The sequence below is a fragment of the Mixophyes fleayi genome, chromosome 3 (genome assembly GCF_038048845.1).
Source record: "Mixophyes fleayi isolate aMixFle1 chromosome 3, aMixFle1.hap1, whole genome shotgun sequence".
Classification (NCBI taxonomy): Eukaryota; Metazoa; Chordata; class Amphibia; order Anura; family Limnodynastidae; genus Mixophyes; species Mixophyes fleayi.
The window spans coordinates 8,815,763-8,959,941 of NC_134404.1; the positions used below are offsets into that span (position 1 = coordinate 8,815,763).

The 144,179-nt window shown below is 45.5% G+C and overlaps 4 protein-coding genes and 1 long non-coding RNA gene across 8 annotated transcripts in view; 4 read left to right on the forward strand and 1 right to left on the reverse strand.

Moving 5' to 3' along the window:
- The first annotated feature begins 33,682 nt into the window (after positions 1-33,682).
- On the forward strand, positions 33,683-39,571 carry LOC142142586 (uncharacterized). The gene is made up of 3 exons (XR_012689228.1): positions 33,683-33,715; positions 35,994-36,032; positions 39,531-39,571. It is a non-coding gene; the product is annotated as an uncharacterized LOC142142586 (long non-coding RNA).
- Positions 39,572-42,400: 2,829 nt separating this feature from the next.
- LOC142142553 (adhesion G-protein coupled receptor F1-like) lies at positions 42,401-81,002 on the forward strand. Its single transcript, XM_075200432.1, has 6 exons — positions 42,401-42,415; positions 43,595-43,768; positions 44,631-46,001; positions 53,632-53,673; positions 73,670-73,723; positions 80,925-81,002. The coding sequence occupies exons 1-6, from the start codon at positions 42,401-42,403 to the stop codon at positions 81,000-81,002; spliced, it is 1,734 nt and encodes a 577-aa protein (XP_075056533.1).
- Positions 81,003-100,262: 19,260 nt separating this feature from the next.
- Positions 100,263-110,890, forward strand: LOC142142554 (adhesion G-protein coupled receptor F3-like). The gene is made up of 9 exons (XM_075200434.1): positions 100,263-100,293; positions 102,123-102,338; positions 104,326-104,466; positions 106,466-106,659; positions 106,818-107,003; positions 107,552-108,925; positions 109,448-109,489; positions 109,653-109,739; positions 110,467-110,890. Exons 1-9 carry the CDS (start codon positions 100,263-100,265, stop codon positions 110,521-110,523), a joined length of 2,328 nt encoding a protein of 775 aa, XP_075056535.1. The 3' UTR covers positions 110,524-110,890.
- Positions 110,891-112,695: 1,805 nt separating this feature from the next.
- HADHB (hydroxyacyl-CoA dehydrogenase trifunctional multienzyme complex subunit beta) lies at positions 112,696-130,233 on the reverse strand. 4 transcript variants are annotated; one of them, XM_075201069.1, is made up of 16 exons: positions 130,144-130,233; positions 124,400-124,462; positions 124,030-124,071; positions 123,489-123,588; positions 123,124-123,168; positions 122,536-122,635; positions 122,345-122,432; positions 121,765-121,952; positions 120,003-120,183; positions 118,981-119,102; positions 118,770-118,849; positions 118,640-118,687; positions 118,364-118,451; positions 114,887-114,961; positions 114,615-114,779; positions 112,696-113,178 (listed from the first exon to the last, which is right to left on the reverse strand). In XM_075201069.1, exons 2-16 carry the CDS (start codon positions 124,452-124,454, stop codon positions 113,143-113,145), a joined length of 1,413 nt encoding a protein of 470 aa, XP_075057170.1. In that variant the 5' UTR covers positions 124,455-124,462; positions 130,144-130,233; the 3' UTR covers positions 112,696-113,142. The 4 variants fall into 4 exon arrangements, with proteins under 4 accessions (XP_075057170.1, XP_075057171.1, XP_075057173.1 ...); XM_075201070.1 differs by having other exon boundaries at positions 124,400-124,465; positions 130,144-130,202; XM_075201072.1 differs by having other exon boundaries at positions 130,133-130,154.
- A 171-nt stretch (positions 130,234-130,404) lies between these two features.
- The window catches only part of HADHA (hydroxyacyl-CoA dehydrogenase trifunctional multienzyme complex subunit alpha), a 22,803-nt gene continuing 9,028 nt past the window's right edge, over positions 130,405-144,179 (forward strand). The window contains exons 1-14 of the mRNA XM_075201068.1: positions 130,405-130,511; positions 135,669-135,710; positions 135,809-135,879; positions 136,175-136,308; positions 136,578-136,716; positions 136,832-136,951; positions 137,149-137,251; positions 137,486-137,608; positions 137,957-138,075; positions 139,621-139,677; positions 139,967-140,076; positions 140,180-140,314; positions 140,905-141,076; positions 141,159-141,245. Coding sequence (XP_075057169.1) covers positions 130,460-130,511; positions 135,669-135,710; positions 135,809-135,879; positions 136,175-136,308; positions 136,578-136,716; positions 136,832-136,951; positions 137,149-137,251; positions 137,486-137,608; positions 137,957-138,075; positions 139,621-139,677; positions 139,967-140,076; positions 140,180-140,314; positions 140,905-141,076; positions 141,159-141,245 — 1,464 coding nt within the window. The 5' untranslated portion in view covers positions 130,405-130,459. The remainder of the gene's footprint in view (positions 130,512-135,668; positions 135,711-135,808; positions 135,880-136,174; positions 136,309-136,577; positions 136,717-136,831; positions 136,952-137,148; positions 137,252-137,485; positions 137,609-137,956; positions 138,076-139,620; positions 139,678-139,966; positions 140,077-140,179; positions 140,315-140,904; positions 141,077-141,158; positions 141,246-144,179) is intronic.

Below are 144,179 nucleotides of genomic sequence, written 5' to 3' on the forward strand. Positions count from 1 at the left end.
ATATCAGAAAAAACATAACTATTGAACGATCATTTGAACCCACACGGCCGCATTAAAAGTATTTCCAACTACAGCAAAATGTCAGAGAAAAATATTTTTTTTACTACAGTAACTGGATATGTGTCTTTTCTAGTCGTTTTAAATAACACAGTATATAAATTAAGTGGGGTAAAAGAGGTGGGTGAGAGATAATTGGATGTGATCCATCAGTTTGATTAGATAGGAAATATTTAGATTATTTACCTGGAGACATCTACCCCCTTCACTCACAGGCAGGGCCGACAAGACGAATTTTGGGCCCTGGTACAGCAACTTCTTTGGGCTCCCGTCATATTCAACAATGAGAGACTTGCCTTTGGCAGAAGTTCATATGATGCCACAACGTAGTGCCTCCAGCTCATAATATGCCACATCGTAGTGCCCTCTGGTCATATTATGTCACATAATATTACCCTCAATTCATATTTGGCCATGTAGTAGTGCCCACAAATCATATTATGGCATAGTAGTGCCCCCAAATCATATTATGCCATAATTGTGCCCACAAATCATATTATGCCACAATTGTGCCCACAAATCATATTATGCCACAATAGTGCCCCCAAATTACATTATGCCATACAGTAGTGCCCCCAAATAACAGTATGCCATACAGTAGTGCCCCAAATCTATAGTAGTGACCAGACAAAAACTCATTCACAAATAAAAATTGGTACAGCACATCAGATACTGAGTGTGAGTCCCAGGAGCAGCTTAATACACCATTTACAATGCAAAGAAAAATAGATATGTTGACAATCACAGATAAAATGTATGACAAGCAACATTTTTTCCTCTTAATTCAAAATCTCTGTACAGATAAATATGCAAGAAACATTACAGCGCAATAATGAGCAATACATAGTGTTAAACATCATTGGATACGCTGTAGTGTCCCCAGTACAAGAAAGGATGGTGAAAAACACATTGCACACGAGAAAATATATGAACGTATCTGATTATGGCATCCTGTGTTCTGTTCTCCTACTGGGCGCGCTGGGCGAGGAGGGATCAGCAGCTGTCAGCTCACACAGCCAGTCGGGAGCAGGAACAGAGGGCAGTGGTCGAAGTGGAAATTTAGAAGTGGGGGTATAGAAAATATACCTGAATGGAGTATGAAGGCTTGATTTTTTTTTAATTTATTTTTTTAACACTTGTCCCCTCTGTGCATTCCCATTCTTAAGATGTCTCTCCCTTTACACTTTCTTTTAGCTATGCCCCTGCACCATCTTATCCTTTGTCCCTCTCACCCCCTTCCCCCTGGCTCTCACCCCTCTTTCTGCACCACCTTTTCCCCCTGGCTCTGTCACCCCTCTTCCTGTACCCCTTTCCCCCTGGCTGTCACCCCTTATCCAGCACCCCCTTTTCCCCCTGGCTCTGTCACCCCTCATCCAGCACCCCCTTTTCCCCCTGGCTCTGTCACTCATCTTCCTGCACCCCTTTTCCCCCTGGCTCTGTCACCCCTCTTCAAGCACCCCTTTTTCCCCCTTGCTCTTTCACCCCTCTTCCAGCACCCCCTTTCCCCCTGGCTCTTTCACCCCACTTCCAGCACCCATTTTCCCCCTGGCTCTGTCATCCCACTTCCAGCACCCCTTTTCCCCCTGGCTCTCACCCTACTTCCAGCACCCCCTTTTCCCCCTGGCTCTCACCCCTCTTCCAGCACCCATTTTCCCCCTGGCTCTCATCCCACTTCCAGCACCCATTTTCCCCCTGGCTCTCGCACCCCTCTTCCAGCACCCATTTTCCCCCTGGCTCTCTCACCCCACTTACAGCACCCATTTTCCTCCTGGCTCTCTCACCCCACTTCCAGCACCCCTTTCTCCCCCTGGCTCTCACCCCTCTTCCAGCACCCTTTTTCCCCCTGGCTCTCATCCCACTTCCAGCACCCCTTTTCCCCCTGGCTCTGTCACCCCACCTCCAGCATCCCTTTTCCCCCTGGCTCTCTGTCCTCTTCCTGCACTCATTCCACCCTGGCTCTCTCACACTCCTGACAACTCCCCCCTTGCAAAAATCGCGCCCCCCCCCCCCGCGATCCCGTCCCTCATTCAGAAAAATAAAAATCTGCAAACTGTGTCCACATTACAGGGCACATCCACAGTGCAGAGTGATCCAGGGCAACGGAGGTGGCTGGTTCCTGGGTAGGAGCCAGCCATCAGAAAGCCAGGGGAAGTGTCGGCCGGCCCATCTAGCCACTGGCCCTTCTGGCATTTGCCAGAAGTGCCAGAATATGCGTATAATATGCGTATGAGAAATAAAACAAACACACAAAGTTTTTTTATATATAACAAAATAAATTTAAAAAAATATAACTTTTTAATGAAAAAAAAGTGTTGTTGTTTTTGTAAAAAAAATTCTTCCAGATAATAAAAAATGTTTCTTTATTTTTTTTTAATTTTTCTTATTAAGTTTCGGGCTGAAGATGCTTCGCCACCAGCACAAAAAATAAAAAAAAAGCAAGTTTTACCACTGTAGTACTGTGACATTCTCTGACAGTTGTAGCTCAGCAGAGATCAGAGGTGATACATTAAGAGAAACTCTTAGTGATCTTTCCCCAGCCCTAGAGAAAGTCACATTCAGAAAAGAATGGATTTTTGTTGCAAAACAAAACTATGAATATTGTACTAGAATATTCAGCTTACATTCCTCTGCAAGGACCTGTGATGACGAGGAAGACAAGACCAAAGCCTATCATAAATAGAGCATATTAAAAATTGGCCAGCTGAGATTGCAACCTGCAATAGGATTATGTCTGTGTAGCATTTTATGATTATTGTATGATTTTTAGGCCCAGTACATTTATCTACATGTATAGCTACACAAGTACTGGAAACTTGTTTCTTGCCAGTATACATTGCAACTTTCTGTGATGATCCCCTGTAGACTAACAAAGTTATACCACATTAGCCAACTCTCCCGGAATGTCCGGGAGACTCCCAAAATCCGGGTCGGTCTCTTGGACTCCCGGCAGAGCAGGCAATTCTCCCGATTCCCGGCAGGCTCTGCAAATCAAACGTAGTGGGCAGGGCTTAGTGGCGCCATGTACTTGTCATTGTGGCCCCACCCCCTATTTTTATTGGCTGAAAAAGTGATGATGGCTTTGGGGGCGGGACTAATTATTTAAACCCCACCCCCACACACCCATATGTTCTTCCTGTACAGTTTATCTTTGTTTCCTTATCACCTCCAGTAACCGACTGTTACTGACCACTCCTACTGGTGCCACCAGACACTCGCCAACTGCACGATAGTTATAGGAGAATTTGGCTGCCACCACTGGGCTCCTTTGCATTGTCTAGTACCTCTTACTTCTGGGTAGCTGGTATAGCTGCTGCAGCTCCTCTTTGATGTGGGCTGGTTGGTACCTCCTGACGGCATACTATGGATCAGGGCCGCTGGGTAGTGGGCAGAGCGTTGACACGGAGATGCTGGGTTCAACACAGGAGGAATTAAAGTGTAAGCTCTTATCTGTTGGTCATAGGACACAGCAGGTAATAGGCGTCAGGCAGGATGATTTATTGCATAAGAGTCCTGACCAGGACAGTTACATGCACTAGTTTAAGGTACTAGTGGTTTTCCCAGAAGGTTTTCCACTATATGATCAGTATAGAGGTGAGAGATGACAGGTTACAGTGTGATCAGTAATACAGCAGTACAGTAACACTATATGGTCAGTATAGAGGTGATAGATGACAGGTTACAGTGTGATCAGTAATACAGCACTACGGTAACACTATATGGTCAGTATAGAGGTGAGAGATGACAGGTTACAGTGTGATCAGTAATACAGCAGTACAGTAACACTATATGGTCAGTATAGAGGTGATAGATCACAGGTTACAGTGTGATCAGTAATACAGCAGTACAGTAACACTATATGGTCAGTATAGAGGTGAGAGATGACAGGTTACAGTGTGATCAGTAATACAGCAGTACAGTAACACTATATGGTCAGTATAGAGGTGAGAGATGACAGGTTACAGTGTGATCAGTAATACAGCAGTACAGTAACACTATATGATCAGTATACAGGTGATAGATGACAGGTTACAGTGTGATCAGTAATACAGCAGTACAGTAATACTATATGATCAGTATAGAGGTGATAGATGACAGGTTACACTGTGATCAGTAATACAGCAGTACAGTAACACTATATGATCAGTATAGAGGTGAGAGATGACAGGTTACAGTGTGATCAGTAATACAGCAGTACAGTAACACTATATGGTCACTATAGAGGTGAGAGATGACAGGTTACAGTGTGATCAGTAATACAGCAGTACAGTAACACTATATGGTCAGTATAGAGGTGATAGATGACAGGTTACACTGTGATCAGTAATACAGCAGTACAGTAACACTATATGATCAGTATAGAGGTGAGAGATGACAGGTTACAGTGTGATCAGTAATACAGCAGTACAGTAACACTATATGGTCAGTATAGAGGTGAGAGATGACAGGTTACAGTGTGATCAGTAATACAGCAGTACAGTAACACTATATGATCAGTATAGAGGTGAGAGATGACAGGTTACAGTGTGATCAGTAATACAGCAGTACAGTAACACTATATGGTCAGTATAGAGGTGAGAGATGACAGGTTACAGTGTGATCAGTAATACAGCAGTAAAGTAACACTATATGGTCAGTATAGAGGTGAGAGATGACAGGTTACAGTGTGATCAGTAATACAGCAGTACAGTAACACTATATGATCAGTATAGAGGTGATAGATGACAGGTTACAGTGTGATCAGTAATACAGCAGTACAGTAACACTATATGATCAGTATAGAGGTGATAGATGACAGGTTACAGTGTGATCAGTAATACAGCAGTACAGTAACACTATATGGTCAGTATAGAGGTGATAGATGACAGGTTACAGTGTGATCAGTAATACAGCAGTACAGTAACACTATATGGTCAGTATAGAGGTGATAGATGACAGGTTACAGTGTGATCAGTAATACAACAGTACAGTAACACTATATGATCAATATAGAGATGAGAGATGACAGGTTACAGTGTGATCAGTAATACAGCAGTACAGTAACACTATATGGTCAGTATAGAGGTGAGAGATGACAGGTTACACTGTGATCAGTAATACAGCAGTACAGTAACACTATATGATCAGTATAGAGATGAGAGATGACAATTTACAGTGTGATCAGTAATACAGCAGTACAGTAACACTATATGGTCAGTATAGAGGTGATAGATGACAGGTTACAGTGTGATCAGTAATACAGCAGTACAGTAACACTATATGATCAGTATAGAGATGAGAGATGACAGGTTACAGTGTGATCAGTAATACAGCAGTACAGTAACACTATATGCTCAGTATAGAGGTGATAGATGACAGGTTACAGTGTGATCAGTAATACAGCAGTACAGTAACACTATATGATCAGTATAGAGATGAGAGATGACAGGTTACAGTGTGATCAGTAATACAGAGTACAGTAACACTATATGGTCAGTATAGAGGTGATAGATGACAGGTTACAGTGTGATCAGTAATACAGCAGTACAGTAACACTATATGATCAGTATAGAGATGAGAGATGACAGGTTACAGTGTGATCAGTAATACAGCAGTACAGTAACACTATATGGTCAGTATAGAGGTGATAGATGACAGGTTACAGTGTGATCAGTAATACAGCAGTACAGTAACACTATATGATCAGTATAGAGGTGATAGATGACAGGTTACAGTGTGATCAGTAATACAGCAGTACAGTAACACTATATGATCAGTATAGAGGTGAGAGATGACAGGTTACAGTGTGATCAGTAATACAGCAGTACAGTAACACTATATGGTCAGTATAGAGGTGATAGATGACAGGTTACAGTGTGATCAGTAATACAGCAGTACAGTAACACTATATGGTCAGTATAGAGGTGATAGATGACAGGTTACAGTGTGATCAGTAATACAGCACTACGGTAACACTATATGGTCAGTATAGAGGTGAGAGATGACAGGTTACAGTGTGATCAGTAATACAGCAGTACAGTAACACTATATGGTCAGTATAGAGGTGATAGATCACAGGTTACAGTGTGATCAGTAATACAGCAGTACAGTAACACTATATGGTCAGTATAGAGGTGAGAGATTACAGGTTACAGTGTGATCAGTAATACAGCAGTACAGTAACACTATATGGTCAGTATAGAGGTGAGAGATGACAGGTTACAGTGTGATCAGTAATACAGCAGTACAGTAACACTATATGATCAGTATACAGGTGATAGATGACAGGTTACAGTGTGATCAGTAATACAGCAGTACAGTAATACTATATGATCAGTATAGAGGTGATAGATGACAGGTTACACTGTGATCAGTAATACAGCAGTACAGTAACACTATATGATCAGTATAGAGGTGAGAGATGACAGGTTACAGTGTGATCAGTAATACAGCAGTACAGTAACACTATATGGTCACTATAGAGGTGAGAGATGACAGGTTACAGTGTGATCAGTAATACAGCAGTACAGTAACACTATATGGTCAGTATAGAGGTGATAGATGACAGGTTACACTGTGATCAGTAATACAGCAGTACAGTAACACTATATGATCAGTATAGAGGTGAGAGATGACAGGTTACAGTGTGATCAGTAATACAACAGTACAGTAACACTATATGGTCAGTATAGAGGTGAGAGATGACAGGTTACAGTGTGATCAGTAATACAGCAGTACAGTAACACTATATGATCAGTATAGAGGTGAGAGATGACAGGTTACAGTGTGATCAGTAATACAGCAGTACAGTAACACTATATGGTCAGTATAGAGGTGAGAGATGACAGGTTACAGTGTGATCAGTAATACAGCAGTACAGTAACACTATATGGTCAGTATAGAGGTGAGAGATGACAGGTTACAGTGTGATCAGTAATACAGCAGTACAGTAACACTATATGATCAGTATAGAGGTGATAGATGACAGGTTACAGTGTGATCAGTAATACAGCAGTACAGTAACACTATATGATCAGTATAGAGGTGATAGATGACAGGTTACAGTGTGATCAGTAATACAGCAGTACAGTAACACTATATGGTCAGTATAGAGGTGATAGATGACAGGTTACAGTGTGATCAGTAATACAGCAGTACAGTAACACTATATGGTCAGTATAGAGGTGATAGATGACAGGTTACAGTGTGATCAGTAATACAACAGTACAGTAACACTATATGATCAATATAGAGATGAGAGATGACAGGTTACAGTGTGATCAGTAATACAGCAGTACAGTAACACTATATGGTCAGTATAGAGGTGAGAGATGACAGGTTACACTGTGATCAGTAATACAGCAGTACAGTAACACTATATGATCAGTATAGAGATGAGAGATGACAATTTACAGTGTGATCAGTAATACAGCAGTACAGTAACACTATATGGTCAGTATAGAGGTGATAGATGACAGGTTACAGTGTGATCAGTAATACAGCAGTACAGTAACACTATATGATCAGTATAGAGATGAGAGATGACAGGTTACAGTGTGATCAGTAATACAGCAGTACAGTAACACTATATGCTCAGTATAGAGGTGATAGATGACAGGTTACAGTGTGATCAGTAATACAGCAGTACAGTAACACTATATGATCAGTATAGAGATGAGAGATGACAGGTTACAGTGTGATCAGTAATACAGAGTACAGTAACACTATATGGTCAGTATAGAGGTGATAGATGACAGGTTACAGTGTGATCAGTAATACAGCAGTACAGTAACACTATATGATCAGTATAGAGATGAGAGATGACAGGTTACAGTGTGATCAGTAATACAGCAGTACAGTAACACTATATGGTCAGTATAGAGGTGATAGATGACAGGTTACAGTGTGATCAGTAATACAGCAGTACAGTAACACTATATGGTCAGTATAGAGGTGAGAGATGACAGGTTACAGTGTGATCAGTAATACAGCAGTACAGTAACACTATATGGTCAGTATAGAGGTGATAGATGACAGGTTACAGTGTGATCAGTAATACAGCAGTACAGTAACACTATATGGTCAGTATAGAGGTGAAAGATGACAGGTTACAGTGTGATCAGTAATACAGCAGTACAGTAACACTATATGATCAGTATAGAGGTGAGAGATGACAGGTTACAGCGTGATCAGTAATACAGCAGTACAGTAACACTATATGATCAGTATAGAGGTGATAGATGACAGGTAACAGTGTGATCAGTAATACAGCAGTACAGTAACACTATATGATCAGTATAGAGGTGAGAGATGACAGGTTACAGTGTGATCAGTAATACAGCAGTACAGTAACACTATATGATCAGTATAGAGGTGATAGATGACAGGTTACAGTGTGATCAGTAATACAGCAGTACAGTAACACTATATGATCAGTATAGAGGTGAGAGATGACAGGTTACAGTGTGATCAGTAATACAGCAGTACAGTAACACTATATGGTCAGTATAGAGGTGATAGATGACAGGTTACAGTGTGATCAGTAATACAGCAGTACAGTAACACTATATGATCAGTATAGAGGTGAGAGATGACAGGTTACAGTGTGATCAGTAATACAGCAGTACAGTAACACTATATGGTCAGTATAGAGGTGATAGATGACAGGTTACAGTGTGATCAGTAATACAGCAGTACAGTAACACTATATGGTCAGTATAGAGGTGAGAGATGACAGGTTACAGTGTGATCAGTAATACAGCAGTACAGTAACACTATATGGTCAGTATAGAGGTGAGAGATGACAGGTTACAGTGTGATCAGTAATACAGCAGGACAGTAACACTATATGATCAGTATAGAGGTGATAGATGACAGGTTACAGTGTGATCAGTAATACAGCAGTACAGTAACACTATATGATCAGTATAGAGGTGATAGATGACAGGTTACAGTGTGATCAGTAATACAGCAGTACAGTAACACTATATGGTCAGTATAGAGGTGATAGATGACAGGTTACAGTGTGATCAGTAATACAGCAGTACAGTAACACTATATGGTCAGTATAGAGGTGATAGTTGACAGGTTACAGTGTGATTAGTAATACAGCAGTACAGTAACACTATATGGTCAGTATAGAGATGAGAGATGACAGGTTACACTGTGATCAGTAATACAGCAGTACAGTAACACTATATGATCAGTATAGAGATGAGAGATGACAGGTTACAGTGTGATCAGTAATACAGCAGTACAGTAACACTATATGGTCAGTATAGAGGTGAGAGATGACAGGTTACAGTGTGATCAGTAATACAGCAGTACAGTAACACTATATGATCAGTGTAGAGATGAGAGATGACAGGTTACAGTGTGATCAGTAATACAGAGTACAGTAACACTATATGCTCAGTATAGAGGTGATAGATGACAGGTTACAGTGTGATCAGTAATACAGCAGTACAGTAACACTATATGATCAGTATAGAGATGAGAGATGACAGGTTACAGTGTGATCAGTAATACAGCAGTACAGTAACACTATATGGTCAGTATAGAGGTGAGAGATGACAGGTTACAGTGTGATCAGTAATACAGCAGTACAGTAACACTATATGGTCAGTATAGAGGTGAGAGATGACAGGTTACACTGTGATCAGTAATACAGCAGTACAGTAACACTATATGGTCAGTATAGAGGTGAGAGATGACAGGTTACAGTGTGATCAGTAATACAGCAGTACAGTAACACTATATGATCAGTATAGAGGTGATAGATGACAGGTTACAGTGTGATCAGTAATACAGCAGTACAGTAACACTATATGGTCAGTATAGAGGTGATAGATGACAGGTTACAGTGTGATCAGTAATACAGCAGTACAGTAACACTATATGGTCAGTATAGAGGTGAGAGATGACAGGTTACACTGTGATCAGTAATACAGCAGTACAGTAACACTATATGATCAGTATAGAGATGAGATATGACAGGTTACAGTGTGATCAGTAATACAGCAGTACAGTAACACTATATGGTCAGTATAGAGGTGATAGATGACAGGTTACAGTGTGATCAGTAATACAGCAGTACAGTAACACTATATGGTCAGTATAGAGGTGAGAGATGACAGGTTACAGTGTGATCAGTAATACAGCAGTACAGTAACACTATATGATCAGTATAGAGATGAGAGATGACAGGTTACAGTGTGATCAGTAATACAGCAGTACAGTAACACTATATGGTCAGTATAGAGGTGATAGATGACAGGTTACAGTGTGATCAGTAATACAGAGTACAGTAACACTATATGCTCAGTATAGAGGTGATAGATGACAGGTTACAGTGTGATCAGTAATACAGCAGTACAGTAACACTATATGATCAGTATAGAGATGAGAGATGACAGGTTACAGTGTAATCAGTAATACAGCAGTACAGTAACACTATATGGTCAGTATAGAGGTGAGAGATGACAGGTTACACTGTGATCAGTAATACAGCAGTACAGTAACACTATATGGTCAGTATAGAGGTGAGAGATGACAGGTTACAGTGTGATCAGTAATACAGCAGTACAGTAACACTATATGGTCAGTATAGAGGTGAGAGATGACAGGTTACACTGTGATCAGTAATACAGCAGTACAGTAACACTATATGGTCAGTATAGAGGTGAGAGATGACAGGTTACAGTGTGATCAGTAATACAGCAGTACAGTAACACTATATGATCAGTATAGAGGTGATAGATGACAGGTTACAGTGTGATCAGTAATACAGCAGTACAGTAACACTATATGGTCAGTATAGAGGTGATAGATGACAGGTTACAGTGTGATCAGTAATACAGCAGTACAGTAACACTATATGGTCAGTATAGAGGTGAGAGATGACAGGTTACACTGTGATCAGTAATACAGCAGTACAGTAACACTATATGATCAGTATAGAGATGAGATATGACAGGTTACAGTGTGATCAGTAATACAGCAGTACAGTAACACTATATGGTCAGTATAGAGGTGATAGATGACAGGTTACAGTGTGATCAGTAATACAGCAGTACAGTAACACTATATGATCAGTATAGAGATGAGAGATGACAGGTTATAGTGTGATCAGTAATACAGCAGTACAGTAACACTATATGGTCAGTATAGAGGTGATAGATGACAGGTTACAGTGTGATCAGTAATACAGCAGTACAGTAACACTATATGGTCAGTATAGAGGTGATAGATGACAGGTTACAGTGTGATCAGTAATACAGCAGTACAGTAACACTATATGGTCAGTATAGAGGTGATAGATGACAGGTTACAGTGTGATCAGTAATACAGCAGTACAGTAACACTATATGATCAGTATAGAGATGAGAGATGACAGGTTACAGTGTGATCAGTAATACAGCAGTACAGTAACACTATATGGTCAGTATAGAGGTGATAGATGACAGGTTACAGTGTGATCAGTAATACAGCAGTACAGTAACACTATATGATCAGTATAGAGATGAGAGATGACAGGTTACAGTGTGATCAGTAATACAGCAGTACAGTAACACTAAATGGTCAGTATAGAGGTGATAGATGACAGGTTACAGTGTGATCAGTAATACAGCAGTACAGTAACACTATATGGTCAGTATGAGGTGAGAGATGACAGGTTACAGTGTGATCAGTAATACAGCAGTACAGTAACACTATATGGTCAGTATAGAGGTGATAGATGACAGGTTACAGTGTGATCAGTAATACAGCAGTACAGTAACACTATATGGTCAGTATAGAGGTGAGATGTGACAGGTTACAGTGTGATCAGTAATACAGCAGTACAGTAACACTATATGGTCAGTATAGAGGTGAGAGATGACAGGTTACAGTGTGATCAGTAATACAGCAGTACAGTAACATTATATGATCAGTATAGAGGTGAGAGATGACAGGTTACAGTGTGATCAGTAATACAGCAGTACAGTAACACTATATGGTCAGTATAGAGGTGAGAGATGACAGGTTACAGTGTGATCAGTAATACAGCAGTACAGTAACACTATATGGTCAGTATAGAGATGAGAGATGACAGGTTACAATGTGATCAGTAATACAGCAGTACAGTAACACTATATGATCAGTATAGAGGTGAGAGATGACAGGTTACAGTGTGATCAGTAATACAGCAGTACAGTAACACTATATGGTCAGTATAGAGATGAGAGATGACAGGTTACACTGTGATCAGTAATACAGCAGTACAGTAACACTATATGGTCAGTATAGAGATGAGAGATGACAGGTTACAGTGTGATCAGTAATACAGCAGTACAGTAACACTATATGATCAGTATAGAGGTGATAGATGACAGGTTACAGTGTGATCAGTAATACAGCAGTACAGTAACAGGTTATGATCAGTATAGAGGTGAGAGATGTAGCTGGGAATTTGCATCTCTCTCCTCCTAGTCAGAGATTGATGCTCCCGCAGGTTAGTTCTTTACTTTGATGAATAGTGAGCAGCCTGAGATGGATTGGACTGTGACAATGATCAGTTTTCTTTCTTTGCTCCTGAATAACATTTGTCAACATGTGGAAGTGGCGGAGGAACAAGTGAGTACAGATGGGGAATGTGTTTGTAGGTGGATAAGTTTGGATGCTGCGGTTTTGGGATAAGTAAGAATATTACAGGGAGCTCATGTAGCATGCAGGAATTAGTAACAATGTTTTGTAGGTTTGTCACAATGTTTCAGAATTAGCAGCAATAACAGATATATTAGTTCTTATAACCGAAAGTCATCTTATATAATGGAATATTCATTACGAGCTTGTTTCAAAGGGATCAATCATCAACAGAAGATAAAATGTTGTCTTACAATTATTGATCTAAAAATAGTATTTTCATGTAGGAAGCCTAAATGGGTTTCCACTCTCTGACGCATAGAATATATTGATACACACCCTTGTGCACCTTGTACTAAGACTGTTATTCGTGTCCTACCCTTCTTCTGTGATACTGAGCCATAAGCCAGAATTGTCCCATTAGTTTCCCTCGAATGGAGATCTGCAGTTTTGCTCTGTTGTATGTCATTGTATCCGGACAGCAGCTTTGTGGTATTTCTCGGGGCAATAAGATTAAGCAGCTGACAACACACAAAGTGAAAAGAGAAAGATGAAGCATTATATTTAGTAATAGCTGCTGAAGGCCATGTACATATGGGAGACAATGGTCTCATGATATATGAGCACAGGGGCTTGTCTGTGATATCTTATTATACACTCGCTACCTCTCTACTCTTCCTAGGGCATCATTCTTTAATCAAATCCTTGTGTACTTTCCTATGTGCTATTTAGACCATGTCCACTCCAGTTCTTTACCACTTATATAACATCAAACTTTTCAGAATAACCACACGAATGATGCTGCATCGAGACTGTATCTACTAAAGTACTGTGTAATATGAAGGCGCTATATAACACTGTCAATGAATATAGATAATAGTGTACATTATATAGATATATGTCAGATATAATGGGGCTGATTCATGTCTGAACGCAACTTGCACGTAAGTTACGTCTTAAAAATAAGCAGGGAACTCGTGTAAGGATACGTCCAGACTGAAATCCGAGCAGATTTCACAATACATTTTAATTTTAATCTGGGTGTAAGTAGTACACCCTGCCATAAAAGTGCTTTCGTAGACACACAGAACAGACAGCAGCACATATGTAAGTACAATAATCAGTGTGATCTGTAATCAGTAATGATTTGCATAATAAAATTACAATATAATTATTTATATAAATATGTATTTAAAAAAATTCAAGCTCTGAGCACCTCTAAGTGTGACCCCCTGGGCTTACTTCGACACCCGGTCTGTTGGGGAAGAGGATGACGGGATGTTCTTCCTGCACACTTTATCTGGGTTTTCTTCTCACCATCAGTAACCGACTGTTACTGACCACTCCTGGTGTCACCTGGCACCAGACACTCGCCGTCTGCGAATGCCAACTTGTTGGAGAATCTGGCTGCCACCACTAGGCTCCTTCACGGCACCTAGAACTGCTTACTTCTGGGTAGCTGGTACAGCTGATGCAGCACCTCTTTGTTGTGGATTGGCTGGTACCTCCTGACCACTTACTATGAATCAGGACTGCTGGGTAGAGGGTAGAGCGCTGACACAGACGCTGGGATGAACACAGTACAGCCGGAGAATGGATTAAAGTGTAAGCTCCTATCTGTTGGTCACAGGATACAGCAGGCAATAGGCGTCAGGCAGAGTCTTGAAGCAGTGATGTTTATTGCTTAAAGGGTCCTGACAAGGACAGTTACACACTAGTTGGAGGAACTAGTGATCATCCAGAAGTACAGATAATATACACATTACATGGTCAAACAGAGCTCTTACTCTTACACTATATACTGATTCTGGCACACATGTTGGCAGGGGGTAACCCAGCCACCTGATGCTAGCTGGCACAATAAAGTCTGAGATATTACATCCGATGTTTAGAATCAGGATGTAAAATATTCTCTAAACTTGGATTTAATGCAATTTAAATTTAACAGAATTTACATCCATCTGTGATTTCCCAAATTACTTGATGTTACATTATTTATAGGTTTCCTATCTCTCTAAGACACATGATAAAAATCTAACAACCCCTTCCTGTCAATCAACCTTCTCTATACACTCTTACATGAAAATGACAACCAATATTCCATAAGATAAAAATAAACATCAAAAATTAAAAATTAATCCAAACTCTAATTATTATATATGACCAGTTCATACACCTTTGTGAAATCCAGAATGTTCTTAGTATAAAGTGTTCTCAGAATTTCCACCCGAAGCATATATAAGCAGATTTCAAAAAAATCTAAAATATATCATAAAATAAAAGAATAAATAAATAAAGTAATACATTTCTAATACATTCACCATAATTATTTTGAAGCATTTAATTGGCATCTATTTATTCTTTTATTTTATGTGTTATGCTAAACTCTACTCCACTAAATGAAATAAATTTATATAAATAAGTTATTTATAAGTCATCCGGCCACACGGTACATGTCTTTTAGCTGCATCCTCATTTGCAGTGTTCATTAATATCTTGATATATGTATTTCATGTAAAAAAAATACATGTATTTTTAACGGGCAGCACGGTGGCTCAGTGGTTAGCACTTCTGCCTCACAGCACTGGAGCCATGAGTTTGATTCCTGACCATGGCCTTATCTGTGTGGAGTTTGTATGTTCTTCCCGTGTTTGCGTGGGTTTCCTCCGGGTGCTCCGGTTTCCTCCCACACTCCAAAAACATACTGGTAGGTTAATTGGCTGCTATTAAATTGACCTTAGTGTGTGTGTGTGTGTGTGTGTCTATGTTAGGGAATTTAGACTGTAATCCCCAATGAGGCAGGGACTGATGTGAGTGAGTTTTCTGTACAGCGCTGCAGAATTAGTGGCGCTATATAAATAAATGATGATTACTGATTATAATATTGAGAGATAATGTATTTAATATTTTTTTGGGATAGGACATCATATTGAAAATAGGCGCTGTGCCTATCCTGCAGTCTGTCCTATCTGTCTGCACAGGACTTGAATTAGCCGCATCCTACGTTAGTCGCCCCCCCCCCCCCCCACGCTGCGCCTCTGAAGTCGTCGTCAGTAGAAAGCGTAATTTGCGTTCACACAGAATTGCATGAAATTGATTTTACTGGTGCAATGTCTGTTTCTGGGCCAGCGCAGAACTATTTCACACAACATACACTACACAAACAGACTTATGTCCTAACATGAACAAGGCCCAATATCATTTACTCATACAGTAACATACAGTAACATACAGTAACATACAATAACTAGTACAATAACAATGGAAACTAATTTTACCCACAATGCACATAATATAAATAGTACGGCTTCCTGTGCGTACTGCGCATACGCTGCCCCCCACCCCGCAATATGCATCATCACAGGGGGTATGGTCACAGAAAATCCAAAGTTTGTCCGTCAGTAAGAAATATATATATTTATGGGATATATACAGCATATTGGATCTTATACATATATTATCATTGTGTATTATATAGAGATATGAAAAGATAGGGACTTGCTCAGACCCACTATGGCTGTGGATGTTGTCTTTCACAAATTGTAAGCACTGTGTCCCTTTATGTTACAGTTAAATAACAGTATTCTAATAAAAGAACCATGGAACTTGGCGGGAAGAAGTAAGAGGGTTGCTGCTGGTAAGTATAATACATATTTATGTTGTATAGTATAGTTTTATCTCTGTGATAGAATAAGTCTGTTAACCTAGATTACAAACAGCAACATTCCAAAAAGGGGCAAGAAGTTCAAATAGTAAAGCATAGAGTGTCAGTTATTTCCCTTCAATTTTGAATCACTGATCATTCCCTGTCACCTTTTTAAACATGTCAGATGTCGGCAAATGGGCTGGACAAAGTTGATGCAAAACAGACTTTGTTGCGATTATTTCAAGTGTTTTATTTGGTCCAGTAATAATCAGATTTTGATGACTCTGCAGGAATTTATTTGTTCTTAAACTCACCAAAATTAAGCAGGTATCATGAATGAGCAGTAGATGCCTGAAAATGTCCAACTGGTTCGAAAATTGGAACGAACTTCTCGGTTTGATGGCCACAAACATGTATAATCGCTAAATGACCCCGATTCTGATTTGTGGCACAAAATGTGCGTCTGGTGTTTGGCAGTTTGCAGCGCTCCGTTCACGTTCCTCAATCACATTTCAGGTTTACTGTTTATATTCATTCACCGTTTCCCAGTTTTCTTTGCGTTCACGCTTGTCGTTTAACTGAGTGCTTTACATTTTTTGGGTTTATTTTAAACGCAATTTAAATATCATTTTAACCCCTTCACCCTCTTGTTTCTGAACCCATTTTGACACTTTTTGAGCTGGTCACATCCCATCATCAATAGCAGTAATTTGCTTATGCAGTGCCGACGCAAATGATACCCTGTTTTTTTCCCAGAAGAGTAAGAAAATATCATTAGTTTGCTGCAATAAAGACCTACCCAAAATGCTCATAATTTTTTTTTTTTTTTTATTGGAATTTCCATGAAAGTGAACTAAAAGCAAACGTGTCATTGTGTAAACACCAAGAAATACTTTTGTGGCTTTGGCATCAGTCCACCTTTCCAAAACAGCATAAAGCAGGACTCTACACATAGGGTTTCATTCTTTCATTTTTTATTGCTAGTTTGTACGGTCTTGAATGGAAGGCATAAACTGTGTAGGCAAAATAAACAAGGCCGAGCACTTTGAAAACTAAACACCCTACTATATAACATGAGGGTGCCCCTGAGATTATTGAAGCCTGGATGGGGGAGATTTGGGCATTATTTTGCACATAAGGAAAATACTGTTTGTTTTTTCATGTAGCACACAAATACCTGATAGTTTATTTGTACACTGACATTTGAAGTTGATCTAGGGAAAAAAAACAGGCAGTATTTAACTTATGTGCAAAATAATAAACTAATTTGTACCCCTTGCATTGCAACATGGTTTTGCCCAGAAAACTTAAGTTAGAAAACTTACTCCATTTCTTGCCTAAGTCCCCTTAATGAATCAGGCCCATAGTCATTAATGAAAAAAAGAAAAAAAAGATTTTTGTTTTTCATTTTTTTTCCTCATGAAATCCACTTATCAAGATCTTATTACTGTCTACTGTACATAAAATACAAAGTACATGGCTGCCTCCCAGGTATCTCGTTAACAGGAAACCAGTATCCAGCACTGAATATTGTGTCACAAGACAATTATGGTTTTCACGCAAACTAATTCAGCTGTGATTGTTTTCAGCGAAGTCCTCAGCTTGTTACTTCCCATTTATCGCTAACGGACTATCATACAGCGCCTGCACTATGGCGGGACAGACCAGAGCTTACTGGTGCGCCACCACCGACAACTTCGATCGAGATGGACAATGGAGTTGGTGTAATGGACCAGGTGATATATTTATAGTCCCTACTCGTAGTTCCCAATTTATGTCCTTCCTAAATGTCAAAACCAAAGCCCTGTCCTTAAATGTGAGGTAACCCGTATCAGCCAATCGGATTCTAGCTGACATTTTTTTCTAGTCGAGGCTAGAAAATTAAAACTGAAATCTGATTGGCCGCTCTGGGCTACAATACGTTAATTGCAGAGAGCCGTTACAATGGCTGATCACCAATGTCCGCCTCTCCTTTCCCTTCCTGCTTATAATATAGTCATGCCAGTTCTATAATTCATAATGTGAAAGATAATGAATGTGATCTGTCCAGCAGCTTCAGTGTATGCAACGAGTTTATAACTAAATATATTGTCATTATTTAATATTACCTATTATTCTATTGCATGTTTCTTCACTTTTTCCCTTATGTGTTGCTATTGTATCTTTTGCAGGGACGAATAGCTATCTAGCATGTTACTATCCTTTCCAATATTTGAATGTGCTGCACACGGCGTGTGTTCTGCATCCCGCCGGATACACTTGGTGTTCTCTTACGGCAAACTACGACCGTGACAACAAAGGGATTTATTGCCTAGAAGTTGGTACCGTATCACGTTTAAGTTACAATTCTTATTGTCCATTTTTTTCAATTGTAGCCATGTTAGATAAAAGGATTTTAGAGCATTGAAAGCTTGTATTGGATTTCAGTACAGTTTGCTATTAAAAGTATGAATGCTAAATTACATTTGTTATTTTTACGGTCTAAACTACACTACTTTCTCATCAGCGACACGGCTATATCCGCCCCCCACTCTGTTTTTACATTTGTTAAATTGTGAACTGAAATTGTCAGTGTGAATGGTAGTTTTTTTGTGTGTCCGTTTGGGTCATTGGATGTCCATATAACTGACGCATCAGCCCAGACTTCAATGCTTTAAATTCAAACCCAGACACAATTTTGTGAGTTTGTATAAAAATAACTAAAGTACGCAAATTATTATCAAAGTCAATCGTTTATTTTTCTTCTACGAACGTTCATGGTAAGGGGGGGTTGAGGGGTTTTGACATGAATCGATCACGTATGGATGAGCGTTTATTGCAAACAGATCTCACTTTCCAAATTAAAGAGATTTGAAGCAAGAGGTGAATTATTATTATTATTATTATTATTATTATTATCATTTATTTGTTAGGCGCCACAAGGTATCCGCAGCGCCGCACACAGTACAAACAGTAGACTATACAGGGTGAAACCATACAGAACAATGAACAAAAAGTACCAATACTTCAGAAACTCCAGGCAGGCAGATGCAGTAAAGACGGAGCGGAAGAACAGGTATGGAGACAGGAGGGGAGGGGGCCCTGCTCATACGAGCTTACATCCTAAGGGAGGGTAAACAGACCAGGCACAAGAGGAGCCAGTTGAGGCAAGAGGAGAGAAGGGAGGACGAGCTAAAGGGAGGAGATGGGGGTTAAGTAGATGGTTGGTAGGCTTTGAGGAAGAGGTGAGTTTTGAGTGCAAGTTTGAAGGAGCACAGAGTAGGAGAGAAACAGATGGAACGAGGGAGGTCGTTCCAGAGAAGGGGGGCTGCACGGGAAAAGTCTTGGATTCTGGAGTGGGAAGAGGTGATAAGGGTGGAGGAGAGGCGGCGGTCGTTGGCCGAGCACAGGGAGCGGGCGGGAGTGTGAATGGAGAGGAGGTTAGAGATATAAGGGGCAGTAGAGTTGAAGAGAGCCTTATAAGTGGTGGTGAGGAGTTTGAAAAGGATTCTGTAGGGGAAGGGGAGCCAGTGTAAGGCAAGGCAGAGAGGGGAGGCAGAGGAGAAGCGGCGTGAGAGGAAGATGAGTCTTGCGGCCGCATTGAGTATAGAGCGGAGGGGGGAGAGACGGTAGTAGGGGAGGCCAGTGAGGAGGAGGTTACAATAATCAAGGCGGGAGATGATGAGTGCGTGAATGATAATTTTGGTTGCATCCTGAGAGAGAAAAGGACGGATGTGGGCGTTGTTGCGTAGTTGGAAGCGACAGGCTTGGGCAAGGGAATGAATGTGGGGGGCAAAAGAGAGAGAGAGAGGAGTCGAGGGTGACACCCAGGCAGCGAAGTTGTGTGACAGAGGAGATGGTGGTGTTGTTTGACGAGAGGTCATCGTGGGATGGGAGTCTGGGCGGAGGAAATGCAATGAATGAATGCAAGTTTTGGGATGAATAGAGGATCATAAAGAGATTGTCAGACGCCGTCCCCGCTGATTCCCTGTCAGACGGGGAACGGACGTCTGATCCCTTCGTCGGCTGCTGCGGACTTCCGGATATCGGGCGCATGCACCCTGGTCTCAGTCCCGTTGCTAGGCAACGGGATGCTGCTTCAGTTTCCGCTGCCGCCTCGCTCTCCACCAATCACCTCAGTCTGGATCCTATTTAAACCTGCCTCTGGCGCCATTAGGGTGCCAGAGTAACAGGTTCACCACCAGTGTTCCTGGCTTCCACACTCCCTTGTTCTTCCCTTAGTATCCTGCTTCCTGTTTATCGTTGTGACCCGGCTTGGCGACCATCCTCTTTCTCTGTGTTACCCATTCTGTACTGTGACTTCGGCTTGGCGACTACTCTACTGGATTTCCCTTTTGTACCTGATATACCTGATTGCTGTGACCCGGAACCGTCTGACCTCTCTACACTACACTGGTAACTGGCTAATAGGACCGCGACCTGCGTGCTCTCTGCTGCGAAGTCCAAATCTCTTTGCGGGGGTCCTTGGTGAACACCAGGGGTACGTTAGACTCCGCGCCTGTTTGACCAGTTGCACTAATACCGGTTAGTGTCTATTTATCTTCAGCCTTCATAGGCCTACAGCGTGACAGAGATAATGAGGATTGCACAGAGCCCATGGATGTCACTAGTGACCATGAGAGGGAATAGGATGAGAAAGAGGACATGCAGAGGATGATTTTAGGATCACTTCTGGGTGTGGAGGTTGGTAATGAGATGGGCACATTCAGCAGAAGAGTTCATGGCTGCAAACAAGCGAGGGGGAAAGTGGGGATATAATAACTGGGGGGGGGGATCCTGAAGGACGTGAGTAAGAGAAAGAGAGAAGGTAAATTGAGTAGGTGCATGATGAGTGATGTGAGAGATGTGGATGAACGTGAAATTGGGTAGAATATATATAATAAACTCTAATATTATAGGATTGCTCTCACTACACTGAATATAAGGATGTATTTTATATTACAGTGGCGCATGCAGGGGGGGTTTCTGGGTCTCCAGAACCCCCCCCCCCTCCGCTAACTAAGTGGCCACCATAGTGGCACTGTCCTATACAGCAGCCGCGGCGCTGTATTGTATACAGCACCGCCGCGGACGCTTCTTTGACAGCGCTGCGGCTGCTGTATAGGACAGCGCTGACGAAACTTGTTGGTTTTTTTTGTCAGGGGGGGGGACAATCCTGCGTGCGCCCCTGTATTACATATGTTTTTAGCACTTGAATGTTATATAATTATACAGAGCACCTATTGTTTAAACTGTTTTTATTGAAAATATATATATTGAATATAGAAACAATTGTATTAACAAATATAAATGTAATTCCATACTTTTCATTCTCTGATATAATTGGTATATTTTTAGAAGTAAACACTCAGGGGGGGGTTTACAACTTCTACACATATTTAATTACTATAATGTTATTATGTTAAATAGAATCTTGGAATGGACAAAAAAAACAAAGAGAGTAAACAACGGGTTTATATTGAAGAACACTTTCTAAAACTTTCATCCGAAATAGCTCCATGGTGGCCGACACTACCCCCCCTTAACCACCGGACTTTTTCACCCACAATTGAGCCAATTAACCTTACATTTCATCTAAGACCTCTCCTCTCACCTCTTCTACAGAGCACCTATGTCTGGTACTACCGTCAGACAGAAGGGAGGGCTCCTGCCCGCTAATAAGCACATAAGACACAAGTTATTATTATTTTCATGTCAGATGCTACATAGCGCAGTATCTCTGGATACACACTTATTGCAATTCTCGGAGGGGTATAAACAAAAGCAAAAAAGATTAAATGATAAGTTCATCCCTGAAAAATGTAGTTTTGAGTAGAAATTGATATAGTTATATGACCATCACACAGAAAGTGAAAGCATATTATATATCCTTATATCCACCTCTCCCCAGTAGCTCCAATAGTGCTATGCCACAATACATTCTTCTCTTACCGCTCGGCTTGTATAAAGCAGGGATCCTTCCCTCGTCCCAGTAACGTCCCACTCTCCAGGACACGATGAGCGATAGACCTAGAGAGGATTGCGTCATGGGACTATTAGAGGCATCCGATAGGCCAGATCACGGTGTCCAAGGTAAGTATGTTGTTGTGTTCTGCACTGGGTTAGGTTGGTGTAAATAGACTCTGTAGATGCTGAATGGAACATGGTGGCAGATAAACTCTTATCGACAAGGATTCCAGCAGCTGTATTATTCACATTCATTCATATTTTTATTCATTACAGATTTTAAAATAACAAGTGAAGCTGTCCAGTCCGGAGGCGCTGGGGCTGGTTTATTGGCAACAACTCTAATCGCCACTGAGCCAACTTCAATCTCAACTCTAACTCCCACTGAATCTCCTCTCTTCTCTGGCACCACCCTGGGCACAGAGAGCCAGAATGGCCCATCGGAGACAACTCCACCAGCGTTGGATAAACTGTCTACCAGTTTACCAACATATCTTCCTGATAACGGTCTACAGACAGTATCCACCATTTCTCGGACCTTGGAACATAAAGTTACTTCAGGTGGCATGGGCACATCTGGGTTAGGTAAGTGATAGTACTGGGGTGTTCATATGTAGACAGTAACTGGTTCATATAAAACAGACACTACAATTCAGCACACAGAGGAAAGCAGCTGAGAAAACCCCCAATATAGTGCCACCAACACTTATAGCACAGACATATACTCAATTCACCAGTGAATAAATAATATAAACAAATATAATCCTCATGTGAATAACCCACTCCCCGTTGTGAATCCACGCACATTCCCTGTAATGCAGCCTTCCGTTACTTACACCTCCAAGTTCAGGTGATGCAGGCAGGGTGTACGGCACTGATAAGTCGTCTCCTATAAAGGCATCCCCCCCACCGTGTGAGGTCACCATTTCCCTAGAACCAATGGCATTGAATTCAAGGAGAATTTTCTTAAATTCCATTATATATAGAGGTTTGCTCCCATTCTCCAGCACACTATGATGTTGTTGTCTGACCATGGATAAGGGCAGCTGCCATCAGAAATTTTGGGGTCCCCAACAACCTTCCAAGTGTCCCTCTCCACATTCTGGTGACTTCGGTTCAGAGACCACTCAATAGCAAACAAAGCAGAGTTAAATATGGTTGCAATTGTACAATATAGAGCCCATTCAGGTGAATAGTGTACAAAGTAGACTCCAAATGTACCATTTAGTATATACAGTAAATCCTTAATCTGGTGGCTGGTGTGCAAAGCAGCCCAAACTCCTGTCTCAATTGTACAATGCAGAGCCATTATGAAGGAAAGTATACAAAGCATAGCTATGTATTAGGCAGAGCCCTAATCTGGTAGTTGGTGTATAACATATCCCAATCTGGTGCCTCATGCAAAACACAACCCCTAATCTGGTGCCTGGTGTACACTATAAACTTCTAGTCTGGTGGCTAGTGTATAATGCAGACCACTAATCTGGTGGCTGGTGTATCCAATAAACTTCTAGTCTGGTGGCTAGTGTATAATGCAGACCTCTAATCTGGTGGCTGGTGTATCCTATAAACTTCTAGTCTGGTGGCTAGTGTATAATGCAGACCTCTAATCTGGTGCCTGGTGTACACTATAAACTTCTAGAATGGTGGCTAGTGTATAATGCAGACCTCTAATCTGGTGCCTGGTGTACACTATAAACTTCTAGTCTGGTAGTTAGTGTATAAGGCAGACTCCTAATCTGGTGACTGGTATTTACTATAAACTTCTAGTCTGGTGGCTAGTGTATAATGCAGACCCCTAATCTGGTGGCTGGTGTACACTATGAATTTCTAGTCTGGTGGCTAGTGTATAATGCAGACCCCTAATCTGGTGGCTGGTGTATACTATAAACTTCTCGTCTGGTGGCTAGTGTATAATGCAGACCTCTAATCTGATGGCTGGTGTATAATATAAACTTCCAGTCTGGTAGTTAGTGTATAAGGCAGACTCCTAATCTGGTGACTGGTGTTTACTATAAGCTTCTAGTCTGGTGGCTAGTGTATAATGCAGACCTCTAATCTGGTGCCTGGTGTACACTATAAACTTCTAGTCTGGTAGTTAGTGTATAAGGCAGACTCCTAATCTGGTGACTGGTGTTTACTATAAACTTCTAGTCTGGTGGCTAGTGTATAATGCAGACCTCTAATCTGGTGCCTGGTGTACACTATAAACTTCTAGTCTGGTAGTTAGTGTATAAGGCAGACTCCTAATCTGGTGGCTGGTGTATACTATAAACTTCTAGTCTGGTGACTAGTGTATAAGACAGACCTCTAATCTGACGGCTAGTTTAATAAAGAAGACATTTAATGTCATTGTTAGAATATAAAGCAGACGTTCAGTCTGGGGACTAGTTATCAATGTAGATCTTCTCTCTGGTGACTAATATGTTAAGCAGACCTCCAGTCTGGTGGCTAGTGTACAGCAGGCATCCAATCTGATGGCTATTATTTAGAACAGCCCTCTTCACACTGTAACCCCTCAGGCACTGGGTTACTTGCCCCATACCCCATTATGCCATTTGTTGATAAGGGGAAGTGCCAATGACTGCGTTCAGTAACATCTAGCAGACAGTTTCCAGTAGTACAAACCTTGACAGGCCGCAACTACCACTGATCTCCTGGACAGATATACAGGCCACCCCTACCTCCCTGACGTCCGCCATGAGTCTCACAAATACTCTGTGCTACTAATACTGACACATTCACATATGTATGATGGAGGAAATCCAGAAAACATGACCTGTTGGAAGCTCTTTACTTGAGAGTGAGACACTTAAGCTCTCGACACATGTGCAGATCGCAATGACTGGGCAATGGGATTACTTCCTGGGACTTGTTAGGGTGACTGTGAAATGACCAAACACACTGGACAATAGGCTTATTTTCCAAACATATTTACCCACATGCCCAATCCTGTCAACGTTGGTCAGATTATTGTTGGGCATCATGATTGGACTAATTGCCTGATATCTCTAAGGTATCACAGTGTTTGGCTAACATTAGACTCAAACATAGCACATATCAGATTTAAATATAACTCTACACTGCCACCTAGTGATGCATAATCATATGTGCAATGTAATTAGGACTTTGCAAGGGAATGCTATTTTTATACTTATTTGTTAATTAAAATAAAAAGTGAAAGAGATGTTTTCAAGATACAATAATGTAATAATGAGCTTTTTATTTCCTTTATTGAGGCACAACAATGGCAACAATGAGCATCTCGCAGGCAATGAGTAAGTAACATCATATATAGATAATATTCTCCCAACATACAGACTGTCAGTGGATGTGGCCCGTTACTAGGAACATTAAGGTGGGGGTGAGCTCACTCGTTACAGACTCGTTCTACGATTGTATACGTCTATGCTTTACTACATGAAGAAATGGGAGCACAACTCCAGTTGAGTGAATAAAACGCTACACCCCCCCCCCCCCTTGTGGTTCCCTGAGATCAGATACAAATTATTGAGAGGAACATGTGTTACCTGGGGGTGTTGGATGATCTGCAAGAAAACTAAGAAAACTGTCCCCCTATTGTTCCAAGTTACGGTATCTGGTAATAATATTGTATTCCTCTATTTACAGGCACAAGTGGAGGAATGAGCGACACCTCCCAAGTACAGGGTAAGTCACACCAAGTAGTACGGTATTCTGCGTTATAGCCATGATTGTACTTCTTTTATACACTGTCCATAGACACACACTGGGAAGTTCTTTGTGGGATAATAACTTTATATTAAAGTGTGCAGTTATATCTGGATACAGACAGAACACATATTTTATGTAACATCAACAGGAGACTAGAGTATACCGTGTATATTACTATAATACAGATTGCGGAACAGCGAATGGCGCCACCTGCAGTCCTTCCAGTGTAATCACTCATATAACATTAAATCTGAATCTGTTGCAATGGTTCAACAATGATCACTATTATTCCAGTGTAATCTGCAGCAGATTAATATAATATTAGCGAAGACCGTGTATTTGCTCAAAGCAACATGATTATATTTTTTAAGCCACAGACTCTAAAGTAGCTTTAGGACTATAGAACCATTTGCACACCAGTCCCACCCTTCAGACACAATCTAAATCTAACAGATTTCCCCTTCCTGTTATCTGCCTTTCCTGCTTCTTTCTATGAGGTTGCGATGCTGATAACATAATTTTGGTTAGTTAATTTGACACATTTGTCTAATCAAGAAGCCATCGTACCATGTGCAGTCTCCAAATTATTGCTATATTTAATCAGTTGCCAATCCTATGGGATTCCATTTGATTGGTTGTGTTGATAAGTCACGATGGGGTATGGGATGGGCATCTGCATGTGTTGGCAAATAGTTGACTCGACTGATTGTTCGACATTTGTGCCAAAAGGTGACTGGCAACACGTATGGTAACCAATAGACTTCACTGCGCACCTGTCAAATTATCAACACCATACAGAAGTGGAAGTTGCTCAATCAATGTATAGTTTCATAGTAGGTGCTTGAAAGGGTGGGGTTATCCTAAAATGAACAAACACAGAGAAAAATCCCACGTTACTAGGCAACGGGACACTCTTCTGTGGCTTCCTGTCTACAGTTAGCTGCGGTCAACTGTGTTCTGGCTTATATTATTTCCCTCCTATCCGGTCAGGCCCTCATCTGGGCATCAACTTTCTGGAAACGTGATGACCCAATGCTACAGAACGCTACCGTGTTCATCGAAAGTTTACGCAAAGTTTTGACGAACCTGGCGGGCGTTCTCTGCCACTAGTCGTCTTTTAAAAATACGTCAGGGATCTCTCTCGGTTGGTCAATATGGGGTACAGTTCCAGACCCTAGCTTCCGAGCTCCGTTTGAACAATGACGCCCTGACTGTAACCTTCTGGCATGATCTGAATGACCGCATTAAAGATGATCTGGCTTCCCGTGATTTGCCTGCCAGCCTTGATGATATCATATGACTTGGTATCAAGGTAGACATTCGCCACAGAGAACGCACATAGGAACATGACCATTCCTGCCATCCTTTCCCTCGTCTGGCTCCTCACTTCCTGTCTCTTGTAGTCAGTAATGAAGAACCGATGCAAATAGGTCGCTCTCGACTAACCCCTGAAGAACGAGATAGGTGTATGAAGGAATCGGCTTTGCATATATATTGTGGGATTCTGGGCATTTTCTCTCCACTTGCTCTAAGAGGCCGGGAAACGCTACCTCCTAGGTTATAATAGGGAGGTCAACCTAGGATCCCAGTCTTCTTGGCTCCTTATCCGCAGTAAGAATCTGAATTCCTTATGCCCATCATCCTTCTTTCCCATAATGGACCTCAATCGTTACAAGCCTTCGTGGATTCGGGATCCACCAGGAACATCATATCTGCCAGTTTGGTCTGTGAGATCCATTTACCCACTCAGCCTTTACCACAGCCTTTTGGCATTAACTGCAGTTGATGGAAATCAAGTCTTCAATGGCTGAATCACAAGTATCACCAGTCCCATTCGGCTGCTGGTAGAAGTTCTTCACTCTGAATGGATCGTCAATCCAATCATCCTAGCTCTTCCCTGATTGAGAATGCATTCACCACAATTTGATTGGGTTCATGCGCACTTCATTTCTTGGAGTCCGCCTTGCAAGGAACGCTGCCTGAAGTCTATATGACCACCTGGGTCCATTATTCCATGCCTTACCATGACTTCTCACAAAGTTCTACATGAGTCCTACTCCGAATTCCTTGACGTCTTCAGTACTGCCTCCCCACTGGCCCTGGGATTGTCCTATAGACCTGATTCTGGGTAAAAGCATTCCCAGAGGCAAGGTATATCCCCTGTCCCTATCCGAGATGCAAGCAATGTCTGAATATGTTGAGGAGAATCTCATCCGAGGTTTTATTCGGAAATCCTCCTCCCAGGCTGGCATTGGGGTTTTTTTTTTTTAAAAAAAAATGGTACCCTTAGACCATGTATTGACTACCGTAAACTAAATGCGATTAGGGTAAAGAATCGCTAACTGCTCCCTCTCATTCCAAAACTCTTTGATCGTCTCCGTGGGGCCCAGATCTTCATCAAGTTGGACCTTAGAGGAGCCTATAATTTGATTAGAATTCACCAAGGGGATGAGTGTAAGACCACGTTTAACACCAGATATGGTCATTATGAAAATCTTGTAATGACCTTCGGGCTTTGTAACACACCAGCGGTCTTCCAAGAGTTCGTTAATGAGATTTTCCAGGACTTGTTATATCAGTCTGTAGTGATCGATCTGGATGATATTTCAATTTTTTCACAAGATCTCTTGTCTCATCGTGCTCACGTCACGGAGGTACTCTGTCATTGTCACTCACTGGACCGTGAGTGCCTCTACTCTGGTGCGAGGTCCTCCATCGTTTCTCCCTACACCTGTGTGGAATCGTGGCTGCTCGCTATCCTGCCATCTGCGCATGCGCAGGTCTCGCTAGTAGCTTCACCTGTCCATGGAGGTGATTGACAGATCAATCACCTCACCCTATTTGAGGCACCTGCAACCCTAGGTAGGGGCCTGATCTTGAAGTCTCATTCCCAGTGAACTTCTCTAGGTGTGTGCAGATCCCAAACTGCTTCCAGCTTTACTCGTTATACAGTTTCCAAACTGTGTGCAGATTGTTCTTACTACAGCTTCCACGCTGCTCCCTTGTTCAATTCAGCGGCGGTTCCCACATCGCTACAACACTATCATCCCGCTGATCGTGTCACAGCTTCCACGCTGCTCCTGGCTCCACTCAGCAGCGGTCCTCTGACCGTTCCAATGCTGACACCCTGCTGATCGTGTTACAGCTTCCACGCTGCTTCCCTGCTCAACTCAGCGGCGGTTCCCATACCGCTACAACGCTTCACCTCTCAGCTGATTCCGGATCTACACAACTGGGTATGCGTTACTAACTATTGACTATTATCTAGTCTACTCGCATACCAGTTGCATCCACTGTTGTTTATTGCGCAGGGTACAGGTACCCATATAGACTGTGTTTCCGTATTGCTCCAGTTAGGACTAGCTGTCACTCAAGCTCGTTACCTACTCACGCTACTACTTGGCGTCATTGTGCATAAACTGCTGTGATCAGCTTCTCTCCTCTGCAAGGCACCAACTATATATACAGACTATTCATTGTGCCTTCCAAGACATTGCTCTACTCGCGCTGTTCCCATACAGCCACAGTTTGCCTTTCAACTTCACTCTCCTGCACCTGGACAAGTCCTCACTCCCTCCACAGCAGTGGTACAACTTGCTGCACGCAGACCACTGACTTCCCTGCTACATACCTGCACCTGGACAAGTCCTCCTATCACAGCGGTGGTACAACTTGCTACTCGCAGACCACTGACTTTCCTATTACCTACCTACACCTGGACCCGTTTCCTCACCATAGCGGTGGTACAACTTGCTGCACGCAGACCACCGACTACCCTGCTACCTACCAGCACCCATCCTATTCTTCCCATCAGAGCAGTGGTACAACTTGCTGTACGCAGACCACTGACTCCTCCTCTGCCTATTATCACGATCCACATTCACTCCTCGTGTCTACATTATCTCCAGTTTCCAGTTTACAACTCCAAGTCATTGATTGCCTCAGACTATCTCTACTCTCCTGCTGTTGTGTCGCTCCAATCATTCACCTGCCTGCTTTGAGGTGCGTGCCATATCCCCGCCTCTCCAGCAGAGTACCATCTGGTGAAACTCGGGTAGCAACTCCTAGTGCCCGTGACAGTCATCTACGGAAGAACCATTTATATTGCAAGCTAGAGAAATGTCTTTTCAAATTATCTAATTTACCCTTTCTTGGATACCTGAATTCTCACACAGGCTTGCAGATAGACCCAAGCAAAGTGGAAGCAATTCTTAATTGGCCACAACCCGCCGGTTTGAAAGTTACTCAATGCTTTACTGGATTTACTAAATATTACCGACAATTTATCAAGAATTTCTCCACCCTTATTTTTCCCATCACCTCTCTCACCTGTAAGAGAGGACAGGTCAAATCTTGGCCTCAGGAGGCCATCCTGGCATTTGAAGCCTTAAAACAAGCCTTTTCTTCCACCCCTGTTCTGTGTCAGCCAGACCAGAATAAATCTTTCTTCCTGGAACTTGATGCCTCCTAAGTAAGGGTAGGGGCGGTGCTCTCTCAAAAGTTTTAATCTGGTATGCTCAGGGCTTGTGAGTTCTTGTCTAATAAGATTTCTCCATGTTAAGCCAACTACAGTATCGGTGATAAGGAACTTTTGACTATTAAAGTTGTCGTCGAAGAATGGCGTTACCTGCTGGAGGGGGCTCTCCTCCTTGTAACAGTATTCACTGACCATAAAAATTTGATCTACTTAAAGTCTGCACTACTGGTGGCCCTCTCTTATCACTGAACGTCTGGGGGTCCTATGTCTAGCAACATTTGTGCTAGACACAAAACCCCCAGACGTTCTCTTCCTGGTCTCCTCCTTCCCTCCCTGTGCCAGAGTCTCCATGGACCAGTTTTACCATGGATTTTTTCACTGACTTTCCCAACAGCCATAGTTACAATTCTATCTGGTTTGTAGTTGACCGATTTTCTAAGTTCACTTATTTTAATCCCCTAAAGAGACTACCATCTGCTTCTGCATTGGCATTATATTTACAAAGAACATCTTCTGTCTTCATGGTGTCCCTCTTGAAATCATCTTGGGCTGTGGGGTGCAATTTGTATCCAAGTTCTGGAGATCGTTCTGCAAGCATTTAGGGATCAACTTGAAATTTGCCTCTGGGTATCACCCGCAGATGAATAGCCAGAACGAATGAGTCAATCAAGATCTGGAATCTTATCTTTGATGCTGTTGCTCCAAACAGCAATATTCTTGAAGTGAGTTCTTACCTTGGGCAGAGTTCACGCACATCCACCATCAACACGAGTCTACTGGTCTTTCTCCTTTCTTTATTCTTTTTGGGAAACATCCCGTATTACCTACTCTCTCGGAGCTACTCAGCTCAGAGTATAGTCCATAATTTTTCTCAGATTTGGTCCCAAGTGCAGTCTAAGTTGCCGCAATCTTCAGATCACCATAAACATTTTGCGGATCGCCACCGAAGAAATGTTTTGGTTCTCCGTGAAGGTGAAAAAGTATGGCTTTCTACCCACAACTTCAAGCTCAAGGTCCTCTCCATGAAACTACTTTGCTATATCGGTCCTTTTCCTATCACACATATAATCAATGCTGTTACTTATAAACTCCGGTTACCACCTTCTCCGGGTACATAATACATTACATATTTCTTTATTGAAGGCGCTTCTCCTTAACAAATGTTTCCAAAGATCCCCTCCTCCTCCTCCTATCAGGACTGTCCACTGTGAGCAGTTCGAGGTAGAATGTATTTTAAAATCATATCTCCTCAGAGACAAGCCCAATTCTTGGTACATTAGAGGGATTGTGGTCCCGAATAGAGAGATCTTGGGTCAACAAAGAGGATCTTCAGGCTCCTCGTCTCGTGAAGGAATTTAAAGAATCAAGCCGCCTCTTCTGAGGGGGGGTTTCTGTCAGGCACCATCCCCGCACTCCTCCTAGGTGAAGGGGGAATGGTCGCCTGTCTTGTTCCGCGTTCCGTGTCCCGTTTCTGGACAGCGGGACGCTCTTCTGTGTCATCCTGTCGCGATCAACTGTATTCTAAACGCTGAATCAGCTCTCTCTCCTCCCTATATAAGGAACACTCTGGCACCAATAGAGTATTGGTCCATCCCACACCCAGCATTTCCTGTATACTCCAGTCTCCTTGTGTTTGCTGACTTCTGGCTTGTTCCTTGGCTTATTCTCCTGGATTCCTATTTGGTTCTGCACAGCTCATTTGGTTTGACCGTCTGCTTGTTCCTGACGCTTCTTCTGATTAACTCTGTGTACTGCGCTACTGTTGGCTTTGACCGAGATTGTTTGACCATTCCTGTTTAGCTCCCCAGTGCGCTGGTGGCTAACTTGGAGAATGGCAACCTGTGCATCCCATGCAGCGAATTCCATACCTCCTTATGAGGATCCCTGGTGAAGACTCCGCGCCTCCCTATTTAGATGTGAAAATTCCAGCCAGTGGCTCCTACGGTATTTAACCATGACACCTTCGGGGCTGAACCAGCCCATCCGTACCATACTACGCCCTGCGAACCAAGTGGCCCATCATAAAATCTGGGTCTAAACCAGCACACCTGTGCCCTACAATGGCATGCGCACCAAGTGGCCCATCATTCCTACGGTCTGTACGAGCACAACCATACTCTACCACGAGCCCGCGCACCAAGTGGGTCATCATACCTCTGGGCCTGTACCAGGACCAGTACTATACCATGGCCCACTCACCAAGTGGTCCATCAAACCTCCGGGACTGTAGCAGCAGACCCGTACACTACCATGAGCCCACGCATTAAGTGGCACATCATACCTCCGGGCCTGTACCAGGACAAGTACTATACCATGGCTCACTCACCAAGCGTCCCATCAAACCTTCGGGGCTGTACTAGCACACCCGAACCAGATACTAGCACTCGTGCAACACGCTGGTCACACAGCCTCGGGACAGCACCAGAACCTGGACAAAGGAGCACCTCCCCTACCTCAAGGCTCATGAGCAGGATGGTGACTCCGTAACTCGGCACCAAATTTTGGAACCAGGAATGGGAGGGAGGGACACTGTCCTCTCTCCAAAAGAACTGGATGACTTCTCCATGAAATTTTAAAGCCTGTTCCCTTTATCCTGCACCCTATGACACTCACATAGGCATCACAGTGACCACACCTGCACTTCTGGGCTCATACACGCACAGCGGTATTATCTTTAGCTGAGGCTCACTCACAATATGAGGAACTGAGCTGAGATTTCCTACAGACAACCAGGGCTATAACTAGGGCTGTGCGAGAGGGGCGAATGCCCAAAGCGCAAATATGAAGGAGGGCGCAGGAAAGGGAAAGAGATGTTTTCTAGATAAAATAATGTAATAATGAGCTTTCTATTTCCTTTATTGAGGCACAACAAGAGCAGCAACAAGCTTCTCGCAGTCAATGAGTAAGTAACATCATATATAGATAATATTCTCCCAACATACAGACTGTAAGCAGATGTGGCCCGTTACTAGGAACATTAAAGTGGGGGTGAGCTCGCTCGCTACAGACTCGTTCTACAAATGTGTACGCCTATGCTTTACTACATGAAGAAATGAGAGCACAACTCCAGTTGAGTGAATAAAATCCCCCCCCCCCCCCCCGCCCCCCGTTGTGGTTCCCTGAGATCAGATAGAAATTATTGAGAGGTACATGTGTTACCTGGGGGTGTTGGATGATCTGCAACAACTAAGACAACTATCCCCCTATTGTTCCAAGTTACTGTGTCTGGTAATAACATTTTGTTCCTCTATTTACAGGCACAAGTGGAGGAATGAGCGACACCTCCCAAGTACAGGGTAAGTCACACCAAGGACTATGGTATTCTCCGTTATAGCCATAGTCACTGTTATTCCAGTGTAATTAGCATTAGATTAATATAATATTAGGGCAGTCCATGTATTATATAATATATTTCCATATTTAATATACACAGCAGCATTTAAAGTGGCTTTAAGACTAAACAAAATGTACCTATATATATATAAAACCATTTACCCACCAGTACCGCACTTCAGACACAATCTAAATCTAACAAACAGGCAAAAGTTTGCACAATTTTACTTCCCGTTATTGGTTGCCAATCCTGTTGGATTTCACTTGATTGGTTGTGTTGTTAAGTCATGATGGGGTATGGAGTCGGCATTGACCATTATTATACTGTTATGGCTCCCACTGGAAACCAGATAAGCTCTTAGAACAAGTCTGGGACAGGTCTTCACCTAGAGCAACCGCCTTCCCCAGAGAGAGTGATAGATTAACAGGTAGTCAGTTGCCCCCACGTCTTCACCTAGAGCAGCTGCCTTCCCCAGAGAGAGTGATAGTCTCACAGGTAGTCAGATGCCCCCACGTCTTCACCTAGAGCAGCTGCCTTCCCCAGAGAGAGTGATAGTCTCACAGGTACTCAGATGCCCCCACGTCTTCACCTAGAGCAACCGCCTTCCCCAGAGAGAGTGATAGTCTCACAGGTACTCAGATGCCCCCAGGTCTTATAATCATAGTAGTAGGACTTTATCTTTTAAACCAGGTAACTATGGGCATGGAGGTTGGATGTAGTAATACACAAGGCGGTATACACAGGATAACTAGTACCAAAGCAAATGGTCGAGGGCAAGAAGTACTTAGAAATAACCATAGACAAGCCAAAAGATTGAAGCAGACACCCAGCAGGGATGGTCCAGAAACAAGCCAAAAGACAAGACAGGCAGTGAGCAGCAACTATCCAGGAACATATAGGAGGTAGGCAACGGCTAATCAAGAAGAAACTATACAACAAAGGGGCAGGTAACAAGGTGCACACTTAATGCTATAACCGGCAGGGTGGCTACGCTCTCTCTGCCTTTTAAAGTCCCTGATAAGAGCACCCCATCATCATCATCATCTATTTATATAGCGCCACTGATTCCGCAGCGCTGTACAGAGAACTGACATCAGTCTCTGCCCCATTGGAGCTTACAGTCTAAATTTCCTAACACAAATACACAGATGACAGAGAGACAGACAAGGTTCAATTTTGATAGCAGCCAAATAACCTACTAGTATGTTTTTGGAGTGTGGGAGGAAACCGGAGCACCTGGATTAAACCCAAGCAAACACGGGGAGAACATACAAACTCCACACAGATAAGGCCATGGTCAGGAATTGAACTCATGACCCCAGCACTGTACGGCAGAAGTGCTAACCACTGAGCCACCGTGCTGCACCAGCTTCTAGGCAAACAGCTGGGATGAAGGGGCAGAAGACTCGACAGGAAACCAGCTGCTTATCCACACTGGCGTCCTGGATGCTAGCAACACCTGGGACGGAGAGTATTCAGAATGAGCTGTGGCCAGTAGCGCGATGGCTCATAACAATGTGTTGGCAAATAGTTGACTCGTCTGAATTTCCGACATTCGCGCCAAACAGCCGACTGGCCACACGTGTGGTGGGTAACGAGTAGACTACTCCGCACACCTGTCCGATTATCAACACATACAGGAACGTGAAGGGGATGGATAGGGAACAGATAGACCACACAGGTCTAATTGTACAGGTAATTGCATTTCACTTTCCTACTGAAGGCCCTAATTATACAAAATGAGAATATTATATATCCATGGCAGAGTATATCAGCGCACTTCATACTTGTGAGAGGAAATATATAGACCAGAAAGTATCACTGTAGATATATCCCCAGGAACATAACAGCTCAAATACCCAAAATAACTTTACTCCAATTCTTACACATATTATAACATAGAAACTCACACATTTTGTCTGTTCTTTCTGATATAAATGTGACAGACAAACCCCTGAGTAGACATAGTTACATTTCTTACTTGCCCCAGGAGCTGACGTTTCTAGTTACAGCTCTGCAGACGACTACTGGAACGGAGCCAATATAGACACGAAACATTCCTACTTCAATCTGCGTTCTCACTGTGATCTCTATATGGTGATCAGAACGCGTCTTAGACGTAACGTCCGTCATTATCAGATATTAGTTAGTGGTGAAGGTGTTTGGGCATCAGGTGGATATAAAGAGAAGTGAAAGAGATTAAATGATGTATTAATTAACTTTTTATATCCTTCATTAAGGCACAACGACGGCGACAATGAGCATCTCGCAGGCAATGAGTAAGTAACATCTTATATAGTCAATATACAGACTATAAGCGCCCCCCACCCCTCAGATACCCTGCACGCTACAACACCTGCACACATGAATAGATCCATGTGGCCTTTTACTTTGAATATTAAGGTGGAGGTTGAGCTCATTCGCTGCAGACTCAGGGACTCACGAAGAGCTGGACGCAGTTTATGTAAAAAACGCAGGATTAAACCTAGCCAAAAAAGGCGCAATTTCATGTGTGCGCTGAGTCTGACGCATCTCAAGAAGCATCCAGCTCTGTAACAGTAGCTTATGTGCCAGGATTACACCAGGAGAAAACAGTAACTTATGTGCCAGGATTACACCAGGAGAGAACAGTAACTTATGTGCCAGGATTATACCAGGAGAGAACAGTAACTTATGTGCCAGGATTATACCAGGAGAGAACAGTAACTTATGTGCCAGGATTACACCAGGAGAGAACAGTAACTTATGTGCCAGGATTACACCAGGAGAGAACAGTAACTTATGTGCCAGGATTACACCAGGAGAGAACAGTAACTTATGTGCCAGGATTACACCAGGAGAGAACAGTAACTTATGTGCCAGGATTACACCAGGAGAGAACAGTAACTTATGTGCCAGGATTATACCAGGAGAGAACAGTAACTTATGTGCCAGGATTACACCAGGAGAGAACAGTAACTTATGTGCCAGGATTACACCAGGAGAGAACAGTAACTTATGTGCCAGGATTACACCAGGAGAGAACAGTAACTTATGTGCCAGGATTACACCAGGAGAGAACAGTAACTTATGTGCCAGGATTACACCAGGAGAGAACAGTAACTTATGTGCCAGGATTACACCAGGAGAGAACAGTAACTTATGTGCCAGGATTACACCAGGAGAGAACAGTAACTTATGTGCCAGGATTACACCAGGAGAGAACAGTAACTTATGTGCCAGGATTACACCAGGAGAGAACAGTAACTTATGTGCCAGGATTATACCAGGAGAGAACAGTAACTTATGTGCCAGGATTACACCAGGAGAGAACAGTAATTTATGTGCCAGGATTATACCAGGAGAGAACAGTAATTTATGTGCCAGGATTACACCAGGAGAGAACAGTAACTTATGTGCCAGGATTATACCAAGAGAGAACAGTAACTTATGTGCCAGGATTACACCAGGAGAGAACAGTAACTTATGTGCGAGGATTATACCAGGAGAGAACAGTAACTTATGTGCCAGGATTACACCAGGAGAGAACAGTAACTTATGTGCCAGGATTATACCAAGAGAGAACAGTAACTTATGTGCCAGGATTACACCAGGAGAGAACAGTAACTTATGTGCCAGGATTACACCAGGAGAGAACAGTAATTTATGTGCCAGGATTATACCAGGAGAGAACAGTAACTTATGTGCCAGGATTACACCAGGAGAGAACAGTAATTTATGTGCGAGGTTTACATCAGGACCTGACTTGACAGTATAAGCAGTAAATACTATAGCTGCATTACTCAATTTGTACACCATATAATAATGTAATGAAGTGTTATATAGATAAGAGAACAGTGTCTGGACAGCGTTATGAATAAATATGAAAGTCACATTTTCCGTGTAAAATACAATTAAACACAAACACAAAGTAAAAGTACAAAGTAAATATGAACTTCCATCGTCTTTTGTCCTGTAATGGACTGAAAGCAAATATCAAATAAGTGAATAGACTGCAGCGAATGCATAGAAAGTAGCAGCAACACTAATTAATTATATACTGTCAGTGGGCCAATCACAAGCGGCTCCCAATCATCATCATCATCAGTGTATATTTTGCACCAGGGTCGACGCCCCGTACTGTGCGCCTCCTGAAGGATGTAAATGTGACTGTACTCGGCTGACGCTTGTAGGTCCCTCCCCTCCCTGTACCATCTCTCTAAGACCCAGTAGCCATTAGCGCAAGAACTGAAGCATAAATCCTATTTGTGGGTATGATAACATTGGATTCTTGGAACAATGACCTCCCAAGTTCTGGTTACATTGATGAAGCAAGTTAGATATCACCGTAACCAGCCTGCCCCTCGTTTCACACAGAATGTGGAGCATAACAACTTGTGCTTTTATTGCCCTGTTAGTGTCCCCAGCTCACCAGAGTGCAGTGTCTTATTACAAGATAAGGGGACTTTGTGCTACTCATTGTAAAAATGTATATTGATGATGTTGCAGTGATACTGTTATATACTGTTCTTAAATGGAAGCCAGGTGGGTTATGGGTAAGGATCGGGTGGGGTCCAATTCCAGGATGCAGGTGCAGGGGACCAAGGGATGTATCGGGATGAGAAGGGACAGCCGGTAACAGCCCCTTTTGACAGACTGACACTCTGAGACCCCCTATCTAAGGCATACTAATGTCAAGGAGACTCCCGAATTCTGGGTAATTCTCCCGGAATCCCAGGAGAGCTAGCAATTCTCCCGCATAGATTAGAGTTAACTCTGCCCCCAGTGACGTAATGACTGTTTTGGGACTATTTACAGTTGTAAGAAGACCCCAAACAGGCATTACATCACATGGGGTGCGGGCAAGAATGACGCGATTCGCAAAGTCCCGACCTCTCCGACCATACACCCCTATTGCCCCCCAGGAACTCCTGGATGTGACCAATGCCCTTGGAGTGTGGGTAAACTATAGAGTATTTAGGAAAGACGAGACCCAGGGGAGATGGGGGTCGTTGAGCCTGGGAAGAGCTCTAGCGCGGAAGTCTGGGCTCCTGCTGGGCTGAGCATCCTGCTGGGACATCTGCAGCTCAGAAGAACTCCAGGGGTCCTGTTACTTGGTGGGCCTGATCTAACAGGGAGACCACGGGCTAGACTCCTACCACTCTGGTAAAGGAGAGATTGTCCGGCCAAACGTCCGGGATTCAGCAAGTCAGAAATTCCAGGTGACAGTAACCTTAAGCTAGCGGGATAGGGGGCAGATAATGTGGTAAACCTGGCTGACATTTATTTACTGTTTGCGTATAGAATTATAGTGATTGTTTCTATTACAATAAATGCACTGTAGTAGCTCCTGAATGACTATAAGATCCCTAGAAGGTACTGGGTAGGCTTCACTGCTATAGTAAGGCGGGTATAGTGGGTGGGCATAATCAGGTCAGATAAACCCAGAATCTTCACATAAGTCACTGAGTAAGGACCAGAGCTGGACAACATACTGAGCAGTGATTCCATAGAGATGATAGAAGAGAGCCAGTATTGGCACCAATCATCCTTATTTCACTATTTGGCGAACAGAACGCACTATAGATGTAACATGGCGGTGATTATCTAAACAGCGCTGCGGAATTAGTGGCGCTATATAAATAGCTGATGATGATGATGATGATGATGATGATGATGATGATTATTACGGTTAGTGGTGAAGATGTTTATCATCAGTCTGATTTTAAAAAAAGCGAAAGAGATATTTTGAGGATAAAATGATATAATAATGAGCTTTTTATTTTCCTTTATTGAAGGCACAGCAACAGCAGCAGTGAGCGTCCCGCAGGAAATGAGTAAGTAGCAGCTGATATAGAAATATTCCTCCCATTATACAGACTGTAAATATGAAAGTCACATTTACCATAAATTACAATTAAAAACAAACAGAAAGTAAAATACATATTAAATAAGAGCTCCCATCGTCTTCCCCTTCACAAAATCAAATGAGAATCTTCTTTACTGACTGCAAATATCTGTTAAGCGATGCGAATAGACTGCAGCGAATGCTTAGAAAATATAGATACAATAATATAATAATGAGCTTTTTATTTTCCTTTATTGAGGCACAGCAACAGCAGCAATCAGCGTCCCGCAGGAAATGAGTAAGTAGCAGCTGATATATAAATAGTATTTTCCCATCATAGACACTGAAAGCACCATCTGCCTCAGATGAGAACAATGTGGATTGGTTTGTGAAATGCCTTCATATTGCTGAAACTATATCTGGAAATTTTACAAAACAGATATTAGAGCTTTAAGGTGGCGAATTAATCAATGTGTTGGACGCCCAGCAGGCAGTACGCCATCTTCACTCACAGATCCATTCACTGCCCCATAAACACAAAAATACGTATGTGATGTTACAAAAAGACATTGTCGCTGCTTTGTAGATGAGCCTTCCTGTATATAATGAAATAGAAATATGATATATATCAATATAATCAATATGTATCATCTCACGTAGACACTTCTAATTCTTCTACCTGGGAGAAGCTGACTGATTGGCTACAACTTACAAACATGGTAGGTGGAGTCTGTTATTCATGTAATTAGTGGTATGGATCTTATTCTTAGCATTACTCTGATGAATACCAATGATATTACAAAGTGGGGCTAGGCCTATCTGTTCATGTCCTCATGTAGGTGTACCAGGCAGGTAGGTACCATGACGGCCTCCTAGTAGGTGATACTATACTGTATAAAGCAAGAGGAGGAAATTCTCTGCCGGCTGCTGGGGGGGCACTTTGGGCTGACTCAGAGTGGGACATACCCCAGTCTGCGTAACATGTCATGTGTGTAATCGCTCTGTGCGTGCTGAGGTAAGTGGTACATACCAATGTGCCTATGTACTGTGCTGTGTGACCTAGAGGGGCTGGATGGAGGGGGGGGGGGTGATCTAACCTACTGAGTACAGTGAGGGGGACAGGTGCAGACTGTGACTCCTCAGACACATACACATCTGTCCGAGCCAAATTATTTACAGGTATCAAGGGCAAAATGGAGGATGATGACGATGACGGTTGTCATTTCGAGTGACCGCTTGTGATTGGCTGTTTACGAATTTCCCGCTGACGCTCATTGGTGCTTCAGTGTGTATGTTTGAGATATGTATGTATGTATGTGATGTGTATGTGATATGCATGTATGTGATATGTATGCATGTGATGTGCATGTGATATATGTGCATGTGATATGTATGTAAAATGTATGTATGTGATGTGTATGTGATATGCATGTATGCATGTGATATATGTGCATGTGATATGTATGTAAAATGTATGTATGTATGTGATGTGCATGTGGTATGTATGTGATGTGTATGTGATATGTATGTATGTGGTACATATGTATGTGATGTGTATGTGATAAATATGTGTGGGATATGTATGTGATATGTGATATTTGTGTATCTGATATGTTAGTTTGTGGTGTGAATGTACGTACGTGGTATGTATATTTGTGATGTGTATGTATGTGATGTGTATATATGTGATGTGTATGGGATATGTATGTAAGTGATATGTATGTATGTGGAATGTATGTATATGATAAATTTATGTGATATGTATGTGATATGTATCTATGTGATATGTATGTATGTGATATGTATGTATGTATGTATGTATGTGATAAGTGTGTATGTGATATGTGTGTATGTGATATGTATGTTTGTGGTGTGTATGTATGTATGTATGTATGTATGTGGTATGTATGTGATGTGTATAAGATATATATGTATGTGATATGTATGTATGTGATATGTGTGTATGTGATAAGTGTGTATGTGATATGTATGTTTGTGATGTGTATGTATGTGATGTGCATATATGTATGTATGTGATGTGTATCTGATATGTATGTATGTATGTGATGTGTATCTGATATGTATGTGATGTGTATGTGATAAATATGTGTGGGTTATGTATGTGATAAATATGTATGTGATATGTGTATATGGGATATGTATGTTTGTGGTGTGTATGTATGTATGTATGTATGTATGTGGTATGTATGTGATGTGTATAAGATATTTATGTATGTGATATGTATGTATGTATGTGATATGTGTGTATGTGATAAGTGTGTATGTGATATGTATGTTTGTGATGTGTATGTATGTGATGTGCATATATGTATGTATGTGATGTGTATGTGATATCTATGTATGTGATATGTATGTATGTGGTATGTATGTATGTATGTATGTATGTATGTATGTATGTATGTGATGTGTATGTGATATCTATGTATGTGATATGTATGTATGTGGTATGTATGTATGTATGTGATGTGTATGTGATATCTATGTATGTGATATGTATGTATGTGGTATGTATGTATGTATGTATGTATGTATGTGATGTGTATGTGATGTGTATGTGAGGGGTGCATACAGTAAACCAGGTACATACTGTTGAAATTTTGCTTTATTTTTAGTGAATTCAATTTGTACCTGCGATTCGAGGCACAATTGCGGCAGACGCTGCATCAGCCGCTTAATTGTTAAAATACGTCGTACCTGAATTATTATTTTTTTCTGACATCCATTTTTGTCCCGTCTGTATTCATATCCAATACGCTCTGCCAGGGGAGGGCTGGCAGATTGCGGCCCAGGGGTCAAGACATGACTCAACCCAAGGTAGCCCATTATGGGACCGGCCCAGGGGGGCAGATGCCTCCTGCCCCCCAGCCCAGCCTGTCCCTGCGCTCAGCCTAAGCGCTAATTGTCGCATGTGAACAGAGAGTGCAGGATACCCACATGTATATCTGCAGCATAAGGTCACATCTCAACACATGCAAAAATACATAATAAATGTGCAACTCTTAACACCGTAGTCATTTATAAAACTATGTATTTTCAAAAAATATTGTTTTACAGTAAATACATAAATCCAGATCTTCTTTATGTGTTCTGTACGTACAATGAGCCTGAGTCATTAAGGAGAGCAAAGCAAAAAAAGGGAGTAAGTTTTCTCCTTGGCAAACCATGTTACAATGCAAGGGGTGAAAACTAGTTTATTATTTTGCACATAAGTTACAAACTGTCTGTTTTTTCATGTAGCACACAAATACTTGATGGATTTATTCTGACACTGAAGTTTAAAGTTGATCTAGGACATGTCCTACCCCAACTATATATCTGTCCCCACATTTTAAATTCACCCCCCCCCTCCAATGCAACATGGTTTTGCCCGGGTGCAAAGTTACTACCTTTTTATGCTTTTCTCTCCTTAATGTCTCAGGCCCAATGTGTTTTTGTAGTCTCTCTTCCTTGCGTACATACGTGTACCATTTAATAAACAGACTCTGCCGTGTCAGTCATCACTAGCAGTTGGCACATACCTGCCACGTCGCTGCTGCAAGAAGTGTAGATGGGAGAAACCCAGGACTTCAATGGGCGACATTTGCGTCAGAGAGCTCTCGGCACACCCTGTACATTGCCCACATTCATCCGCCCCTTGCCACCCCCGTTCCGCCATTTAAGTCGTAGGCAGTCGTGTCATTTGTGTTCGGAAATTAATTGCATGTAATCGCACTCATTGGTGTAAGTTCAGTGTCGGAGTATACGCAGAGTAAACTCACACAAGGTACAGCCCGCAAATAGACGTACGTCCTAACGTGAATCAGGCCGATAGTGCCTGATGCTGAAATGGACATCAGGGGAAGGGTGGTGGTTTTATGCAGCATAACAGTGGCGTTATGGTTTATAAATGCTTAGCTTTTAAGCTCGGACATTTATTTTCCATATCTATTCAGTAATTGATCAGTGTTTCTCTATAAGAGGGTCAGAATACAGTGGTCTTTCTTTTATAAACAGAACAACTCTGCAGAATTGGGACTGAACATTATCCCAGAATTACAGAAATACTCCTCCGCCGTCGGACCTTCCGGCTTCCATGCGGATGAGGTGGCGCTAATCGTGTATATTCTGGGGAACATCACGGAAAATGCTGCCCAATCCAATCAGACGTTTCATATGAGCACAGTAATGGTGAGTCCAAAGTGGTGAAGTGTGTGAGGAACTAATTCCCGATATTATACCAAATCCTGGAAGTGGCTGACAAAAAAATGTGGAGCTCTTTGCTATAAATAGAAAATCCCCATTATATTTCACCCAGCCCTCCATGATGTCAGAGCCACCCCTTACTGCTAGTCCACGCCCGCAAGATATTATATCGTAAGACAAGAATAAGACTTACCAGACAGTCAGGATTATGTACTAACATAGTATTGAAGTGCAGAATTTGCAACAATCATATTAACCAATCAGACTCCTGCTTTCATTGTCTAAATTGCAAAAGACAGATAAAAGCTAATGGATGATTGGTTGATAAATACGATGTTATTAAATCATCATCATCATTTATTTATATAGTGCCACTAATTCCGCAGCGCTGTACAGAGAACTCATTCACATCAGTCCCTGTCCCAATGGAGCTTACAGTCTAAATTCCTCAACATACACACAGACAGACAGAAACACAGGCTAGGTAAATTTAATAGCAGCCAATTAACCTACCAGTATGTTTTTGGAGTGCGGGAGGAAACCGGAGCACCTGGAGGAAACCCACACAAGCATGGGGAGAACATACAAACTCCACACAGATAAGGCCATGGTCGGGAATTGAACTCATGACCCCAGTGCTGTGAGGCAGAAGTGCTAACCACTGAGCCATCGTGTAATGAGCCCTATAGAGAGATAGTAGACATCCACAACCTGCAATATCACACATCCATAAGCTAATATGAAATGTGTGTTGTTTTATTTAATTATCTAGGAACAGGTTGCAGTATTGCACTGCTGTGTTGTATCACAATGGTTATTTTTCTATATTTCTGACTCTTTCTTCTAGGATATCATAAATATTACCAACCAACTTCTCAATGACGTGTCCTGGAGGCCGGCAACCAGCGGAAACAATGTGCTCGGTCCACAGATCCTGTGGTGTTTTGAAAACATTTTAAAAAGAATGAAAATGACTGATGTATCTTTTAATGTCTCCTATGAAAACATTATTTGGCGATGTTTTGTTGCCCCCTGTATTAACATGAGCAACGAAACTGCCCTGAGGGTTGAGGATCATGTCAGTTTAGCGTTATCTCCAATGGATAGCTATCAAGACTTTAATCCTAACTGTCTGGTCAACATTATGTTATTGACCTACAAATCCCTGCATATGGACTTCACAAATCACTACGAAAAAGACGAAAGTCCAAGTGGGGCTTTCATAGTGGACAGTAACATTCTGACCAACGTCATGTTGTTCGATAACGAGAGTTACCATAATCCAAACCTCAGCTTGAGTTTCCTGTGTAACAGCAGAGACTGTGACCAGACGGCCATATGCGTTTTTTGGAATTTTACCACCAACAGTTGGTCGTCAGATGGGTGTACAACCGAAGTTGTCAATGGCATAACTAATTGTCGCTGCCATCATCTTACGTCATTCTCTGTACTGATGGCTAAGTTCATGCCCCAAAGGCTACTGAACTCCCCCATACTTGACTACATCACTAACACAGGTCTTGTGATCTCCATAGTTTCTCTAGTTTTGTGCATTTCCTTCCAAGTGTATGTGCTAAGGGTTCCGATGAACCTTGTTGCGTACTACAGACATATGGCCATCCTCAATGTGTCCATATTCCTGCTTCTGAGTAACGTCTCGTTTATAGCCGCCAGTTACATCATGCCGAAGGAGCACCTGAGACTTTGTGTTGGACTAACTTTCTGCACTCACTTTTCTCTCTTAGCTTTCTTTTGCTGGACCTTAGTCCAAAGTCTCTTCTTGTTCTGTCGTTTAGTGTTCGTGTTCCACCATATAACGAAGAAGGAATTCATGGGTCTTTCTGTTGGCCTAGGGTACGTGTGCCCCAGCATTATTGCTGTAGGCACCTTCTTGTACTTCACGCCCACTGATGACTATCAGAAAGACACCGTATGTTGGCTGAATAGTGGCTCAGGTGCTTATATGGCTTTTAGTGTCCCAACCATCATTATCCTGTCGGGGAATTTTCTTGTGCTGCTGGTGGTGATCCGTAAACTCCTCAGACCATCCATTTCCGAAGGAAGCAGCGAAGACGAAGAGGTCATTAAGAAGTTGGTGAAGGCCGTTGTCTTCTGCACCCCTCAGTTTGGATTGACTTGGGCCGTTGGAATCCCTTTAATGTCAGATGGAAGCTCAGAAGCTTTACACTATCTGTTTGTCCTGCTCAATCCACTGCAAGTAAGTGAGACAAAGAGTGCTCTTCCCAAGCCTGAATTTGTGAAAAGGCCAAACAGGCTGATGCCTAGGGTGGAAGAGTTGTAGGGACATCACTGTGCAATCAATTTTTTGGGTTATTTGTATACAAGTAATTTATTATTTACATATTTTAAACATTTAATCCTTGGCTCAGTTATGCTTCTCTCATTCCAGTGTATTCATCTTATGCAAATAGGATAAAGTTGGAGTTGGGACTATAGTTCATGAGGCAGGACATAAAAAGCAGCAGAGATGGTAATGATAAATCCTGGCCAACAGGAGGATGGGTAATAGGTGTGACAAGGGGAGAATGGTGAAGGTGTTAAAAAAAACACAAAAAAATAGGTGGTTGAGGGACCGTAGGTCTGATGGGCTTGGAGTGTTTGTCTATTTTAATCCCCCGCTGCCCCTTACTGGTAAAATTGCTGGTATGAGCTGATTGTCAGGTCTAGGTTAGCTTTGTATAAGTTATTTCTCTTCCCTGCCATTGGGGGGCACTGCGATACATTGGGGTATAGTAGTGGGCTCAGGAGTCTTGTCACTTTAACTGCTAAGTCTTTGGACTCCTCCCCTGCTATGCCCCTCCTCTCCAGAGAGATCCTCAGTTTTTTGTAAGTGACTGGAGAGTCAAGGTCACTAGAGTCTAGGCTCCTGCCTATACTATGTTTAGTCTTTAGGTTACATGTTTTTATTTTTTATTCCCTTTAGGTGCAGCGCAGGATCCCAGAAAAGACCCAGCAGAGTGAGTAGGACTTAGCTCTGCTCACTCTGGATCCTAGCGCAGGTAAGTGAAGCTTCGCGCTCACATTACCAGCACATCTGCCGGCATTAGTTTTAGGCCTATAGAGGTAATGGAAAAATCACTGCTTAGATGCACTAAATGGTAGCGACAGGGGAGGAAGCTGTAGCAGCCTCTCCTCCCTTTCCGCGGACAGCTTGCCGGCAGGTCCCCTCTCTCCCCGCAGATAACGAGCATTTTAAGCAGCGCTCACACTCGGGAGAGGTGAGTTGGCTGCAGGAACATCGCGCGCTGTGCTGGGCACTTCTGACAGCGCGCGCCAAGGCACTCCTAGGCGGCCATTCGTGGATGGGGCCAGCGAGTTTGGAGGAAGCAGAGCGGGCAGCGCCAGGAATGGGAGGAGTATGAACAGCTTCCTGCCTCTGGTCTTCCCGCGCAGTGACCGGTGAGAGTCACTGCTGAAAGCGTGCAGCGCTGTCCTGGATCCCTCTGCTCTGCCTCTGCTCCGGTGATATCCACATCTGCCTTAAAATCTAACAGGCTTGTATGATTATAGCAGTATTGTGGAGGTGTTATATGTGAATATTCTGGTCTTGTGAGTTATTTTATGTAATAGGAATTTTCACAGACAGTACTATACGGTCTTTTTAATATTTGGAGTGGTGCTCTTCGTAGAGACTTCCCAGCACAGGAGCCTTCTATTCTGTAGTCTTAATTTGTCTGCCTTTCTTTTAATAATTATTTTAAGAAGCAGGACAATGGCGGAGAAGAGGACAGCTAAAAGCAAGGGTCACTCTGTGCCTTCTGCAATGTATTTTACCTGTGAAAAATGTAACACAATACTTTCTGTTGGCCACACAGACCGAAATGCCCTTTGCGCAGCTTGTAGTGCGAACGCTCAGAGGCAACACAGCTCAGCCCAGGAGGGGTCTTCTGCGATGGTAGAACCGCCCTTGATGCAGTCCTTTCCCTCAACTATGGAAAAACTGACGACCGTGATGATGATGCGGGTAATAGAGGTACGTGAGAACACTACCCCACTTACACTTGCAGACAGCCAGTCAGATGACAATGCTTCCACATCACAGGCAGGGTCTACCCACAGGGAAGATAGGCTAGTATCTATTTCCCAGCAGGGTAAGAGAGCCATTACGGATGAAGGTCTGGACGTAGATCAGCTCTCTGATCTCTCCTCAGCGGAGGAAGGTGAGACAGATATAGACCCGGAAGGGGAGACCCTTTATGATTCTGACTCTGGCTCCACGAGTGTGGATAGTCTTGTTTGGGGAATCAGGCATGCCTTAGGGTTGGCTGAGCCAGAGCCCACAGCACCTAAGGGTATCTCTCTATTTAAAAAACCTAAGGCACAGTTAGCGATATTCCCGCGTTCTCCGGAAATGTTGGAGATTATCTCTGAAGCTTGGCAGAAGCCAAATAAGTTAAGTCCCTTTATCCTCTGCCTCCTGAGGACACAGTAAAATGGGACACGTTGCCTAAGGTGGACACTCCGGTAGCCCGGTTAGCATCATCTTCGGCTATTCTGGTCCAGGAGAGGATAACCCTTAAGGATTACACTGATAAGAAGTGTGATCTGGCCCTTCGATCAGCTTATACAGCTGTGGGAAGTTTGTTTAGACCCAATATGGCTGTAGCCTGGGCCAACAAGGCGGTGCAGTTATGGATGGAGGCTTTGATTAAGGGCCTTAGAGATAACACTCCGCGTACAGAGCTTGTAAATCTAGCAGAGCACGTACTAGAAACTTCAGAGTATGTAGCGAACGCTGCCAAGGATGCAGTTTCTGTAAATGCTAAGACCTCGGCTCAGATTGTAGCTGCTCGCTGTAACCTATGGTTACGGACTTGGTCAGTGGACGCAGACTCTAAGAGAGCTTTTAGAGAACTTACCCTTTGACGGACTAACTCTATTCGGGGCAGAGCTCGAAAGGGTTATTCAGGAGACCACGAGAGGTAAGAGTACTGCTCTACCCACGGTTTCTAACAGACCCCGTCAGGGTAGATTTCGTTCCCTTCGGAGTTTTTTCCCGAGGGGGAAGTGCCTTTAATAGAGGGCATTCCTCAGCATCTAGATCATCAGCTAATAAAGGCAGAGGAGGTAGAGGTACAGCAAGGAGAGGTTCTGCTCGTCCAGCAGACAAACCCTCCGCGTGACATAGTTCTTCAGGGGGAGCATCAGGTGGGGGCACGACTTCTTCAATTCAGGGATCAGTGGTGGAAATCCATGACGGATCTCTGGGTTCGAGGAGTTGTGTCCTGGGGCTATGTCATAGATCTAGCCCACTCCCCTCCTCACAGGTTCTTCGTCACTCCTCTCCCCTCTTGTCCCCTCAGACGAGTAGCACTTCAGGAGGCCATGCAAATGCTCCTTACTGCACAAGTAATAGTTTAGGTGCCTCCTCTAGAAAGAGGGCGGGGTTTTTATTCAAACCTCTTCCTGGTGCAAAAACCAGACGCATCCTTCCGGCCCATCCTGAATCTTCGGCCTCTAAACAAGCAGCTGAAGATTCTAAAATTCCACATGGAATCCCTTCGCTCTGTGATAGCAGGGATAGAAAAAGGGGAGTATTTGGCGTCATTAGACATCAAGGATGCCTACCTGCATGTACCGATCTGGGAAGGACACCAGAGTCTCCTTCGGTTCGCAGTAGGAAAGGGCGCATTTTCAGTTCAGGGCACTCCCCTTCGGCCTGGCTACTGCTCCCAGAGTCTTTACCAAGATCATGGCAGTCATGGCCGGTCTATTGCGCCAGAAGGGCATAACAATTATCCCTTACCTAGACGACCTTCTGTTGAGGGCACCGTCTGCGGTTCTTCTATCCCAACAGATTCAGACTGTTATGCAGTTTCGTCAGAGTCACGGTTGGGTGTTGAATTTACCAAAGTCATCGCTGGTGCCAACTTGGCAGATGCGCTTCTTGGTTCAGCTTTTCGATACTCAGTCTCTGAGAGTTTATCTTCCAGCAGAAAAAGTCTTAGCTTTACAGACAAAGACCAGAGCCATGCTGAGGAAGAGGAGTCTCTCGGTTCTCAGTTGCATGAAGCTCCTGGGGACGATGGTCGCGGTATTCGAGGCAGTCCTGTTTGTTCAATTTCACTCCCGTCCACTTCAGGGAGAGATCCTGCGGAAGTGGTCAGGGTCTCAGACGAATTTGGACAAACAGATGGCTTGTCTGTCCACAGCCACAAGGCTATCTCTGGTCTGGTGGACGTCCCTATCCAACTTGGAGAGAGGCCAATCCTTACAGGTATGGTCTTGGACTCCAGTCGCAACAGACACGAGTCTGTTGGGATGGGGGGGGAGTAACAGGAACCCTGAGGCTTCAGGGTCTCTGGTCCCCTCAGGAATCACGTCTTCCAATAAACATTTGGGAGCTCAGAGCAGGGTACAACACTCTGATAGGAGCACAGGATTTTCTAAGAGGAAAACCTCTTCAGATTCAGTCCGACAACGCCACCACGGTAGCGTACATAAATCATCAGGGAGTCACTCGCAGCGTGGCTGCTATACGAGAGGCCAGACGCATACTAGCGTGGGCAGAACATCAGGTCCCCAGGTTTTCAGCCATTCACATTCCGGGGGTGAAGAATTGGGAAGCAGACTTCCTCAGCAGACACACTCTTCATCCCGGGGAATGGGCTCTAAACAGTCAGGTATTCTCCCTACTGGTGGAGCGTTGGGGCCGTCCGGAGATAGACCTGATGGCGTCCAGTCTGAACCATTAGGTGCCGTGCTACGGCGCAAGAGCTCGAGACCCAGCGGCAGAAATAGTAGATGCCATGTTGGCCCCTTGGCAGTACCGAATGGTGTACATTTTCCCGCCCATTCCAATGATTGCAGGGGTGCTAAGGAAGGTGAAGAGGGTTCCCGCTATCCTAATAGCTCCATTTTGGCCACGCAGAGCGTGGTTCTCAGATCTGCTATTATTAGCAGAGGCTCCTCCATTCCGGCTTCCCATGCAGGCAGATCTTCTGGTTCAGGGTCCATTCCTTTACCAAGGTTTGGATCAGCTGGCTTTGACGGCCTGGCTATTGAAACCCTAATACTTAAAGCTAAGGGTTTCTCTCAATAGGTCATAAACACCATGATTAGGGCCTGAAAACCTGCGTCATCTTCATTCTTCTAGATTTAAGATTTCCCGGGTCCTGGATTTTCTTCAGGAAGGTATTTAGAAGGGTTTGCGGCTTAGTTCCCTCAAGGGACAGATATCCGCCTTTTCTCTCTATTTTCAGAAAAAGATTGCTGAATATGCAGATATCAAGACATTTTTGCAAGGAGTTTTGCGCATACAACCTCCTTTTTGTCATCCTGTCGAGCCCTGGGACCTCAATTGGTTCTTCGTGCTCTTTCTAAACCTCCGCTTGACTTGAGGTAACTTACGTGGAAGGCAGTATTTTTTGTTGGCTATAGCTTCAGCACGCAGAGTGTCTGAGCTTGGGGCACTTCACTGTGACCCTCCTTTTCTTATTTTTCACGCAGACAGGGCAGTCCTTCGGACCTAGCCATCTTTTGTTCCTAAAGTGGTTTCTAGATTCCACCTAAATCAGGAAATTGTTATCCCTGCTTTTAAAGCAAAGAGGGAGTCTTCAGAAGGGTCTTTGCAGTAACTGGATGTGGTGTGAGCTCTACAGAGTTAGGTAGATCGTAATGCGCAGGTCAGAAAGACCAGAGATCTGTTCGTTTTAGATGACGTAAATAATAGAGGCTGGCCTGCTTCAAAGCAGTCAGTGGCTCGGTGGAGTACGTCCACGATTCGTGAGGCTTATGTTTCAGCTTCTCTAGCCGTTCCGAAAACTTTAAGGGCACATTCTACTAGGGCAGTAGGTGCCTCCTGGGCGGCTAGGCACGGCGCGTCAGCAGAACAGTTGTGTAGAGCGGCGACTTGGTCTTCCGTCCACATATTCACTAAATTTTATAGACTTTAAGGCTGTGCATCGGCTGATGCAAGCTTTGGTCGCAGGATTATACGTGCAGCTGGTCCAGAGCATTCCCACCCTTGAGGAAGCTTTGGTATATCCCCAATGTATCGCAGTGCCCCCCAATGGCAGGGAAGAGAAAATAAGATTTTTACTCACCGTAAAATCCATTTCTCTGACTCCATTGGGGGGCACTGCACACCCTCCCTTGCTCTGTATATAGTTCTGTGTGTGAAAACTTTGGTTATGGTTCTATATAATTTAAGACCTGTCCAGGTTATGTTACCTCCTTTGCGTTCCCTCTTGGTTATTCAAAACTGAGGATCTCTCTGGAGAGGAGGGGCATAGCAGGGGAGGAGTCCAAAGACTTAGCAGTTAAAGTGACAAGACTCCTGAGCCCACTACTATACCCCAATGTATCGCAGTGCCCCCCAATGGAGTCAGAGAAATGGATTTTACGGTGAGTAAAAATCTTATTTTCTGAGTTACGAGTACACACAGATATCGCTTCCTCTATAGGAAAAGCACTGTGGGCTTGATTCATCAAGAAACGCAAAATGAACGTAATGTGCATTTTTATTTTTAGAAACAAACATACAACAGGTACATGCATGTCTGTATTCAACAAGGAGCGGATCTGGATATACATGTGGTGATGAATACGTCTGTAGGTCCAGTCTGATCTATCAGATAATACACCGCAAGATACGTCCAATACATATGGGGAATATCAATGCACAAAACAACGCACAGGAAAACAATTTCAATTATTGTCTCCTGTTATATACTATAGTATATATATTATACTAGTATACTATACTATAATACTATAATCATTAGTGACAAAACATCAAAAAATAAAAAAAAAACATTTATTATTCTCAATGTCTAATGTACATAAAATACATTGTTACAGTTGCTCCTGATTACAAACACATGTTCTAGCTGTATACACATGTTCTAGCTGTATACACAGCCGTCATCACTAGTAATCAGCACTTACACCCGACCTGTACATACGCAAACCGAGGGGGGATTTCCTAGTGCCTGGAATCCCCCATCCAAGCCTGGGGCACTGTATAATTGAGGTGGCTGGGCCCTGCCCCGGCTTCACACGGCTCTGCTTGAAAAGAGAGAGCTGCGTGCACCTAACAGTAGTCCACCCAGCATTGCCCATGTATATTATGGGGTTAGGAAGAGTTGGAGAGCACCCAAGCACTGTCTAAAATTGTAGCATGCATGCTGGTCACGCCCACTGGAGGCGTGGTGTGGAAACCCCCCCTCTACAAATCCTGCGCTTGCCCCTGCTGTAGCTGGTGCCAGTGATACGACAGAATATCACGTACCCGAGAAATGCCCAAAGCTTGGATCAAACGCTGCTGTGTGCGCTCCAGCTTGGCACCTCCTTACTGTACATTAACTATGTGCTTACGTCCATTCCCCTCCCTGTTCCACCAATGAAAATGAAGGCTGTGGTCAGGGTCCTATATTCTCCAAGATGAACTGGACGTTGCTGTGTTCTATGGTCCCTGGCCCGGTTCTGGGCATGCGTAGAGTAATTGTGCGCATTCTACGCAATGTAACGCTATTTACGCCCCTTAATGAATCAGGCCCTGTGTAATGTAATACACAAGTAATATATCAATATCCTATCTTTGTAGTGTAGTCACGTGATGCATGACATCACTAGTCATTCTAGCTGCTGGTGGCTAGGTGTGGCTGCTGTGTGCTAACCTTCCCTATCCTCAATGCCATAACCCCATCTTGCAGAAACCTCACCTGTATCCCCTATCACTGCCTGAGAATGTGCAATAAGACTACTGGAGCTATGTAGATATCTCACTATTTACCAGAGGTGCTAGAAGGTAAATATAGGAAATAATTGCAGGACGTTCATCTACTTTATCTTCTACTCCTGACATTTCATTTCTCCCACCCCAGGGATTCTTCATCTTTATCTTCGGCTGCCTGCTCGATAAAAGGGTATGTGACATTATATTTTCATATAGAATAGTTTATAATACTATAAAACATGAAAAGGTAGATTAGCTGCTCTGGAGTGATGGACATTATCACTGACCGGTGACTGGAGGTAATCACTGACCGGTGACTGGAGGTTATCACTGACCGGTGACTGGAAGTTATCACTGACTGGTGACTGGAGGTTATCACTGACCGGTGACTGGAGGTTATCACTGACTGGTGACTGGACCTTATCACTGACCGGTGACTGGAGGTTATCACTGACTGGTGACTGGACGTTATCACTGACCGGTGACTGGAGGTTATCACTGACCGGTGACTGGAGGTTATCACTGACTGGTGACTGGACGTTATCACTGACCGGTGACTGGACGTTATCACTGACTGGTGACTGGAGGTTATCACTGACCGGTGACTGGAGGTTATCACTGACTGGTGACTGGACGTTATCACTGACTGGTGACTGGAGGTTATCACTGACCGGTGACTGGACGTTATCACTGACCGGTGACTGGACGTTATCACTGACCGGTGACTGGACGTTATCACTGACTGGTGACTGGAGGTTATCACTGACCGGTGACTGGAGGTTATCACTGACCGGTGACTGGAGGTTATCACTGACTGGTGACTGGACGTTATCACTGACCGGTGACTGGACGTTATCACTGACTGGTGACTGGATGTTATCACTGACCGGTGACTGGAGGTTATCACTGACCGGTGACTGGAGGTTATCACTGACCGGTGACTGGACGTTATCACTGACTGGTGACTGGAGGTTATCACTGACTGGTGACTGGAGGTTATCACTGACCGGTGACTGGACGTTATCACTGACAGGTGACTGGAGGTTATCACTGACCGGTGACTGGAGGTTATCACTGACCGGTGACTGGAGGTTATCACTGACCGGTGACTGGAGGTTATCACTGACTGGTGACTGGACGTTATCACTGACTGGTGACTGGACGCTATCACTGACCGGTGACTGGAGGTTATCACTGACTGGTGACTGGAGGTTATCACTGACTGGTGACTAGACATTATCACTGACTGGTGACTGGAGGTTATCACTGACTGGTGACTGGAGGTTATCACTGACTGGTGACTGGAGGTTATCACTGAGTGGTGACTGGACGTTATCACTGACTGGTGACTGGAGGTTATCACTGACTGGTGACTGGACGTTATCACTGACCGGTGACTGGAGGTTATCACTAAACGGTGACTGGACGTTATCACTGACCGGTGACTGGAGGTTATCACTGACCGGTGACTGGAGGTTATCACTGACTGGTGACTGGAGGTTATCACTGACCGGTGACTGGAGGTTATCACTGACCGGTGACTGGTGGTTATCACTGACCGGTGACTGGAGGTTATCACTGACCGGTGACTGGAGGTTATCACTGAGTGGTGACTGGACGTTATCACTGACTGGTGACTGGAGGTTATCACTGACTGGTGACTGGACGTTATCACTGACCGGTGACTGGAGGTTATCACTGACCGGTGACTGGAGGTTATCACTGACTGGTGACTGGAGGTTATCACTGACTGGTGACTGGAGGTTATCACTGACCGGTGACTGGAGGTTATCACTGACCGGTGACTGGAGGTTATCACTGACCGGTGACTGGACGTTATCACTGACTGGTGACTGGAGGTTATCACTGGTGACTGGAGGTTATCACTGACTGGTGACTGGAGGTTATCACTGAGTGGTGACTGGACGTTATCACTGACCGGTGACTGGAGGTTATCACTGACCGGTGACTGGACGTTATCACTGACCGGTGACTGGACGCTATCACTGACCGGTGACTGGAGGTTATCACTGACTGGTGACTGGAGGTTATCACTGACCGGTGACTGGTGGTTATCACTGACTGGTGACTGGACGTTATCACTGACTGGTGACTGGAGGTTATCACTGACCGGTGACTGGACGTTATCACTGACTGGTGACTGGAGGTTATCACTGACCGGTGACTGGAGGTTATCACTGACTGGTGACTGGAGGTTATCACTGAGTGGTGACTGGACGTTATCACTGACTGGTGACTGGAGGTTATCACTGACTGGTGACTGGACGTTATCACTGACCGGTGACTGGAGGTTATCACTAAACGGTGACTGGACGTTATCACTGACCGGTGACTGGAGGTTATCACTGACCGGTGACTGGAGGTTATCACTGACCAGTGACTGGACGTTATCACTGACTGGTGACTGGAGGTTATCACTGACTGGTGACTGGAGGTTATCACTGACCGGTGACTGGACGTTATCACTGACAGGTGACTGGAGGTTATCACTGACCGGTGACTGGAGGTTATCACTGACCGGTGACTGGAGGTTATCACTGACCGGTGACTGGAGGTTATCACTGACTGGTGACTGGACGTTATCACTGACTGGTGACTGGACGCTATCACTGACCGGTGACTGGAGGTTATCACTGACTGGTGACTGGAGGTTATCACTGACTGGTGACTAGACATTATCACTGACTGGTGACTGGAGGTTATCACTGACTGGTGACTGGAGGTTATCACTGACTGGTGACTGGAGGTTATCACTGAGTGGTGACTGGACGTTATCACTGACTGGTGACTGGAGGTTATCACTGACTGGTGACTGGAGGTTATCACTGACTGGTGACTGGACGTTATCACTGACCGGTGACTGGAGGTTATCACTGACCGGTGACTGGAGGTTATCACTAAACGGTGACTGGACGTTATCACTGACCGGTGACTGGAGGTTATCACTGACCGGTGACTGGAGGTTATCACTGACTGGTGACTGGAGGTTATCACTGACCGGTGACTGGAGGTTATCACTGACCGGTGACTGGTGGTTATCACTGACCGGTGACTGGAGGTTATCACTGACCGGTGACTGGAGGTTATCACTGAGTGGTGACTGGACGTTATCACTGACTGGTGACTGGAGGTTATCACTGACTGGTGACTGGACGTTATCACTGACCGGTGACTGGAGGTTATCACTGACCGGTGACTGGAGGTTATCACTGACTGGTGACTGGAGGTTATCACTGACTGGTGACTGGAGGTTATCACTGACCGGTGACTGGACGTTATCACTGACTGGTGACTGGAGGTTATCACTGACCGGTGACTGGACGTTATCACTGACTGGTGACTGGAGGTTATCACTGGTGACTGGAGGTTATCACTGACTGGTGACTGGAGGTTATCACTGAGTGGTGACTGGACGTTATCACTGACCGGTGACTGGAGGTTATCACTGACCGGTGACTGGACGTTATCACTGACCGGTGACTGGACGCTATCACTGACCGGTGACTGGAGGTTATCACTGACTGGTGACTGGAGGTTATCACTGACCGGTGACTGGTGGTTATCACTGACTGGTGACTGGACGTTATCACTGACTGGTGACTGGAGGTTATCACTGACCGGTGACTGGACGTTATCACTGACTGGTGACTGGAGGTTATCACTGACCGGTGACTGGAGGTTATCACTGACTGGTGACTGGAGGTTATCACTGAGTGGTGACTGGACGTTATCACTGACTGGTGACTGGAGGTTATCACTGACTGGTGACTGGACGTTATCACTGACCGGTGACTGGAGGTTATCACTAAACGGTGACTGGACGTTATCACTGACCGGTGACTGGAGGTTATCACTGACCGGTGACTGGAGGTTATCACTGACTGGTGACTGGAGGTTATCACTGACCGGTGACTGGAGGTTATCACTGACTGGTGACTTGAGGTTATCACTGAGTGGTGACTGGAGGTTATCACTGACCGGAGACTGGACGCTATCACTGACGGATGACTGGACGCTATCACTGACGGATGACTGGAGGTTATCACTGACTGGTGACTGGACGTTATCACTGACCGGTGACTGGAGGTTATCACTGACTGGTGACTGGAGGTTATCACTGACTGGTGACTGGAGGTTATCACTGACCGGTGACTGGAGGTTATCACTGACCGGTGACTGGAGGTTATCACTGACTGGTGACTGGACGTTATCACTGACCGGTGACTGGACGTTATCACTGACTGGTGACTGGATGTTATCACTGACCGGTGACTGGAGGTTATCACTGACCGGTGACTGGAGGTTATCACTGACCGGTGACTGGACGTTATCACTGACTGGTGACTGGAGGTTATCACTGACTGGTGACTGGAGGTTATCACTGACCGGTGACTGGACGTTATCACTGACAGGTGACTGGAGGTTATCACTGACCGGTGACTGGAGGTTATCACTGACCGGTGACTGGAGGTTATCACTGACCGGTGACTGGAGGTTATCACTGACTGGTGACTGGACGTTATCACTGACTGGTGACTGGACGCTATCACTGACCGGTGACTGGAGGTTATCACTGACTGGTGACTGGAGGTTATCACTGACTGGTGACTAGACATTATCACTGACTGGTGACTGGAGGTTATCACTGACTGGTGACTGGAGGTTATCACTGACTGGTGACTGGAGGTTATCACTGAGTGGTGACTGGACGTTATCACTGACTGGTGACTGGAGGTTATCACTGACTGGTGACTGGACGTTATCACTGACCGGTGACTGGAGGTTATCACTAAACGGTGACTGGACGTTATCACTGACCGGTGACTGGAGGTTATCACTGACCGGTGACTGGAGGTTATCACTGACTGGTGACTGGAGGTTATCACTGACCGGTGACTGGAGGTTATCACTGACCGGTGACTGGTGGTTATCACTGACCGGTGACTGGAGGTTATCACTGACCGGTGACTGGAGGTTATCACTGAGTGGTGACTGGACGTTATCACTGACTGGTGACTGGAGGTTATCACTGACTGGTGACTGGACGTTATCACTGACCGGTGACTGGAGGTTATCACTGACCGGTGACTGGAGGTTATCACTGACTGGTGACTGGAGGTTATCACTGACTGGTGACTGGAGGTTATCACTGACCGGTGACTGGACGTTATCACTGACTGGTGACTGGAGGTTATCACTGACCGGTGACTGGACGTTATCACTGACTGGTGACTGGAGGTTATCACTGGTGACTGGAGGTTATCACTGACTGGTGACTGGAGGTTATCACTGAGTGGTGATTGGACGTTATCACTGACCGGTGACTGGAGGTTATCACTGACCGGTGACTGGACGTTATCACTGACCGGTGACTGGACGCTATCACTGACCGGTGACTGGAGGTTATCACTGACTGGTGACTGGAGGTTATCACTGACCGGTGACTGGTGGTTATCACTGACTGGTGACTGGACGTTATCACTGACTGGTGACTGGAGGTTATCACTGACCGGTGACTGGACGTTATCACTGACTGGTGACTGGAGGTTATCACTGACCGGTGACTGGAGGTTATCACTGACTGGTGACTGGAGGTTATCACTGAGTGGTGACTGGACGTTATCACTGACTGGTGACTGGAGGTTATCACTGACTGGTGACTGGACGTTATCACTGACCGGTGACTGGAGGTTATCACTAAACGGTGACTGGACGTTATCACTGACCGGTGACTGGAGGTTATCACTGACCGGTGACTGGAGGTTATCACTGACTGGTGACTGGAGGTTATCACTGACCGGTGACTGGAGGTTATCACTGACTGGTGACTGGAGGTTATCACTGAGTGGTGACTGGAGGTTATCACTGACCGGAGACTGGACGCTATCACTGACGGATGACTGGACGCTATCATTGACGGATGACTGGAGGTTATCACTGACTGGTGACTGGACGTTATCACTGACCGGTGACTGGACGTTATCACTGACCGGTGACTGGAGGTTATCACTGACCGGTGACTGGAGGTTATCACTGACCGGTGACTGGAGGTTATCACTGACTGGTGACTGGAGGTTATCACTGGTGACTGGACGTTATCACTGACTGGTGACTGAAGGTTATCACTGACCAGTGACTGGAGGTTATCACTGACCAGTGACTGGAGGTTATCACTAAACGGTGACTGGACGTTATCACTGACCGGTGACTGGAGGTTATCACTGACCGGTGACTGGAGGTTATCACTAACTGGTGACTGGAGGTTATCACTGACCGGTGACTGGACGCTATCACTGACTGGTGACTGGACGTTATCACTGACCGGTGACTGGAAGTTATCACTGACCGGTGACTGGACGCTATCACTGATGGATGACTGGAGGTTATCACTGACTGGTGACTGGAGGTTATCACTGACCAGTGACTGGACGTTATCACTGACCGGTGACTGGAGGTTATCACTGACCGGAGACTGGAAGTTATCACTGACCGGTGACTGGACGCTATCACTGACGGATGACTGGAGGTTATCACTGACTGGTGACTGGACGTTATCACTGACCAGTGAGTGGACGTTATCACTGACCGGTGACTGGAGGTTATCACTGACCGGTGACTGGAGGTTATCACTGACCGGTGACTGGAGGTTATCACTGACTGGTGACTGGAGGTTATCACTGGTGACTGGACGTTATCACTGACTGGTGACTGGAGGTTATCACTGACCAGTGACTGGACGTTATCACTGACCGGTGACTGGAGGTTATCACTGACTGGTGACTGGAGGTTATCACTGACTGGTGACTGGAGGTTATCACGGACTGGTGACTGGAGGTTATCACTGACCGATGACTGGACGTTATCACTGACCGGTGACTGGACGTTATCACTGACTGGTGACTGGAGGTTATCACTGACCGGTGACTGGAGGTTATCACTGACCGGTGACTGGACGCTATCACTGACCGGTGACTGGAGGTTATCACTAACTGGTGACTGGAGGTTATCACTGACCGGTGACTGGACGCTATCACTGACTGGTGACTGGAGGTTATCACTGACCGGTGACTGGACGTTATCACTGACCGGTGACTGGAGGTTATCACTGACTGGTGACTGGAGGTTATCACTGACCGGTGACTGGAGGTTATCACTGACTGGTGACTGGAGGTTATCACTGACCGGTGACTGGACGCTATCACTGACTGGTGACTGGACGCTATCACTGACGGATGACTGGAGGTTATCACTGACCAGTGACTGGACGTTATCACTGACCGGTGACTGGAGGTTATCACTGACTGGTGACTGGAGGTTATCACTGACCGGTGACTGGAGGTTATCACTGGTGACTGGACGTTATCACTGACCGGTGACTGGAGGTTATCACTGACTGGTGACTGGAGGTTATCACTGACCGATGACTGGAGGTTATCACTGACCGGTGACTGGAGGTTATCACTGACCGATGACTGGAGGTTATCACTGACCGGTGACTGGAGTTTATCACTGACTGGTGACTGGAGGTTATCACTGACCGCTGACTGGACGCTATCACTGACTGGTGACTGGAGGTTATCACTGACCGGTGACTGGAGGTTATCACTGGTGACTGGAAGTTATCACTGACTGGTGACTGGACGCTATCACTGACTGGTGACTGGAGGTTATCACTGACTAGTGACTGGACGTTATCACTGACCGGTGACTGGAGGTTATCACTGACTGGTGACTGGAGGTTATCACTGACCGGTGACTGGAGGTTATCACTGGTGACTGGAAGTTATCACTGACTGGTGACTGGACGCTATCACTGACTGGTGACTGGAGGTTATCACTGACTGGTGACTGGAGGTTATCACTGACCGGTGACTGGACGTTATCACTGACCGGTGACTGGACGTTATCACTGACCGGTGACTGGACGTTATCACTGACCGGTGACTGGACGCTATCACTGACTGGTGACTGGAGGTTATCACTGACCGGTGACTGGAGGTTATCACTGACCGGTGACTGGTGGTTATCACTGACCGGTGACTGGACGCTATCACTGACTGGTGACTGGAGGTTATCACTGACGGATGACTGGACGTTATCACTGACCGGTGACTGGAGGTTATCACTGACGGATGACTGGAGGTTATCACTGACCGGTGACTGGACGTTATCACTGACGGATGACTGGAGGTTATCACTGACTGGTGACTGGAGGTTATCACTGACCGGTGACTGGACGTTATCACTGACCGGTGACTGGAGGTTATCACTGACCGGTGACTGGACGTTATCACTGACCGGTGACTGGACGTTATCACTAACTGGTGACTGGAGGTTATCACTGACCGGTGACTGGACGCTATCACTGACTGGTGACTGGACGCTATCACTGACCGGTGACTGGACGCTATCACTGGTGACTGGAGGTTATCACTAACTGGTGACTGGAGGTTATCACTGACCGGTGACTGGACGCTATCACTGACTGGTGACTGGAGGTTATCACTGACCGGTGACTGGACGTTATCACTGACCTGTGACTGGACGCTATCACTGACTGGTGACTGGAGGTTATCACTGACCGGTGACTGGAGGTTATCACTGACTGGTGACTGGAGGTTATCACTGACCGGTGACTGGAGGTTATCACTGACCGGTGACTGGTGGTTATCACTGACCGGTGACTGGACGCTATCACTGACTGGTGACTGGAGGTTATCACTGACGGATGACTGGACGTTATCACTGACCGGTGACTGGAGGTTATCACTGACGGATGACTGGAGGTTATCACTGACTGGTGACTGGAGGTTATCACTGACCGGTGACTGGACGTTATCACTGACCGGTGACTGGAGGTTATCACTGACCGGTGACTGGACTTTATCACTGAATGGTGACTGGAGGTTATCACTGACCGGTGACTGGAGGTTATCCCTGACTGGTGACTGGAGGTTATCACTGACCGGTGACTGGAGGTTATCACTGGTGACTGGAGGTTATCACTGACTGGTGACTGGAGGTTATCACTGACCGGTGACTGGACGTTATCCCTGACTGGTGACTGGAGGTTATCACTGACCGGTGACTAGACGTTATCACTAACTGGTGACTGGAGGTTATCACTGACCGGTGACTGGACGTTATCCCTGACTGGTGACTGGAGGTTATCACTGACTGGTGACTGGACGTTATCACTAACCGGTGACTGGAGGTTATCGCTGACCGGTGACTGGAGGTTATCACTGACTGGTGACTGGAGGTTATCACTGACCGGTGACTGGATGCTATCACTGACTGGTGACTGGAGGTTATCACTGACCGGTGACTGGAGGTTATCACTGACCGATGACTGGAGGTTATCACTGACCGGTGACTGGAGGTTATCACTAACTGGTGACTGGAGGTTATCACTGACCGGTGACTGGAGGTTATCACTGACTGGTGACTGGAGGTTATCACTGACGGATGAATGGACGTTATCACTGACTGGTGACTGGACGCTATCACTGACCGGTGACTGGAGGTTATCACTGACTGGTGACTGGACGCTATCACTGACTAGTGACTGGAGGTTATCACTGACCGGTGACTGGATGCTATCACTGACTGGTGACTGGAGGTTATCACTGACCGGTGACTGGAGGTTATCACTGACCGGTGACTGGAGGTTATCACTAACTGGTGACTGGAGGTTATCACTGACCGGTGACTGGAGGTTATCACTGACTGTTGACTGGAGGTTATCACTGACGGATGAATGGACGTTATCACTGACTGGTGACTGGACGCTATCACTGATCGGTGACTGGAGGTTATCACTGACCGGTGACTGGACGCTATCACTGACCGGTGACTGGAGGTTATCACTGACTGGTGACTGGAGGTTATCACTGACCGGTGACTGGACGCTATCACTGACCGGTGACTGGAGGTTATCACTGACCGGTGACTGGACGCTATCACTGACCGGTGACTGGACGCTATCACTGACCGGTGACTGGAGGTTATCACTGACCGGTGACTGGAGGTTATCACTGACCGGTGACTGGTGGTTATCACTGACCGGTGACTGGAGGTTATCACTGACTGGTGACTGGAGGTTATCACTGACTGGTGACTGGAGGTTATCACTGACTGGTGACTGGAGGTTATCACTGACTGGTGACTGGAGGTTATCACTGACCGGTGACTGGAGGTTATCACTGACCGGTGACTGGACTTTATCACTGAAGGGTGACTGGAGGTTATCACTGACCGGTGACTGGAGGTTATCCCTGACTGGTGACTGGAGGTTATCACTGACCGGTGACTGGAGGTTATCACTGGTGACTGGCGGTTATCACTGAGTGGTGACTGGAGGTTATCACTGACCGGTGACTGAAGGTTATCACTGACCGGTGACTGGACGATATCACTGACCGGTGACTGGAGGTTATCACTGACCGGTGACTGGTGTTTATCACTGACTGGTGACTGGAGGTTATCACTGAGTGGTGACTGGAGGTTATCACTGACCGGTGACTGGAGGTTATCACTGACCGGTGACTGGAGGTTATCACTGACCGGTGACTGGAGGTTATCACTGACCGGTGACTGGAGGTTATCACTGACCGGTGACTGGTGGTTATCACTGACCGGTGACTGGAGGTTATCACTGACCGGTGACTGGAGGTTATCACTGACTGGTGACTGGAGGTTATCACTGACCGGTGACTGGACGCTATCACTGACTGGTGACTGGAGGTTATCACTGACCGGTGACTGGAGGTTATCACTGAGTGGTGACTGGAGGTTATCACTGACTGGTGACTGGACGCTATCACTGACTGGTGACTGGAGGTTATCACTGACTGGTGACTGGAGGTTATCACTGACTGGTGACTGGAGGTTATCACTGACCGGAGACTGGAGGTTATCACTGACCGGTGACTGGAGGTTATCACTGACCGGTGACTGGACGCTATCACTGACTGGTGACTGGAGGTTATCACTGACCGGAGACTGGAGGTTATCACTGACCGGAGACTGGAGGTTATCACTGACCGGTGACTGGAGGTTATCACTGACTGGTGACTGGAGGTTATCACTGACCGGTGAAAGGAGGTTATCACTGACCGGTGACTGGAGGTTATCACTGACCGGTGACTGGAGGTTATCACTGACCGGTGACTGGTGGTTATCACTGACTGGTGACTGGAGGTTATCACTGAGTGGTGACTGGAGGTTATCACTGACTGGTGACTGGAGGTTATCACTGACCGGTGACTGGAGGTTATCACTGACTGGTGACTGGACGCTATCACTGACTGGTGACTGGACGTTATCACTGACCGGTGACTGGAGGTTATCACTGACTGGTGACTGGACGCTATCACTGACTGGTGACTGGACGTTATCACTGACCGGAGACTGGAGGTTATCACTGACCGGTGACTGGAGGTTATCACTGACCGGTGACTGGACGTTATCACTGACCGGTGACTGGAGGTTATCACTGACCGGTGACTGGTGGTTATCACTGACTGGTGACTGGAGGTTATCACTGAGTGGTGACTGGAGGTTATCACTGACTGGTGACTGGAGGTTATCACTGACCGGTGACTGGAGGTTATCACTGACTGGTGACTGGAGGTTATCACTGACCGGTGACTGGAGGTTATCACTGACTGGTGACTGGACGCTATCACTGACTGGTGACTGGAGGTTATCACTGACTGGTGACTGGAGGTTATCACTGACCGGTGACTGGAGGTTATCACTGACTGGTGACTGGAGGTTATCACTGACTGGTGACTGGACGTTATCACTGACCGGTGACTGGAGGTTATCACTGACCGGTGACTGGAGGTTATCACTGAGTGGTGACTGGAGGTTATCACTGACTGGTGACTGGAGGTTATCACTGACCGGTGACTGGAGGTTATCACTGACCGGTGACTGGAGGTTATCACTGACCGGTGACTGGACGCTATCACTGACTGGTGACTGGACGCTATCACTGACCGGTGACTGGAGGTTATCACTGGTGACTGGAGGTTATCACTAACTGGTGACTGGAGGTTATCACTGACCGGTGACTGGACGCTATCACTGACTGGTGACTGGAGGTTATCACTGACCGGTGACTGGACGTTATCACTGACCTGTGACTGGAGGTTATCACTGACCGGTGACTGGATGTTATCACTGACCGGTGACTGGACGTTATCACTGACCGGTGACTGGACTTTATCACTGAATGGTGACTGGAGGTTATCACTGACCGGTGACTGGAGGTTATCCCTGACTGGTGACTGGAGGTTATCACTGACCGGTGACTGGAGGTTATCACTGGTGACTGGAGGTTATCACTGACTGGTGACTGGAGGTTATCACTGACCGGTGACTGGACGTTATCCCTGACTGGTGACTGGAGGTTATCACTGACCGGTGACTAGACGTTATCACTAACTGGTGACTGGAGGTTATCACTGACCGGTGACTGGACGTTATCCCTGACTGGTGACTGGAGGTTATCACTGACTGGTGACTGGACGTTATCACTAACCGGTGACTGGAGGTTATCGCTGACCGGTGACTGGAGGTTATCACTGACTGGTGACTGGAGGTTATCACTGACCGGTGACTGGATGCTATCACTGACTGGTGACTGGAGGTTATCACTGACCGGTGACTGGAGGTTATCACTGACCGATGACTGGAGGTTATCACTGACCGGTGACTGGAGGTTATCACTAACTGGTGACTGGAGGTTATCACTGACCGGTGACTGGAGGTTATCACTGACTGGTGACTGGAGGTTATCACTGACGGATGAATGGACGTTATCACTGACTGGTGACTGGACGCTATCACTGACCGGTGACTGGAGGTTATCACTGACTGGTGACTGGACGCTATCACTGACTAGTGACTGGAGGTTATCACTGACCGGTGACTGGATGCTATCACTGACTGGTGACTGGAGGTTATCACTGACCGGTGACTGGAGGTTATCACTGACCGGTGACTGGAGGTTATCACTAACTGGTGACTGGAGGTTATCACTGACCGGTGACTGGAGGTTATCACTGACTGTTGACTGGAGGTTATCACTGACGGATGAATGGACGTTATCACTGACTGGTGACTGGACGCTATCACTGACCGGTGACTGGAGGTTATCACTGACTGGTGACTGGACGCTATCACTGACCGGTGACTGGAGGTTATCACTGACTGGTGACTGGAGGTTATCACTGACCGGTGACTGGACGCTATCACTGACCGGTGACTGGAGGTTATCACTGACCGGTGACTGGACGCTATCACTGACCGGTGACTGGACGCTATCACTGACCGGTGACTGGAGGTTATCACTGACCGGTGACTGGAGGTTATCACTGACCGGTGACTGGTGGTTATCACTGACCGGTGACTGGAGGTTATCACTGACTGGTGACTGGAGGTTATCACTGACTGGTGACTGGAGGTTATCACTGACCGGTGACTGGACGCTATCACTGACCGGTGACTGGAGGTTATCACTGACCGGTGACTGGAGGTTATCACTGAGTGGTGACTGGAGGTTATCACTGACCGGTGACTGGACGTTATCACTGACTGGTGACTGGAGGTTATCACTGACCGGTGACTGGAGGTTATCACTGACCGGTGACTGGACGTTATCACTGACCGGTGACTGGAGGTTATCACTGACCGGTGACTGGTGGTTATCACTGACCGGTGACTGGAGGTTATCACTGACTGGTGACTGGAGGTTATCACTGACTGGTGACTGGAGGTTATCACTGACCGGTGACTGGACGCTATCACTGACTGGTGACTGGAGGTTATCACTGACCGGTGACTGGAGGTTATCACTGAGTGGTGACTGGAGGTTATCACTGACTGGTGACTGGACGCTATCACTGACTGGTGACTGGAGGTTATCACTGACTGGTGACTGGAGGTTATCACTGACTGGTGACTGGAGGTTATCACTGACCGGAGACTGGAGGTTATCACTGACCGGTGACTGGAGGTTATCACTGACCGGTGACTGGACGTTATCACTGACCGGTGACTGGAGGTTATCACTGACCGGTGACTGGTGGTTATCACTGACTGGTGACTGGAGGTTATCACTGAGTGGTGACTGGAGGTTATCACTGACCGGTGACTGGAGGTTATCACTGACCGGTGACTGGAGGTTATCACTGACCGGTGACTGGAGGTTATCACTGACCGGTGACTGGTGGTTATCACTGACCGGTGACTGGAGGTTATCACTGACTGGTGACTGGAGGTTATCACTGACTGGTGACTGGAGGTTATCACTGACCGGTGACTGGACGCTATCACTGACTGGTGACTGGAGGTTATCACTGACCGGTGACTGGAGGTTATCACTGAGTGGTGACTGGAGGTTATCACTGACTGGTGACTGGACGCTATCACTGACTGGTGACTGGAGGTTATCACTGACTGGTGACTGGAGGTTATCACTGACTGGTGACTGGAGGTTATCACTGACCGGAGACTGGAGGTTATCACTGACCGGTGACTGGACGCTATCACTGACTGGTGACTGGAGGTTATCACTGACCGAAGACTGGAGGTTATCACTGACCGGAGACTGGAGGTTATCACTGACCGGTGACTGGAGGTTATCACTGACTGGTGACTGGAGGTTATCACTGACCGGTGAAAGGAGGTTATCACTGACCGGTGACTGGACGTTATCACTGACCGGTGACTGGAGGTTATCACTGACCGGTGACTGGTGGTTATCACTGACTGGTGACTGGAGGTTATCACTGAGTGGTGACTGGAGGTTATCACTGACTGGTGACTGGAGGTTATCACTGACCGGTGACTGGAGGTTATCACTGACTGGTGACTGGACGCTATCACTGACTGGTGACTGGACGTTATCACTGACCGGTGACTGGAGGTTATCACTGACTGGTGACTGGACGCTATCACTGACTGGTGACTGGACGTTATCACTGACCGGAGACTGGAGGTTATCACTGACCGGTGACTGGAGGTTATCACTGACCGGTGACTGGAGGTTATCACTGACCGGTGACTGGACGTTATCACTGACCGGTGACTGGAGGTTATCACTGACCGGTGACTGGTGGTTATCACTGACTGGTGACTGGAGGTTATCACTGAGTGGTGACTGGAGGTTATCACTGACTGGTGACTGGAGGTTATCACTGACCGGTGACTGGAGGTTATCACTGACTGGTGACTGGACGCTATCACTGACTGGTGACTGGAGGTTATCACTGACTGGTGACTGGAGGTTATCACTGACCGGTGACTGGAGGTTATCACTGACTGGTGACTGGAGGTTATCACTGACTGGTGACTGGACGTTATCACTGACCGGTGACTGGAGGTTATCACTGACCGGTGACTGGAGGTTATCACTGAGTGGTGACTGGAGGTTATCACTGACTGGTGACTGGAGGTTATCACTGACCGGTGACTGGAGGTTATCACTGACCGGTGACTGGAGGTTATCACTGACCGGTGACTGGAGGTTATCACTGACCGGTGACTGGAGGTTATCACTGACCGGTGACTGGACGCTATCACTGACTGGTGACTGGAGGTTATCACTGACCGGTGACTGGAGGTTATCACTGACCGGTGACTGGACGTTATCACTGACCGGTGACTGGAGGTTATCACTGACCGGTGACTGGAGGTTATCACTGACCGGTGACTGGACGCTATCACTGACCGGTGACTGGAGGTTATCACTGACTGGTGACTGGAGGTTATCACTGACCGGTGACTGGAGGTTATCACTGACCGGTGACTGGACGTTATCACTGACCGGTGACTGGAGGTTATCACTGACCGGTGACTGGTGGTTATCACTGACTGGTGACTGGAGGTTATCACTGAGTGGTGACTGGAGGTTATCACTGACTGGTGACTGGAGGTTATCACTGACTGGTGACTGGACGCTATCACTGACTGGTGACTGGAGGTTATTACTGACTGGTGACTGGAGGTTATCACTGACCGGTGACTGGAGGTTATCACTGACTGGTGACTGGAGGTTATCACTGACTGGTGACTGGACGTTATCACTGACCGGTGACTGGAGGTTATCACTGACCGGTGACTGGAGGTTATCACTGACTGGTGACTGGAGGTTATCACTGAGTGGTGACTGGAGGTTATCACTGACTGGTGACTGGAGGTTATCACTGACCGGTGACTGGAGGTTATCACTGACTGGTGACTGGACGCTATCACTGACTGGTGACTGGACGTTATCACTGACCGGTGACTGGAGGTTATCACTGACTGGTGACTGGACGCTATCACTGACTGGTGACTGGACGTTATCACTGACCGGAGACTGGAGGTTATCACTGACCGGTGACTGGAGGTTATCACTGACCGGTGACTGGAGGTTATCACTGACCGGTGACTGGACGTTATCACTGACCGGTGACTGGAGGTTATCACTGACCGGTGACTGGTGGTTATCACTGACTGGTGACTGGAGGTTATCACTGAGTGGTGACTGGAGGTTATCACTGACTGGTGACTGGAGGTTATCACTGACCGGTGACTGGAGGTTATCACTGACTGGTGACTGGACGCTATCACTGACTGGTGACTGGAGGTTATCACTGACTGGTGACTGGAGGTTATCACTGACCGGTGACTGGAGGTTATCACTGACTAGTGACTGGAGGTTATCACTGACTGGTGACTGGACGTTATCACTGACCGGTGACTGGAGGTTATCACTGACCGGTGACTGGAGGTTATCACTGAGTGGTGACTGGAGGTTATCACTGACTGGTGACTGGAGGTTATCACTGACCGGTGACTGGAGGTTATCACTGACCGGTGACTGGAGGTTATCACTGACCGGTGACTGGAGGTTATCACTGACCGGTGACTGGAGGTTATCACTGACCGGTGACTGGACGCTATCACTGACTGGTGACTGGAGGTTATCACTGACTGGTGACTGGAGGTTATCACTGACTGGTGACTGGAGGTTATCACTGACCGGTGACTGGAGGTTATCACTGACTGGTGACTGGAGGTTATCACTGACTGGTGACTGGAGGTTATCACTGACTGGTGACTGGAGGTTATCACTGACTGGTGACTGGACGCTATCACTGACTGGTGACTGGAGGTTATCACTGACTGGTGACTGGTGGTTATCACTGACTGGTGACTGGACGTTATCACTGACTGGTGACTGGAGGTTATCACTGACCGGTGACTGGAGGTTATCACTGACTGGTGACTGGTGGTTATCACTGACTGGTGACTGGTGGTTATCACTGACCGGTGACTGGAGGTTATCACTGACTGGTGACTGGTGGTTATCACTGACTGGTGACTGGACGTTATCACTGACCGGTGACTGGAGGTTATCACTGACCGGTGACTGGACGCTATCACTGACTGGTGACTGGAGGTTATCACTGACTGGTGACTGGAGGTTATCACTGACTGGTGACTGGAGGTTATCACTGACCGGTGACTGGAGGTTATCACTGACTGGTGACTGGAGGTTATCACTGAGTGGTGACTGGACGTTATCACTGACTGGTGACTGGAGGTTATCACTGACTGGTGACTGGACGTTATCACTGACCGGTGACTGGAGGTTATCACTAAACGGTGACTGGACGTTATCACTGACCGGTGACTGGAGGTTATCACTGACCGGTGACTGGAGGTTATCACTGACCAGTGACTGGACGTTATCACTGACTGGTGACTGGAGGTTATCACTGACTGGTGACTGGAGGTTATCACTGACTGGTGACTGGACGCTATCACTGACTGGTGACTGGAGGTTATCACTGACTGGTGACTGGTGGTTATCACTGACTGGTGACTGGACGTTATCACTGACTGGTGACTGGAGGTTATCACTGACCGGTGACTGGAGGTTATCACTGACTGGTGACTGGAGGTTATCACTGACTGGTGACTGGACGTTATCACTGACTGGTGACTGGAGGTTATCACTGACCGGTGACTGGACGTTATCACTGACTGGTGACTGGAGGTTATCACTGACTGGTGACTGGAGGTTATCACTGACTGGTGACTGGTGGTTATCACTGACTGGTGACTGGACGTTATCACTGACTGGTGACTGGAGGTTATCACTGACTGGTGACTGGAGGTTATCACTGACCGGTGACTGGACGTTATCACTGACTGGTGACTGGAGGTTATCACTGACTGGTGACTGGACGTTATCACTGACTGGTGACTGGAGGTTATCACTGACTGGTGACTGGACGCTATCACTGACTGGTGACTGGAGGTTATCACTGACCGGTGACTGGAGGTTATCACTGACCGGTGACTGGAGGTTATCACTGACCGGTGACTGGAGGTTATCACTGACTGGTGACTGGAGGTTATCACTGACTGGTGACTGGACGTTATCACTGACCGGTGACTAGAGGTTATCACTGACAGGTGACTGGAGGTTATCACTGACCGGTGACTGGAGGTTATCACTGACTGGTGACTGGACGCTATCACTGACCGGTGACTGGACGTTATCACTGACCGGTGACTGGACGTTATCACTGACCGGTGACTGGACGTTATCACTGACCGGTGACTAGAGGTTATCACTGACAGGTGACTGGAGGTTATCACTGACCGGTGACTGGAGGTTATCACTGACTGGTGACTGGACGCTATCACTGACTGGTGACTGGACGTTATCACTGACCGGTGACTGGACGTTATCACTGACTGGTGACTGGAGGTTATCACTGACCGGTGACTGGAAGTTATCACTGACCGGTGACTGGAGGTTATCACTGACTGGTGACTGGAGGTTATCACTGACTGGTGACTGGACGTTATCACTGACCGGTGACTGGAGGTTATCACTGACCGGTGACTGGACGTTATCACTGACCGGTGACTGGAGGTTATCACTGACTGGTGACTGGAGGTTATCACTGACTGGTGACTGGAGGTTATCACTGACTGGTGACTGGACATTATCACTGACTGGTGACTGGACATTATCACTGACCGGTGACTGGAGGTTATCACTGACTGGTGACTGGAGGTTATCACTGACCGGTGACTGGACGTTATCACTGACCGGTGACTGGAGGTTATCACTGACTGGTGACTGGACATTATCACTGACTGGTGACTGGACGCTATCACTGACCGGTGACTGGAGGTTATCACTGACCGGTGACTGGAGGTTATCACTGACCGGTGACTGGACGTTATCACTGACCGGTGACTGGAGGTTATCACTGACCGGTGACTGGAGGTTATCACTGACCGGTGACTGGAGGTTATCACTGACCGGTGACTGGAGGTTATCACTGACCGGTGACTGGAGGTTATCACTGACTGGTGACTGGAGGTTATCACTGACTGTTGACTGGAGGTTATCACTGACTGGTGACTGGACGTTATCACTGACTGGTGATTGGACATTATCACTGACCGGTGACTGGAGGTTATCACTGACCGGTGACTGGAGGTTATCACTGACCGGTGACTGGAGGTTATCACTGACCGGTGACTGGACGTTATCACTGACCGGTGACTGGAGGTTATCACTGACCGGTGACTGGATGTTATCACTGACCGGTGACTGGATGTTATCACTGACCGGTGACTGGACGTTATCACTGACCGGTGACTGGACGCTATCACTGACCGGTGACTGGAGGTTATCACTGACTGGTGACTGGAGGTTATCACTGACTGGTGACTGGACGTTATCAGTCACTGGTGACTGGACGTTAATGAAAGTTATCGTTATACTGATTAATTTTTTCTTCTGTGTGATTGGATAACGGAAGCTATTCTGTTTTTTTTCAGAGCAATATATAAACAAGTACATCAAATTTAAAAACAAAAGAATCAGTGAGACCTGAGTACAGAAATATGGCAGCGTACCATCTAAATGATGATCTAACCAAACTGTTTTGTTGTTTTTAATCTAAGATAGGGCTGAGCTGACTTCCCAGCAGTGTTTTATATAAATGTACTAATACTAAAAATTTATTGAAAATATTTTCCTCTATTTGTCTTCTCTAGTAGAGTAATAGTTGAGGAATTGGGGAGGGTCACAGATTATTACAGATTATTACAGATTATTACTGTACTGTGTGTTCCAGGTGATGGATCTGGTGAAGAAGCGACTGTCAAAGGCTCCTGTGTTCAGCAGCACGGTAAGGAGATATTATAAAGGAGATATTATAAAGGAGATATTATTAAGGAGATATTATTAAGGAGATATTATAAAGGAGATATTATTAAGGAGATAATATAAAGGGGTTATTATAAGGGAGATATTATAAAGGAGATATTATAAAGGAGATATTATTAAGGAGATATTATTAAGGAGATAATATAAAGGAGATATTATAAAGGAGATATTATTAAGGAGATATTATTAAGGAGATATTATTAAGGAGATAATATAAAGGAGATATTATTAAGGAGATATTATAAAGGAGATATTATAAAGGAGATATTATAAAGGAGATATTATAAAGGAGATATTATAAAGGAGATATTATAAAGGAGATATTATTAAGGAGATATTATAAAGGAGATATTATTAAGGAGATAATATAAAGGAGATATTATTAAGGAGATATTATTAAGGAGATATTATAAAGGAGATATTATTAAGGAGATATTATAAAGGAGATATTATAAAGGAGATATTATAAAGGAGATATTATTAAGGAGAAATTATTAAGGAGATAATATAAAGGAGATATTATAAAGGAGATATTATAAAGGAGATATTATAAATGAGATATTATTAAGGAGATATTATTAAGGAGATAATATCTCTTCCGCTCTCTCCTATGGGGGCCTCTCTTTCACCCACTCCACCAGACCAGACGAGCGTCCAGGTTGGGGAGTGGGCCTCCTCCTATCCCTTAACTGCACTTTTCGGGTCATACCCACTCTACCTTCCCTCTCCTTCTCCTCCTTTGAAGTCCACTCCATTCGGCTCTTCTCCCCCATCCACCTCCGTGTCTCCGTCATCTACCTTCCCCCTGGCCCTACCTCTCTTTTTCTCAACAACTTCGCCGCCTGGCTCCCCCACTATCTTTCCTCTGACCTGCCCTCCATTATACTGGGTGACTTTAACATCCCTGTTGACAACTGTTCTGACCCTGCCTCCATCAAACTTCTCACTCTTTCCTCCTCTCTTGGCCTCACTCAGTGGACCTCCTCCCCCACCCACTGTCTTGGTCACTCCCTCGACCTTGTCTTCTCTCACCTCTGTGATCTCTCTGACTTCTCCAACTCTCCCTTCCCACTCTCCGACCACCGTCTCCTCTCCTTCTCTCTGTCCTCCTCCCCTTCTCCCACCTCGCCTAAAGCCACCCTCACCAGGCGCAACCTTGACGCCATTGACCCCATCTCCTTCTCCGCCTCTCTTGAAACTCTCCTATCACCCCTTCCCTCTCTGGCCTGCCCTGATCAGGCATCCTCTCTCTACAACCAATCCCTCACTACTGCCCTGGACACCGTCGCCCCGGCCTCTTCTATCCGCCATCGTCGCCTTATCCCTAACCCTGGAACTCCAAACTCACCCGCTCCCTCCAAAAGTGCTCTCGCACAGCTGAACGCCTCTGGAGGAAATCTCGTTCCCTGGCTGACTTCCTTCACTTCAAATTCATCCTCTCCTCTTTCTGCTCTGCCCTGTCCCTCGCTAAACAATCCTTCTTCAAGTCGCTCATCTCTTCTCAGTCCTCCAACCCCCGCCACCTCTTTGCCACATTCAACTCCCTCCTCTCCCCCCCCCCCTCCCACTGTCCCGCCTTCCCTCTCGGCGTCTGACTTCGCCTCCTTTTTCTCCTCCAAAATTGAAGCCATCAAACGCAACATCTCCTCCTCCCACCCCTCTCCCCCCACTCCCACCGCTTCACCTCCCGCCATAAACCAGCTGTGGTCCTCCTTCATCCCCACATCAGGTGAAGAAGTTCGCTTCCTTATTCTTTCCTCTCCAACCTCTACCTGTCCTCCTGATCCCATCCCCTCCCGCCTTCCTCGCTCTCTCTCTCCTACTGCCTGCTCCTACCTCGCACACCTCTTCAACCTATCACTCTCCTCTGGCGTTGTCCCATCCTCATTCAAACACGCTCTTATCTCCCCTATCCTTAAGAAACCCAATCTCGACCCCACCTCTCTTGCTAACTACCGCCCTATCTCTCTTCTCCCATATGCCTCCAAATTACTTGAGCGGATTGTCTGCAGCCGCCTCACCAGACACCTCTCTGACAACTCCCTCCTTGACCCTCTCCAATCCGGCTACCGCCCCCTCCACTCCACTGAAACAGCCCTGGCTAAAGTTACCGATGATCTCCCATCAGCCAAATCCAAGGGTCACTACTCCATACTCATCCTCCTTGACCTCTCCGTGGCCTTCGACACCGTGGACCACCCCCTCCTACTGCAAACTCTTCTCTCACTCGGCCTCTCTGGCTCTGCCCATGTCTGGTTCACCTCATACCTTGCTAATCGCTCCTTCTCTGTATCCACATCTGGTTCTTCCTCCACCCCCTCCCCTCTCCCTGTTGGAGTCCCTCAGGGCTCTGTTCTTGGCCCTTTACTCTTTTTGCTCTATACTTCCTCCCTTGGGGCTCTCATCTCCTCTTTCGGTCTTCAGTGTCACCTATATGCTGATGATATTCAACTCTACATCTCTTCTCCTGATCTTTCCTCCTCCCTCCTCTCTCGTGTAACTGGCTGCCTCTCAGCCATCTCATCCTGGATGTCCTCTCGCTTTCTTAAAATTAACATCTCCAAAACCGAACTCATTGTCTTTCCCCCACCCAGGCTCCCTTCCCACCATGACTTCTCTATCGTTGTTAACAACTCCACTATCTCCTCTGTCACCCAACTCCGCTGCCTAGGTGTCACTCTCGACTCCTCTCTCTCTTTTGCCCCCCACATTCAATCCCTTGCCCAAGCCTGTCGCTTCCAACTCCGTAACATTGCCCGCATCTGTCCCTTCCTCTCTCAAGATGCCACCAAAACTATCATCCATGCTCTCATCATCTCCCGTCTCGACTACTGCAACCTCCTCCTTACTGGCCTCCCCTGCTCCCGCCTTGCCCCCCTCCGCTCTATACTCAATGCGGCTGCGAGACTCATCTTCCTCTCACGCCGCTCCTCCTCTGCCTCCCCTCTCTGTCTTTCCTTACACTGGCTCCCCTTCCCCTACAGAATCCTTTTCAAACTCCTCACCACCACTTACAATGCTCTCTCTCAGTCTACTGCCCCTTACATCTCTAACCTCCTCTCCATTCACACTCCCGCCCGCTCCCTGCGCTCAGCCAATGATCGCCGCCTCTCCTCCACTCTGATCACCTCTTCCCACTCTAGAATCCAAGACTTCTCCCGTGCTGCCCCCCTTCACTGGAACGACCTTCCTCGCTCCATTTGTCTCTCACCCAATCTGTGCTCCTTCAAGCGGGCTCTTAAAACTCACCTGTTCCTTAAGGCCTACCAACCATCCACTTAACCTCTCACCTCTTCTGGTTCTCCCCTGCCCCCTTTCTTTCTCCCCGTTGCGTCACTGGCTCCCTTATGTACCTGATTCTGTTTACCCTCCCTTAGGATGTAAGCTCGTATGAGCAGGGCCCATCTTCCCTCCTGTCTCCATACCTGTTCCATACCTCTGTCTCTACTGTATCTGCCTGCCTGGAGTTTCTGAAGTTCTGGTACTTTGTGTTTATTGTTCTGTACTGTTTTACCCTGTATAGTCTACTGTTTGTACCATGTACGGCGCTGCGGAAACCTTGTGGCGCCTAACAAATAAACGATAATAATAATAATAATATTATTATTAAGGAGATATTATTATGGAGATATTATGAATCTGTTCCCAGATATATGAGAGCGGAGAGCATTTTTTAAGGGTTACAATGATCATCTGGAAGGAAAAAACAGATTGTGATATTCTGTATAGAATATGGGATTTCTGCCGTAATACACTTCATATTGCAATCATGTATTGATCTGATACTGATGGGATGCATTGGCGTTTGGAACCATGGGGCCGTATGGGTGTCGGGGATGTCACAGAAGGACAGTCCTTGGGTAACACACAGGGCCAATGCTGGAATCTGTAGTGCCTCCCCCGTACAGAGCTGTGTCATGTGCTCGGCTCCCCTATACCCTGGCGCTTGTTCCGATTCCTGATCTGTTCAGAGTGGGGACTTGGAACATAAGGGGACACAACGCCCGCGCTGAAAAATATTATTTTCTTTCCAGTGTCGAGGGGCTGGCGGTGCCCCCTGGTAAGTGAGACGCCCTCCTGCAGCATTTACTGGCCCTGATGACACATTCCATGTAATGCATAGCTCAGACCCTATCCACGCCACCCTAGATCTGCCTTCTTTTTTCTAGGACTCCTTTCCTGTGCTCCTCCCAGTATGCATACCTCAATCCCACTATGTTTACATGCAAATTCAGGGCATACTAAGCCTCTCTCCCAAACCAACCAAAACCGCCCCAAAATGCCCACTTTTTGACAAAGCTCCACCCACTTTAGTGCAAGGACATTAGGGAGGTGTACTGTATGCTATTTCAGTGAAGGGGGTGTACACTGCAGGTGGGCGTACCAGGGAGGAGGAGGCAGGACACTGCAGATGGAGGTACTAGGGAGGAGGAGGGGGTACACTGCAGGTGGAGGTATTGGGGACGAGGAGGGGGACACTGCAGGTGGAGGTACTGGGGATGAGGAGGGAGTACAATGCAGATGGAGGTATTGGGGAGGAGCAGGGAATACACTGCAGGTGGAGGTACTGGGGACGAGGAGGGGGAACACTGCAGGTGGAGGTATTGGGGACGAGGAGGGGGACACTGCAGGTGGAGGTACTGGGGATGAGGAGGGGGGACACTGCAGGTGGAGGTACTGGGGACGAGGAGGGAGTACACTGCAGGTGGAGGTACTGGGGATGAGGAGGGGGGACACTACAGTTGGAGGTACTGGGGAGGAGCAGGGAGTACACTGCAGGTATTGGGGACGAGGAGGGAGTACAATAAAGGTGGAGGTACTGGGGACGAGGAGGGGGACACTGCAGTTGGAGGTACTGAGGTACTAGGGACGAGGAGGGGGGGACACTGCAGGTACTTGGGACGAGGAGGGGGGACACTGCAGGTGGAGGTACTGGGGAGGAGCAGGGAGTACACTGCAGGTGCAGGTACTGGGGACGAGGAGGGAGCACAATGCAGGTAGAGGTACTGGGGAGGAGCAGGGGGTACACTGCAGGTGGAGGTATTGGGGACGAGGAGGGGGACACTGCAGGTGAAAGTACTGGGGACGAGGAGGGGGGACACTGCAGGTGGAGGTATTGGGGACGAGGAGGGGGACACTGCAGGTGGAGGTACTGGGGATGAGGAGGGGGGACACTGCAGGTGGTGGTACTGGGGACGAGGAGGGAGTACACTGCAGGTGGAGGTAATGGGGATGAGGAGGGGGGACACTACAGTTGGAGTTACTGGGGAGGAGCAGGGAGCACACTGCAGGTGCAGGTACTGGGGGACGAGGAGGGAGTACAATGCAGGTGGAGGTACTGGGGACGAGGAGGGGGACACTGCAGGTTGAGGGGCTGGGGAGGAAGGGGAGATACATTGCAGGTGGAGGTACTGGGGACGAGGAGGGGAGGAGATACATTGCAGGTGGAGGTGCTGGGGAGGAAGGGGAGATATATTGCAGGTTAGGTTCAGAGGTAAGAACTCTGTCCTAAACTCCTGTTGTGGTTGGTACCAGTACATCAGCCTAAGGAAAACTGTCACGTGACACAAGCAAGTTTTTATTAAATTATTTTTTGTTCCCCGCAGGCTACGACTGTCAGTTCTTATTGAGGATGCTGATCAATGGTAAGAGAACTTAATACAATATAACTAAACAAAATAAAACATAACAATATAATAAAAGATACAGATAAAAGCTGGATATTTATTCATAAACATATTGTGAATGTTATCCCTATTTAATAATACTGAAGAGGAACCAAACCCATCTATTTTATAACTCTGTGAATAAGGCATTTATGTATTAAAGTTGGGAATTGTTGGGCACTTAATGTTATTTACATCAGTTCTATAAGTCAGTGACTAGGGGTGTGAAATACACAGATTTATGTCAGCATGCATTGAGCAACTTCTGAGTACATAGAAGAATTCTGGCCTTCCAGGAGGATAGTACAGCCCACCTCGACCTACAATAAAATGGGGAGGGGTTGTTCTATTTTACAATGATTGTTGCTCCATAAAATACCAGAAATATAAAATTTTGAGTATAAGAGAAGACTCACTCTGGGAGTATTAATATAACAATGGTTGTAAACAGGATTTTCTTTCCCTTATAGGTTTTCAGAAATATGGATTACGACTTGTTCAAAGGTCTCCGGATTCCTAGATTTGTATTTTTACATTCACTCAGACATAGGCACGTTCCAGCAGCTACCACAGCGAGGTGATATTCTGTCAATATACTTATTATTACCCCCTGGTTACAATGTCCCAGTCTTTATAGAGCATATACAGCACATAAATTACACTAATTGGACTTTTTGTGTCACAATTATATATATGTCAACATGTACAAAAACTGCAAAATTGCAAACCTGCAGCACGAATAAAGTTTAAGACAACAGGCGCCTATTGTGTACAAAGCATCAGATTTACAGCCAACATGTGGATCTGCCCTTCACGGAGATGGCATCTGTGCTGGGTGCACAGTTTAACACTATCTTATGGCAGTAGCTGGTATGTTCCTTCCTAAACGCAGGACCAGAGGTCACATTTGCGAAGATTAATGTGACCACACAGACTCTCTTTCCCTCCTAAATCCAACGTACTTGATTTTTACATGAAGTTCGGAGCTCAGCCAAGGCTTTTAGTGGGTATGCTTTGTCCTGAGGTCCACGACTGTCATGACATATGTGGGGCTCATCCAAGCGTCATGTTAAGAGAGAAATGTAAATGCTGAAATTATGGAAGGTATTGGTCCTAATGCGATAGTATCATCATCATCAGTTATTTATATAGCGCCACTGATTCCGCAGCGCTGTACAGAGAACACACTCCCATCAGTCCCTGCCCCATTGTAGCTTACAGTCTAAATTCCCTAACATACACACAGACAGACAGAGACGTAGGTCAATTTTGATAGCAGCCAATTAGCCTACTAGAATGTTTTTTTTTGGAGTGTGGGAGGAAACAGGAGCACCCGTAAGAAACCCACACAGACACAGGGAGAACATACAAACTCCACACAGATAAGGCCATGGTCAGGAATTGAACTCATGACCCCGGTGCTGTGAGGCAGAAGTGCTAACCACTGAACCACCATGCTGCCGTATGCATAAGTGAGCTTTTTTCTTTTATTTCTAGCTGTTCCTGCAAAAATCAGGAGCACTTTCCATAGTGGAGAATGTGAGCAGGGTCCTATCGCTGCAAGAGGTGGATTAATAGGCCAATTTGTACGTAATGGGTGTATTTTTTCCACTATGTAAATGAGCCCCAGAAAACCAATTCTTCCTACACATATCACTCTTACTCGTGATATGACTGTTGAGTAACACTGCAAAGAGCCATCTGGAGCCTACAATGGCTGACAACACACTGATGTGTTTCAGGGTTATTACGGGTGCAGGGAATAATCCAAGTTAATAAATATTATCCAAAAGATGGCAAGAAAGTAGACAAAATCTACAGTACCACATGTAACCACACGGTGGCAGTCACCCCTTCATTGAAGCTGCTGTGTGTAATGTAATGCGTACAATTTATTGAGGCTACATACAACAAACTGCATACGTACAACAATATGATGTGACATTTAACACAAAGTAAGGAAAATCCACCTTAATTATCCCCATAAACTTATTGATGTCTGGATAGTTTGTTTTGTCTTTCTCTGGATCAACACACTTTGGAACTACAAGAGATTAAACTTGATGGACTTTTGTCTTGTTTCAACATTGTAAACTATATAAGATAAATATAATGTCCTTATCTTTAAAGCAATACATTCAATTACATCGTCCTACACACAGACAACATATATAGAAGGCAGAATAAATAAGACAGATATGAAAAAAACTGCCATAAGAAAACACATACAATGTCTGTGCCAGCTGGCGTCCATGTGCATCAATATATTAAAGTACTGGAATAACGTTTTATCGAAGTCTTGGTGGTTTTATTTCTATGAGTTATTTATTAATCATGGTGTCCACTGGGTGAGTACTGGCAAATACATTTAGTTTATTAAATTAGACAACCTCTAGGTCCTTACTAATCCAAGGTTTCCGAATACTGGAGTGTTGTTAATACCTTTATGTTCTTAAATATGTTTTACCAAAATATACTTTATTTCCCATAAAAGACATACATATAACCATGAAATAAGACAAAACATAAATCATGCATACATTACAGCAGAATACATGACGTTCGTGTATTGTACTAACCTCCGGTGCCACTGACCAATCATCTCCTGTACATTATCCAGTCTCTCATCTCCAGCCTTCACCACTGAACTAGACTCCCAGGATCTTGATGAAGTCTGGTCTATTGGTAAAGGATGAGGTGGTGGACAGAAGCCACTGCCTGAAGAACATCGCCTCTGACTTCTCACAGTTGACCCGTTGACCTTGGACATCTTCCGTATAGTGTGAACACTTGGCCTCTCATCTGTCCAGCCCCGGTAGGGATGTCCCTCTGATCACTAGATTCTAGTAGATGCATAGAGCAAAGAGCTATAATCAATAAACAAGAGGAGCAGGTGAAAGAGGGAAGCTACCAATGATAGCCTGTTGGCTGCTACCTTGGAGTTGGGAGGGTGAAAGTTTTCTTACCCTCCTGGTTCTGATATATTTAAAGGTATCTAGCAGTCCCTCTAGGATGCTATTTCTGTATAGATGATAGATCTCCGTCCAGAAGCCATTTGCCCCAGGTGCCATGTGTTTTTGAAATTAGCAATAGGTCTCCATGTTCTACCAACACCCATGAAGAGCAAACTCCACCCTTAAAGGAGTACACTATACGACTACTGTAACAGGATGGACCCCCTATGCCGTCCCATCCATGTGTTGCTGGGGACCGTCTGCGCTTGCCTTGTCACAGCCCCCTTTTATTTCTCTCAATCCTCTAATCGCAGTAGGAGGGGCTTGCTGCCACCACCAAGCTCCTTCATCCTTCTGGGAAACTGTCACTGCTAATATACCCCCTTGCTGGGCACCTGGGCAGGTACCCCTGAACTCTTACCTTCAGATCAGGGTTGCTGTGGATGGTTCCCCCCCTGGCCTATCACACTGGCCAGAGCTACAGGTAGCAGCAGAGCGCTGATACTAGATGCTGGGTCTCAACCTCCGAACAGCCGGATAACGGATTAGATTGGTCTAATCTGTAGGTCACAGGAATTACAGCAGGTAAGTAGGTGTCAAATCAGGATCTTGAAGCAGTGATGTTTTATTAGCTCAGGTGTCCTAATCAGGACTGTTACATCCACTAGTTTAAGGACTGGGGATCTCCAGAAGTTACAGATGGTATAATACATTACATAGTCGAACAGAGCTCCTTTTTATACAGATTCTGACACAAATCCTGGCAGGGGGTAGCCCAGCCCCCTGATCCGACCAGTCACCGAAGTGTCTGATATTTTAACTTACAAAATTCACAGCGATCTGTGATACCCTACATTACATGTATCCTGAGTCTACATTGTTCAGACAGGATCCTGTCTCTCTAACAAGACGTGACAACAGGTAGCGACCTCCTGCTGGGCCTTCACGCTAAAGCAGTTTTTTCCACTTCTGTAATGAAAAGACTTACTTAGCATTTCCTGCTATCAGCAAAACAGACTTCCTCTGACATCTCATAATACATTAGAAAATAATACATTTCCTATACTGAATACACACAATATAAAAAAAATCAGTACATTTGCAATGATATACAGAAGTGCCCTGCACCCTTAATTAAAATAAATATCTACAATAAGTCATTCCTATGTGATCCAGCCACAAATACGCTTTAGACTAAACAAATATTTTTTTGTACAGTTTCATCTCACTGACCATTCATTTAGGGAAGGTAACCAGCTACCCCCAATTCAGAACCTAATGGTGTATGGGGCAGGGGGATTGTGTACTCCAGGTATATGGGAAAATAAGGGCTTATGTATAACAGTTTATTGATCGCTTTTTGCGTTATTATATATTTCCATATTTTTTACAAACACATTTGTAGCAACACATTTGTAGATATAAACTCCTTTTGTTTGACTGTTACTATTATTATTATTATCATAGATTTGTAAGGTGCCACAGTGCTCCTCAGCGCCGTACGGTAGGGAAAACAGGACATACATAAAACAGGGACATACAAGGCAGACAAAATAAATGCAAATGTGAAAACAAAGGGTATGAAGGACCCTGATCAGTAGAGAGCTTACATTCTAAGTGGAAGAGGACACAGCTGAAACAAGAGGAATAAGTGTGGCTCAGAGTGGAGATTGGAATAGCTGTGAGGGTGCATTAGTGTGAATAGTGTTATCGAGGATAAGGTCACCTCTAAAAAAGAGATGGGTTTTCAAAGAGTTTCTAACGATTTGAAGGCTGTGGGAAAATCTGATTGGGTGTGGTGGGGAATTCCATAAGTGGTGAGCAGCAAGGGAGAAGTCTTGTAAGTCTTGACTTACTCCCTTAGTATCAGTTATCTGGCTATATGGGACGTCCTGAGAGATATCCTTTGGTTGCGTTCCAAACCATGTTGAGACTGGTATATAGACGACTACCATAAAGGACCACAGGGGACATGACTTGAGCCCAAACACACGCAACTACTTGAGCAGAGGCCTCCCGCCACGTACCCAGCATTGAACCATACAACAGCCTAATGGGGACAGGACCTGCATAAGGGAAGCCCCAGAGAACACCTGAAACCAACCAAACTGCAATCCCCATTCATTTATCACAGGAAGAGGAAGCCTCGGGACTTTTTTTATTTTAAGATTAAATAAAGAAAATCAGAAGTCATGAGGCTCTTACTAAGCTTCAATGTTCTAGATAACACTTGAGATAACTGCTGCTTTAAATGGCAATCCAAACATATTTAGAGACTGTTGTGCCAAATATTCTTTCCACGATAGTGACCTTAGACCACCTCCCACTGCTACTGAGGGTCTAGAAGGATCTAGAGAATTGGAGGATACCTCAGTTATCCTGGATTGGTGGAATCCTCAAAATGAAGCTTTCCCTGCACATGAGGCCAGGTTACATCTGTTGTGAAGGCAGAAGGCTATAAATGACCTTGTCTGGTTAGGATGTTACCAAGGTTAAGTTACTAACATTACCAAAAGTAAAAGGTGGTCTTCAAGCATCTGACATACACATGGGCTATGAAAGGACCCATATTAGCAGAATGTTAGATTGGCAGATTTATAGGTCCACAAAGCTACGGGTACAGATTGAGGAGACATGGGTGGGAAGACCGCGTCACTTGTCACCTTGGATAGATTGTTATAAATTTGCTTCACAGCTTCCTCCACTTTCAGGGTCTTCCTTACAGACTTCAATGTTAAAGAAAAGTTGGTTATCATCCAAGAGTGTGGCCACTTCTCTCGCTTCATTTCAAATCTGCTTCCCACCAGGACTGGAGAATGGAAATATTATCAGATAGAGGTCACAGGATGATTGGTGAGCCAATCGTTTCCTGGACAAAGAGAATCTTAAATTTAGTCAAGAAAATATTGATCAGTATCATATTTAAGCTAATTACAAGTCACATAAAACCGCAAATAGAAAATAGATGGTTGATATTTAATTCACAGTATTACCTTAGTGTGGCTCACAGGAACTCTGTGTCCAACCACACCTGAGAGGGGGGGGGGGGAATTAAATAACTTTGTGATATTTTGATTGTCTCTAGATTATTGTGCTCTAACCATGAAGTGTTTATGTATGGAGAGATCCACCTGTGCGTTCTTAGCTGCAGACGAGAGTGCCCATTATCAATTTATGGCACAGGTCACAAAAGCTAAAACTTCTTGGACCCTCTCTTTAAGGTTATATCATTATATATCAATAATATCCAAAAACAAACCATCACATCTCTGTGGTTCTGTGATATCTCAGGACATCTCAAATGGGTGAGAGAAGGCTGAGCAACTTGGTTAAGTTTGAATGACGGGAAATAATGACACAGCAAAATATAATATATTCTCAAATATACTTCCAGAATTTATATGTGATAGGTAAATTATGGGAAACTTATTACCTATTGTGTGGCTGTGATATCACCTTTTTAGGACATTCTGGTAAGAAGTTAGACCAGTATGAGGAATCCTTGACTAGAAAGTGTTTGGAAAGGTTGGAAATGATGATTTGCATTCACGTATGCTTTTTGGTGTTGATATCACATTGGAAGGGGCACCTGGAATATGCTTAAATGCTCTGTAAAGATAAAGGATTTGTTCACTTTTAGGAGTTAATTTTATATTAAGAAGTGTTCCAGTATTCATGCCATCTCAGCAGACAGAAATCTGATCATTCGTGTACCATTTTCTGCTGTTTACTCCTTTTTATTTTACAATAAACTAGTGTTGAATATATTTGTATGCCATTTTGCTAATTGTTTTGTATCTTAAGCATTGTGGATTCATTTCCAATATTAAACCACACTTAATAAGTTCATGTCTCTCTTTTCTTACAAATTTACATTTCAGACGTAGCTTGCTAATAGTAACGCTACATAGCAGAAACAGAGGAGATCGTTTTGTTTATGATAACTCTGGGTCAGGGGAGATCATTTTGTTTATGATAACTCTGACGAAATTAAATTGTGAGAGATTATTTTAGACTAAGGGAGATCTGAAGACTTCCTGAGTAAGAGTGTCAGCTCTTCAACCAAACATTGGTAAAATGTAAAAAGTAAAATTCCCTCTTCTTATGTTTTTTTTGTATTGGGATCTGTAAGTTCTTAATTAAAATAGACCCCATGAGAATATGATGAACATACTAAGCCTTATTCATGAAGGCAGAGAAACTGCGATATTGTGCCTATCATCCGCAAAATCACTCTGCCCAGAACCGGCTCATACGCCACAGAACGCAGCCGCGTCCAATTCATCTTACTACAGCCTACGATATCAGGGAGGGAATAGTGTGCTGAAGGGGCGTTTGGCCATAGTAAAATGTACAGTAAGAGTGTGCCTATCGGGGTGGGGTACGGCATATAGATTCTGAGAAGGCCGACAAGACTCACCCCAACCTGAGGATTCTGAAGGAGCTGGTTCTCGACCATGACCGATGGCGACTCCTCTTCACCCCGACTTCAGCCAATGACGATGAAGCAAGAAGGTGGCTGCAGTTGATGGCGTCATTGAGCAGCCGACGCGATTATCGCTGTTGTTAAGGGGGTAATGTAAGTATGCAGCCATGTGCAATGTATTTACAAAGGATTCTACATTGTACATGGCTGAATACTTACATTACCACTTTAACAACAGCGATAATCGCGTCGGCTGCTCAATGACGTCATCAAGTGCAGCCGCCTCCTTGATTCATGGTCATTGGCTGACGTCGGGGTAAAGAGGAGTCGTCATTGGTCATGGTCGGGAACCAGCTTCTTCGAAATCCTGATGTTGGGGTAAGTCTTGTCGGAGTAGTCAGCATCGTTATGCTGACTATCACCGTGCCAGCAGCGTCCAATCCAAACTCTGGTCATCTCTTAGGTACGTGATATTCTGTGGCATCACTTGCACCAGCTGCAGGTATATAACAGATGTATGTAGTCAGGAGCAACTGTATTCTACGTAGCCCGTTCCTGATCAGCATAGGTATCAATATCAACATTAGAGCGTTTAACTCAGTTTAACCACCAACCTTCAGTTTATTCCCCGGCCCCAGCACATGTTGGTCACACGTTTATCAGCTGATACTGATACAAAGATATAAAATCAGGAGAACGCGACAGATCAGCTTTAATAAGGACACAGAGAAATACAACAATCAAGTGATAACAAATTACATTTTATATATGTGTAAGATAACACTGGGAAGTCTTCCTTGTTTATTTCTATCATAAGTATTTCCCAATCACTAGAAATCTTTACACTATTTACCTTCACATATCATTATCTTCATCAATCTGTCACCAGATTATGTGTTTGATCTGCTGCACCTTTGCAGTTTTTCGTTTGCTTCCTCATCTCCCTATTCAATTATAGTCCATACATTATAGTCCATACATTACAGTCCATTATAGTCCATTATAGTCCATACATTATAGTCCATACATTATAGTCCATTATAGTCCATTATAGTCCATACATTATAGTCCATACATTATAGTCCACACATTATAGTCCATACATTATAGTCCACACATTATAGTCCATTATAGTCCATACATTATAGTCCATTATAGTCCATACATTATAGTCCATACATTATAGTCCATACATTATAGTCCATACATTATAGTCCATTATAGTCCATTATAGTCCATACATTATAGTCCATACATTATAGTCCACACATTATAGTCCATTATAGTCCATACATTATAGTCCATTATAGTCCATACATTATAGTCCATACATTATAGTCCATACATTATAGTCCATACATTATAGTCCATACATTATAGTCCATACCTCTCGCGTATTTGTAGCGCACACATTGTCACACTAGCAAAGTGCATAGGTGAAGCCTTAAGTAATGAATATTTGTCACAGAACGCACAACACATATAAAGCTACTGAGAGACAAACTCTGGAATTGCAGAATCCAAAAGCAAAAACTCTTTATAGCAAATGCAAATACTCCGCAAAATATCTCACGTTCTGTCACAGTATGGAAACGTTTACATTTTATTTCATGAATGTAATTATATAAAGCACCTTGTATTTTGGATTTAAAGTTCCTTATAATATAATACAGTTTCTCCCACTGTGCAGCTGTTATCTCTATAGAACCTGACACAAGGGTGACCCGGACACTAAGACCCAGGAGACACCCTCAGAGATTACACCCAATGACAGTGAGCCAAAACCCAGACTGTCCCTGTCATCAGTTCTTCTCTGGATGGATTCCTGATGCTTGTTATTCAAATGTCATCCTGTGTCAGTACCTTCACCCTGTGCCCTCACATTGACTCTGGGCGAGCGTCTCCTTGTGTCCAGCATGACGTGTCCACGATCACTGCTCCGTGCGGCATTCATCCTCCAGCTCTCCATGCAGAATACAGTAAGTCATATCACTAATGTCATGTGTGGCTCTACAGGTCGTGGCTTGTTCAAGAGGACAGAAGGTCCTCGTAGTAACCTGTGATCATACATTAAGGGGCTGATGTTCAGATGGACTTATGCTCGTTTGTGTAGCGTAAAATCCGCAATCTCATACTGCGTTTGTCCACAAAGTAATCAGCAAAGGCCCTGACTATCCAGTAGGCTGACCAGGCTTCAGCCTAGGGCACAAGGTTTTTAGGGGGGTGCAAAATCGCGACAGGGAGAAGTATAAACTGAAATTAATTTTAAAATATAAGAGAATAGCTGTTCTCCAAAGGAAAAGAACAGATGAAAGAAACACGTAGTAAGGTTTTAATTTGGACATATTCCCATGGTAATGGCTGAAGACAATGAGTCATCTTTGGACGGGCGTTGGGGATAAGTGAGTAGGAGAGACAAGGAGGGCGACAGGCGCAGGCGTGACAGCCCCCTCCCCCCTCAGTAGCGCTCATTCATACCTCCGTTCCGCTATACGATTGTGATAAAAATGAAATAAACAACAAAAATTGTGTCATCTTTTTTAAAAATAAATAAAGACGAGTTTATGTTTAGCTACCACGCATTAGCCTGTCATGGAAGGCGAGAATGCGCTATGACCGTATAAGCCTAGGGCGGTCTGAGACCAGGTGCTGCAGCTGACACGTGTGCGTATTCATCGTTGTACGTAGCCGCTTCTGATTGGCTGATTGGCAGATTTAATTCTGAAGCTGATAGGTGCTTTCTGCATCGATCGTTCGTATAACAGCTGAGTGTATACAATTCCTGGGAAATGTATGATTAGTAGATATACTGGTTCTAAAGTTCAATAAAATCTCCAAAGATTGTCAATCTGTAGAAGACTAAAAAAATCAAGTGAAACTCCAGCACCGAGACAGGAGCCTTGTATAAGTGTCTTGAGCTTCACCACTACTTTATATAGCGTTATTCATGTTATTCATGTGAATGGCAATTTTGAACTGGCTCATAGAGTTTGACCATCTCTTATGCTCAGATCTGTAGATTACGATTGAAACCTTTGTTTGTTAGAAATGATTGTTCTGTCTTGCTGGTTTGCCAGGGGAACATAGAGAAACAAATCGATCAGTGAAGGAAAAACAATGAATGGATTTTGATAGGCATCTGAATTGCGGCTGTTCTCCAAGAAAATGGCGGCTCTGCTGCCTCTCACTCTCTAGTGTTTGCTTGTACACATACAAGATATTATATTATAGCTGACACTTTGTATACATCCTGTTCTTTGTATTTGCTGTGGATCCGTTAGCGCCAATAATTACAGAACATCCTAGTTGGGCAGAATGTTTCATTACACACATAATGATACGCTTGCTTTAGCTAATCATTAATACGTTTACCAAACAAGATTCATTAGTCAGAGATATTGTTGTGTTTTTCTGGCTATGCCGTAGACTGTGACTATTCGCTCTGAGTAAATTAAAAGATTCTTATCATAAACAAGATCAGTCCCCTGATAATAAGTACAGTTGTCATGTTCTATCTACAAGACTGTAACAAACTGAATCACAACTTCCCAGAAACCTATGTCTGATACACAAAGTATCATCCTCACATAGATAACACATTAATACTATTATAGATGCCAAACCTTCTAGGATTGTTAGTTTTCTTTTAATGTTTTTGTGCTATCTACAGTATTACATTTTACAAACAAGTAAATGTTCAGGAGTCCATAAGACATCTCTGGTTATAAACTAGGAGTCTCCGCGCTGTCTAATTCACGCTGTATTTAGTAGCTGCATGAACGATAAGTTGTGTTAGTACCATAAAGAACAATGCAGCGTCTTGGCTAAATGGTGTTAATTAAGCAATAATACAGGAACACACATAACTTTACTACAATAGACGATAACCTGGGGATTATAATAGTGAGCAGTACAGTCAGCTCTGTGAATCATAAAACCCTTTAATGCCTAGGTTCCCTGGGGTGCTGCGGAGGTTCCCTGGGGTGCTGCGGAGGTTCCCTGGGGTGCTGCGGAGGTTCCCTGGGGTGCTGCCGAGGTTCCCTGGGGTGCTGCGGAGGTCTCACAGGGGTGCTGCGGAGGTTCCCTGGGGTGCTGCGGAGGTTCCCTGGGGTGCTGCGGAGGTTCCCTGGGGTGCTGCGGAGGTCTCACAGGGGTGCTGCGGAGGTTCCCTGGGGTGCTGCGGAGGTTCCCTGGGGTGCTGCGGAGGTCTCACAGGGGTGCTGCGGAGGCTCCCTGGGGTGCTGCGGAGGCTCCCTGGGGTGCTGCGGAGGTTCCCTGGGGTGCTGCGGAGGTCTCACAGGGGTGCTGCGGAGGTCTCACAGGGGTGCTGCGGAGGTTCCCTGGGGTGCTGCGGAGGTCTCACAGGGGTGCTGCGGAGGTTCCCTGGGGTGCTGCGGAGGTCTCACAGGGGTGCTGCGGAGGTCTCACAGGGGTGCTGCGGAGGTTCCCTGGGGTGCTGCGGAGGTCTCACAGGGGTGCTGCGGAGGTTCCCTGGGGTGCTGCGGAGGTTCCCTGGGGTGCTGCGGAGGTCTCACAGGGGTGCTGCGGAGGTTCCCTGGGGTGCTGCGGAGGTCTCACAGGGGTGCTGCCGAGGTTCCCTGGGGTGCTGCGGAGGTCTCACAGGGGTGCCTCGGCCAGGGCCGTTTGTAAGCAGGGCGGGGGACTACTTGGTAACTATTTTGGCTTAGGGGTGCCTTGAAAAAAATATGGAGACCCTCAGGGTACCTTGAACTGAGAAAGTTTGGCACCTACTGCTTTAATGAATTGCAGTCTATTTTCCTCCAAATATGTGATTGCCTCTATTGCAAGCTGCACTCTCTCCCGAGACACTGTTCGCCGCACTCTCTCCCGAGACACTGTTCGCCGCACTCTCTCCCGAGACACTGTTCGCCGCACTCTCTCCCGAGACACTGTTCGCCGCACTCTCTCCCGAGACACTGTTCGCCGCACTCTCTCCCGAGACACTGTTCGCCGCACTCTCTCCCGAGACACTGTTCGCCGCACTCTCTCCCGAGACACTGTTCGCCGCACTCTCTCCCGAGACACTGTTCGCCGCACTCTCTCCCGAGACATTGTTCGCCGCACTCCCTCCCGAGACACTGTTCGCCGCACTCTCTCCCGAGACATTGTTCGCCGCACTCTCTCCCGAGACACTGTTCGCCGCACTCTCTCCCGAGACACTGTTCGCCGCACTCCCTCCCGAGACACGGTTCTACCAGGCGAGATAACTCTGTAATAAAAGAGAGTGGATGGCGCAAGTGAAGGGAGGTCTCGCTGAATGAATTGGGGGACTTCAGCATTACAGATGGACTTCTAGTATCCAGGAAGGGTGGCCAAGTACGGCATTGACCTATAACTTGCCTTGTTTTAGCAACACTACACTATATACACTATATAGCTATTATTTTGCATAGCTGGAAGTCTTAAGTTGGGTGCACGATTTCTATAATGATTTTACCAAAGTCCTGATGAGCAGCCGATTCCTGTGTACACACCTACACGATTTACTGTCAGATCTGTGATCTTCATCCCTAATAACCCAGGGGCGCACAGAGGATTTTTCAGGGGGGGTTTCCTCCACCCCCGAAAAAATAAAAAAATCCTAGAGAACTGCCGCACATGCAGCAGCTCCGTTTCGGCTGCACTGTAGTATACAGCAGCCGCGGCGCTGTCAAAGAAGCATCCGCGGTGGTGCTGTCTACAATACAGCAAAATGGCTGTTTATTGGGTGATTGGTGAGATAACTGGATGACAAACCTGCAGTGTGCTCCCAGCTTTAACATTTGAAGATTGCACTCCCTGAAAGAACAGGTCCATTGTGTATCTCAGAGAAGTTTATTTGGTAGATGTTTGTGGCTGCTGGCGTGGATGTGCTATAATTATAAGAATATAAAACAGTCAACAAAACAGAAATACAATTTACCAGGAGACTTTACACAATCAAACAAAAACTAAAACAAAAAAGTGCTGTTGCATTATATTATCTATTAGCGGTGACTTGTGGGCACAGTCCTCAGATTTATACACTGTTAAGTACAAATAGCTCTGAACGAGTCTCCATGTTATTCAGGTGGTAAGAGGACTCCAAATGTCCTTAAATTTACTTTTGTTAAAATCCTTTTTTACTTCAACTGATAATAAGAGTCTGCGCAGATCGTCATCAGGCACAAAGCACTGCACAGGGTCAGCTCTGACAAGGGCAACGAGCAACGCTATTATAAATAGTTACATTAAAAGTCAATACAAGTGAGGGGACTGGTTTTGTAAGCGGACATTGTCACACAAGTGCAGGAACAGGTCGCCTTATGTAATGCGTCGGCTGCATGTGCACAGTCATCGCTGCATGGTCAAATACGCATTGTCACGTCAGGGTATAATGTGCTCCTCACCAGGTATATACATACTTGCCAAGACTCCCTGATATAGGGGTGAATTCCCTCACTCCCTGAAGAGTCTGGCATTCTCCCCGAAGCTGAGCCAGTACAAGACATGGTTGGCTTCTCCATCTGTGGCATGATGACACAGTTCACAAATTGTATCCTATGTCCATGTATTGATGCCTATGGAGGTGGCCATTTTCATGGAGACCAAGATTTTATCAAAGACTGACAGGTAAGACAACATGACTTCAGTAATGGAGACAGAAATGTAAAAGACACTTCAGCCTCTAGAGATTCATTAGCTGCTTTTCTTTAACGCATAGTTGCCTACTCTCCCGGGATGTCCGGGAGACCACCCAGACTACCAGGAGAGCAGGGCAACCTCCCGATTCTCACCCCTGCAATAGATAAGTGGCAGGGGGTGGGGTTTAATGACACAAATATTGTGACATCTTAACCCCGCCCCCTGCTGTAATTGGCCAAAATTGTGACAATCGTTTAGAGGCTGGGCCAAAATGATGCGATTTGACATGTCCCACCCCCACATGCCCACCTCCCCTGGGATCTCCCTGATGCCAACGAGGAAAAGTTGGCAAGTATGGGTATACGCCATCTATATAAAGTCCAGCCCTGACATTACTTGATGCCCATCATTGCCCTTGAATTCTGACCTGGGTGTGTGTGTAGTCAGCATTGCTGACCTTTGACACCTGCCTATACACTTGCCTGCGTATAAATACAATCTCTGCCTGGTGGTATTGTACCAGTCTGACTGATAGGCTTCATAGATTGGTCTATCCCTTGTGCTGCCCACTAGATGAAGCCACACTGGTCAGTTGTGGGCACCAGACCTGCGGGCATTGTGCACCGGTGAATGGATCTGAGGAACAAGGGAACTGCCATTGTCAAGACCTTGACTATTGTTACTGATCTACTGCTGTTACTAACAAGATTTACACCTAGCGGAAGGGTTTTTAGAATGAATTGTCAATAAACTATATATGGATTCGTTTTATTGCCAGCTACATGTCAGAGCTTTGCCCCCCAGATCTCTTGGTATACCTGAATGTGCCATCGCTGCCTGTTGTACCTAGATTGAGGTAACTACCAGTCATTATGGTGCATTGTCTGAATCATACATTTGTCCTGATAAATCCAATATATAATATACAGTACTGGACTGGGAAGTATCTTATCGGTATATGGTTAGTAAACTTATCTTATAATTAGCGGACGTTTGTTAAACAGAACCTCTAAAACGGACCTGGTTTGGTTGTTTCTATATTCAAATAGTTTCTAAGTGTTTGTTTTATGTGTTTACTGTAGTCGGATATCAGGCAGAGAGTAAACAGGATATAAACAAAATATTAGAGTAGAGTCTCCAGTTTAACTAAAATGTACTTAATGCAAATTCCAGTCATTAGCCGGAGAGTCACAATAAGCATGTAGTACTGTGTATACAATGTACAAAATGTAACAATCCTCCACCTACCTGTCTATATGGTCCAGGCCTCCAGGTCCATCACAGATGTGGTTGGAATTAAACTTTTCCTAGAATTGATGCATTTTGTGTCATTATCTTGTAATATGTGATAAAGTGTCGTCTGTACACAATGAACCAAGCTCTTTGTGTGGTCAATGAACCAGCTAAGTCATTGGTTGTGTAGATGAAGGGTAATCCTGCTGACTCCTAATACATCTCTGTACAAGTCATGTCTGTGTTATTTCATGTTTTAGGTGGAAATCGAAGGGACAAACACTGAAAGGAGAGTGAAGACATCGGCTGGTAAGGAGATAACTTACATGTTATGTTCAATAATGATACAGAGTACATACGTCATACTGAGAAAACACAGAGCATCATTATTAAATATACACATTTACAAACAGCAGTTTAAGATGTCATATTCATGATATCCCACCGTAGACAGCGGCTGCCATGAAATAATATTGTAACTGCTGTAACACTATTTCGCCCAGCAGGAGGCGATATAGAGGTTCTTATAATTATTAATCATTATCATTAATTTATATAACATACTATGAGGTGCTTTAACAATTACAGCACAGTACAAATGTCTTACCATTGCTTACTTAAAAGAAACTTAAAAGGTTCCCATGTGTAGAATGAACCTCCTGTTGCCCCCATCGGACATAGCTCTCGTTACGATATTCAAACCATCCATTGGGCTTCAATAGAGCTCCACAGAAGCTTGTCTATATAGCTCTATAGAGCCTTATTGAGATGCTGCAGGGCTTCATGGAAGCTGATCTGTAGCGTTCTATAGAGTCTTATTGAAGTGCTGTAGACTCACAACTATCCTTTGTTCCCCACATCGACTCTATATCTAAATCATGTTACATACATCTAAAGAACATTTCCAGAATCTGCACATATATCACACAAGACACTGCAAAAACCTTAATTCATGCACTCATCATCTCCCGCATCGACTATTGCAATTCCCTAATTACTGGTCTTCCCAAAATAAGACTTGAACCCCTACAATCTATTTTGCACGCAGCGGCTAGATTGATTTCCTTTGCAAACCGTTCTTCCTCTGCTGAGCCACTCTGTCAGTCTCTACATTGGTTGCCTGTTTTTCAACAAATCCAATATAAAATTCTTCTACTAACATACAAGACTGTCAACAAAATTCCACCGACATACATCTGCTCGCTTGTATCAAAATATCTCCCAACTCGACACCTCCGTTCTGCACAAGATCTGCGTCTCTCTTCCACTCTCATCACATCCTCCCATTCCCGGTTATAGGACTTTTTTCGGGCTTCACCCACTTTGTGGAATTCACTCCCTGGCACTACAAGACTTTCCTCCAGTCTTCAAACCTTTAAGCGTTCTCTGAAAACCCACCTCTTCAGACAAACTTATAATATTCCTCAACCACCCTCTTAATCTCCCTCGGTTACCCTATTACCACCCTCTACACAGCTAAGACAAGACAACAACCCACTGACCAGCATTGCTGTGTGACTGATCACACAGCCAACTCAATACTTTTGCCTTTGCATTCTAGCTGGACCAATGTACGATGTGATGTAGCACTTACTCTTGTGTTTCAAACTCCCATTGTCCCATAGATTGTAAGCTTGCAAGCAGGGTCCTCTTACCTTTACGTATGTATGTATTACCCAGTATTGTTCTATTACTATTTGTTCCCAATTGTAAAGCGCTACGGAATTTGCTGGCGCTATATAAATAAATGTTGATGATGATGATGATGATGATGATGATATAGAGCTTCATGGAAGCCGATCTGTAGAGCTCTATTGAAGTGCTGTAGACAGCTTGTGGTGTGATAGTTTTTCTTGCTGCACTGCTGAATAGAAATTTACCAGCAATGTTAGAGACCCAGCATTGCAGTTTAGGTAAGGGGCTCCTAATTACTATATGGAAGGCACAGGAATTATTTAGATGGTGGACAGCCCCATTTAAAAATCATTTCATGCAGCATATTTTAATAGGTACAAACATGCCTATTTGGTCCCCCTGGCACATAGTGAGAGCATGCCCACTTTCAGGTTTGGGAAGTACCTCCAAAATAAGGGTCTCTTGACCATGACTGGTGGAAGGGTGCTTGCCCCCTCAGGAATGCAGCCCCCCTACCAGTTTCTTATCAGTGTGGAGCATTCAGAGGAGGGGTCATAAGGCACAAGGGGGGGGGGGGGTCAGACTAGGAATACGGCTCTGTATGACATCACACTCCCACCCCCCCATCACTGACACGGACATATAGCAACTGCAGGTAACAATGACCATTTTTAAACACGCTCCCATTGTCAGCTAAAGAGGAAGGGGGTGTTTAATTTATCTACCAATAACGTGGCCTAGGGATTTTGGGGGCATGAGGAAAAGTAAAATCTAAAGTAAATGTAAAAACACTACAAGAACAATAAGATGTCAGTCAGTTTGTCCTTTAGCTGGAGAACCAAATGGTAGCGTTGGCTCCATGAACAGCCGGTTTGTGGGTTCAGGTGGAAACAATGTCGGCTCCCAGGGATCACCCCCTAAATAATCCCAACATTTAATAATGTTCATTTATGTATTTATGTCTGCCATAAATAGTGACAGTGAGGGGATATCAGTGGTTAATGTGTCACATTTATCTACTTTATTATGTTTATATATAAGGAGTGTCTGTAAGCGTGATACTGTATGAAGGGCGTCTAATTTGCACAAATGTCTCCCACAGAATATATAGACTGACGTCCGACCTCGGGGGGGGGACACAATTTGCATGGGAAATAGGACATTGTGACCACCAATATGGAAAACTCCATCCAAAATTCACATTCTCCACCCCTGGAAGCTGATTTAAATGTGCACAAGATGGGGAGACTGAGTGCGCTTAAGCAGCCTTTAGTAATGAATGCCCCAATCCACACAGCTGCACCCATCAGAAGGGGGAAAATTTGCACCCCCCTATAAACATCATTTTGACACACAGATCCATCTACTTCATGCAAAAGTCACTTTTGCACAAAAATAAGCATGTATCCCAAAACGGCATTGAGCTGTGTGCTGCATTTTTGCAATTTTAGGAAGCGACTTGTAGAGTATTCTAGGGCAGAGTTTATGTACAATTTACAATCCCCACCAAATAAATCTGACTCAGTTAAAGACATATCCGAGGAAGCAGCTGTTGGCCCATCTGGTTCTTTCACTTACAGGTGGAGTTTCTGGTACGGCTTACGTTCAGGTGATACCTCGTAACACCCCAGCCGACGACCTGCCGCGTGTGAAGGACGTTCTGACCGGCGGGGACTTACCCTACGTAGACTCTGCCATTGAAATCACTGGGATTTCAACCACAACAGGTCAGATGTTTACTGATATAGAGGGTTGGACAAGAGCGGTGAAGGGTTAAATATATATGTTGGATTCATATGGGAGGTTAAACTGGACAAATCTGCTGCTAATATAAAGTCATCAAGGTTTAAGTTTAACTTGGAAAAACTAAACCTGGCACCACCCCCATGACGACACAAACCTTCCACCATAAGCAAAAACCCCAATTACTACTGAACCCCTACTGTAAATAGATCCTTAAGCCAACCCCAGTCCCTTAGACCTATCCGCCATCTTTCCGGTAATATGGGCATTACAGAGGTAGAGAGACTTCTTCCTGCCTCTCCCTGGTCTCCGACAACCTCATACATGGGCCAATGGGGGTATTAGCCCATTGTGTACACCTTGTGTAATACTGTATAACTGTCTGCTATGTGTTACACAGATAACGAGGAACGCCGGTGTAAGATAAACCTACATCCTACCTCCCTGACCGTCTCACGGTGCTGTACTGACTAATAGGTACTCGTTGTCTTCTAGAGTGTACCAGGAGACAACAGGGCAACCAGTGTGAATGTCAGCCCGGGTTCCTGTTTGACGGAGCGAAGTGCGGAGCCTACGCATCGTGTTATGTCCCCCTGGAGATTGACTCGTACTGCGTCTGTGCTCACCTGAATTCAAGCAGCGCCGCGTACTGTGAGCAGCCCCCAGCAAGTAGGTGAATAACTGCTCTGTATCTCCTGAAATGTTCTGTTCCAGCCTCCCAGGCCCATGCTCTGCTCACATAAGATTCAGGGGGTCTCACTTTTTTGGGGGTTTCTGGCTGCTTTTGATTAGGGGCTAGCACTTGGCCCTGCTCTGCAGCTGCGATTTGTGTGGTGCAGCCCAGCGCGGGGTTCTGTTCTTTTCTTGGTCTCACTGAGAAATGCGGGTCTGATTCATGAGTAGTAAGGCCCCAAACAGGCTCTCCTGAGAGGAGAGCATGGTCCTCGGGAGGATAGCCCAGCACTGAACACCCCTGACTCGGGCCCTCCAGTGGCTGCACTCACTGCAGTAGGGCTAGTTCCATCACAATGTGTAAGTAATCCTGGTCCTTCTCCAGTTCCAGGGCGAGTGACGTTATTCCCCAGCACGGTCACTGCTGGGAGCGACGTCCGCTTAGACTTCTCTTCATCAGAGGATGTCACCAATGTGAGGTGGTACATGGTCAATCTGCTGTGGAACCTGGTAAAGGAGGTTCATGACGGCACCAGGGCCTCCGTGGTTACCTCCAGAAGGGGATCTACGCTCAGCATCAGAGACATCCCCAGGAACTGGGAAGGTATATTCTCCAATCATGTCTGTAACTTACTAACACTGTCGGACTACTCTTTTATTCATTTAGACTTTTGCCTTTCTCCTAAAACACTACACGGTTCATAGCTTCATTTATGTCTTTATTCATGAGAGGACATGAGGATCTCATTATTACACTTTTTTGACTGATTTCTTGAAAAATAATGATTTAGGCGGCAGTGTGCCCTGTACTGATACTGGGACACCCACAGGCTACATACCCTCACTGACTGATGGAGGGTGTTCTGGACGTTACTCAAACCCCGCACCAGGCTAGCACTTTACCAGGCCACCTGCCCACCTATTAGTCACCCAGAAACCCTGCACATGGGATGGGGTTTTCATACCAGTTGTAAACAGCTGAATAAAATAAAGTTTATTTAATATAAATAATGCACAATGAAGCTATAGTGCTTTTAAATGATATGTGAACACTTATAATGTAGCACTACAAAATATCTCACAGGGATACAATGCAGTGCAAGTACTGGCGTCTTTACCCAACCCCTGGAGTATCCGTTCTCTCTCTCACTGCGGGAAAGACAGAGGACCTGCTTCAGTGTCACCCTGCTTGTGGGGGGTGCACACATCCACTAGACCCATGTGGAATGAGGGCAAAGGAAGACGAGCTCCATGGAGCTTCCAGTCCTTGTAGTGCTCTCTCTTCTGGCTCCCCTTTGGCAGCTCCAAATGTGTCATCACTTTATTATATAAACATAACATGCATCAATTATACCCAACATTATAGTGTATATTGTAAACCTGAATCCAGTTCTAGTATAGTCTGCAAATTACGTAAATATTGTTAACAAACTAAAAATAATACATTAATAGTCACCTTCATTAATTACATTGTTGCAACATTTTGTCAGTCTTTTAGGCTTTTTCCATTTCATTTCACTTCAAAAAGGTCTATGTACGTGCAATAACATGACTATGCAAGGCTTTTTTATAGAGATAGGTAAACTGTGGCTTTTCAACTTTTGTGGAACTACAGATCCCAGCATTCCCTGAAAGTCATAGTTATACACATTAGTCTTTCTATCTCTATTTCTGTGCTGTTTTTAATGTGCGATATTTCGAGTTACAATGTTACAGACCATCATCTCCTTGTTACAATGTTACAGATCATCATCTCCTAGTTACAATGTTACAGATCATCATCTCCTAGTTACAATGTTACAGACCATCATCTCTGAGTTATAATGTTACAGACCATCATCTCCTAGTTACAATGTTACAGACCATCATCTCTGTGTTATAATGTTACAGACCATCATCTCTGTGTTACAATGTTACAGACCATCATCTCTGTGTTATAATGTTACAGACCATCATCTCTGTGTTACAATGTTACAGATCATCATCTCTGAGTTATAATGTTACAGACCATCATCTCTGTGTTACAATGTTACAGACCATCATCTCTGTGTTATAATGTTACAGACCATCATCTCCTAGTTACAATGTTACGACCATCATCTCCTAGTTACAATGTTACGACCATCATCTCCTAGTTACAATGTTACGACCATCATCTCCTAGTTATAATGTTACAGACCATCATCTCTGTGTTATAATGTTACAGACCATTATCTCTGTGTTACAATGTTACAGACCATTATCTCCTAGTTACAATGTTACAGACCATTATCTCCGTGTTACAGACCATCATATCCTAGTTACAATGTTACAGACCATCATCTCTGAGTTACAATGTTACAGACCATTATCTCCTAGTTATAATGTTACAGACCATCATCTCTGTGTTATAATGTTACAGACCATCATCTCCTAGTTACAATGTTACAGACCATTATCTCCTAGTTACAATGTTACAGACCATTATCTCCTAGTTATAATGTTACAGACCATCATCTCTGTGTTATAATGTTACAGACCATCATCTCCTAGTTACAATGTTACAGACCATCATCTCCTAGTTACAATGTTACAGACCATCATCTCCTAGTTACAATGTTACAGACCATCATCTCCTAGTTACAATGTTACAGACCATTATCTCCATGTTACAATGTTACAGACCATCATCTCCTAGTTACAATGTTACAGACCATTATCTCCTAGTTACAATGTTACAGACCATTATCTCCTAGTTATAATGTTACAGACCATCATCTCTGTGTTATAATGTTACAGACCATCATCTCCTACTTACAATGTTACAGACCATTATCTCCTAGTTACAATGTTACAGACCATTATCTCCTAGTTATAATGTTACAGACCATCATCTCTGTGTTATAATGTTACAGACCATCATCTCCTAGTTACAATGTTACAGACCATCATCTCCTAGTTACAATGTTACAGACCATCATCTCCATGTTACAATGTTACAGACCATCATCTCCTAATTACAATGTTACAGACCATCATCTCCTAGTTACAATGTTACAGACCATTATCTCCTAGTTACAATGTTACAGACCATTATCTCCTAGTTACAATGTTACAGACCATCATCTCCTAGTTACAATGTTACAGACCATCATCTCCTAGTTACAATGTTACAGACCATCATCTCCATGTTACAATGTTACAGACCATCATCTCCTAATTACAATGTTACAGACCATCATCTCCTAGTTACAATGTTACAGACCATCATCTCCTAGTTACAATGTTACAGACCATTATCTCCTAGTTACAATGTTACAGACCATCATCTCTGAGTTACAATGTTACAGACCATTATTTCCTAGTTACAATGTTACAGACCATCATCTCTGAATTACAATGTTACTGTTCTTGTCTCTCGTCCTGTAGGGTTATATGTGTGTAGATTTAAGTACCGGAACCTACATTGGCAGGCCAGTCACCTGGTGAAGTTCCCTCTGCAGGTCCTGGACATCACACGGAACCCACCTCAAGTCCTGCTCTGGAATAACTCCACCATGTTCCTTGGGACTACTGTGGAGTGCTGCATCTGGGATGATGGAATTTCCTACCACGTGTTTTGGGAACCCGGACACATCCCCTCAGGTGTGAAATCTTATAAAACTGGGAACGGTGCATAAATAAAGGGGGTAAAATAGCAATTTCGGGCATTACCCACAGTTCTTCTCACGCACTTCACCTTTCACACTGAAGGGTCTAAATTATATAATACTGAACTGAGTGGAGGCTAATTTCCTGTGGCTCCTAAAAGTTCTTTCTCATTTGTGCTGCATCACATCAAGTGCTCCTGTATCTAGTGTATAGTGTACAAACAGAGCCCTTACTGGTGGGCAAATTAAAAGCAGACGCTTATTACAATAAGAAGTAGAGAAAATGAAGCCATGTCTGCTAACATACGTAGGAACGTGAGCCATAATCTAGTGAAAAGCATGAAAAGCTAAGCCATACCCGATGTCTATGCTGATCTATATCTGGTTCTAAGCTTTTAAAGGGATTTTCTAGTATTTCGTGTAAAAAATATATTTTGTATTTTAAATGTACAATTTCATATAATAACTGAACAATCCCATCTAACACCTGTATTATCATACAGACTACTCCCATCCTCTCTAGTATCCTACAGCTAAGAGATCCCTCTTTTACGCTATATCATCTGCTTGACTAATATTACTAACTAAAAATTTTACGCCAATATCAATATGTGTCATTTAAACATTATATATATATATATATATACATATATATATATATATATATATATATATATATATATATATATAAGTAACCATGCTATGGTATCCATATAATAATATGCTCATGATCAGTCAATTTTTCTTCTCTTCCAATTATTTATAGAAATGAACACTTTGATGAACTTCTCGCTGATATGGCTCAGTCTCTCCTCTCTAGCTAATTGTCACTATCCTCCCCCTAGTCTTATTGACACAGTCCAGCAAAAGGGTACAATTTAACCTTCTTCAGAACTCCCTACCATAACACAATCTAACTAAAAGTCCAAATGCATAAGTACTGAAATAAATATGTGTTCTTATCAATAGTTCTCTAATTCTGTTCCTATGCTAGATTTGTCCCCCCCCCCCCCCCCCCGCTTCACTGTCACAGTCCCGTCAGGCTGACATATATCTGTCTTTCCTCCATTCTCCTTCACCTGCCTCCTCCTTCTGTGCACAGGCTCTCCATGCTCTCCTTTCCTCTTTCAGTTCCCTGGACTGCTGGGAGATGTAGTCTCTCACCGGCAGCCGGGAACAGCACTGAGCATGTGCAAAACTACATGGTGCTACAAACAAATAATATGTTGACCACTATCTGGTACCAAGTAAATTATGCAGACCCCTATATGGTGCCAAGTATAATATACTGAGCCATATCTGCTTCAATGACATGTAATAAAGTTATATGAATGTACTGACCTGTGAGGTCTCTCTTGTTCCCAGCAGCTACTATCAGCCAATCACTCCCCCTGATCCGGCTGAGCTGACTTCCTGCTCCTAAATTCTGCAGCCAATCAGTGCTCAGAGCGGGAAAGGAGAAGAAATGCAAATACCTCTGACTTCCAGCATGTGGCTCCCCAATTACCTCCATTGCGTTCCTCACATAATGACACTTCCCCTGTCAGTTGCAGGACTGTCCTCACTAACGCTCACGCTGAGGATAGCTCACAAGGTCATTCATCTCCTAAAATACTCTGAGCTGCTGTAAACATTCTGGTGATCTGATTGGTTACAGGTTGTTCTAGCTCCTCCCACTGCAAAAGTCATCCTGCTTGACCAGAAAATTTCTGTTGAAAGTGCAGTATAGACACCATAATGACATTATTAATACAGCCCAATACTGCATAGCCCCACCCACTTGTTACATCACTAGGATTGTGCAAATGGGTTTTAAAATAGAAAAGAGTTTAATTAAAAGAAACTGATGCATTGGTTTCATATATGTTGCTCTCTGTCTTTTCTCACTGTCACAAATTGGTGGTTCTTCAGAAGTAAACATAAGAGGACTTTATGGCTGATGGCATTGTGATCAGTGTTTTTGTGTAACTATTTTTTTTTAGGTGTTGTGAAACAAGGCGGTCAGCAATGTTACACACTGTCCATAGAGAGCATCCCAGAGAACGACACACATTTCAGATGTGTATTTCAGGATAACATGAATAAAGCTGTTGAATCTGGGGTCCGTGTAGATGTTGTTCAAGGTGAGTACAAGACGACATTAATCATGAAATACTTGGAAGGACTAAGGTGCAGAGATTGTGGTAGATTTACATGTGTGCCCCTGTGTGCACCGGTGCAGCCGTAACACCATGGCTGTAGTCTCACAATCCTGGATGTTGTCAGTAGAGACCTCTGGATGTCCTCAACAATTGCAATCACCTTCAGACTAACCTCATACAAAGAGAAAGTTGGAGAATTGCCTTGTTAAATGCTGTGAGAGATGCCTGATCATATGTGATGTGAGACGGTTTAGTGACAGTTGATGATTGTGTGATGATTGATGGTTGATGATGTGTAATGGTTGAGTGGTGCTTGATGATGATGTGTAATGGTTGAGGGATGCTTGATGATGATGTGGTCACTAGCCTATCCTGCTCCTCTGCGGTTACTACCTGTCTACTTATTCACTTGCATCGGCTACCTGCTCAGCTATCTCCTCGGCCTACCCGTAAGACATCACTAAACCATCACATATATGTGACGGTTTAGTGATAGCCGATGATTATGTGATGAGTGATGGTTGATGGGTGACAGTTTAGTGATAGTAAATGATTATGTGATGGTTGATGTGTGATGGTTTAGTGATAGTCAATGATTATGTGATGGTTGATGGGTGACAGTTTAGTGATAGTAAATGATTATGTGATCCTTGATGTGTGACGGTTTAGAGATAGCCAATGATTATGTGATGAGTGATGGTTGATGGGTGACAGTTTAGTGATAGCCGATGATTATGTGATGAGTGATGGTTGATGGGTGACAGTTTAGTGATAGTCAATGATTATGTGATGGTTGATGTGTGACGGTCTAGTGATAGTCAATGATTATGTGATGGTTGATGTGTGACGGTTTAGTGATAGTAAATGATTATGTGATGAGTAATGGTTGATGTGTGATGGTTGATGGGTGACAGTTTAGTGATAGTTAATGATTATGTGATGGTTGATGTGTGATGGTTTAGTGATAGCCGATGATTATGTGATGAGTGATGGTTGATGGGTGACGGTTTAGTGATAGTCAATGATTATGTGATGGTTGATGTGTGACGGTTTAGTGATAGTCGATGATTATGTGATGAGTAATGGTTGATGTGTGACGGTTCAGAGATAGTCGATGATTATGTGATTAGTGATGGTTGATGTGTGACGGTTTAGAGATAGTCGATGATAATGTGATTAGTGATGGTTGATGTGCGACGGTTTAGAGATAGTCGATGATTATGTGATGGTTGATGTGTGACGGTTTAGAGATAGTCGATGATTATGTGATGAGTGATGGTTGATGTGTGACGGTTTAGTGATGACTGAAACATAATGGGTGAGGAGTAGGTATGAGAAGCATTGTTTGGTAATCCTCCGGTACTACATGTTTTGCTCATCATTTTACTTTTTAAAATGAAATCCACAGGCCAATGAAAGAGACTACTATGATGTACATGGCAAAATTGCTGAGTTCATTACGAATTCATTATACAAGCTGAAAGATTTTTATAATTGTAAACATTTATCAGCTGCAAGCAGAAGTAAGTCTCATGGCCAAAAGGAAGGGACCGCTGTCTCTGGTATGTGATTCACCAAGCTGTTAAGAAAATCTCTTTCTGGACAGTAGAAGTAAACAGGTTTGGAACACACTTTCCTACACAGAATCATTTCCTCCCAAAACGTTGGACTCCTGATGCACTTAAATTAATATGCACATAATTGATGGATCACACATTAAGCGTGATGGTGGGGAGGATGGGAGATATCAAAGCTGTAATATACTGAAAAATAAATATGTTGAATTATATCATTGAGCATGCGTCTATACTTAGGCCATCCTGTGGGTAAGACAGACTGGTAACATGTAACATGTATACCAACAAGAAACATTTGTGTGATAGCTCAAAAGCAATTTCCCTTCGACAAGTGTGCAGCCAAGAAGGTGCTTCTGGTTTTACAAGTTCTTAATCTGATGTCTTACATTAAGTCTGTCTTCCAGTGAAGGATATCTTCTGCTCCGACGATGGTGACAATATGTGGAAGGCCACCAAAGTCGGGCGTGAAGCTGAAATTCTCTGCCCCAATGGCAAAAAAGGTAGAATTACCAGAAGCTGTTTGAGAAATGGTCAGTGGGGGATTCCAAAAACCACCTGCATGGATGCCAGGCTCCTGTCTGTGCTGGACCAGGCGGAGGTGAGTTCCTCATCCACTCGTTGGTTGCTTGTGAGAGAGTTGTACACGTCCAAGTGTTTTCTCCACCGTCATCAATATTTTGGGAAAAATACATTTATTTGCTGTAAAGTAATATTATAATAATGATAACAATAATGGTCTTTAAACACTTCCCTTAGCGGCTCAGGGGTGGCCTGGGACTTCCAGAGCAGGAGATCTCAGAGATGATCGCGCGCTTAAGGAACCACATCACGTCAATCCAGACATTCGATGCTGGTGACATTATTACGGTGGTAGATACAATAAAGACGCTCTCTCTGACCGCCACGGACAACAACGTACAATTCAACTCCACCACCATGGCCGTAAGTATTACTAGACAAGCTCGGCTTAGCAACTAGGACCGAAATGGTGACATAAGGGCAAGTTCAACAGTCTGTTTAATACTTTTTGATAAATCTGTGCATTCTTTATGTATATTTTTGAGAATTTGTGATTTTTGTTTAAAAATACAAAACCCTTAAGTGCAAGCAAAAATAATATTGAAAATATATTGAATACTGCTAATTCAAAGTGAACATTTAAGAATCTATGTCAATGGAAAACCACTGTAAAATATTTACATTATAACCACAGTAATGATCTATGACATAAGTGTCGGTGAGAAGAATCAGGAACCAGAGGACGACTTATAGATAACTTATCTTAACTTAGATCGACAAAGGAATATGCTGCATTGTATCATCTTCATGGCAGTGTTAATATGTCAGGGCGTCACGGTGTGGAACTACACCAATGAAAGGATCGTCTTATATTTTCATTGCACTTAGATGTCAATGAGCCCTGAAACTCAACATATTTCTTTGACATGTTTCAAGATTCCTCCATTGAACATCTTGTCCTCTGTGTGCAGGATTTTGTTGCTGTGTTCAGCCTGGTTCTGGACTACGATTCAGAGACTACATGGATAACTGCACGTATCGAACACCCATTTATCGGTTCCAACTTTATGCAGTCGGTTGAAAACATAACTAAACTTTTTGAAACAAATTGGAACAATTACACTCTCGTCCAGCCTAATGTCCAGTTGAGCGTGGTGGTCCTAAGCCCCTCATCATTGACTAGTTACAATAAAACGTTCGACACAACCCCCACTGTTGAAGTTTCTATGAAAAACATTGATTTCCCAGACCATATGGACATAAACAAAGTCACTGTGACAAATATGGTGCTTAGAAACCTAGCTAAGATCCTTCCTATGAATTTTGGAGACAGCATCGAAGGATATTGGCACAATGTGGAAAGTCATATTGTTATGAACACCATTATGATGAGTAACCAGAGTTTAAGGCAAGTCAATGTAGATATGGTCTTTGTTCATGGAAAGGTACACAACCGCACAGATGCTCAGTGCGTCTTTTGGGACTACAGCTTGTTTGAAGGAGTTGGAGGTTGGTCAACAGACGGATGCCGGACGTTCCGTCAGGACAGTTACACGGTATGCAGGTGTACACACCTGACGGCCTTCTCAGTGTTGATGTCACTTGGTGTCCTTACGGATGACTATCTGGAGACTCTAAGTGAAATAGGAGTCATTTTGTCCATCATTTGTCTAACCATTTCCATCATCATATACATCGCAGAGTGGAAGTCAGTTGTTAAGAACGACATCTCCTTTTTCCGCCAGACGGCTATGATCAACATTTCTCTATCCTTGTTGATTGGAGACACATGGTTCTTGTCATCTACTTTCATGGAAGAGAGTCACACCAACAAACTGTGCATCTCTGCAGCTTTCTTCCAGCACCTCTTCTATCTTGCTACCTTCTTCTGGATGCTGGTCCATGGGCTTATCCTGTTTCACCAACTAGTCTTCGTTTTTCATCAGCTCATAAAAAGCATCGTCATTCCAGCCATGGTGGCTATCGGCTACGTTTGTCCACTTGTAATTGCCAGTGTGACGATATCTATAGATTATCCAAAGGCGGCATACATAAAAGAGGGGGCTTGTTTTATTAATGGAGACAACGGAGCCATTTTTGCCTTTTCTGGCCCTGTACTTCTCATCGTCTTTGTGAACTTCTTTATTATCGGGGTGGTGATCTGGAAATTACTGAGACCTTCTGTGTCGGAAGGGCAACAAGAAGACAGGAAAGCTTTGGTGGCCAAGGCTCTCATCATTTTAACATCAGTGTTTGGTATAACATGGATTCTGGGAACCGCAACATTAATAGAGGAAGCCCACGAGTTCTTTCATTATGCCTTTACCGTCCTTAACTCATTGCAGGTACGTCAGTAGACTAAGGTCTCTATTACTCCTTAGAACTTATTCAACCTTCCAGTCATGTAACAGCCAAGACAACCATTCACAAGAAAGTATGGAGAGGAGGCTTTAGTGTGGTCAAGGCAAGAGGGCATTTGTGAAAAGGTTTGGCTTTCCATTAGATAAAGCAACAACTAAGTGAACTTGATGGAGGTTTGGTTCATCTTCCCACTGGCCTAGATTTGGCACTGCCCCAAACTTGGTGATTTTAAATTATCTTCTCCATAAAAACCCATAACGAGTTTCATCCATTAGAGGTGGTTATAAAAGACCAGTGCAATTTTAAGGACTCATTTTTTTGTAAGAAATCTGCAAATAACAATCCATGATTTAGCACCTTTGTTATGGTTTGTGACTGGTAATGGGCTGGATAGAGGGACTCTCCTCCAAGCGTATGAATTAGTGATATATATTCATTTTCGTGGGGAATAAAATGGTATGGTTTCTAACACAGACCCTGATTAACAAAATATGTTGTTTCTTTAGGGAGTTTTCATCTTGTTATTCGTGTGTCTTCTGGACAAAAAGGTGAGACACTGAATAGAATTAATGTTCTGTAAATTGATAAAATATTAACTGACAAGAAAATGGATATGGGATTTTTGTTTACAGTAGATTATGTCAGATGCAGAATTAATCCCACCCAAGCTTTTATAGGAGAGATGCCCTCATTTTTCATTTTTTTTGACAGGTGACAGGAGCTCTTTCCAAAAGATTTCAAAATCTTAAAACTCTAAACTCCTCCATGACCTGCTGTGGAGAAAATTCATATAACATGGTAAGAATTCATTAGCAACTTTAAATAAGATGTCAAGTAATGTGTAACCTTCAATGAAGAGGGGACCTCATTCCGTTTTGATGTTTAGCCTTCATCTATATCATTAGAATGGTCTGTAAAGAGGACATGAAATTCATAAGTTTCATGAAATTCCGTAGCTTTGAGGGAATGGCGGTTGAAATAAAATCACCAGCCTATTGAGTCATACCTTTAAAGAAATCCACCCAGACTCTAACTAACAAAGGGGACTCAGACCTTGCCATTCAGACATGTAAGCACCACACTGGTATCTCAGTAACGGTCACTTATCCAGCAAGAGGAAGCAGTAGATTGTACTACATCACGGAGCCTCAGCAACCAGCCAAGGGGTCAGCCCAACGAGATTCAAAATAATTCCCTTCTCTAGAAGGATTAACCATTCCAGAGGCCCAGCTCTATAGAATATCAGATGAATGGCAGGAGTTCAAGGTACCAGCATCCTGCAAGTCATGATTGTTGAGGTAGACATGTTTACTCTATAAATTGAGGGTCAAGACTGGAGTTCTTCTTAAAGCTTCCTGAGAAGAGGTTGGTGACCACCATTCACTTGAATGCAGCCAACTCTCCCACTCTCATAAATAGTTCCAGATAGATCTCTCCTTGTTCTTTCCTAGGAGCAAAATGCTTAGTGCTGAGACCTCTCAAACACAATGATATTGCTTGATATTATTTAATCTCATCTTCACAGGACTCCAGCAATGAACCAGAAAGTGTGGAGACGTATAATGCGATAGAAGACAGCTGACATGGCTGCAAAGATCAAGCGAAATGGCTGGAACGGGCATTATATTCTCCACGGTCCTGGCTGCCTTACATACAATGTGGGAACCATGCGACCAATAAACCAAGATATTGATGGGAGGACAAGAGATATATAATCATTTATTAGTGTTAGTAGAAGTTCCACTTGGGAAAAATTATAAACCTTTGTTGCTCTAACATTAAATTAGAGGAACTAGAGGAAAACGCATCGTCTACAATGGAAAGCGTGACCTAGTGATAGCTGTACGGATCCAGACACTTTGGCTGAATAAATGTTTACACAGCTGTGGGTAATTATATATAACGCTGCTTCTCACCTTTGTAACACACCATGGCACAGCTACACACACACACACACACCTCGGCACAGCTACACACACACACACCATGGCACAGCTACACACACACACACACACACAAACCATGGCACAGCTACACACACACACACACATACATCTCGGCACAGCTACACCACACACACACACACATCTACACCACACACACACCTCGGAACATCTACACCACACACACACCTCGGCACATCTACACACCTCGGCACATCTACACCACACACACCATGGCACAGCTACACACACACACACACACCTCGGCACAGCTACACCACACACACACCTCGGCACAGCTACACACACACACACACCTCGGCACAGCTACACACACACACACCATGGCACAGCTACACACACACACACACACACAAACCATGGCACAGCTACACACACACACACACACATCTCGGCACAGCTACACCACACACACACACACATCTCAGCACATCTACACCACACACACACCTCGGCACATCTACACCACACACACCTCGGCACAGCTACACCACACCACACACACCTCGACACATCTACACCACACACACACACCTCGGCACATCTACACCACACACACACACCTCGGCACAGCTACACACACACACACACACACCTCGGCACATCTACACCACACACACCTCGACACATCTACACCACACACACACACCTCGGCACAGCTACACCACACCACACACACCTCGACACATCTACACCACACACACACACCTCGGCACATCTACACCACACACACCTCGACACATCTACACCACACACACCTCGACACATCTACACCACACACACACACCTCGACACATCTACACCACACACACACACCTCGGCACATCTACACCACACACACACACCTCGGCACAGCTACACCACACACACACCTCGGCACAGCTACACCACACACACCTCGGCACAGCTACACCACACACACCTCGACACATCTACACCACACACACACACCTCGGCACAGCTACACCACACACACCTCGACACATCTACACCACACACACACACCTCGGCACAGCTACACCACACACACCTCGACACATCTACACCACACACACACACCTCGACACATCTACACCACACACACACACCTCGACACATCTACACCACACACACCTCGACACATCTACACCACACACACACACCTCGGCACAGCTACACCACACACACCTCGACACATCTACACCACACACACACACCTCGACACATCTACACCACACACACACACCTCGACACATCTACACCACACACACACACCTCGACACATCTACACCACACACACACCTCGGCACAGCTACACCACACACACCTCGGCACAGCTACACCACACACACCTCGGCACAGCTACACCACACACACCTCGGCACAGCTACACCACACACACACACCTCGACACATCTACACCACACACACACACCTCGGCACAGCTACACACCACACACACAGTCCTCCAAACATTACCCCACATATTTGGTAAAATGTTTGTAAATGACTATTCCTACTGACTGGATTTTTATAATTTCTTCAGCTTCTTTTGTTTGGTTTATTTATATTTTTATGTGAGTTACCATTTAGAACGAGCTTTACTATTCCAAATACTCAAATTTCTATCCATTTGTTTGGTCCAAAGTGATCTTATTTTTTGCCGTCATTTTGACCAGTAACAGTATAAATCCTGTGCCTCTTATTACTTAGTCTGACCCAGAGTGAAAGGCATTGGTTGGCACAAAGTGATAGTTTCTAGTTAGCATTCGGGGCTAAACATTTTTATGCAAAATAAAACCAGGACACAGTTAATTAATTTTTTTTTTTTTTTATTATTAATTCTTCAATTCAGGTTCTCTCACTTCCTGGGGAGAGAGCGACACACTTATTAATTTTCTTACAAGATCATTCCCAAAAAGGTGTGTGCTCTACAGGTTTTATAAAGCAACCTGAGCAATAATTCATCATTTGTACAAAAGCAAGACCCCCTTTTCCTTCCACATTGCATAGAAAAGCATGGCACCACCATGGGCTCCTGCCAGGCTCCCAGCCAGGATTAGATAACAGAACGATGCTAGCAGAATCTGCTGTGTGCTCCGTACAAATCGGTTATTCATTTCCAAACTGCAGACAAGGCCACTAAAAAACAAATATATTTACAGTGCTGCAAGGTTTTCCTCAATGGGAGGCATAGATTCTGAGTTATTAGTGCATTCATCTCGTGTTTAGGCTCATACAGTATTTTAAGCTTCTTATTACTGGGGATAAAGTTCTACAATGATTCCGTGTCCCTAAAAGAGGAAGAAAAAAAAAGTATAAGTACATTAGCACCAGTCAACAGAGAATTATACACATATAAGGGCAGGTCTTGCTCATGAAGGATGGATTAGCAAGAAGAAAAAAAAACATGATAACTGCAGATAACACTAACAACGCTGTAGTACCCAGCAGACGCCGGACCATTTTTTGTCACACTGGGAGTGGCCCAATAAGAAATTCCTAATTAAAAAGAGAAAAAAGGACAACAGCAATCATCTCACTGCTAAGATATTTAAAGTGCCCTTGTTACCTACACACAATGGAGGCAGTCATTGTGTTTGGGTAGAAACAATATTTAAGATAATAGTCATCGTCATTTATTTATATAGCGCCACTGATTCCGCAGCGCTGTACAGAGAACTCACTCCCATCATACAGTCTATGACTACCATCACAACCATTAACTAGCAACCAAACATTCATGAAACGCTGGTTCTCAGGTCATTTATAGTATGAAGTCAAGTTTATCGATTGATCCCATTTTTTGCTCTCTGGTTTACAAAACAAAAAACTTTTACAACTACAATTCTTCGGTACCGACGAAAGGATTATGTCCCTGCTATACTATTTTTATACTTCACAGCCAGATTAGCTACTATTCTCTTGCAAAATAAATGAGTAAAATAAATCACAATTCTAGTTATTTAATATTAAAGGGAAAGTGATGTCAAATGTACAATAAAAAAGGGACTAAATGTGATTTTATCTATAAAGAAAAAAAATAAATCTATTTATTTCCCTCAAAATGTTGATCCCTCTACAACATCTTACGTGTGTCTCTTATACCTAGATATAAAAAAGAACTACTAATACTACAGACAGTTTAAGCGAGAGAGGCCGATCTCAGAGAATTCTCCTGTAGGGAGGTAACACAATGACAGGTCAACACTCTGATACTGTAAAGTTGGTCAAACAACCGAAACTATAAATACGCAGCGAGAGGCACATACATAAAGACTAGGAGTAGAGGGAGAGGAGCTGTAAGTATTGCTGGTAATATATATCGTCATAAGCTGCAGGGGAGTATCCTCCCGCACAATAGAAAGCCCTAAACACACATTTACTGTTTTTGAATAACTGCTTAAATAACCAATTACAGAGCAGCGGATCCTCAGGGGATAGCGTGTAAACACGCGTACAGGTTATACACACACAATGAGTGTCATGCGAATCTTACTAGCAATGCAATACACTTCAGTGGCTCCTTGTCATATTAACCGCACTAAAAATATTAATGTCAACACTATTAAAACAGAGAAAACGCAGCATACATCAGATTTCTAATAACGTACTTACTCTCTGGTATAAAACACTACATTCAGCATAATTATTTAAACACAGTTTCTATTTGCGATTTCCACCTCCCCCGCCTAGTGCTGGAACAGAAACCTCACGGCGGCGCACTCACCTGTCCGCCTGCGGCACACGCTGCCACCAGCCCGTACTGTCCTCCCTCTTTCTTCAGCCGGTGAGCCGCCGCCATGACCAGACGGCAACCTGTAGCTCCAAACGGGTGGCCCAACGACAGGGATCCGCCCCAAGTGTTAAACTTCTCTAGGGCAGGGGCTCCGACCTGGGAAACAAAACATGTTCTATATTCTACCTTCATTCAGTAATTATCAGACACAGCTTAATGCCGTCTGATCAGTAGGTACCGATAGATCCGGCTGATGTAGTCACCTTAGTCTTCCGTCCCATGTAGTTCTGTGCAAACCAGTCAGAATCCATAGCTTTCAGATTGGCCATAATCTGCCCCTGTAGACCAGAGAGACGTCATTTAGAATGAGGATACCCTTATGTACCCCAGGTTCCTGTTGCACACCTCACTTCCTGTCAGTGTGCATTGTATAGCTTGTTATGTCTCCTAAACATCACCGACAAAGTCCTCCGTCCATTCGCCCTGTACCAACCTTGCAACAAGGCCAGTGGTGGATTCGGTAAAGTCCAAAGTTGAAGCTTCACCGTGACACCAACAACCCAACTGATAGTTCTATATAACAGAGGTGGCGGTGACAAGGGCCCCACTATTTATGGATTCAAAAGGATAAATATTTACTTCCATTCACATAATATTTGTGTAATGAAATATGCAGAGGACCATTGTGCAAAAATACAAACACGATCTATAATGTACGTACACGCGTGTGCAGAGGAAAATAACAAGGTGACACGTAGTGTGTGGTATCACACAGACGCTTTAAATGCCCCAATCTCAGGCGCAGTCTAATCTCTCAAACATTACCTTGAGTAATAAAGAGCGCACGCCACACGGGCAGTTTAATGGCATGAGCCGCTTATAAAATGCTGAGAGCAGCGCTTGGGACAAGTGTCCACAACACATAATAAAATGTTCCCCAATTAAATCTCTCCGTCATAGTGCGGTCACGCTATGTACATTAGACATGAGCATAAGTAAAGTGTCCCGTCCTACACAGTCATACGGGCGACTCTCCGTGTATGGAAATAAAGGATATTGTGGTTCTCTTGGGCCGCCCAAGCAGCGTACACACGTGCCCCTACTAGACAGCACAAAGACCTTATTATAAGGCATTTAATATGCTCATCTGTCTGTACAGGACTTGGATATAACAAGGTAATCACAGCAGCTCCTGGGAATACTAAGTCGCTGTATTATCACTGGGTCCCTTTAAACGTCCTGTGGATTCCCAGCAGGTGGCTCTATCTTTACACTGAATTACCCTGTGCAAATAGCGTCATTTACATAAGTAGACTGGCAGCAGACATGTGTACCGACTGCCTGACATGTCAACACTCAGACAGGGAAAGGAGAGAACTGTGCTGTATGTACTAACACTGACCCCATGATCTGTGCACAGATACACAGTGCAGTCATAGTATCGGATATAACACAGGTCATACTGCTGGGTGACCATAATACAGCCATGTACAGGAGAGAACTGTGCTGTATGTACTAACACTGACCCCCATGATCTGTGCACAGATACACGGTGCAGTCATAGTATCAGATATAACACAGGTCATACTGCTGGGTGACCATAATACAGCCATGTACAGGAGAGAACTGTGCTGTATGTACAATCACTGACCCCCATGATCTGTGCACAAATACACGGTGCAGTCATAGTACCAGATATAACACAGGTCATACTTCTGGGTGACCATAATACAGCCATGTACAGGAGAGAACTGTGCTGTATGTACTAAGACTGACCCCCATGATCTGTGCACAAGTACACGGTGCAGTCATAGTACCAGATATAACACAGGTCATACTGCTGGGTGACCATAATACAGCCATGTACAGGAGAGAACTGTGCTGTATGTACTAAGACTGACCCCCATGATCTGTGCACAGATACACAGTGCAGTCATAGTATCAGATATAACACAGGTCATACTGCTGGGTGACCATAATACAGCCATGTACAGGAGAGAACTGTGCTGTATGTACTAAGACTGACCCCCATGATCTGTGCACAAGTACACGGTGCAGTCATAGTACCAGATATAACACAGGTCATACTGCTGGGTGACCATAATACAGCCATGTACAGGAAAGAACTGTGCTGTATGTACTAAGACTGACCCCCATGATCTGTGCACAAGTACACGGTGCAGTCATAGTACCAGATATAACACAGGTCATACTGCTGGGTGACCATAATACAGCCATGTACAGGAGAGAACTGTGCTGTATGTACTAACACTGACCCCCATGATCTGTGCAGATACACAGTGCAGTCATAGTATCAGATATAACACAGGTCATACTGCTGGGTGACCATAATACAGCCATGTACAGGAGAGAACTGTGCTGTATGTACTAAGACTGACCCCCATGATCTGTGCACAGATACACAGTGCAGTCATGGTACCAGATATAGCACTGGATGACCATAATACAGGTCATGTACATGTCGCATCCTAGGAACGATTGCTGTAGTTTCTGACACCAGGAAGAGATCGGGTAACGATTATACCAGACATCTGTATTCTTATCATTATAGAAGTTGATGAATTTTAGCAAAATCACCGGAAGGAAGTAACAAGAGGTGAATGTTTCTGGTGGTTTGTTTTCAAAAATAAGAAAAAGTGGAAAAATCTCCCTAAGACGGTTATATTCACAAAGGTGTGTTCAGGTGTGAATACACCATTCGTAAGAGACTGCTCCATTCTAACACTAAACTCTCAGTACACAGTCCCGTATTATGACACGAGTGTTTCGTTCATAAATTTAATACAAATCTATAAAATATTTTACAACTCTATAGAACGCTAAATGAATATACAGCAAAACACACAAAAAATAAATACAATATGGGAGGACAGTGGGGTGATATTCACCAGGGACCCCACATCCATCCAGGGACGCTCTGCTTGCACCGGTATTATTAGCTCGACGTATCCAACACGCTGCCCCATGCGCTGGAAGAGGCGGATCAGGGGTGTGTAAGCGCCGTACACGTATGTAGCTGCGTGTGAAACGTGTTTTGTGCCTGTATGTGTAAGGTGTACGCTCTATGACAAGCTGCCTACATGCAGTGGACTTTTCATACATCCCTGTTTCCAGAACCATCAGCTTACTGGCAGCTCGTACAACCTGCCTGGGACAGGTCTACTGTCTACAGTCCCAGCTCTTCCAGGGGAACAAACTGTTTATTTCCTAGGTGGTATTAGGGGCAGTGTCTGTCTCACTGTATACCCAGAGTGTTACACAAGGTATAACCCACGCGGCCATGGCACTAATCACAAGAACAATTATACTAGTGATACTACAGATGGCCGATGGTCACAATGCAGTTCTATTTCATTTCCTAAAAGACCAGAAGTGTAAGAGAGGTTGTGGGTGGGATGAGCTGGGCCAACGTCTCCCTGATGTTTATAACACACCTGCATCCTTTCCCGGTGCATTGTGGGTAAGGGTGACCACATTCCGCCGTTAGGTTCTACAGGACGGGGCATGACATAGTAATGTGTGTATAGGAAACATATGGGATGGTAGGGGGCTGTGAGAGATTACAGTTACATAATGCAAGCTATTCAGCCGTCACCTCATGTACAATAATACTGGAACACACAGCGCATAGTAGAACCGCGTGCGGAACTCATCACGTAACTAGGAGGATACATGAATCTCCTATATACATGTATGTATGAAACCTGCATTTATCTTACAGCGAAGGCTTCATGGAACTCAAAGACGTCTATATCGGCCAGGGTCAGGCCGGCTCTCTCCAGCACTTTGGGTGTAGCGTAGGTCGGGCTGAAATAGACATATACCAGTTACAGTCAGAGAAGAGAGAACAAGGCAGGACAAGTGTCATCATGTTCTGATGTAGACAACTCATTTGTTCCCCACACAACAATATCCACGTCACATCCTCTTCCCTCTCACTAAGGGACACGTTCTTAGACAGTGATGAGATCTGCCCCGTCCATGTTGGTACATACCCAAGCAGGAGCTGATCTTTGGGGTCCTGAGACACATAGACGAAATCCCTGTGAGGAAGAAGCACAGTTCAATCACAGTTGCGGGGGGGATGTCACACCTATAATATAACGTATGCTGGATGTTACGTACCGCAGATAGGCTTTAGGCTTGTACCCCAAGGCCAGCGCTTTCTCCTCAGACATAATTAAAACCGCTGAAGCTCCGTCCGTCTGCAAGTAGAGAATAAATCAGACGTGACAGCTGCATTAATCATCATACCCCCAGCGCAGCTTCCTAGACCAATCGCCGGGTGCGGTCTCAGGTGAATGTAATGAGTGTCACCGACTAACAGAATTATTACCAGAAACGAGGAGTTTGCCGCGGTCACTGTGCCGTGAGGTTTGATGAAAGCCGGTTTCAGCTTTGCCAACTGTTCCATGGTCGAGGGACGGATCCCGTTGTCCTTATCAACAGTTTGTTTACCTGGAAACAGAGAGGGTTCAGCACACATTGGAGAGGACACGGGGCCACACGGGAGAGGACACGGGGCCACACGGAAGAGGACACGGGGCCACACGGGAGAGGACACGGGGCCACACGGGAGAGGACACGGGGCCACACGGGAGAGGACACGGGGCCACACGGGATACATTTACAAACATTGGGATCCTCCATAAGGCCGGACAATAAAATAGAACGGAGGAAAGATCCAATGCACGGTCTAATGTAAGGGTGTGTAATCAGGAGTCATCTATCACTTCCATCCAGCACATGAACGTCACTACCGCAGACGACTGGTCAATAAACTGCATTTTATCTTCCTTCGTAAAAGAAGAGCATTTAATCTGGTCATATATTTGCTCTTCATACACCAGGGGGTAAATGTATCAAGCTGAGAGTTTACTGGCGGGTTTGAAAAGTGGAGATGTTGCCTATAGCAACCAGTCAGATTCTAGCTGTCATTTTGTAGAATGTACTAAATAAGTAACTAGAATCTGATTGGTTGCTATAGGCAACACCTTCACTTTTCAAACCTGCTGGAAACTCTCAGCTTGATACATTTACCCCCAGGTCTGAACTTGTAGTAACATCTACATGTATGTAGGATGCCGCTTACAGGCAGTTTCAGAGAAGCGTTTTACAGCTTATACATAGTGGAGGATGCGAGTAGCTCAGGGTCTGTGTTCCTATTGGCTGGGCCAGGCCATGTGACTGCCTAGTGGTCATCGGCCTCCATATTGTCACTGAACAGGCTGCTAAGCGTGCACAGGACATACAGCAGTCACCACGTCAGGCATTGTATATCATTGCTGCCACACATTATACATTACTCTGGGATCACATCTCACAGGACACACTGACAGCTGATGGGCTGGTAGTCACCTGGCACTTTATAGGAGATGACATCAGACAGGTGCCCAGCGTCCTGCGCTTTCTTGGCCAGAGAATGAGACCGCAGCGCATACTCGTCCTGCTCTGTCCGGGAGACAGCGAAAGCTGCTGCCAGTCTGTCTGCGGAGTGTCCCATCACCTCATTGGTGGAGAATTCAGCAACAGCCGGGAGCTGGGGAAATAGAACGTTCCCTGATGTTACATAGTAAATGGTGCATTGTATGACCTAGAGAACCTGCAGGTTACAGCACTATAGCCAGGAGCTGGGGGTAATAGAACGTTCCCTGATGATACATAGTAAATGATGCATTGTATGACCTGGAGAACCTGCAGGTTACACAGCCAGGAGCTGGGGAGGAAGAACGTTCCCTGATGATGCATAGTAAATGGTGCATTGTATGACCTGGAGAACCTGCAGGTTACAGCACTATAGCCGGGAGCTGGGGGTAATAGAACGTTCCCTGATGATACATAGTAAATGGTGCATTGTATGACCTGGAGAACCTGCAGGTTACAGCACTATAGCCAGGAGCTGGGGGTAATAGAACGTTCCCTGATGATACATAGTAAATGGTGCATTGTATGACCTGGAGAACCTGCAGGTTATTATTATTATCATCATCATTTATTTGTTAGGCGCCACAAGATTTCTGCAGCGCCGCACATAGTACAAACAGTAGACTATACAGGGTAAAACAGTACAGAACAATAAACAAAAATACCAATGCTTCAGAAACTCCAGGCAGGTTAATGCAGTAGAGGCGGAGTAGAAGAACAGGTATGGAGACAAGAGGGAAGAAGGCCCTGCTCATTCGAGCTTACATCCTAAGGGTGGGTGAACGAAACAGACACAATTGGAGGAAGTTGAAGTGTGGGGAGAGGGACCGGGAGGAGAGAGGGTAGAACGTTTGGAGGAGATGCGGGTTATGTAGAAGGTTGGTAGGCTTTAAGGAACAGGTGAGTTTTGAGTGCTCGTTTGAAGGAGCACAGATTAGGAGAGAGACGGATGGAGCGAGGGAGGTCGTTCCAGTGGAGGGGGGCGGCACGGGAGAAGTCTTGGATTCTGGAGTGGGAAGTGGTGATAAGAGTGGAGGAGAGGCGGCGGTCATTAGCTGAGCGTAGGGAGCGGGCAGGAGTGTGAATGGAGAGGAGGTTAGAGATGTAAGGGGCAGTAGACTGAGAGAGAGCCTTGTACGTAGTGGTAAGGAGTTTGAAAAGGATTCTGTAGGGGAAAGGGAGCCAGTGTAAGGCAAGGCAGAGAGGGGAGGCAGAGGAGGAGCAGCGTGAAAGGAAGATGAGTCTTGCAGCCGCATTGAGTATAGAGCGGAGGGGTGCGAGGTGGGAGGTTACAGCACTATAGCCGGGAGCTGGGGGTAATAGAACGTTCCCTGATGATACATAGTAAATGGTGCATTGTATGACCTGGAGAACCTGCAGGTTACAGCACCACAGCCGGGAGCTGGGGTAATAGAACGTTCCCTGATGATACATAGTAAATGGTGCATGGTATGACCTGGAGAACCTGCAGGTTACACAGCCGGGAGCTGGGGTAATAGAACGTTCCCTGATGATACATAGTAAATGGTGCATTGTATGACCTGGAGAACCTGCAGGTTACAGCACCACAGCCAGCAGCTGGGGGTAATAGAGCGTTCCCTGATGATACATAGTAAATGGTGCATTGTATGACCTGGAGAACCTGCAGGTTACAGCACAGACACGGCTAGCACCGCACAGCTTATTCTCTCCTTACTTCTGGTGCCAGGTAGTCAGGCCGGATCCTGGACAACATAGACAGTCTCTGCCCCAGGCCCTTGGCCTTGTTAATACTCAGCATCATTTTTCTCATCTTCCTGCTGTGCCGAATCGGGACATCGGACATAAACTCCACACCGCCGGCAACTACCACGTCACACTGACCAGACGCAACCAGACCGAAGGCTGTGGACAAGACAACAGATACATGAGAATAAAGGAGTAGGAGCATGGATGTCAGACGTGGCCCTCTAAAGCTTTTCTGTGGCCATAATATCCTAAAACATGTACGATATCTTCTATATAAACTTAGCACTGGAATGGGACACAGACATGTCTGTAGTATATAGAGCACTCGAACACCCAACCAGCCATAACATGCGCAAACATGTGTTACAATCACATGCAGGTAGCTAGAGACCTGAACACACAGCTCTCGTGAGATGATAACCCCCATGTATTTCCCCTGGTCAGATCAGACAGATATCAGTACCAGGAATAGACAACCTGAAGATCTATGGGACAATCGGGACCGTGCCCGATACATTTACGCTGAGCAAGTCATTGGCGATGCTCACCTGTGGTCATGGCTTGGTTGGAGGAGATGCACGCCATGGTGACTGTGTGAGCTGGGGTCTTATCAGAGAAACCGGCCCCGAGAGCAGCCTGGGGGGAGACGGGAGAAAGTTATACAGTGTCTGTAACATTCCGAGTGCCGCTCTCAGGATCTCTGACCAATGTTACAGGAACAGGGAGAGAGAAGACTCACCTCACGGGCGACATTGCTGGTCTTCACTTCCTGGATAACAGTCCCGTACACAATGTAATCCACCAATTCTTTCTGGATGCTGGTACGATTCAGCAACCCTCTGATTACATACACAAAACACATAGTGGACACTGCATTATATATAATACTATTCATTGTATGACCAACGCAGGTCACAGCCCAACAAATATATGACAAATAAAAAACGCAGTACCAGCTTAGCTGCAAAAGGTACTGTTACGGGGGAAGTCAATTACAGAAATCAGAACTGCGGAGGTCAGTGACTGTAAGCTCTGTGGACTCAACATTCCCACTCTGCTGCTGATCCGTATCGGTCTTATTCTGCCCAACAGCACCGTATAGACAAACTGCCAGCATAGAACACATACTAATTTATACTACCCTTAAGTAATAAACAGGATATACATATACTTGGCGCCCCCTAGAGGAAAAAGGCTATAACATGGTTGAAGCGAGACACAGAACATTTCTGGTCTAACCTGACCCTTCTGCAGGATGGTGAGAAGTACACAGAGTGCTGGCACTGAGGGAGAGCGGCTATTCAGAGACACATTACAAACCACTTACTGCAATGCTGTCCTGGCCAAGTCGTGCGGCATCAAGTCTGCGTATCTGCAAGACGGAAAACAACAGGTTAATGATTACCAATACATGTGCAAACTGAGGCGTGAACACATCTACCCCCTGCAGGCAGGTTACACAACCGCAGCGTGTACATATTACTGACACTCCCCTGTCCATCATCACACGTCCGCCTCTGGCAGCAGCACCAACAACTGAACACCTTCCCCCTAAGAGTCCTACTCAGGGACCCAGACCCACTACCCAGGATAACGTCTCTATCGGTCACACAGCTTGGATGATGTCAGACAGATGAGTATTATTAGTCGGATCACACGAACCGTGTGATGGGAGAACAACAAAGGACTTACGTGGTTCCTGAGAGCAGAAACGGGGTGCGGACCCCGTCCACCACCACCACGTTCTTAACACCCGGCTTGGCCAGAGTCTTCTTACTCTTTGTCTGAACAGCTAGAACAAGAAAGATGTAAAACAAAATAACATATCCATACAGAAGCCTATATGGCATGTTAGTCTGTGGTTCTCTATATACACAGTACATAAATATATTTATATGAGTTATAGGGACTCTGAGCCTTATGGTGTCAGGTGCAGCGGGAGAGTAAACACTTAATAATTACAGGGTTTGTCTTACGGCTTTATAGCCGGGTACGATTATTGGTCATGGACGTGGTACAGGGATTAGGGGACATACCGGCCGGGGGTCTCAGTGCCCCCTTCACACCTACACTGGGAGAGGGAGGGAATGCATGCAATAGGTTTTGGTAACACAGTGCCGTCTGTAGTACTACAAGTCCCAGAATGCTGCGACGGCTCTGCTTGGTAGGGATCTGACATTCTGCATATTTGGTAAAACGAAGAACAGAGAACAATATCTAATACGGCAATTACCTGGAGACTGGAGGTGGGAAGAGCAGCTTATGGATCGGACGGCTGAGAGAGAAATAAAACACATAATTGTAGTTGTACATTTCAAGCAACCTGAATGTGACTAAGAAAAGACAGCCGGGATCCAGGGAGGGCTGGTGGATATAAAGATGTTGCGTGCAAACCCTGGACAGGATAATATACATAGATAGCACCCCTCTCTCGCCCTCCATAATGACTGCTGAAAACACATCATAAGGTGGCAGAACCCATATAGCACTGGGCTTATTTGGAAAACATGGATAAGACAATGGAATGGTATAGGCTACAGATATGATTGTCAGTATAGTACACTACTGTATGCCGGGTACAACAACTAGCGGAGTCTACTTACTGAATCTGGAAGCTGCTGGGAGGCATCGGACACTTTGTCTTAACATTAAGGCCATCTTGGATCCTGCTGGAACAAGACAAGTTGTTAGATCAATGCTGGTGCAGTTCAGAATACTGTTGTCTCATACAAAGACAAGAGACCAATCAGATTCTAGCTGTCATTTTGTAGAATGTACTAAATAAATGATTACCCAGTTTGTTTATTAGTTTACTATGTTTGTCCCCAATTGTAAAGCGCTACGGAATATGTTGGTGCTATATAAATAAATGATGATGATAACTATTATCTGATTGGTTGCTATAGGTAATATCTCCACTTTTTCCAACCTGCAGTTTAGTAAATATACCCCAAGGTCAGCACCAGTGCCCCCCCCCACTCAGAGTGTGACATCATAGCCCAGTGCCAGTCAGTCAGCGTATCACCGACAGACACACACAAGAGGATGCCGGCTCCGTCAGGTGAGAAGAGACGCCCAGTGTGGGGGCACCAATAAGTGACATTTTTACCCTCCTATAAAACATTGCATCACTCTTGCAGTGTATTATGTGCCCCCCAGGCTCGCTTGGCAGCAGTGCCAGCCCTGGATACAGAATATTATACAGGGTTTGTTTCCAGAGTCCATGAAACATTTATAACACAAATGTTTGTACAGATTCCTCCTACATTCCAAGGCTTACTGGTAAGTTACTTGGCAGCTGACAAAATTAACCCTATAGTGTGTGTTAGGGCATATAGATTGTGAGCTCCACTGGGACAAGGACCGATCTGAATGATGACATATTCTGATCAGCGGTGCATCTCGTGCTGTACAGATACACGTTAATAAGAACCGGCCAGCAGAAAGCACTCTGCAGACACCCAGCAGTGAGGAGGTAAACATGACAATGCCGGAAGTATTAGATTTCCTCCCACCCCCTCCTGCATTAGGATGCCAGTCATGATTCTCCAGACTGTGACCTTTCCCCCAATTCTCCTTCACAACCTTTCCCCCAATTCCTGTCCAGCATCACGTGGTACAATGTGAATAATGGAAGGTCGCAGAGTCAAGGTCGATCATTTACCCAGGTGCTGGGCCCGGCACCCACACAAGTCACCAGAGCCGGAATACTCTGCAATATTATCTTTATCATAACACATTACCATTAATGTACTGGGCACCACATAACCTCTGCAGAACCTTACAGAGTGGTAGTACAGCAATACTAATACTGAGCATACAGCCCCATCACACTGTGACACAACAGTAACATGTCAGTAATACATCCCCCAATACCACCTGACCTACAGCTATAATGTCACCCGGCTCCCCCAATGTCCTACCTCTAATACTGAGCATACAGCCCCCATCACACTGTGACACAACTGTAACATGTCAGTACTACATCCCCCAATACCACCAGACCTACAGCTATAATGTCACCCGGCTCTCCCAATGTCCTACCTCTAATACTGAGCATACAGCCCCCATCACACTGTGACACAACAGTAACATGTCAGTACTACATCCCCCAATACCACCTGACCTACAGCTATAATGTCACCCGACTCTCCCAATGTCCTACCTCTAATACTGAGCATACAGCCCCCATCACACTGTGACACAACTGTAACATGTCAGTAACACATCCACCAATACCACCTGACCTACAGCTATAATGTCACCCGGCTCTCCCAATGTCCTACCTCTAATACTGAGCATACAGCCCCCATCACACTGTGACACAACAGTAACATGTCAGTGCTACATCCCCCATTACCACATGACCTACAGCTATAATGTCACCCGGCTCTCCCAATGTCCTACCTCTAATACTGAGCATACAGCCCCCATCACACTGTGACACAACAGTAACATGTCAGTAATACATCCCCCATTACCACCTGACCTACAGCTATAATGTCACCCGGCTCTCCCAATGTCCTACCTCTAATACTGAGCATACAGCCCCCATCACACTGTGACACAACTGTAACATGTCAGTAATACATCCCCCAATACCACCTGACCTACAGCTATAATGTCACCCGGCTCTCCCAATGTCCCACCTCTAATACTGAGCATACAGCCCCCATCACACTGTGACACAACAGTAACATGTCAGTACTACATCCCCCAATACCACCTGACCTACAGCTATAATGTCACCCGGCTCCCAATGTCTTACCTCTAATACTGAGCATACAGCCCCCATCACACTGTGACACAAGAGTAACATGTCAGTGCTACATCCCCCATTACCACCTGACCTACAGCTATAATGTCACCCAGCTCTCCCAATGTCCTACCTCTAATACTGAGCATACAGCCCCCATCACACTGTGACACAACAGTAACATGTCAGTACTACATCCCCCAATACCACCTGACCTACAGCTATAATGTCACCCGGCTCTCCCAATGTCCCACCTCTAATACTGAGCATACAGCCCCCATCACACTGTGACACAACAGTAACATGTCAGTACTACATCCCCCAATACCACCTGACCTACAGCTATAATGTCACCCGGCTCTCCCAATGTCCTACCTCTAATACTGAGCATACAGCCCCCATCACACTGTGACACAACAGTAACATGTCAGTGCTACATCCCCCATTACCACCTGACCTACAGCTATAATGTCACCCGGCTCTCCCAATGTCCTACCTCTTATACTGAGCATACAGCCCCCATCACACTGTGACACAACAGTAACATGTCAGTACTACATCCACCAATACCACCTGACCTACAGCTATAATGTCACCCGGCTCTCCCAATGTCCTACCTCTAATACTGAGCATACAGCCCCCATCACACTGTGACACAACAGTAACATGTCAGTGCTACATCCCCCATTACCACCTGACCTACAGCTATAATGTCACCTGGCTCTCCCAATGTCCCACCTCCTATACTGAGCATACAGCCCCCATCACACTGTGACACAACAGTAACATGTCAGTGCTACATCCCCCAATACCACCAGACCTACAGCTATAATGTCACCCGGCTCTCCCAATGTCCTACCTCTAATACTGAGCATACAGCCCCCATCACACTGTGACATAACAGTAACATGTCAGTGCTACATCCCCCAATACCACCTGACCTACAGCTATAATGTCACCCGGCTCTCCCAATGTCCCACCTCTAATACTGAGCATACAGCCCCCATCACACTGTGACACAACAGTAACATGTCAGTGCTACATCCCCCATTACCACCTGACCTACAGCTATAATGTCACCCAGCTCTCCCAATGTCCCACCTCTAATACTGAGCATACAGCCCCCATCACACTGTGACACAACTGTAACATGTCAGTAATACATCCCCCAATACCACCTGACCTACAGCTATAATGTCACCCGGCTCTCCCAATGTCCCACCTCTAATACTGAGCATACAGCCCCCATCACACCGTGACACAACAGTAACATGTCAGTAATACATCCCCCAATACCACCTGACCTACAGCTATAATGTCACCTGGCTCTCCCAATGTCTTACCTCTAATACTGAGCATACAGCCCCCATCACACTGTGACACAACTAACCCAGGTAACACCTAGGGGGTAAATGTACTATGCCGAGATTTTTTCAACTCGCCGGAAATCAGCTAAAATTTAAAGCGGCAATGGCTTGTAAAGGCAAACTTGCCTTTACAAGCCATCGCTGCTTTAAATTTTAGCTGCAAAGCCGCAGATTTCCGGCAAGTTGAAAAAAACGGACTTTCATACATTTACCCCCTAGTCTCATCATTTGAGCAAGTGCCAGAATTGAACTCCAGCCACTCAGAGCCCACAGACTTAGTGCATAGCCCAGAGTGTGGTCCAGGCCAGAGACATGGATAGTAAGATCTGTCCTGGTTCTGTACAGTGGACGGTCAGACTGCAGCTCTACAATCTGACCAGGTGCAGTGTGCGTCTGTCTCTGGACTGTCCGTGGGACTATGTTACTGGATTCTCTGCCACACAGAAACGACAAGTAGGGAGGGACCTCGGTCCTCACAGGTTTGGGGCTCATACCCACTCCTGATCCCCCCTCCCCATTGTGATCAGTAGCCAATTAACCTAGCAGTATGTCCACTGACCCCAGAGCTGTGAGACAGCAATGCTAACCACTGTCACCCTACATGTATATAATGCTAACCACATGGCTGTGTGCAGTATTGTGCAAATTTAGCAGGGTAACTGTGTATAGTATAGTCTATAGTAGTATATATTATTACTATTATGTATTAATGGTCCCCACTCGCGCTGCATTGTGTGTAGTATGCGTTATTACTGGTATAGTGCTACAGAGCATTATACGGTGTCACCGGTCCTCTTGTGTACAGTATTCATTATTATTGCTGGTGCAGTATTGTACAATTTATAGTATGATAGTAATATATATATAGTATTATAGGGGATCTCACCGCTGTCCTGTGTGTAGTATTATGTAATATAATAAATCGCCCCTTTTGCCTCCGAAATACTTGAGCAGCTCGTATACAGCCGTCTCAGCAGCTACTTCTCTGACAACTCCCTTCTTGACCTTCTCCAATCTGGCTCCCTCCACTCCACAGAAACTGCCTTCACCAAAGTCACCAATGATCTTCTCTCAGCCACCCAGAGGCCCATTTCTCTTTACTCCTCCTGGATCTCTCTGCGGCCTCTGACACCACGGATCACCCTCTTCTTCTCCACACCCTTAACACCATTGGCCTTTCTGACACCACCCTTTAATGGTTCGCCAACCACTTGTTCTCTGTATCCCCCCAATCCATCCTTCCAGTAGGGTCCCCCATGGTTCTGTCATTGGCCCTCTGCTTGTCTTCACTGTAGACCACCTCATGAGTGAGCTCATCAGTTCCTTCGGCCTCTAGTACCACCTCTATACAGACAATGCAACTCTACCTCTCATCTCCTGATCTCTCCCCTTCCCTCCTCTCTCAGATGTCCAGTTACCTCTCTGCCATCTCCTCCTGGATGTCCTTAAGCTTTCTCAAACTTAACATGGCTGAAACTGAACTCATTGTCCTCCCTCCATCAAGAGTCTCCTATGCTCCTGACATCTCTATCACTGAGAGTACCGCTATCTCCTCTGTCCCCCAACACCGCTGCCTGGGGGTCATTCTGACTCCTCCATCTCCTTCAGTCCTCACATCCATCTCTTGTCCAATCCTGCTGCTCCCAGCTCTGCAACATCACTCATATCAGACCCCTCTCCCAGGATGCCACCACAACTGTGAGAGCAATGCTAACCACTGTGCCACCCTACATGTATACAATGCTAACCACGTGGCTGTGTGCAGTATGATATAATATAGTATTATAAAGTATTACAGAGTATTATAGTATTACATAGAGTATTATACAGAGTATTATATAGGATATTACAGGGTTCTCACCGCTCTCCTGTGTGCAGTATGATATAACAGAGTATTATAGTATTATACAGAGTATTACAGTATTATACAGAGTATCAGAGTATTATATAGGATATTACAGGGTTCTCACCGCTCTCCTGTGTGCAGTATGATATTATATAGTATTATATACAGTATTATAGTATTATACAGAGTATCAGAGTATTATATACGGTATTGAAGGGTTCTCACCGCTCTCCTGTGTGCAGTATGATATAACAGAGTATTATATACAGTATCAGAGTATTATAGTATTACATAAAGTATTATACAGAGTACCAGAGTATTATATAGAGTATTATAGTATTATACAGAGTATTATATAGGATATTACAGGGTTCTCACCGCTCTCCGCCGTCTCAGGGTCCTGTCAGTTCTCAGTGACGTCACACAGGTCTCAGGCCCCCGGGCTCGGCCGCTCAGGGCTGTCCTGTGACCGCCTGTCTCCAGCCGCTGCTCCCCCGCCGGGTGTACTCGGCGCTGTCAGCCCGGGGAGCGGGGTGTTAGGCCGGTCAGTCAGTGTGAGGACACCTCCCGCGCTCCGGGCCGGGTGTGTGCGGGTTTCCCGGATCCTCCAGTCAGGCGCCGGCAGGGGCAGCCCGAGCAGTGAGGGCAGTGAGGACTCCCCGGAGCCGGCGCCCTCAGTGTCACCGCGGACAACATGGCGGCTGTGAGGAGCATCGGAGCGCTGAGCAGGCTGGGCGGGATGACAGGTACGGGGAAATACCGGCACTGACCCCGCTGTATGGTGACCGAGCAGGTGGCTGCCGAGTGCTGGCACATCTCTGATAGTGTCCTGTCCTGAGTGACCCTTGTAGGCACCGGGGGCACAGAGGGGGTGGGGGTGGAGTTGGCCCTTGTAGGCACCGGGGGCACAGAGGGGGTGGGGGTGGAGTTGGCCCTTGTAGGCACCTGGGGCAGGGAGGGTGGGGGTGGAGTTGGCCCTTGTAGGCACCAGGGGCACAGAGGGGGTGGGGTGGAGTTGGCCCTTGTAGGCACCTGGGGCAGGGAGGGTGGGGGAGGAGTTGGCCCTTGTAGGCACCGGGGGCACAGAGGGGGTGGGGTGGAGTTGGCCCTTGTAGGCACCGGGGGCATGGAGGGTGGGGGTGGAGTTGGCCCTTGTAGGCACCGGGGGCACAGAGGGGGTGGGGTGGAGTTGGCCCTTGTAGGCACCGGGGGCATGGAGGGTGGGGGTGGAGTTGGCCCTTGTAGGCACCGGGGGCACAGAGGGGGTGGGGTGGAGTTGGCCCTTGTAGGCACCTAGGGCATGGAGGTGGCCCTTGTAGGCACCTGGGGCATGGAGGTGGGGGTGGAGTTGGCCCTTGTAGGCACCGGGGGCACAGAGGGGGTGGGGTGGAGTTGGCCCTTGTAGGCACCTGGGGCAGGGAGGGTGGGGGTGGAGTTGGCCCTTGTAGGCACCGGGGGCACAGAGGGGGTGGAGTTGGCCCTTGTAGGCACCGGGGGCATGGAGGGTGGGGGTGGAGTTGGCCCTTGTAGGCACCGGGGGCACAGAGGGGGTGGGGTGGAGTTGGCCCTTGTAGGCACCGGGGGCACAGAGGGGGTGGGGTGGAGTTGGCCCTTGTAGGCACCGGGGGCATGGAGGGTGGGGGTGGAGTTGGCCCTTGTAGGCACCGGGGGCACAGAGGGGGTGGGGTGGAGTTGGCCCTTGTAGGCACCGGGGGCATGGAGGGTGGGGGTGGAGTTGGCCCTTGTAGGCACCGGGGGCACAGAGGGGGTGGGGTGGAGTTGGCCCTTGTAGGCACCTGGGGCATGGAGGTGGCCCTTGTAGGCACCTGGGGCATGGAGGTGGGGGAGGAGTTGACCCTTGTAGGCACCGGGGGCACAGAGGGGGTGGGGTGGAGTTGGCCCTTGTAGGCACCTGGGGCAGGGAGGGTGGGGGTGGAGTTGGCCCTTGTAGGCACCTGGGGCAGGGAGGGTGGGGGTGGAGTTGGCCCTTGTAGGCACCGGGGGCACAGAGGGGGTGGGGTGGAGTTGGCCCTTGTAGGCACCGGGGGCATGGAGGGTGGGGGTGGAGTTGGCCCTTGTAGGCACCGGGGGCACAGAGGGGGTGGGGTGGAGTTGGCCCTTGTAGGCACCTGGGGCATGGAGGTGGCCCTTGTAGGCACCTGGGGCATGGAGGTGGGGGTGGAGTTGGCCCTTGTAGGCACCGGTGGCACAGAGGGGGTGGGGTGGAGTTGGCCCTTGTAGGCACCTGGGGCAGGGAGGGTGGGGTGGAGTTGGCCCTTGTAGGCACCGGGGGCACAGAGGGGGTGGGGTGGAGTTGGCCCTTGTAGGCACCTGGGGCAGGGAGGGTGGGGTGGAGTTGGCCCTTGTAGGCACCGGGGGCACGGAGGGTGGGGTGGAGTTGGCCCTTGTAGGCACCGGGGGCACGGAAGGTGGGGGTGGAGTTGGCCCTTGTAGGCACCTGGGGCATGGAGGTGGGGGTGGAGTTGGCCCTTGTAGGCATCGGGGTCACAGAGGGTGGGGATGGAGTTGGCCCTTGTAGGCACCTGGGGCACAGAGGGGGTGGGGGTGGAGTTGACCCTTGTAGGCACCGGGGGCACAGAGGGGGTGGGGGTGGAGTTGGCCCTTGTAGGCACCGGGGGCACGGAAGGTGGGGGTGGAGTTGGCCCTTGTAGGCACCGGGGGCACGGAGGGTGGAGGTGGAGTTGGCCCTTGTAGGCACCGGGGGCATGGAGGTGGGGGTGGAGTTGGCCCTTGTAGGCACCGGGGGCACAGAGGATGGAGGTGGAGTTGGCCCTTGTAGGCACCTGGGGCATGGAGGTGGGGGTGGAGTTGGCCCTTGTAGGCACCGGGGTCACAGAGGGTGTGGATGGAGTTGGCCCTTGTAGGCACCTGGGGCACAGAGGGGGTGGGGGTGGAGTTGACCCTTGTAGGCACCGGGGGCACAGAGGGGGTGGGGGTGGAGTTGGCCCTTGTAGGCACCGGGGGCACGGAAGGTGGGGGTGGAGTTGGCCCTTGTAGGCACCGGGGGCACGGAGGGTGGGGGTGGAGTTGGCCCTTGTAGGCACCGGGGGCATGGAGGTGGGGGTGGAGTTGGCCCTTGTAGGCACCGGGGGCACAGAGGATGGGGGTGGAGTTGGCCCTTGTAGGCACCTGGGTCATATCTGTATTATATGCAGCAGGGAGTACTCTCTGTACTGAGAGTCTTCTCATGTACAATTTACTAACTGCTTATAGAGAGGTGATCTCTGAATACAATCATAGTATTTATTTCCCCAATAGATTACTGGACCCTTCACATCCCCTGTGGGGGCTTTCAGTCCATGCACTGTATAGATAACATGGGGATATAAGATTAAAGGGAGGGAGGTGGTAGCAGGAAAGGTTTTCCTGTGAATGTGCACCCAAAATCTATTTACTGGTGTCTTTCTGGGACTGACAGCCGTTATAGAAGACCTTACACAGGGATACAATTAGTTAGTACTATGCAGCGAGGTTTAATCTCCGCTTTTCCGTTATGTTGTGTGAAACAGCTTATTAGTTATTCCTATAACCCCGGTCACATTACACAGCGCTGTACAGAGAGTATGTCATCATTCAGCCCCTGCCCCATTGGAGCTTACAGTCTAATATGAGAGTCCATGGTGCCCCTAGAGTTCCAGGCCTGTGTCACAGGACCCCAGAGTCTGCATGTTGCACTGTGTGACGTCACAGATCACCGTATCTGGTGTTGTTCTGTGGTGCAGATGTGGCTATTGTTAGTGGTGGCATTTTTTCCGTTTTGTTCAGAACATAAGCTACAGGCCACATTTTACTGTGGTTGGGGGCAAAAAAGTGCTCCTAGCGGTCTGAAAAATATTGTATGTTGTGATTGGATTAAGACGTGGTCTAACAGTAGTTTACAGGTGAACAGTTTCCAAGAAACAATATACAATGTCAGTAAGATGCTCTTTTGATGCAGGCTGGATACTGCACGTGCAATTATTCAGATCTTTTATTTTTTAAATAAGTGTTTAAATCCCATATACCGTAAGTAATGTCTGTAATAGCTGCCGTGCTCAGTACCAATCATAAAAACCTTTTATTCCTTAATTTTGTTTATTTTGTGACCTTTAAGCTAAGAATGGTCATTGAGGTTAGAGTCTTAATACCCCCCAAGGTGCTGACTATATAAAGTGGTGTATCCACCCTGTGTGTTCTGTGACTTGTCCTCGGATGACCCAGGGAACGCTGTATACGTGATATAACTTGTATATAAAGCAGCCAGCAGTGGGCTGTAATAAGATGCAGATTGTTCCTTCTCGCCTGGAGCTTTCCATAGGGTCATTGAGCTGACGGATTGGACATTAGTGATAGGACTGTGACAGGTTTATAATCTCAGATTACAGCACTTGTGTAATATGATGCCGTCCATTATATCTATTGTAATGAGGTCACTGTGCTGCTTCACCCGTGTTACGAGCATGTCTGTGTATCTGATGGGAGATTATTGTGGCTCCATGCCAGACATGTCATCTTCTGCATGTATGTAGAGTAAAGGTTGCGTGTTACATACACAGATAAGGAATGTAGGGCAAAGGTCCCCATACTTTGCAGTCAGGTGTCTGGCGGCAGAATGTTTCCACTGTAATAATGTCAGCTGGCTGCTTCATAGGCTACTGCCAGAGTATTCACAGTCAGATGAGCGTTGTTACATTCTGATTGTAAGCTCTTCAGAACAGTAAACTTCCATTAAGAATTTTTCATTATCCTTCTTTGGTAGATTAGTAATAGATTGCTTATTACAAGTAATGTGAGAGCTGTCCCCTCGCATCCCTCTACGTTTATTTACTGGATCTGACGTCCAGGCTTTATACCGTCCAATCATGAGCTCTGTTAGTGTATAATGGGTTAGTTAGTGGTATTGGGTACCAATGAGACTCATTTACTAACATTACTTTTAGGTGCAAAATATCCTGTGAAGCACAACAATCTATCAGCCAGCAGTCCTCACTGTGACGCACGTTGTGTTTATATGGCAGTGTGTAGTTTGTCTGGGCGTGGATGTTGTTTCCCAGCCAGCTCCTAGGATTGCCCATGTGACTTAGCTGCAGGGCATAGTGCAGGTGTCTGCGTGTCGGAGGCTGGCTGCAGATCTTACTGTCACTCATCTGGGTGGAGCACTGGAAGTCTGTAGGTGATATCCACCAGGGCGGGTGCAGGGGCTCCCTCTGAGGGTGAGGGGTGTATGTTCTACAGGGGTCAGCAGTAAGTGACCAGTTACCTGAGGCGGCAGATCTAATCCCTCCCTGCTCCTCCTTTCTGCTAGGCCTGGCCAACCTGTGGCTCTCCGGGTGTTGTGAAACTATAAGTCCCAGAATGCTTTGTCTGTAGATAGCCAGCTGAGAGCTGGCAGAGGATGCTGGGATTTGTAGTTTCACAACACCTGGAGACCTTGAACATAGTGTGCAAAATGTTATTTGTATTTCTACTTGTTAGATCTATGTTCCATGTTAAATTCCACTAATTCCGCTTCTTGTTGTGCATAAAATCCCTTCATTTTATAACCCCCCAAAACGTTCTGCAGCATGGTCTCCCCCCCACTAAATACATTGCTTGATGTCCTTCCTCCTGTGCTCTCATCCATGCTTTTATATCACCCGGCAGAGTTATATCTTTGCTGCCATGCTCTCTCTGTTGTCCCAGGGTAACGAGATAAAACACGGGGGAAGCCAGACACACAAGGCCATGTATACAGTAAAAGCTGCATGAGGGCATGTACAAGTCACCTGAAGGTGGAACCTCCCTTTAATTGGGGTAAAGTAGTTTGACAGGTGGAGAGACAGCAGGGCCTAGTCTTGTACATATGTAATGATGTATAATGTAGGTGCTGAGTGGTAATTCTTGTAACATTCTTCTGTTCACAGGTTTCACCTGCCGTTCGCTCTCTGTGTCCTCGGCTGTGATGTGTAAGTGACACCATACCGTGTGTGTGTGTGTGTGTGTGTGTGTGTGTGCGTGCGGAGACCCCAGCCTAGTCTAACCCCTGCCCGTTCTATCATTCCAGCAAGGACTCACGTCAACTATGAGGTCAAACAAGACGTCGCCGTCGTCCGCTTCAACACCCCAAATTCTAAGGTATGGTGGGTTCATGTTACAGGGTCTTATTCCGTAATCTATAGGTTCCTCTGATTCTTCCCTATATAACAGTATTGGAGGGAGTCCTAATATACATCAGACTTTATATATGTGATCCTGTGTTGTTTACTGTAAAATATAAGAATCTGGAAAGTTATGTGAGGTTCCATTTAGGAGGAGCCTGCAGGTCGTCTGATATCCGTAATAGTCAGAACTGGCTGTTTATACAGATATAATTTACTGGAGTATATAATGTAATACATTAGATAAAGCACTGGTCTATCTCCTGCTACAGGTGAACACACTGTCCAAGCAGCTACAGAGCGAGTTCAAGGACGTCATGAATGAAATCTGGGCCAATGACGCTGTGAGAGGTGCCGTCCTGATCTCCTCCAAACCAGGCTGCTTCATCGCTGGGGCCGACATCAAGTGAGGCTCGTGTGTTATGTCCTGACTCTGATTAACTCGCTGGTTAAGTTATCTGTACACCAAAATCTCCATGGCAGATGATTGATCTCAGCTTATGGCTGTGGTCATCTGTTGGCAACATAAAGCCAACGCCAACCCCCCAATCCGATCGCTGACTGCCAAACGGCTGGATTTGCAGCAAATTGTCATCCTATATCTGTCTCTGTGGATAGTTCAGGAAGTGGTGAATGTTTAGTCTCTGATTCTAACGTAGTGTCTGCTCCTTGCAGTATGATTGAGGCCTGTAAAAGTGCTCAGGAAGTCACAGAATTGGCACAAGAAGGTCAGAAAATGTTTGAAAAACTTGAAAAGTCCCCGAAGCCCATCGTAGCTGCAATCAATGGATCCTGCCTGGGAGGAGGCTTGGAGGTCTGTACCCACACTGAGCACTAGGGGTGCTGCAGTCTGTTGCTTATTTGTTTGGTTAGAAGTATTTGTATAAATTGAGCTGTGTCCTCGGTTGATGGCTTTGCTGGTCCCCCAGGTGGCCATTTCCTGCCAGTATCGAGTGGCTACAAAGGACAAGAAGACTGTTCTGGGCACCCCGGAGGTTCTGCTTGGGCTGTTCCCCGGTGCCGGAGGGACTCAGAGGCTCCCTAAGATGGTGAGTGACCGTTACTAGTAGTCTGTGACACAGGTCCTTTCCTTCTGCCAGTGCTGGGTGTTTTCCTCCAACGTAGTAGATCCTCCTTTGTGGATCTACTAAAGCTGGTATGGTCACAGGGCTCGGGATGTGTGTTACATGTATGTACATGTGTGTTACATGTTCCTGGTTAAAATTCTTATGTTTTATTCCTGTAGTTGGGTCTCCCAGCTGCCTTCGACGTGATTCTGACCGGGAGGAACATTCGTGCCGACAGAGCGAAGAAGATGGGTCTAGTAGACCAGCTCGTTGATCCCCTGGGTGAGGTTACACCTCATTTGAGGGTGGGGGGGTTAAATCCTTAATGTAATAGGTGCTGGTAGATACTGAAATAGATCTTGTGGGGGACCTGACAGATATTAGCTGAGGCATTTCATACGTTATGTTGTTGCTCTCAGAATTCTATCAGTAAGTTCCTGCACAAGATCTGGAACCATCGCATCATTCCTAATGGACCTGTGCGTTATTTAACTTTCTATCTTCTATATGTGTCAGGTCCTGGCCTGAAAAGTCCTGAAGAGCGGACCATCGAGTACCTGGAAGAAGTGGCGGTGGGCTACGCTAGAGGGATCGCTGACAAACAAATCTCTTTGAAAAAGCAGAAAGGACTGGTAGCAAGTAAGGGCTGGGCGTTGTAGATGACTATAAATTAGTACCTGCAGATCTTCCACTGATGCTCTCTATAAAAGAGTAACTATCCCCTATTGTCAAACTTGATTTTTTTTTTTAGCCACTTATAATTCTCCAAACTTTCAGGGGTCATTAATCATTTTCCCTTTGAAGACGTAGTCGGCAGCATTGTTACACTGGTGAAATGTTGTCATGGTTTTGTTCACATTGGTGTTAACAGGAACCAGTAAACCCTGTAATGTGTCCAATACCATTGACTACAGCTGTACTTAGCCGTGGTTTGGGGTCCGTTGTGGTCGTCTTATAACGGCGACTGTCTCTTCCCTCTTGTCTCAGAGATCACAGACTACGTCCTGTCCGTTCCATTTGTAAGGCAACAAATCTACAAAGCTGTGGAGAAGAAAGTGAGGAAACAGACGAAGGGTCTTTACCCAGCTCCACTGACCATCATCGAGGTACGGGCTGTCTGGGGGGTTATGACTGGGTTCAGCTTATCCTGATGTGGCTACAATAGTGGTAGGAAAAAAGGACAACTGAGCTCCATGTAGTACCTCTTGATGTAATGATAGCCACGTTGGGACACATCATTCTCAGGAATATTATCTGTTCAGTAGACCCTAGAACACTACCTGGTCAAATGTATATGTACGTCACATCTGTATGTGCTTGTAGGACATCTCATTCCAAAACTATTGGCCTTAATATGAAATCGTCTCTCTTTGCTGCTATTAAAGCCTCCACTCTTCTGGGAAGACTTCTGCTAGATCCTTTAGCATGGCTCAGAGGATTGGTATCTATTCACATGCGAGCATTACTGAGGTCGGGCCCTGATGTTGGTGATGAGGCCTGGCTCACAGTCAGCAGGCCAGGGCTCTGTGTAGACCAGTCAGTTCTTCTACACTGAACTCAAGAAACCATTCTTTAATGGACCTCGCTTTGTACTTGTGGCATTGTCATGCTAGGACAGGAAAGGGCCTTCCCCACACTGTTGTCACGATGTTGGAACATACAATTCTGTAGAATATCACTATGTTGTCGCATTAAGATTTCCCTTCACTGGGATTAAGGGGCCCAGGTCATTACTCCTCCTCCACCAAACCTTACAGCTGGCAGTACACATTCAGGTAGAGGAAGCATTCTCCTGGCATCTGTCAACCCCAGATTCATCCATCAGATTGCCAGATGGTGACACATGATTTGTCACTCTAAGGAGCACGTTCCTACATCTCCAGAGTCCAATGGCGGTGTGCTTCACGCCACTCCCGTCGGTTGCCATTGCACATGGTGATCTGAGGGTTGTGTGCAGCTTCTCAGCCATGGAAACCCAATCCATGAAGCTCCCAACTAAACAGTTCTTGTGCTGACGTTGCTTCCAGAGCCTGGTTGGAGCTCTGTAGTGAGTGTTGTGACCAAGGACAGACTATATTTAGACTTCAGCCCTCAGTGGTCCTGTTCTGTGACCTTGTGTGACCTAACGATTGGTGGCTGATGCTCCTAGATGCTTCCACGTCACAATAACAGCATATACAGATGACCAGGGCAGCTCTAGCAGGACAGAGATGTGATGAACTGGTGTGTTGTAAAGGTGGCATCTTACGCTGAAAATCACAGAGCTCTTCAGTACGCCCCGTTCTACCGCTAACGTCTGACTGTGGAGATCACATGGCTGTAGGCTGGATTATATGGACCTGTTAGCAGTGGGTGTGGCTGAAATGACCAAAGACTAATTAGAAGGGGGGTCCACATACTTTTGGCTATGTAGAGTCCTTCATTAATATTCATGAGGTCCAACTTATATTAGTCAGGACCTTCCTCGGTGATGTCACTGGTTCCTAGCAAATCACTGAGCTCCATACTGCTTCCGCCCATATATTTATACATCCAGTTTAAGGGGCGGTGGAATGAATACAGAGAGTCTTTATTTCTACACGTACAAAAGTAACATTATTATGCAGTTTGAGACTTACTGTTGACGTGACGTCCTCCATGTTCTCCTTCAGGTGGTGAAGACCGGCTTGGAGCAGGGCCAGGAGGCTGGATATCTTGCAGAGGCACAGGTATTATTATTTTTAGGCCTGTACGGTCTATACTACAATCTGTATAGATAGTTCACAGCGACTTCCATACTGGGAATAGACAAGTATTTAAACATGAGTCGTATTATAGATGTCCACAGGGCCACGACATGGCTAACAACACCAATTCTCATGCACCTATCAGAGAGTAGGTTACTGTGCCCCATTATAAGGGCGTGAGCTTGTCATAGAAATGATGAGTGCATCAGCCCCATGTGTTCCTGTACGTGTACACTGTTTCCTCTCACTCTGTATCTTGTGTTCCCGGCAGAAATTCGGGGAACTGGCAATGACCAGCGAATCGAAAGCACTGATTGGTCTCTACCACGGCCAAGTTCTGTGCAAGAAGAATAAATTTGGGACTCCTCAGAAAGAAGTGAAGTAAGTGGTCCCTGCTCGGCCTCAGCTGTGGGGTTTACCGGTTACTTATTATGTGTACAATTGTCTACTGTGTTATGTCCCTAACTGGCTGTGTCCCCTACAGGAACCTGGCCGTCCTCGGGGCTGGGCTGATGGGGGCTGGCGTTGCCCAGGTCTCTGTAGATAAAGGTATAAAGACTATTCTGAAGGACACAACGGTGGATGGTCTGGGCAGAGGACAACAACAGGTGTTCAAAGGGTAAGACTGAGACTTCTGACAGCCGGTCCTGGTCGTCCTCCCGATTCTATCCAGCAGCTTCCAGGTCACTGTTTATCTGACCTAAATACTGTGCTTCCTGCTGTAAATCACAGATATTAGTCACTGAGGTGTTCTAAGGACATATAAAGGTCCAAGGCTGTATTTCTATTTTCTTTTAATTTATTGGAGAGTGGGCAAAAAGAAATGGCTCCGACACCCCAACATATATACACTGATACAGATTTACATGGGCACATACACAATATTGTGGCTAGTTTTATTTACAGAGGAGAACATACAAAGTCCACACCGATAGGACCCTGGTAGGGAATCGAACCCATGACCCCAGTGCTGTGAGTCACAGAGGGAGGAGGGGTGGAGTACTAACAAACCTGTAACCATTTCTAGCAGTTCCTTTATTTATGTTTAATGAACCTTTGTGAAAAATTCACATTGTTATATTTTGGGAAAATATTTACAAGCCCCATCCCCCATCTATGCCGTGAAAGCAGCAATATTTTACAATGCACCAACTCGCAGGAACCGGTGACCTGTTGGAGCCCCTGTGTGACTGACTCTTCCTCCCGCAGACTCAATGACAAGGTGAGGAAGAGGACGCTGACCTCCTTCGAGCGCGACCAGGTGATGAGTAACCTGACGGGGCAGCTGGATTACCGAGGGTTTGAGTCTGCAGATATGGTGATTGAGGCTGTGTTTGAGGACATCAAAATAAAGCACCGAGTTCTGCAGGAGGTGGAGTCTGTGAGTGTCCCCCGATAGTAACGTTATCTAGTACCGCTGTACCTCCTTATAACAACTACTGACGTTGGTCTGTCTCCTGCAGGTCGTCCCTCCTCACTGTATATTTGCCAGTAACACCTCCGCTCTCCCTATTACTCAGATTGCTGCCGTCAGTAAGAGACCTGACAAGGTGAGTGATACAAGGGCGTCTTATCGCTCTTCTGGACTGTCATGGAGTGCGCTGTTACCAGCTGACCAATCACAGCATTTATCATACACCCTGATATCTCCCCTGTACAGGGGATGTAACAGTAATACACCTCCTGTGTCTCCTGTACGGGGGATGTAACAGTAATACACCTCCTGTGTCTCCTGTACAGGGGATGTAACAGTAATACACCTCCTGTGTCTCCTGTACGGGGGATGTAACAGTAATACACCTCCTGTGTCTCCTGTACAGGGGATGTAACAGTAATACACCTCCTGTGTCTCCTGTACGGGGGATGTAACAGTAATACACCTCCTGTGTCTCTCCTGTACGGGGGATGTAACAGTAATACACCTCCTGTGTCTCCTGTACGGGGGATGTAACAGTAATACACCTCCTGTGTCTCCTGTACAGGGGATGTAACAGTAATACACCTCCTGTGTCTCTCCTGTACAGGGGATGTAACAGTAATACACCTCCTGTGTCTCCTGTACAGGGGATGTAACAGTAATACACCTCCTGTGTGTCTCCTGTACAGGGGATGTAACAGTAATACACCTCCTGTGTCTCTCCTGTACAGGGGATGTAACAGTAATACACCTCCTGTGTCTCCTGTACGGGGGATGTAACAGTAATACACCTCCTGTGTCTCCTGTACGGGGGATGTAACAGTAATACACCTCCTGTGTCTCCTGTACAGGGGATGTAACAGTAATACACCTCCTGTGTCTCCTGTACAGGGGATGTAACAGTAATACTCCTCCTGTGTCTCCTGTACAGGGGATGTAACAGTAATACACCTCCTGTGTCTCCTGTACGGGGGATGTAACAGTAATACACCTCCTGTGTCTCCTGTACGGGGGATGTAACAGTAAAACACCTCCTGTGTCTCCTGTACGGGGGATGTAACAGTAATACACCTCCTGTGTCTCTCCTGTACAGGGGATGTAACAGTAATACACCTCCTGTGTCTCTCCTGTACAGGGGATGTAACAGTAATACACCTCCTGTGTCTCTCCTGTACAGGGGATGTAACAGTAATACACCTCCTGTGTCTCTCCTGTACGGGGGATGTAACAGTAATACACCTCCTGTGTCTCCTGTACAGGGGATGTAACAGTAATACTCCTCCTGTGTCTCCTGTACAGGGGATGTAACAGTAATACACCTCCTGTGTCTCCTGTACAGGGGATGTAACAGTAATACACCTCCTGTGTCTCCTGTACGGGGGATGTAACAGTAATACACCTCCTGTGTCTCTCCTGTACAGGGGATGTAACAGTAATACACCTCCTGTGTCTCTCCTGTACGGGGGATGTAACAGTAATACACCTCCTGTGTCTCTCCTGTACAGGGGATGTAACAGTAATACACCTCCTGTGTCTCTCCTGTACGGGGGATGTAACAGTAATACACCTCCTGTGTCTCTCCTGTACGGGGGATGTAACAGTAATACACCTCCTGTGTCTCCTGTACAGGGGATGTAACAGTAATACTCCTCCTGTGTCTCCTGTACAGGGGATGTAACAGTAATACACCTCCTGTGTCTCCTGTACAGGGGATGTAACAGTAATACTCCTCCTGTGTCTCCTGTACAGGGGATGTAACAGTAATACACCTCCTGTGTCTCCTGTACAGGGGATGTAACAGTAATACACCTCCTGTGTCTCCTGTACAGGGGATGTAACAGTAATACACCTCCTGTGTCTCCTGTACAGGGGATGTAACAGTAATACACCTCCTGTGTCTCTCCTGTACGGGGGATGTAACAGTAATACACCTCCTGTGTCTCCTGTACGGGGGATGTAACAGTAATACACCTCCTGTGTCTTCTGTACGGGGGATGTAACAGTAATACACCTCCTGTGTCTCCTGTACGGGGGATGTAACAGTAATACACCTCCTGTGTCTCCTGTACGGGGGATGTAACAGTAATACACCTCCTGTGTCTCCTGTACGGGGGATGTAACAGTAATACACCTCCTGTGTCTCCTGTACAGGGGATGTAACAGTAATACACCTCCTGTGTCTCCTGTACAGGGGATGTAACAGTAATACACCTCCTGTGTCTCCTGTACAGGGGATGTAACAGTAATACACCTCCTGTGTCTCCTGTACAGGGGATGTAACAGTAATACACCTCCTGTGTCTCTCCTGTACAGGGGATGTAACAGTAATACACCTACTGTGTCTCCTGTACGGGGGATGTAACAGTAATACACCTCCTGTGTCTCCTGTACGGGGGATGTAACAGTAATACACCTCCTGTGTCTCCTGTACGGGGGATGTAACAGTAATACACCTCCTGTGTCTCCTGTACAGGGGATGTAACAGTAATACACCTCCTGCGTCTCTCCTGTACAGGTGATGTAACAGTAATACACCTCCTGCGTCTCTCCTGTACAGGTGATGTAACAGTAATACACCTCCTGCGTCTCTCCTGTACAGGTGATGTAACAGTAATACACCTCCTGTGTCTCCTGTATAGGGGATGTAACAGTAATACACCTCCTGTGTCTCCTGTACAGGGGATGTAACAGTAATACACCTCCTGTGTCTCCTGTACGGGTGATGTAACAGTAATACACCTCCTGTGTCTCTCCTGTACAGGTGATGTAACAGTAATACACCTCCTGTGTCTCTCCTGTACAGGTGATGTAACAGTAATACACCTCCTGTGTCTCCTGTACAGGTGATGTAACAGTAATACACCTCCTGTGTCTCTCCTGTACAGGGGATGTAACAGTAATACACCTCCTGTGTCTCTCCTGTACAGGGGATGTAACAGTAATACACCTCCTGTGTCTCCTGTACAGGTGATGTAACAGTAATACACCTCCTGTGTCTCCTCTGTACGGGGGATGTAACAGTAATACACCTCCTGTGTCTCCTCTGTACGGGGGATGTAACAGTAAT

Coding starts and splice junctions, on each gene's coding strand:
- LOC142142553 (XM_075200432.1), top strand. Junction 43,769..44,630: donor TTCATATGAGCACAGTAATG/GTGAGTCCAAAG, acceptor TCTTTCTTCTAG/GATATCATAAATATTACCAA. Junction 46,002..53,631: donor TCCTGCTCAATCCACTGCAA/GTAAGTGAGACA, acceptor CTCCCACCCCAG/GGATTCTTCATCTTTATCTT.
- LOC142142554 (XM_075200434.1), top strand. CDS start 100,263: ATGACTATGCAAGGCTTTTTTATAGAGATAG. Junction 100,294..102,122: donor AGGCTTTTTTATAGAGATAG/GTAAACTGTGGC, acceptor CTCGTCCTGTAG/GGTTATATGTGTGTAGATTT. Junction 108,926..109,447: donor CCGTCCTTAACTCATTGCAG/GTACGTCAGTAG, acceptor TTGTTTCTTTAG/GGAGTTTTCATCTTGTTATT.
- HADHB (XM_075201069.1), bottom strand. CDS start 124,454: ATGGCCTTAATGTTAAGACAAAGTGTCCGATGCCTCCCAGCAGCTTCC. Junction 122,636..123,123: donor TTGGCCAGGACAGCATTGCA/GTAAGTGGTTTG, acceptor GTATGTAATCAG/AGGGTTGCTGAATCGTACCA. Junction 121,953..122,344: donor CAACCAAGCCATGACCACAG/GTGAGCATCGCC, acceptor TCTTGTCCACAG/CCTTCGGTCTGGTTGCGTCT.